The 124,297-nt window shown below is 43.6% G+C and overlaps 3 protein-coding genes across 5 annotated transcripts; 1 reads left to right on the forward strand and 2 right to left on the reverse strand.

The window, feature by feature from the left end:
- The first annotated feature begins 593 nt into the window (after window positions 1-593).
- On the forward strand, window positions 594-29,205 carry tfb1m (transcription factor B1, mitochondrial). The gene is made up of 8 exons (XM_069662154.1): window positions 594-625; window positions 1,702-1,848; window positions 2,398-2,549; window positions 2,721-2,829; window positions 2,922-3,073; window positions 4,028-4,147; window positions 27,058-27,185; window positions 28,156-29,205. Exons 2-8 carry the CDS (start codon window positions 1,716-1,718, stop codon window positions 28,433-28,435), a joined length of 1,074 nt encoding a protein of 357 aa, XP_069518255.1. The 5' UTR covers window positions 594-625; window positions 1,702-1,715; the 3' UTR covers window positions 28,436-29,205.
- Window positions 15,190-18,141, reverse strand: LOC138591528 (claudin-20). The gene is made up of 2 exons (XM_069662155.1): window positions 17,975-18,141; window positions 15,190-17,306 (listed from the first exon to the last, which is right to left on the reverse strand). The coding sequence occupies exon 2, from the start codon at window positions 17,122-17,124 to the stop codon at window positions 16,393-16,395; it is 732 nt and encodes a 243-aa protein (XP_069518256.1). The 5' UTR covers window positions 17,125-17,306; window positions 17,975-18,141; the 3' UTR covers window positions 15,190-16,392.
- A 3,032-nt stretch (window positions 29,206-32,237) lies between the features above and the next one.
- On the reverse strand, window positions 32,238-104,233 carry LOC138590791 (rho guanine nucleotide exchange factor TIAM2-like). 3 transcript variants are annotated; one of them, XM_069661147.1, is made up of 27 exons: window positions 104,084-104,233; window positions 81,745-81,842; window positions 79,876-81,057; window positions 76,227-76,680; window positions 75,544-75,716; window positions 74,533-74,757; window positions 70,738-70,923; window positions 70,314-70,457; window positions 66,812-66,868; window positions 61,901-62,077; window positions 61,268-61,372; window positions 61,096-61,174; window positions 60,915-61,004; window positions 60,612-60,830; window positions 57,084-57,175; window positions 44,531-44,746; window positions 42,929-42,997; window positions 41,781-41,906; window positions 41,170-41,278; window positions 38,466-38,645; window positions 38,073-38,191; window positions 37,119-37,227; window positions 36,678-36,736; window positions 36,460-36,562; window positions 36,111-36,204; window positions 34,776-34,930; window positions 32,238-34,431 (listed from the first exon to the last, which is right to left on the reverse strand). In XM_069661147.1, exons 3-27 carry the CDS (start codon window positions 81,049-81,051, stop codon window positions 33,725-33,727), a joined length of 5,223 nt encoding a protein of 1,740 aa, XP_069517248.1. In that variant the 5' UTR covers window positions 81,052-81,057; window positions 81,745-81,842; window positions 104,084-104,233; the 3' UTR covers window positions 32,238-33,724. The 3 variants fall into 3 exon arrangements, with proteins under 3 accessions (XP_069517248.1, XP_069517249.1, XP_069517250.1); XM_069661148.1 differs by lacking the exon at window positions 104,084-104,233 and adding an exon at window positions 96,964-97,020; XM_069661149.1 differs by lacking the exon at window positions 104,084-104,233 and adding an exon at window positions 85,857-85,927.
- Between the last annotated feature and the right edge of the window lie 20,064 nt (window positions 104,234-124,297).

Below are 124,297 nucleotides of genomic sequence, written 5' to 3' on the forward strand. Positions count from 1 at the left end.
GACAATGAATTCTCCCCTTCAGTGGACGGTAGACATAGGACCTGCTCATCAGTTTTAGCGGAGAGGTTTCAATTAGCTCAACATTATTAAGGTGTCAAGGGATGAATTTATAGCCTAATAATGACACTGGAACCAGGGAATATTGTGCGTTTATAATCCAGAGTGCACCTCATTCTTAATAATCACCTTGTCCTTTTCCTCTTACAAATGTCTGCATAACATTAAATCAAAGTTAAATTCTCCATATAGTGTGCATACAAAGAGAATTTAGCTCCTTTGTTAGAAGAAGGAAGCTCTCTTCAAGCCATGTTAGAAATTGTTTTTCACACAGATTTTCATTAAATTAAAAGAGGAAACATCATTAGAGTATTATGTAAAAGAATACTGCTTGTTTTAAGTATTGGTTTAAATATATGCCGTACATCATGTTCGAATTGTCGCCCTCTGTTGGCTATGATGCATAAATACAGCAACAATGAAGCGCTTTCAAGGGCAACGTAAAACCCCGCCTACTTCATTCTGATTCGTCGATGTTACCATGCTGCCAAGTTAATTGGATACTTCGGACGTCAATCGAATGACGAATGCGGATATGTAAGGCATAAAAACGACACCGGTGAGAAACGTGGGTTAACTTTTGTGTATATCCAGCTCTGTCTTCTCATTGTATTGTGTGTAGTTCTTACTCCGCCTTGTCTGTGTTTTGAGAACCTTATGTCAAGTCTTCCGTGTAAATTCAGAGCCTTTTAACGCGAGCTTTGCTAAAGGCATTTGGACTAGCAGCTAATGCTAGCTGCTGAGAGTGTCACTTCTCAGTAGAATGTCACTATGACAGGAACAGTTTAAAGGAAGATGTCCTTTTTAAAATAGGTCGTTTCGATGTCGCTGTCTCTTTGACCTGTTCATAAGTGTTTTGCAGTTCATTTTACTTATGTGTAATAATACACAAATATGAATGCTGCTAATCTCTCACTGCCAAATATACATATTTCTACCTGCAATTAAAATGGAAAATACTCATACATGTATTTTTATTTTAAACGTATTAAGAATAACGTATACGAATAGTTCTTATATTTAGTGTCTTCAAATTGTATTTTTTAGTGTTCTAATATTATACCACTAGATGGTGCACGATGTCACATATTACGACTGTGTTGTAAGACCAAGTAACATCAACACATTCAGCTCTTCAGCATCAACGCCTCAGCTCAAGGCTAGACATTGGAAATCAATCCCATGACCTGATAAAGAAGTAATTGGAATTGATAATTATTTGCAAGAACACACAGGAATCCATAGATCAATCCTCTTTCTCTTACTGTATCTGTATCTGATATCTCTTTCACATACTGTGTTTTCAATATTTGTGGTACCTGTATACCTGTTTTAATTTAAAGGTTAAATAAATGCATTCAAATCCCTTACAAGACACACTTAAATAACATAATAATTGGCTGTAAACACATTCCCTATCATTGTGTGCATTTGAAAAGGTCACTCTTGACTTGACATACTTTTCAACTTTACAATACTGCTATCTGGCAGCTTATTATTATCATTAAAGCCTCACATGTTGCCCTTTTCAGTATTTGTAGACATTAATGCCTCTCAGCTTCTGAATGGCTTTTCTTCAGAGGAAGCTGATCAATCATTGTTTCTCTCACCTTTTGTGTTTGTGTGTGTGTTTGTTTTTCACAGTGTCCACCTTACCGATGGCTGCCTCAGGGAAACTGGCGTCTTTCCGTCTGCCTCCCTTGCCTACTGTTGGTGAGCTTATAAAGCTGTACAAACTGCGAGCTGAGAAACAGCTCTCCCAGAACTTTCTGTTGGACTTGAGGCTCACAGGTTAGTCTGCCTCACACTTTCTTTAGTTTATCTGCAGTGCACCAATACCTGCTAGCTCCTGCTCTTTTTTTCTGTCTACACTAATAGCACACTGTGTGGTGTGTTTGGTCAATGCACTTGATTGCACAGCTTCACATGTCCTTGTCTCAAGGCATTGAAAACGACAAGCTTTGCTCCGTGAGTGAGGTTGAGTAGATCTCCTGCTAATGTGAATGGACTGAGTCAATTGTTTACTGCCTTTGCGGAGCTTGAGCCTTGATATAATTATCAGTGATGCAGTGCAGGTCTGATCTGCTTTCTTGCCCTTGGGCAAGGTGACTGTTAGATTAATGTATCTCTGCTTCACACAGAGGCAGACAGGTATTACAACATCACACGCTATTAATCTCAATTTAGATACCATGGACTCTGATGAAGACATCTGATTGGAGAGCGTGGTGTAATTTATATGATGCATGAGTTGGAATAAGTTAGTCATTTTCACCAATTGCTAACAAAAATATTAATGAAATGCACTGTTGAGTCGGTTATTCATCTCCATCTTTTCAGACAAAATAGTGCGTCAGGCAGGCAGTCTGCGGGATGCCCATGTGTGCGAGGTGGGTCCTGGTCCCGGGGGTCTTACCCGCTCTATCATCAATGCTGGGGCGGCCGACCTGCTTGTGGTGGAGAAGGATACACGCTTCATCCCAGGGCTGAAGGTAATAAAAACAGCTAGGATGATACTGGCTTATGCACTGTGTTATCAAGGTCATAAGGATTTTGAGAACAAAAGCTCAGATTTTACTTTCAACTGCAAAATCACAAGCCACCTGCAGGGTTATTACAGATTATCTGATCAATTTAATTTCATATCACATCCATTTCCACAGCTGTTGTCTGAAGCAGCACCAGGGAGGCTGAGGATTGTCCACGGGGACATTCTCACCTTCAGAATGGACCGAGGATTCCCAGTAAATATCTCCAAGCCATGGGAGGAAGGTGAGAATGAGAAGTGATGAAAGCTTATGAATTGTGAATCCACAGAACTTAAATGTGTGTGTGTGTGTGTGTGTGTATGCGTGTCATCACAGATCCACCAAACCTTCACATCATAGGGAATCTCCCCTTCAACGTCTCCACTCCTCTCATCATTAAATGGCTGGAGAACATAGCCAACAGAACGGGGCCCTTTGCCTTCGGCCGCACCAGGCTCACACTCACGTTCCAGAAAGAGGTGGCAGAGGTGGGTGAACACTGCTCTATGGATAACTTTTCATGTTGTATAATTGTCAGGATCCTGCTGTTTTATACAGCTGTATAGACTGTGTTATAACCAAAACTCAAAAACCTTTAATAGCATTATATTTAGGGATGCACGATATTATCGGCACGTTATCGGTATCTGCGGATTATGGCTTGAACATGACATATCGGCATCGGCAGATATGTCATTTTTCTGCTGATATTTTCCGCCGATAAAACAATGCTTTAATTATGCCTACATGCTCGACAATTCCCTTAAAAAGCTTGGCGTAATGCTACGACATTAACTCAGCACAAGTGTGCACTGCCTGCACCACGCCTCTTCCGTCTAGCGCCAAGGAGGGTGCACGATGTCGGTATGGCAGTTTTTGGCCACTACAATAATAGTAGGCATGATATCTATTCCACTACAGGTGAGACTTGATTTTCTCTGCAATTAGGTGGAAAAAAACGTGCCTAATATATCGGTATCGAAATCTGCAAAAAGGGTTGGAAAATATTGGGATATTGGCAAAAAATCCAATATCGTGCATCCCTAATTATATCTTAATTCTCAAGTAAATAAGGAGATATAAATTGCTTTTGTCTTTTAAGCCAGTTAAGTCATTAGGAGCATGATTTAATGATGTTTGCTTAATTGATTTAACTATTAATGACCTATTAAAACCTAATTAGGATTCACTTATGTGCTCATTATCTTCCAGTTTTTGTCCTGTTAAATTGCTAACCAGACATATTTGGTTACTACTGAAAGAATATGACCTCAGGACTTAACTTAGTAGTGCCTCTACAGTTAATCCATGGTTTAAGTTCTTGAAGACGTTTCACCTCTCCTGCGAAAGGCTTTTTCAACTGAAGAAGCCTTTCGGAGGGGAGGTTAGTTTTATCATTTTTTTAATTAAGCTGAGAATCACTATTGTTATTTTCTATCCAGAGGTTGACGGCCAGCACGGCCAGCAAACAGAGGAGCCGTCTGTCCATCATGGCTCAGTATCTCTGCACAGTCCACAACTGCTTCACCATCCCCGGACGGGCATTCATCCCCAAACCAGAGGTAGGATTAACTCTTATACAAATACTTAACATGGTCCAACATGGTCAAAAGTCAGTAATATAATCAGACTTTCACAGTGAACCAGCAGCAGCTGTATATTCCAGGTCTCCCTCTCTACTCTAGTTTGCACACACATTCATCCCACACATGTACAGTGTACCCTCTGGGGTGAGGCTGAACTTGGTTTTCAACTTTCAGAACACTTTTGTCAAAGTTATGCTATATTAGAAAAGTTGAATGTTCATTTCACCCTTAAGCAGCGGTCTTGAAATAGTGGCTGTCAGAATAAAATGGGCAGATGGACACATTACTATTTCACAGTGCTCATCCTACAATAGATAGCAGTGAGATCTCCTCACATCTCCTAATTTCTGCTCCTCATCTGGTCCCATGATCCCATCAGACTCCCTCATCATGTCACCATCGCTCATCCCTCCCTCACTATTCTGGCTTTAAGGCTTCATTAGGACTGTGTTGAATCAGTGTTGTCTCTGTTCTGTCTTTGGCCCCTCTCTAGGTCGTAATGATGCCTGGTGGGTATTTGAGATGTGGCACGATCACACTGCGCTATGTAATGAGGGCCTAGTTCTTTTTTAGGACCAATTTCTCTCTGTGCGACCGTTCAGCCCATGTGCGTGTATCAGTGGCGAAAGACGAGCGTTCACTCTTGCGTAACATGAAATTGCAAGGATATTTTATTTTTGGGGGGTGAGGAATTATAAGAGGACCAGGAGGTGCATTAAAAAATTAAAGTACTGCTGCAAAATTTAAAATCTCAGTGTTGGCTAATAGACAGCTGCTCTGAGATATATTTGGAGATTGCAGACACACAACTCATTTGAAAAGACTCAGGAGCTCTCTTACATCTCTGTACAAACGAAACCATGTTTTTCCTTTCCTGAATTAAAGGATAGGTGTTAGGTTGATGTCAGAGATGGACTGTTGGTCCCTCGAAGATGTCGTGGCTCTTTAGGAGACCCACTGTTGGTAAATATTTAATCTCCTGTGTGGAGTAAAATGCAGCAGAGTGAATGGGACCAGGGCTGATTGTTCATTCTCTTAGAAGAAATGACTCCCAATGATTATTTCATCACACTCAGCTGCCTTCCTGTGCATTTTCCTACTCTTGACTGTCTTATTTTTGTGTGTATGTCAAACGGAGCTTAAAGGCTTTTAGCATGCTTGTCTGCGCTGCTGCAAATGTGCACACGCGTTTGTGCGTGCGTGCTAGCATGCGTTATGTATACATGTGAGCAAAGTGGACTCACACTGCATGCGTGTGCATGCACTGCAGATGAATCAGCGCCTCCCACATGCCCACACAGGCCATCTATCCACACTAAATGTTTTAATGGGCACTTGGTCGAACTGATATCATTAGGAGAGATGATGGCTCTTTGATGAGCTGGCCTCCTGCTGCCGGTGTCCTATAAAAGATCAGAGAGCACATAGTGTAATTAATGTGATCATACTCTCTGCATTGTGCAGGCCGCCTTTTACTAGTATGTCATGAAGTATAATTCATAAAAAGCTGTATGGCTCTGGATTGTTTACTGGTGCGCACAAGAGTAATTACACAGAATGTGCATGAACAATAAAAATGTCCGGCCTGATTTACTGAAAACATCAAAGGCTGGTTGGAGTGGGGGGCTGAGGTTAGACACACAGGGATATAGACCTCCAGCTAAAGCAGTGGTTTGTCAATAAAACTATATTGTGTTGAGCATTCTGACAATATATGATCTATATATTGTCAGAATGCTAAATACAGAGAAATATTGTCATTGCATAAATGCGTAATGGATACTGCCTTTGATGTCCATACATTACAATGTTCATAGTGCTCCAGTGATGAAGCAGAGGCAGCGTATAAAACTGATAATACATTATAATGTGTTATAAGTGAATTATAATGTGTTTGTAACGCTGCCAAACACTGAAGGTCCCTCCCTCATATCCCTCTCTGTCTCTCTCTTGGTCACAGAAACATTTGTTTTCTTCTCTCTGTGAGTGTGTTACTGTTCCTACCTATAGCCAATTAACCGAGTCAGCGCTCTAATTGTTGGTATTATCTCGCTCCCACTGAAGCTTTGGGATTACCTGATTGTGTTAATGAAGCACAACTGGGCTTTTTGTCCGCTTTCGCCTCGTCTCGTAACATCTGAACCTGCGGCTCTCTGTTAGCTGATAGTGAGGCGTCCTTGAACAGGGCAGATATATCTAGATGAAGATATTTCTGTATTTTTAAAAATCAGATTGAAGACAAAATGCCGCTGATTGGTCAGCTGTTTTAGATGTCCTCCACCAACATCACCAATGGCAACTGTCCCACACCACAGCACATGAAATACGCAGCAGCAGGTGCTTCACCACACATATGGCAATTAGTGGAGTGTGAAAAACATCTGAAGTGGTTTAATACTGTGTAATCAAACAAACAGCGAGTCACAAAGAGCCACGAAAAAAGCAATGAAATTACTGAGCCTTTCCAAAGAACCGTGATCAAAAAATAGCCCCGGTTAAGCGCGGGGGGGGGGGGGGGGGGGGTGAGTGTTGGTTTATTTGAACCTATGGGATCTGGCCAGCGCGGGCTAAAGGGATAATGAGAGGGGAAATGTTGAATCCATTTTAAATTAGCAGCTGCTGGAGTCCGTATTGACGTGGGCCGCGCAGATAGGCTCTTATCCTTGCTGTTTAATCTCTCCGTCTTGTTCCTCTCGCCCCCGGCCTGCACCTCTCTTGTGTCACATTGAGTGACTGAGATTGTCCTTGAAGGTTTCTGAGAGAGGCGATTGGCTGCTTTGATGGTGTCCCCCCCCTCCAGGCTCAGAGTGCCCTGAGTCGGTCCTGCTGCAGATCACACCTGCCTCCCTTTGCTTATTACTCACTCTCTGCCTGTTAATTCTCACGTAGACAGACGGATTGAATGATCTTTAAATTGCTTCTGTCGTTCACAGCTTTATACATATGTGACATATCCTCTTTAGTAAAGCAAACGGAGAACAGAAACAGCTCTATTGCTGTTGCTGCAGGTATTATACACATTTCTCATTTGTATTCTGGTCAGGGGTCAAGGAGTTTTAGAGAGCATACCGCTTTCAAGCGTCTGCATCTTCACCACGGACATCCACTCATCCAGCTTCATCTTCACTGCCTCTTTACATAGAAAATAGCTGATTAGCAAAGAGTAAAGAGTGCGTGTTGACTTGCTCATCTACCTTCCCCTGCCTCCCTCTGCTTTCTCGGCAGAATTTGATTAAAATCAACTCCTGTCCTTCACAGGCAGGTCTTTAAGTCTTGCAATAGATGCTTCATCACGAGCAACCTGCTGTCTCTCCAGGAGAGCTCCTACAGAGCTCCGCAGCGTGCTAAGAGCTGTGTCATTCATTTGAAAGAGCGGGGAAGAGAAGGAGTTGCTGAGGAGGGGAGTGGGAGTCAGACGTATTTCATGACAGAGATGAAAAAAACAGTAAAAGAAAATGAGTTGGAGAAAGAAAATGGGAAAGAGGAAGAATGGAGTAATAACTCGGTGGGAGATGACAATAAAATCAAAGATGGATGGAGAGGAGGCTTTGGAAAATGCAGTTAGATAAAATAAAAAAAGAGAAGGAGAAATGGGGGATCGAGTTTAAGAGAATGGAGAGGACGTAAACATACTTTATGTGATGTGTGGCACTAACAACAAAGGCAAGAAAAGGATGTAAAACCAGCAAAGCCTCCTCCTCGAGTACAGATCGCTAGGAGACGGATTCATGACAGAGATCGATCTGAAAGGAGAGTGAGGCGTACCTCCAGCAGATGGTTGTCTGGGCCAGTCGTCAGCCCGCTCTGAGTAATGGCTGCATCAGCCATCACCCGCCAACTAACTGAGCCTCACAGGAGGAGAGCCCTACAGATGTTCGCCTTGTACAGCGTCGCCGACCAAGAGCACAGGCCAGATGAGCCGAGCATAAATTAAATTTGTTGATGCTGCATTGAGCATCCATTATGGCTCGTAGCTGTCAGAAACAGCTTCGGCCTGCATCCAGAAAGTGATATTTAAATGTCCCCTTGTTTTTCTTCCCATGACTGAGGTGTCGGCTGCGGCTTTTTCAAGTATCAAAAGAATGATATCCTTTGAATTCAGAGGGTGTTTCAGTTGAATGTGACTCACCTCAGTGCATTGTAATGCAGTGGCAGGCTCAGTGATGGATACCTTCTCTGTGACCTGAAGTGGCCCAGCGCACGCCTCAACAGTACGATTGTGAATCTACTCAGAGGGCCTGCACTGCTTTCTCACCTCCCACCACACACTCTACAGGCACACAATTCATCCAGGCCTATTCCTATTCCACAAACGGGGTCAAACACGGTATCAAGAGTATCGGGGGGAAAGTTATTTCAATGACTTGTGCCAGCGCGGTAAACGCCTGCAGGCTTGGTCTCAATACATCACAGACCCAAGGTAAAGAAACGCTAAAAATACCCTCCTCCTCCTCCCTCCTTAAACAAAATGCAGAGGTTGGCGGAGTTGGCTTATGAACATCTCCAGAGATCTATTGCTCCTCCTAACAAGAAACTGTGCCGGGGTTCGCTCAGAGTCAGCGATCACTGTTCAGCACATTCAGCTTTGTCTAGTTAGTGAGCATGCAAAGAGAATATGCAGGTACTTTGAGTGATGCTAAAACCCTGGCTACATCCCAAGAAAATAAAGCTTTTTTTTTTAGCTTTCAACTATTAAATTGCTGATGGTGCTTTGATGCTCTGATAACTAATGAAGTCTGTAAAAAAAAAAAAGCCTCTACACAATTGGAGGCATCAATCTATAAGCTATTAACTTGAAGGGTTTGTTTGAACCCTCTAATTTCAACTTCATGCACTGTGATTTCATGACTTAATTTCAGGCTTTTAAGAGGGACTGATGGCGTAGGTTGGATTAGGTGGGAGTGTTGATGAGGTTTTTTCAGGTTAGAGTAAAAAAGGCCTTTTTATCATGATTGTTTGAGCTTAAAATATAGTTAAACTCACAACAGCATCAACCTTTCGTTCCTTAGCACGTTGACGTAGGTTTTTCAGACCCGGGAAGACCCCCTAATAAATGCAGATGATCTCTTTTCCCATTACCAGTGAAGTATACTCCTGTCGGTCTCTTTTCTGCTGCGTCGCCGTCTGACGTCACAACGCACCTGAAACAGTGGTTAGGTCTTTATTTTATCTATTACTCATTTAGTCTATTTGTCAAACTCGGCGCAGACAATTTTGGAACGATGTTCAAGCGCTGCTTAGAAGGCGACGGGTGGAATTTGTAGCTGAGATGACAAGGAGTCGTAGAAGTTACCGACGGAGCATAGCATCGCGCCGGAGAGGGTGGCGGAGTAGTGTGTCGACCCGGGTTTGTGTTCCCATCAATGCCGATCGGAGCCGAGGCGATAAACGCCCAGGTCTACTGCAGAGTCATTGGACCTGGGCCTGAATGCTGATTGTAACCTCTCAATAGGCGAAACAGCCAGTTGTTAGTGGGTGTTAGCGTGTTTTTTGACCAGTGGGAAAAGGGCTAAAGTTTGCCTCTGAGTTTCTGTGCTCTAACTTATACATTTGTAGTCTTCTTAAAACAATACAATAATCTCTACAATGATCAATGTCATAAGGGAGATGATAGATCGCAACCAAACCGATGTGTCTACACCTTCAGCCGTTTAGCCTCCCTCACCTCCAACGTACTGTACAGAACCATCCCTGCCACGAGTCCCGCCCATGCTGTAAAATGAAATATTAAAGGGCCTCCTTTGAACTGTCAGAGTGTATTGTTTTCCTACAAGCGCTCCTTTTGTCATCTCCACAGCTTTTACTGCCTTCCTCAGCAGTAAACTGCTCAGCCAAGGTCGTTGCTATTATTCCCCCAGCCTCACATGTACGCTGGAACCAGAGAAGCGCCGCTCCGACAAAGGAAGGTCATTCTCCCTCTGCGCTGATGACCGCATTATATCTCCAGTATAAAGCTTCATGAGCATTACCGCTGTCCAAAACAGAGAGCCGCACATTAAGCATGGTGACATACTCGAGCAATTCGGGTGCTCATTGTATTCTGAGCAATGTGGTGAGCGCTAATGGAGTTTTGGTGACCGATCGGCGTGACAGTTTCTTCCAATGCTGCGATGTCTGCCTCGCTCTGTGTCAGCCAGCAGACCTGGGCGAGTAAATTAGCGCTCCTGTGTGTGCTCATCTTCTCATTGTCTTCCACGTTTCTTTCTCTGCGGTTGATCTTTGGAAAGGTCATTTCCCGGTCAAGCAGGTCAATAAAACAATCAGTGTATTTTTGAAGATGCAGGGCAGTTCAAAGAGAAGCCTGACGCATGATTAACCCCTGCCTCAAATTGGCGAGAGCTCACCTCCCCTCATCTAAGCTCACATTTGAGATCTGTCATAGCGGCAACTCGAGGTGAAAGCCTTTGATGGAAAATGTAGGTTAAATACACAGAGGAGCAGATCTTATTAGCAGTTCCCCACGAGAGGAGTAGGTATTTGATCTGCTCTCTTGTTGCATAACCAAGAGGAGTGGGAGAAAGAGAGGGAGACTTGAATAATCCATGTTTGTTTCCAGAAAGCACATTCTCGCTCAGTCGGTGTGGAGGAGGCTCCAATCAGCTGTAATGAGAGCCCAAATTCTCTCAGGAAAAAACTATTCAAAAACCACTGCTAATGGAGTTTGAGGCTATACGCCACAGAAACTTCCTGTACAGTACTCTGATTTGAAACGAGCTCTGCTGAGGGCTAAAGACATTACGCAGTAATCTGTACAAACTTTGATGACTCGGAGCAGAAATTGTGGTTTTAGCTTTTATATTTATTTTTTGTTTCTGGCATTCGTCTTGTTTGTGTTCATGATGGAACAGTAAACTTATTTTGGCTCAGGGGAAGCCGACATAATGAAACACATTTACACGGGATGTTTGTTTCAAAATGTAAGCTTGGCTTTCTTATGGATCATTTCTCTGCTTAATGTGTGTGATTTCTTGTGTCAACTTTTGAACGTCATGGATAAAAGCGTTGCCAATACACTGAATAAGTCTCTACATAGTAATATAAATATATTAGCTGATATTAGGGATGCACGATATTATCGGCACGTTATCGGTATCTGCAGATAATGGCTTGAAAATGACCGATCGGCATCGGCAGATATGTTATTTTTCTGCTGATATTTTCTGCCGACAAAACAATGCTTTTATTTTGCCTTAATGCTCGATGATTACCTAAAAAAGCTTAACGTTTAACTAAGCACGAGTGTGCGTGTGCACTGCCTGCGCAAAGTTATCAACGATGTACAAATAAAGACTAAAAAGTCACAGAAACTCGAGCCAATAAAGGGTTCAAGATGTCTGCGGTATGGCAGTTTTTGTCCATTACAATAAGAGTAGGCATGATATCAATTTCCCTACAAGGGAGACTTGATGTTCTCTGCAATTAGGTGGAATAAAAAAAATGTGCCTAATATATCGGTATCGAAATCGGCAATCGGCAAAAAGTCCAATATTGTGCATCCCCAGCTGATGTATTTTGGACATAGACATCATTCAGAGATTATTTCAATACGAAACACTTATGGTTATTTAACATCGTGGCTTCGACATGTACTGAGCGGGACGTTTACTGGTTGAATCTTTTCAATAACTAACTAACTTTTCAATAAGACTTCAACCAATAATTATGTTAAATTAAATGATGGATTGATCTGTCCATTATTTTCTTGATTGAATATTAAATGATGTGACAATAAAGTCCAAAGCTTGTTTTTTTTTTAACCTATGAATAGAATAAAGAAAAGCCTGCAATTAAGTAGTTAGAACCAGTGAATGATTTTCTGTTCATCGGCTAAATGACCTGCTGTTTCAGCTCTGCTTGTCAATGTTCACTGGTTATCAACCTAATTGATGAGACATTGTTTTAAAATTTGTTCATCATCGAACATTCTTAAAGATGGTTTTTTTGGCCTTGTGTCTATATTTGACAGGACGGTGTATAGAGTCCTGTCAATAGAGTAGCGTGGGCAAGTGCAGCAAAGGGCAGAGGGTCAGAGCCAAACCCGGGGTCGCTGCGTCGAGGGTGATAAAGTGATAAATGGTAAATGGACTGTACTTATATTGTGCTTTTCTAGTCTTGCGACCACTAAAAGCTGCTTTTACACTACATATCACATTCACCCATTCACACACTGATGGCAGAGGCTGCTATGTAAAGTGCCCCCAGTCATCACAATCACACACAGTTAGATATGCCACCAGAAGCTATTTGGGGCTCGGTGTCTTGCCTGAGGACACTTTGACATGTAGAGTGGGGATCGAACCGCCAACCCTCTGATTGAAAGATGACAGATATTGGGCACGCTCTAACCGCTAATCCAAACCAGCAACTTAGTGACTTATGACATCTAACATCTGGTGCATTTTACAGATGAAAAATTACCTTTCCAAAAGGAGTGCAAACCAATCATTATTTTCAGCTAATTCTTTTTTTAATTATCTGGCATTTCGGTCCACCAACTTATTTATCAATTAGCATATACACCAAAGTGTCTGATAAAATATGTGCTTATTGCAGATAAATCGCTGTAGATTAATGTAAGTGACAGATTGCAGTTGTTGTCTGATTGCCCTTTATGTAAATACCTGTCACACACAACCTCTCTCTGTGTGTTGTTCTCCTTTTGTGGTCATCTTTAATTATTATCAGCAGCTCTGCATGTTGTCAGTAAACTCACTCTGTATCAGATACAAAGCCAAACTGAGATAACTACCATTCCTTTACCCTCCCAGAGGTGTTGTTATTATTCTATTCATCTATAATACAATGTTCTCATCTCAGTGCGTGGTGATTCAAAGAGGCTAGGTGTGATATTAAAGGGAGAAGTCTATTTTCAAAACCCATTTGCACATAGGAACGTTTTACGGATACATATTGTAGTTGGACACAGCACAGCCTGTACCATCCAACAATCTGTAGATTTGGCAGCAAGATTCATGCTGTCCATCCTTATCAGCCGCACAGGTAAAACACACAGCAGACTCCATACAGCAGACATGATGCTTTCACAAAATAGTTTTATTGGTAAAAAATAGAACTACTTGCACAAGCACATTGAGACAACTGTATCAGAACTTGTGAACTGTTCAATATCACAAATATGCTCTGGCAAACTAAGAAGTGCTAAAGCATCCACAAAAATAAGCTGCTATTATCAAAATGATAAATCACTGTCTCGATACAGTTTATGCAGTAGAGTTGTAACTCTTTAGACTTTTAGGACCTAGTCACTTTGCACTCTGGCCATTTATAAGCTAATGAAATTGCGTGCTGATGATCAAGCTGCACAGCTACCAAAAAAGAGAAATTTCTAGCTCATATTTTTCAGCTGAATCCTATCAGACAAAAATCTTTTTCCTTTTTTCCAGAGTGCCAGTAGTGTTGTGTTTTTGTACTGGTCCAGGGAGCTTGGAATGCTCAGCCATTTGAAACAAACTGCTGTCAAAGTAACACAAGTAAAGGTGCATTGCGTAGTCTTCTTATAAAGAAGATATGGTATGAACATGATATTGTATTTTATATTGAAACAATCAGAGGGAATCCTGATCCCTCGGTAAAAACAAACACTTTAAAAGGCTAGATTCTTGTGTACAGTTGTCACAGACTTACAGTGAACCAGATTTGCTGAAACAAATACACGTATGTCATTTAGAAAATACCACACATATCTTTTCACTGAAACTCTCAGTGAAGTCTTGCTGTGCTTTGGGAAATGAGACATAAAGAGGATTTAAAATAACCCTCGAAAGCTGCACTGGACTGTACACAAGCATCTAGTTGACTTGAGACTTAGTCTGGCAGAACAAATCACAAATCCATAAAACATTTGCCAATGTATAATTCATGTACAAACAACGCAATAAAAAAATAAACAGAAAGAACTTCACTTGGTATTAAAACGTGTCATCATGAGACGATTTGGCACATTCTCAAAACACATATCGTGTCAGTATTAGTTGATGACATGGCACATTCTTTACTTTGTTTATTGCATTGGTTATGGTGCCTGGGCAGTGAGTTATTGTCAGGAGGCCAGTTCTGTCGGCTATAGTCTGTGCTGGGCAAGATGGCTAAGTCAGGGTGGGGTGGAAACCTGGCCCTAGAGGGCTGCCAGGGCCGGCAGTGATGCCCACGGAGATGCCTGTGGCATGCCAGCAGCAGCCTGCAGGTGGCGAGCTGGGCCCAGCCATCTGCTCTCCCCCAGGAAGCTGCATGTTTCTGAGAGGGAAGGAGAGAACGTGCAGTTCTATACATCACTGCCAAGGCCTGTCTCAAGCACAATAACAGTATTCCTCCGATATCCCTCCTCCAATGAAGGGCAGACACGCTCTGGAATACGACTGTGTTAAAGCGTAACAGTGCTACTGACACATGAGTAGGTGGGAGTTTGTTTATGTATACATGTGTGTGTGGCGCCCATGCTTTCAACATGCATCAGCTTTCTCTTGTCAACGATCATCCATGTAACATGTGACACAAGCAGGACAGAAGGAGTGGGGAAAAAGGAAGAGTGACACGTAGGAAAAAGAGGAATTGTTACATAGTCAGGAGGCTGCAATTTAAGACACTGAGACAGTCTGCAGGTGCAGACTGGAAGCAGAAGCGCGCTGCTGACGCACTTGGAAAACAAGTCACATATGGAGAATGACTCAAGCCTTTTTTAGCCGCCTGCCACCCAGCTACCCAGTGGACCATGACTCTAGAAGCTTCTCCTTTTCTGCTTCGTCTTTGCCTCTGTGGCACTGCACCATTAAACATCTGTTCATCCCTGTGAGTCTACTTGTATGGTGTAGACACCACAGCAGTGGGCAGCAAAGAGGAGCATCTTCCACGACCTCTGAAAATGTGAGAGGGATGCAGGATCATGTCACTGGCTAATAAAGGGGATTAGAGAAAATAGTGCGAGCAGAGGTTCTGATTAAAGCTTATGGAGCCATAGCTGGAGAAAAAGACCCCCCCCCCCCCTCCCCAAACAACTCCACACCACTGACTGACACGCACATACCCCCAGACAATAACGATATTTGAATGCCGAATTCTGTTTCCATGGCAGTTTGGAGGAGGATGACAGGAGTGAAAAGCACATGCAAAAAGCCGGCGTGTCTGAGTGTTTACTGTGTACAAAAAAGCGTGTACAAACACAAGAGCATGAGTAAGTGTGTGGGCGTGCATGTCTGAGGGCGTGCAGGAATGGTACATGGATTGGGATGGGGAGCTGCTACTTACAGGCAGTATTTGTCTGCATGTAAGTACAAAAACATCGCAACAGAGAGTCTACTTCACTGAAGGATTAAATCTGTCTTTTTATTTCTCTCCATCTCTCGCTTATTTCCACCTGCAGAGAGGGAGAAGCAGGCAACTGTTTGTCTGCATTTTCTGTCTTGTATCCAGCCCAGCAGCCCACATCTACTCCTCCTGACAGACCTCTTTGAACAGTTACAGCAGGGTAATGTTTCTACAGCTTTTCAGGCACAGGCATTTTGTGGCTATGTCTCAGTCTTCTACCAGGCATTCCGCTGTATTAATACACAGACAGGCTCCACACAGCATGCTTTAGAGGCAAAAAATCAACATCATTCTAGTAGCTAACAAAAATATGACCATTTATTTCAATCAATTCCACATAGCATTCTAGTGGATAAGTATACGAAAATCTACAATGGCTTGCTATGAAAGGGTTTCCACCTACTGCACTCAGGCGTTATATTGCCTATTTTATCAATTGGGAAGGGTTCCAAACGATTGTAAATAGCAGCTAAATGATTGCTTTTTCCTCCTTTTCAATTCAAACCTTTGGCGAGGGATAAAAATCTACACAGAAGCCTTCCTTATTTGCTTAATCCATTCCCCGGGGAACTCTTTCTGTGATTTACTGATGAAGGATGTCTGCATTTGGTTAGCGGCTCCCTTCGATGCTGCAGCACCTTATCCTGGCTCCTTACACATTCACTCTGTTTGTTCCAAGGCGCTGCTCAGGGAATACCTCCACTGCTTGTGCTTGCAAAACAGAAAAGGGTAGAAGAGCAAGATAGAGGAGAAGGTAAAATGAATTTAAAGTTGTTGCCCTCCTTTTTCATTTCTTTCTCCTCCTCCATCTGGAGTAGAGCCTAGAGTGTAGCATAAGCCGTGATGGTTCCCCCTCAGGCTCGTCTCCTTTTAGCCGGAGCATACACAGCCCTGTTTTATTACACATAGTCCTGCAGGCTGTAACCAGTCTTATTGTCTAATGGGGAGAGAGAGCAATACTGGTGCTGGAGCTCCTGCTGCTGCTGAAGCAGCTGTTGCTGTTGTTGCTGCTGTAGCAGCAGTTTGTCAGGGGGAGGGAGCAGGACCAGGTCCTGGGGGCCATGCCTCTTCCCTGAGCAGGACATACAGAAGATGGACCCCCCCACAAAGAGGAATCCTGCCGAAACAAAGGCCACGTACACTGCACCCCCAGGCTCAAACTTATTGCTCTCGGGCACACTGGAGTCCAGGAAGTTGGTGATGACCTCGTTGGTAAACCAGGAAGCAGGCACCAGACACAGAAAGCCTGCAGCCACAAAGCAAGCACCACTGGCAATCGCAGCGTGCCGCTTGGAGCGACGTCCACCCCCCCATCGGGTGCATTTTAGTCCCAGGGATGCAAGACAGAGGCCCATGGCAGCCAGTACGCAGCAGAGCACCATGGTGGTGCGGGCAGTCTGCAAGTACGCAGGTAGTGAAAGCACTGAATACTTGAGTGTGCAACTGAACATGCCTGTGCTGTACCATGTGCAGTCCATCCACAGACCCTGCATCTGGGAAATCGCTGTGATGATGTTGGAGCCCACATCTGCGCTGACCTTCCAGTTGGGCAGCAGAGTGGCCACCATGGCACCCATGATGCCCAGCAGCGCGAGGACAAATCCAAATATCTGCATGCCCGTGGATGCCATGCTCCTTTTGTAAGTTAATGCTGCCGCCGCCTCAGCCGTTGTCCTCGCCAGGCAGCATTCACCCAGCGCCAGCCAGGCTCCTCGACCCCGCTGCCCAGCCGCCTCTCTCCCCTCCCTTGGTGGTGTACCAGCTGCCAGTCAAATCTCCGGCTCCTCAGCTCCTCAGCTGCGGCTCCACTGAGCTGGAGGAGAGAGACGAAAAGGAGAAATTGAACTGAGTGGGTCTCCTCGCTCTCCTTCTTTCTTTCTCCCCCTCATTCACCTCACACAAGCACAGACTTTTCTGGCTGGAAACAAAGGGCAGCGTGAAGCACGAGCGATAAGAGCTGGCTCTGGCTGATACAGTAAGTAAGCAAAACACTGGGGGTTGTTGTGCATGTATGCATTTTCTGTGTGTTGCCTTCTCCTTTTCCTTACTGGAGCCCCATAGAGCTGTTATTGGAGAGGGAGAAATGAATTTGTGGTATTTGCAGTGCTCAATTGCTATGTGGACTTAAAGCTGCAGTGCCCTTACCCCCTCATATACTGTATATTCTACCACTTTGATTTTTGGTTTGCCTAATAAACTGACCCTACAGTTACCAGTAGTTATCAATTACACAATGTTTTATTAGGGTAAAATACCTGATAATTCAATTAAGTCAGCCGCTAGAATTAAACTTTGTTAATGTACCTGCTCTTTTTTGTATTACTATTGAGTCGGACCTTCTGGCGGCGCAGTATTTGCTCTCTATCTAAATAAATACGTCGTCCCAGCTTTCAATAAATAATCTTCAAGCGCAGGCTAACTATTTGCTGCTGTTTTACGGTCCAAAGAGGGGGGTAAAGCGATGTTGAAATAATCCCTTACCCCGGCTGGTGCAGAGCTGGCGCTGACGCGTCACGTTGTTCGCAGTGGTTCCTGTAAACACACACAGTCACACATTGAGAGACAGTCGGCTGGTGAGGGGGCGAGGAGGAGAACACAGCCCGGACCGCGGACTCATTGAAGCCATCCATTTCCTTAGCAACAGCGTATCAAAGGACATCCCAGCTCCGTGGACCACACAGGCTTGGCCGGAGCCCGGGAGAAATAACCGTAGCGCTCCGGCTGTCTCCCTCTTTCTCTCTCTCTCTCCCCTGCTCGCGCGCTCCCTCTCTCTCCTCGCCGGTTCGTGTGTGTATGAGTGTGTGCTGGAGAAAAGCAGCCTCTGCCTCACAACAACTTAATAAATGGTTAGACCTCACTGTTCCGCTCCAGACTGCTGCTGTACGTCTGTCAACACCTCTTTTCCTCACAACAACCAACGTCCGAACCCTTACTCAAACAGAAACACATTACTCCTCTCTTTTGACACGTTACAGAAAACTGAACTCGGTGTAACGTTGCTCGTTTCTTATCGTTGTCAATCTCTATCAAATTTAACCAATGAAATCCGAATTATTCTACTGTTTATATTTAAGATATCACCGCGAAGAAACATTTTAATACGAGTATGTTTGGTTGACCAGAATGCTAGCATTCATGTCCAAAAACATTAGGCTAATAATAAAACGTTTTACTTAATTAAACTTAATAGCCTCGGGTGTTTAGACAGAAATCTTGGGTTTTATTAGCTAAGGTTGCATCCATTGTCATTTCTGCCATCTCTCAGCACCTTTTTTATATTTTTTATTTTTTTTTACCATTACTTCTTTAACCAAAGGAAATATTCCTGATGACTATTGTTTGCAAATTTTTCAAGGTTGGGATAACTTAACAAAAACAAATGAGTGATAATTTTTCGTTATTTGATGCTATGAAAAGGATGATTGACAGCTCTGTTGACCAATTTGGCTCCTGCAGCCGATCTGTTCCAGATTAGCAGAGTAGAAGACGTTCGGCGAGAGGAGACGTAACTAAAACAATCCCTGCAGTCATTGAAGTTCCCATATCTGTGAACGTTAACCTCAGACCAACACAAAAAGCTGTTCTGCTGTTAAATAAGCTGGAGTGCAGGATCTTTGCTGTTTTTTTTGTTTAGCGGAAGTGGCTTCGGCGGCTCCTCCCGCCGATCTGTACTGTGCAAGTCTGGCTCCAAATGATGTCACCAGCGCAAGATGGCAGCGCCTGTCTGTTTTGGCATCAATTTCGTACAATAAGAGCAGATGGAGACTTGTCGTCCAACTATATATACATATTTAAAGTCAGTATCATCAATGCCTGAAATTTAGCAGAATGGTATCTGATGCTCAAAGAGATAGTACTTGTCTGTAAGGGGTGACATTGTTGCTTCTCAATGGAGACAACTGTTCTTGATGTGTATTGTGAACAAACTAACAAATAAAATGAAAGTCATTCCGTTCCCATATTCAACTGCTCAGTAATTATAATATGATACTGCTGTTGTTAAAAGATAAGAAAGAGCCCAGATGCAAAGTCTAGATTAGATTTCCAAACAGCACGACGACACAACTGGGAAGGGTAATCTAATTAAGACAGAAGAAAGATCTGCTATCATTATGACCAGACGAGCTGATCAGTCTTCTACCAAGCTTTGTTTGTTTATGTGTTGCTCCAGAGGCCAGAGGAGCATGTGTACCCCACCACGCTAAAACTGACCCTCCCTGGGGCATTGTCTTCATCAGGCATCAGTCAGCAGGAGCCTAAAACTCACAGCTGCTACCCTGTCTCAGCCTGTCTTTCCTCTCCTCACTGTAGAGGACGCACAACAAGGGTGGGAGTGGCTAGGGCGCCCTTGAATCATGAATGACAAAGAGGACAAACTGATAGAGTGAAAAAATCAGTCAGGACTAATGGGGCTCATACCCTTGGAAACGCAGATGTGTGTCGCTATTATTTTGCTGCATAGGCAAATCAGCAGAAACGGCCAGCTGTGGGAAATGATTTTGCATGTTCCCCAACTTACAGTGAAACAACCAGGCATTGACCACAGTGATGTGTGACCATTAGGTGTAGATAGGTTGGTAGCAATTGATTTGTTTAACTATTGATCTGTTGGTTTAATATGGCCCAGTGCTCTTTCCAGTCACTATTGTTTTTCCCGTAAAGCACCCCTAAGAGACCCTTTCTTAAAACGAGATCTGGCTCGCAGGCAGGATGGTGCATGCCACATTACCTCCAGTGTGATGTTGGTGTCGACCTTCAGCACTACATTCTCTGGGCTCCTTGTGGGATACCACTGCAGCAGGAAGAGACATTTTCCAGTTTTCTACACACACACACACACTACAGTATGCCGTGTGACCTGTCTCCTTGTAACTGATGAGATTTTAAGTGCTGATGCTGGTGTTGTTCTGTGGGGAGTAAGATAAATAAATAACTAGATTCAAGAGCCAGTGGATGAAAGGGGAAAGAAGATAGAAGAGGAGAAGAGCAAATCGTAGTTAACATACACCGGGTGAATGCAGATGTGTGACGCTGTGATGTGTGAAGATATTGCGGTCTATTATAAGCGTGGTCCCCTTTATTTTATCACCTCACAGCAGAGCTCTCAAGCCCTTCTGCAGCATCGCTCTGAGGCGCAGCCGGACGAGCCACGCTTGCTTTTGCCCAACACGAAGGGCTTTTATCGTTCAATTTGCATTTCTCCTCTTTTATGTCCTTCCTTGCGTAATTGGTTTTCATCGTCTTATAAAAAAACGGTTTGTTCACAGCAGAGATGCAAGGTGTTGTGGGATAGCTGTGATATCGCTGTCAATGCAATCTTGTTGGGGAGAAGGGTCGGCTCCAGTTTCACTACACATAATATGTGTAAACCTGTGTTAGACAAAACACTTGTGACGTGTTGCAAAATGAGCGGCATTTGCGTGATTAATGAGTCTCTTTAGCTTACATCATTAAGACTAATTCTCAAGTGAACAGTGTAGAGCGGCATTTATGACTTTTTAAATATCCCATCAAAGCTATTTTTCCCATGGTGTCCTCTTTTGTTATTCCTCAGGGCCAGTATTTTTCACATTTTTGGGCAAAGCTCAAGCTTCTGTATGACGAAAGCATCTCTCCATGGAGCTGTTCTTGGTTGGACTTTGGCTACAGTCTTGAATGTCCTGCGTGCATGCCATGGGCGATTTCATGGGAAGCACACTGGACTGCCTGCACAGGAAGCCAAAGCCCTTCCTCCTGAAACCCCTCAAGCAACATCAGCCTAGTATATGCAGCAGCATTGACTGCTGCCTTCTCCTCTCTGAGAGGCTGTCTCCCTCCACTGAAGTAATGGAGGGTGTCCTCCGAAGGTATTGTCATGATTAATGCAGCTCTCTCCTCTTGGTTGCAGGATCTCGGTGAGCTTTTTCTCTTGGATATTCCCAGGCTGTATATAGCTTTCTTCCACCCCCCCTGCTCTTTCTCAGAATCTGCCATTATGTAAGCAGAAGTGTTGGTGGTTCAGGTAGCACAGTGGCTGGTGCCCAAGGGCCCCTGCCATCTCATCTTGGATACGCTTAGAGGGACATGACAAATTACTGCTCACACGCCATTGGGCAAGAACTCACCAAGAAAGAGACATCGAAGGTGGAGACTGGGAGAGGGCTGGAGAGCCAAAGGGCTGGAGTAATAGAGTTCCCTGCTGAGCTTTGGGAAGGTCACACACCTGAAATAGGGTAAAGCGCAAGTATGTTAATACAAATGTGGGACTTTTGTACTCAAGTGGGACAGAAAAGGTCTCGAAAAGCAGACATGTGACTTTGAGATAGAGATCTTTCATATTTTGCCCTTTTCAAACGCTCTACCAGGGGAAACGGGAGTATAAGACCTTCTTTTTACTGGAGAAAAGCAAGGGCTCTGTTTATCAGATTATTAAGTATAGCGCATGTAAGGGGAGAAGCAGGTTCAGAGTCTATGTGGAAGTCGAAAATATAGATCCTTACGGAACAATCTAATTTAAGCCGCTTTCCCACTGGTCAAAAACCCTGCTAACACCTGGCTTTTTTGCTTAATGGGAAAGGCTTCTATCGGTATTCAACCCGGGTCAAATGACTCGGATAATTATCGCCTTGGCATTGATGGGAACACAAAACCTGTGTTGACATGTTAATCTCCACCCCCTTTCCAGCACGATGCTATGCTCCGTCAGTAACTTCTGCGATTCCTTGTCATCTCAGCTACAAATTCCGCCCTTCACTGTCCAAGCAGCGCTCCAACATCGTTCCAAATTTAACGCCGCAGAGTTTAATAAATAGACTGAATAAGTTATAGATACAATAAAGACCTAACCACCGTAACATCTTCACTGTTTACTAACACTGTTTCAGGCGCATTTGTGACGTCAATCAGTGACGGAGCAGAAAACTGACTGACAGGAGTATACTCCACTGGCAATGGGAACAGAGACAATCAGCATCTATAAGCGGGTCTTCCTGTGTCTGAAAAACCGTGTCAACGCACTTATTTCAGTGGGAAAGGAGTATTAGAAACCAAATTAGCGTTAATGATTCACTTGTTTTTCCCTTTTAATAGGAGGCTTTGCTTAAGTCTACAAGGAATAATTACACTCAGACTCTGTCCTTATATATGATGATGGCTGCCACCCGTGTAAATAAAGAGGAGGGGGTTGAGAGATAGGAGATCCTGAGAGGGGGCGAGGTATTAGGCTTGTCAGATAGGGTCAATAAGTCAGTCTGCTATCCCAGTTCAGGATCTCCTAGCAGATGCAAAGTATTTTAAGGGTTTCGGGGGGAGGGCTGTGGGGTGAAGGCATGTTCATAGCACCTCAATGGAGGGCCCAGGTGACGGCAGGTGATTTAAGACGGAGTTTCCTTGCATGTTGAGGTTATCAGGGGAAGGATTAATGGCAGGGAGCAGGTTATATTCCAGCGGTGCTAGCCAGTGAAGCCGTGTTGCAAGGCCATACATAAATCATAGCAGCAAAGTGACTTGGACAAGCTGATGGCTGAAATGCTGCTGCCTGTATAGTCCCAATATCGACTTTTCCCCTTGCTCCTCTCTTAAATCACGAAGTGTGGAATATAAATGGCCTAATTATTCCAGCAGAGAGTGAAATTAAAGACATTTCTTTTTATTGCGTCTACCTAACAGATGGTGGTCTGATCTGCATTAGTACAGCACTGATAGAAGAATTTTGCAATCCAGATAAAATCCAAACTAAAATCTTAGATGTTGGGGGGACAAGTGGAGGAGCTGATCGTAAGCGTGCAAGTCTAAACCAAATAATGCAGCCACAGCTCTCGATGCCCTTGAAAACACCTGCCAAATGGCTTTTGTATTTAAAATGCGTAATTGCTACTTAAAAGGGTTAGTGTATTAATAATAGACTTATCAAGAAGAAGCCAAGGCCATTACTGACACTACAAATAAAACACACTCATCATTCACTGTTCTATTGTGTTAAACAAGACAAATCTCCACATTAAATATGTAACATGATTCAATCAACAGCTGTACACTACATGCACTTACAGCTGCAACTCATAACACCACTGCTTTCTTCCTGCATGTTAAACTATCTAATTCTGAACCCAGGAGTTTGAAGCTCTCTCTGCACCAAGCCTTCAGGGCTGTTGAGACAGTCTCCACCTCTGCCGTCCCATTACAGGCCGCTGCGGCAGGAAGCTCAGCAGCAGCCAGGCATCTCTGGACACGGGGATCTGTAGATCTGATAAGAGATAGTGCTGCGGTTTACAGGTGCTCCTGAACGCTACCTCAGTAGTTCGCAGCAAGGGGGGGAATCTCAGCGGCTCTGGGGAAATCCTTTGCGTGTCTTTGGACCACTTTTGTTTTCCTTCCCTAATTAACAACACCAGTCCCCAGACCAGGAAAGCAAAAGGCAGCTGTGAATGAGATGAGTCACACAATCCAGAAATACAACGATGCATACATGGAGCTCTGCAGGGCATTTACTCTGAGCTGAAGTCTATTTAAATTACCATTGTGTTTGTATGCTTGTTTGAGTTGAGAGGAGGAAGCATGTCTGTAATTTGTAGGCAAACATGCTGTGTAACATGCCAATTCATGCACCTGCAGGCTTTCTTTCTTCATAAGAATCATCTCATCTCATTCACATACCTGCAACATCTGTCTTCTCTGTTATTCGTCTTCTTAGCTTGTATATCCTTAATTAAGAAACACCCTACAAATAGCAAAAGAACCACATATGGATGAAAAGTATTGTTATTAAGATTCATGCTGCTGATGCTCTCCCTCCGAGCCCCATTGTCAGTCTGCTCAGCCAGTCAGAGTAAAGTCTCTGAGTGCTGTAAGACTATTACCAACTATGGAAAGACAGACAGGCGACTGCTCTGCTCTGCTGCCCGCTGTCTGGCCGTGCCATTGGTCCACACACTGTAGAGTATCTCTCTGATTGTGTTGCAGCCCCCTAAGCTATAACTTGCAGGACTGAACAGCATCATGTGAAACACCCTTGAAAGATGATGCCTTTCTTTGTGATCGAGATCGAGAGATTCAGAAATAGTCTACTAATGTGTTTTGGTTCTTTTGATCCCATCGTGGCGTTCAGATGATGAAGAGAACAGATAATTCTTTACCGGGGAACAAGCAATACAATGGAAAGAGAGCGTGTGAATGTATAAGTGGTTGAAAGGAGTGATCTTAGAGTAAGGCTCTGATGAGTCTGGCGTGATTACTTCAACATGCGTCATGTCAGCTTAGAGCTGACACAGGAGGAATCAGGGGACAGCAGCTAGTGAAGAACTGGCGCTAAGGTTACAACCACAACTAGTCCTTTACTGTACTTCAGTTATTCCCGGTGGATACATGAGTAGTTGCTGGTAGTATACTGCCTATACTGTTCATTTGTAAATCACTCTCATGTATATTACTTTTTTGCATCGTCACTCTTATTTTTTATTTTTGCATCTAACTTTATTCTGGCAATTATATTTAATTCTGGCATTCATATTTAGATCACCATAGATCCACTTCTCAGCATTTAATCTGTATCTCTTATTTTATTGTATATATAATGCACATATTTGACATTTTGTCTTACTTCTATTTTATGCCATATATTTCTCTATGCTTTCTCTGTGTCAGAGCAACTGTAACGCCCGAATTTCCCCCTGTGGATAAATAAAGTATTTCTGATTCTGAAAGATTGAAGAGTGTTGGCTCAACTAGTTAGAAAAACTAGACATTCAATTTAGAATAGAAAGAATATTCATCATATTGAGTCAGCTTTAACACTGATTACAATGTTTTGTTATTGACAGTGTGTGAAAACTTTTTAGCAATCAAGCTAAGGGTTAGCTGAGACTGATGAACAGTTAGCTTAAAGCTATCACAGTTTACGATTCACACTTAATTTGTAGCTCAACAAACTGAATGCTGTAGCCATATTTTCACATAGAATGTGTTTGGTTTATGAAATAAAAATAAATTGGGAAATACTTGATCTTTGTCCCAATTGTTGATCATAGTTGTGTTATTAAATCTTTTAGCATTCTTATGTTTGGAATAATTGGAATTGACAATTGAAATAGTTAGCTAAAAGTTACGGATAAACAGTTGAAACAGTTAAAAGTAATGAATGGACATTTGAAATTCTTTAGTAGTAATGAATACACAGTTGATTTAGCTTTAGTTATTAAGGTGATAATGGAAATAGTTAGATAAAAGTATTTGATAAACAGTTGAAATAGGTTAAAATAATGGATGGCCGGTTGAAATACTTAAAGCTTAAAGAAATCAACACACCGTTTAAAAAGTTAACCAAGAGTACTTAATCAAGAGTATCTAATAAAAAGTTATAAGTGTTGGCTAAGTACTGTTTATGCTGTTTCACATTTTAAGACATATAATTCACATAATTTTACAATGTTGTTTGCTTATACTAAACATGGGTAAATTTCATTTCTCAGCTCAGTCTGCAGGCTGCTGTGAACGCCAGGTTTCACACAGTTTTTTCTACATGCTGCACTTTGTGACATCACAAACTGCAGCCTCAACGGGCTTCGAGAGCTGGCCAGTCAGAAGAAAGCGGGCTTGTAGGGGCAGGGTTTCTTAAAGGGAAAGAGCTGACTGAGTCGTTTCAGGCAGAGGCTGTATGAGGGCCTGCTCAGAGCACCAGAGTAAGAAAAATTAGGAGTTTTTCTCTAGATTATACTCCACAGGTATCACAGAGTGAAATACGAAGCTTGAAATTAGCATAACCCCCCCCCCTTTTAAAGTAACGAATACACCGTTTAAAAAGTTAGCCAAAATTATTGACTAAAGTGTTAGCTAAAGGTAATGGATAAAAGGCTTACATTATAAGCTTAAAGTGATTTATAACAGTTGAAATGGCTTAAAGTAATGGTTAAGGAATGGTTAATTAAGTATGCATCAAAAGAAATGCTGAGCTTTTAGTAGCAGTATGACTTTTTGAATGTTTTTGTTTCTCAGCAGTTAAGAGCAGATGTGTATTAGTCACAGTACTTCTGTCAACTCATAAAGCTCTCATAAAGCAGGACAGGAGCTCTGTGGATCAATATGTTCATGCTCCATTGGTTCACGTCAAGTGGAAAGGGTAGAGCAGGGTAGACGAAGAACGCTACAGTGAGTAGGTAGGTATTAAGAAACTCAGTGGTGATGCTGCGACAGGAAGAGAGACAGAATAGAGAGAGAGCCTCGGTCTCTATGGTCCATCGCACAGGTGTTACTGTGGCAACTGGAACTGGCTTGCCAGCCAGCCATGCTGCGTCATCTTATTTTCTGCCTTTCCTCTTCCCTTTTATCCCTGTGTGTTGATCCTTCTACCTCTCTCTCTCTCGCTTTGTCCAGCTTTGTAACTTTCTTGCCATTTGTCAGGCAACCTTTATCTCCAGCGTTTTTCCCCACACTTTGCAGTCTCCTTTCTCTTCACACCTACTGCTTTTTCTTGCCACTTTTTCTCCTTTCCCATGAGCACACTCTCTGCAATTTATTTTGAAAGTCTGTGCTAACCCCCTGCTGTTTGGATTCCGCTTGCTGAATCTCTCTCTCTCTCTATCGCTGTGTAGGTGGATGTTGGAGTGGTTCACTTCACCCCTCTGGTTCGGCCTCAGATCCAGCAGCCCTTCAAACTGGTGGAGAAAGTGGTCAGGAACGTTTTCCAATTCCGCAGGAAGCACTGCCATAAAGGAGTAGAGTAAGCACTATTAATTCAACTTGATGTAGCATGTAAAGCATCTGTCCTCTCTTTCCTCACTCTCTTCTTTACTTTTTAATCTCTTCTCATCCTCATCCATCATTCGCTCCCTACATTTTTCATTCTCTGTTTTCTGACAGCCATGTCTTCATTTCATCATTAATTAGAAGGGGTTTTGATTTCCAGACAAAGACACAACTTTTGAGGCTTTTTGTGACTAAAGCCTGATGTCTGAAAGTCTGTTCAAAACCACTGGCAGCATACCCACACGCCCACGTTCATGTGCATGCAGCCCATCACCCCACATGCTTGTTAGGAAAGTGTATGTAGGCCCAGATAACAAAAGAACGCTGGCTGTGTGAAAGAGAGCAGCAATTATGAGTCATTGAGGTGGCATAGGAAGACGAGGCAGCATATTTTATGTAACTGCAGTGGGTTGGTGGCAGCGGCACCAAATTGAAGGGGAGGCACCAGCACTGAAGCGCCTAAAAAGCATCTGTACTGCAGAGTGTGGAATTGGCTACTGCTCATCAACCTGCAGAGAAAGAATACAGAGGAACTTCTTAGGCAGGGAAAAGTCTTAAAAATAAAAGACTCCCTCTCTGTATTGAATATGTTGAAAGAGAGCTTTTCAGGTAAGAGCCAGAAAAACGAATAAGAATGAGATATTTAAATTAAAGTGGACCTTTTTATGGTGCACAAGTTTGCGTCTGTGTGTCAGTATCTACATCCCTTGATTGTGGAGCACGGCAGTGGAACAAATTAACAATTCATGAGCAGTTCTAGCCCTTTGTGTAATTTCAATTAACTTCACAGATTTGAAACAATTGCTGAGGGATAATTCCTTTCTGTTTGAACCTTACAATGCCATTAAACTTGCATGATCATGAAGATATCAAAGAGACCCGAGTGAAGGAATATGTACTACAATTTCTCAACTTCCTCTCTTTATTTCCCCCCTCCTTTTTAGAAAGTTGTTCCCTGAGGCGTGTCGTGTTGAGCTGACACAGGAGATGTTGCGGAAGGCAGATGTGGACCCCACTCTACGCCCAACAGAACTCACCATACCTCAGTTCAGGGCTTTAGCGGATGCCTACGCTCATCTCTGCACCCATGAGCCCAGTCTCATCAGCTATGAGTTCAGAGAGGAGCTCAGGCTGAAGCATCTTGCCAAGCAAAGAAACACAGCAATGGACACATTAAGGGACAAGGCAGCTGGCACACCACCAGGTCCTCAACAACCCTGCTGAAAAAAATAAAGCACTGAAACCAAGAGAAACCCACTAATAGCTTCTTTTAGCACAGGGAAACAACAGACTGCTCTTAGCCGTGCCATTTCCACCTGGCACCAGCATGAATTTTTTAAATGTTGTTCCCTGCACTCAGAGAGTAATAGGTAACTTGGTATATGTGAAATCCAGAGACAGGGACAAGAACCACAAGTCACATAAAGATCCTGAGTGGGTTGGATCAGCTCCAAGCCGTTGTTCCAGGATTGGACGACTCAAAGCGGAGTCATATGTTCCGGGGGTAATAAAGAATGCATGCTAGTTACCCAGAGTAGCTATTTAAGAGAGAGAGTATCTTTTTGTGTCCCAATTCTAACTTCAACACCTTGTCTTTTGGGACCTGAGAGAAATGTCAGAGTGTTTTCAGGGTGATTTAGAGAATGGGAACAACATGGCAGCTCTATATCCAGGCCATTTTTTCCTGCCACTATGAAGTATATTGCTTAGTCACTTGGGAGACACAGCCTAAAGGGAGGAGGAAAGTGTTTGTCAGCTCCAGAAAGACTCTGGTCTGTCTTGTATTAAAGGGAGAGGAAACAACTGTTTATCCTAAATTATAAAAGATAAATAAATAAAACACAATGGCAAATGAGACAAATTAATTAAATCTTACCTGTGACTTTAAACAAGGAATCCAAACTGTTACTGGAGGCACCAGTGTATATTTATGTTACATTTCTAGTAAAGAATGGAGCATTTATGATGTATGTTTTAAAAAAATCTCACCTCACCTTGATGTTGTTATTAAAAGTTTTATATAAATAAAAGTGTTTCAAGTTTTAAATATCCCTATTTGAATGAAGAACAGAACTAGAACAGATTATCGCCAACAGAACATGGCCAGGCTGTTGCCTGCCAGTGTGGCAGATGGCATGCTAAGGTTGACTTGCCAGAGAGAGAATTCACTCACTTTCAGTGATCAGTGGGTGTTAATCTCCAACCACAATCAGGATTTCATCAGATCTACATGGCAGATATGTTTGCAAGGCTGCAATATATACAATGTTATCCAAATGGCTGAGTTAACCAAAAGAAACACGATTTGTTTGCGTGTTATGAAAAGCTTCTATTTTTGAAGATTTACATGTATCAAGAGATGAGAGCGGGAGAACTTGCGTCATGCATTTTGCACAGGTAATTACAAACTGATGAGTCACCCATAAACCATTATGCCATGAAGAATTGATGTGTATGAACTGCATAATATCTTTAGATATTACATAACAAGTGTTAGCACTCACAGTGTACTTCTAAATAACACTTCAACTGCCTTACGTCAATCATTTCCAGACGAGGATTTCTAGCTGTTTCCAAGTGTGTGTGATAACCGTGTGTATAACAATATGTCTATCGTATGTGTTTTTCTATAACGCCTGTATCCCGATGTCACAAAACCAGCAGCTGAACTGCTTTACGGCTATTTTGACATCATTTTGACACCACTTTATGTTCTAATCCTTGCATGTTGGAGTGAAGCTTGAGCGAACCATAGAGGGAGGCGCTGTAACATGGACATTAACGTGCAGAAAAGGTCTCAGGCTGAGGCCAAGTGAAAATGGAAACTCAGTACTTTATATTTGTCAAGTATTTAATTCACTCGGGATTATCCAAAAATATGCTTTACCATGTGGTAATTTCATATGGACTAATTATTTGTTAAATTACCAGAAAACATGCTATATCGTGATATGTACCGTTATTGAGATATAAAAAATCCTCTTTCATGATATTGTGTTGTATCGCCCGGCCCTAACTGAGTCCAGTTCAAAAGCTAGAGGTGAGTATAACAGAGATGCGTTGTTTGAGCCTTAGTTCTAGGAGCCAGCGCTTGCATTTTCAAGAGGAAACATTTTAAAGACTTTAAAACGTCTTATGAAACTGTGTGAAGATTAGTACACCATTTATAGCCTACCTTGAAATACAACAGTTTCTGTAACACGTGTTGACTACAAGCGTTTTCAAAATGGGATAACAATCGAGGTCTTTTAGAGTTCAGTGTCTACACAGCAACACGATATGTTAGAAGTACAAAATCTGAAGTACAAATGTTCTTAAACAAATTGGTAAATAAGTTAACACAGTCATTTTCATTTTTGTTTTTGCAACATTATGAAAAATGTAGATTATGTGTTACAAATTTCAAAATCTGATTTGTTATTAAGAAACATTTTACATATACTAGCTTTAAAATGGATTGATTTAATTAGCAGGACAATGCAAAGTAACTAAAGACTACACCTTTAGAAAAATGTTACCCATCTGAATCATAGTAAAGCACAGCATCAAGTGCACTTTATCATGTAGGCCTACTGATATGTAAATAGGCTATGTGTTGTCTGACAACTGTGATGCTGTGGGTGTTCAGACTTGAAAGGTTAGATTTAATTGAGAGAAAAATTTTACATTTACATCTCCCTAAAAAAATTATTGCGAATCACTATTGCTGAAAGTATCAAGAATAATGACCCCAACCTGCCACACTTTAGCCTGGCTTTTAATGTGGATTTCAAATTTAAACTGTAATTTCATGGTTTCCTGATAAATCAGACCTACCCACCTCACCACACCTGAACCAAGCACAACTGCATTCTCTGGTCCAAATGCATCAGGTAGTAAGCTTCCCCTGTCACTCTGCCAACATTAACTGTCCTCAAGCATTTGATGATTCATCGTGCTTGGGTGTTTGGTAGTCCTCCGCACCTGTTAATCATATCAAGCAATAATCCTGTGTGGCTTGATGTAAATTCTTTGCTGGTAGCAAAGTACTAATCATGGTCTGACATATAGCTGTCCTTGTGTAGCAATGGGGTGCATCAAAGTGAGCAGGTGCATAGACAGGTTTTAAAGTGTCTCTTAAGGGTTCTTTCATCCAAACAAATGTCCCAAGGAAACAATTCATTGCTTTTGAAACATTTTAAATCTATTTTTTTCACTCTTTTTGGTGAGACTGCATACCTTTTGAAAATTCCACCAATTTGACAAACAAGATTTTCCTGCAACAGCTGCACTTGGTGTAGTATGACCAGTAACTAATTATGACTTATCTTAATAAAACATTAGCTAAAAAGTGTTGATTTGGCATGAGTCAGTTAACTGATGTTTTTCTATAGACTGTACATACAGTCAGTGGTCATGACTGACTTGTAGCTGTGCTACTAGCCACTAAGTTTTAGCATTAAACATAATTGTCACTTATGGCAGTACAATAAGCTCGCTTTAAGAGCAATGGGTAGTGCCAGAGTGTGAGCAGATGTCTCTGGCCATGCAGGGCTAAGTGGAACAATAGGGGAGACTTAGTACATCCTTTTAATTGATATGTTTGTTTTCTGTCAACTGGCTTTATTATAAAAAGGAATAAGGAATATTATAAAACAGAAAAAAAAGTTGTGGAGATACTAAATGTGCTCAGCCATATGAAAAATCCCCAACTAGTCGCTTGGTTAATTTCCCTGGTCTGTGTATAAATTCGAAGCACAGCAGTAAAGCTTTTCTAAGTCTTTCTTCATGTAACCGTGCCCCACTTCTGTCAGGTAATTATGTATTCTATTGAGGATATACCTTTTCTTCCAATGCCAGGATATTGAATTGTGTGATTTCTCTGACAGCTAATCAGGGACTGGTGGAAAGTCTAGCTAAGGGACCAAGCCGGAGATAAAACACTCGCTTCCCAGCTCTGCTTCACCTGTCAATAGTAAATAAAGGAAATAGGAACCTGAGCTGACAGCTGAACTGAGATTTGAAATCATTGTTCCCAAGGTGTCATTCACAGATAAAACTTTTATTTATAAAACAATTCCATAAGAATGGGGCATTCACATTCATTGGTATGCTAGCATTAAAGGCATGGTATAGTTGGGCTGAGAAGGTAAAGAATGTAGTAATTGTTTGCCTTTTTATAGTACCTTTATGTACTTAATGAAAACAAACCATTGTACAAAAATACCAGCAAATTCCTGCCTTGTTTCTTACCTGTACAGTGTCAAGTATGTATAAGAGAATACATAAATGCTTCAAAGATAGAAAAGATTATTTACACAGGACAAAAACATAAAGGGGTTTAACATTATTGCAGTTTAAATCAGTTAAGCAGCCATATCTCAACACTTTCCAAAGCATACGCTGGAAATTACAATCTTCAGTTAAAGACAACCAAAATCCAGGAGGCTACAGAAAAAAAAGAAAAAGTGGATGAAACATCAAGCTGTATTTTATTTACTAATGGACCAAATCTTTAGCCAAAGGTTCAAACCTTCACCCAAACGTTTCTTTGCTAAAATATACAGAATCAAAACTATAATAAATAAAAACAGCGTTAATTACATTAAAACCTGTACAGATGAAAATATTTCAAATATATAGGCAAACAGTGTACTTTAGTGCACAAAATACAGCAAAAAGGCTTAGCTGCAAAAGGCAGCATCCTTCCTGTTTGTACAGGCTAAATCCTCTCTTCTCAGGAAGGATGACTTGCCCCATGTAGCATCTTGGCTCGATGTTATTAATCTGTGATGGCCTTCAGTCCTTTCATTGCATTTTTAACAAAATTGCAATTTGTGTAATTTTTCAACCTGAAGCATTTGGTTCTGTGAAACCAAATAAAAATGAATATTTTACAAAGATTGAACCCATGAATTACCCTGTGTGAAAAGCCGCCAGTGCTGACTGTGAAACATGGGGGATGTAGCCAAACACAAACTCAACTCAAAAACACATTTCTTGTCCATATTCTGTGGCTATTTATGCCACTGTAGCCTTCTACCCTCTTTTAACTTTAAGAACTGACAGTCCAAGGACATTGTCCCAATTTCTTCAAAGAATAGGTCAAATATTTAATAAACTGCCAATCAGCATGAGCTGCAGGGGAAACTAGGATGGAATACGTCAGTCAGAGGGTTTGTTGACAGGAGCCCAGAGAGCTGAGGAGACATCGGGAACGCATCAGTGCTCGGCAGATTCATTGCAGTCATTATCACTGGGACAGAAATCACCTCACTTTGCCTCTCTAGGGAAGAAACTTTGTCTGTCAGCCAACAGGCCTCTATCAGGACAGATCAGTTATGGCTAACTCTTAGCAGGTATGTGGCCTACTAAACCAGCTTGTTGAGGCACAACGTCACAGCCACCCTGGTTAAGCCTGCAGTCAGCCAAAGGGGTTTCCTCTCTAGTAAAGTGGGGGCTTTGCACCACCCGACCTAATGACCATAGACTTGTGACTGTGTCAAGTATAGTTCTGCTCTGTCCTACCAGACCCTACGAGGAGGTGGTATTTCCTGAGTCAGTGGCACAGCTCTCGTCTTGGTCATAGAAACAGTCTTCATTCACAACAGAAGTCAAACTCTGGACGCTGAACTCTCTCTCCAGCAACGTGTTGAGGTCCGCTACCCCTGACGGCAGCGCTGCATCAGTCTGGCTGTCCAGTGAGCGGCTGTGCGCCCTCATGCTCACCAGTGCACCCTGGCTCCTCCTGAAACTGACGGGTTTTCTCTTAACAGCATTGAAGTGTCCTCGCATCAGTTTGGGTTGGGTCTCTGGAGTGTCCCCCACTCTCTCAGGTTCAACACACGGAGCAGGTGGACATTTAGACACGGCGTCCTCTGAGAGTTTAAGTTGGAGGAACTGAGCCTCAATGGCGCTGGTTGGGGAACAGCTGTCTCTACTGTCCCTCCTTGTCCCCCCCTCGCTAAAGCCATCATCATCCTCATCACTTAAAATATCAGACTCTTTCACAGCAGAGGTGGGGCGGGGTTGCGAATTCGATTCAGGTGTCTGAGAGACGTTCTGCTGGACTGTCACAACATTTGAGTCGGAGGAGTTGCAAGGTTGAGGAGCCCCAGACAAACTGAATGTTCCACTGCTCAGGCTTCCCTCGTCTGAGTCTGGTCCCTGCTTGGGATTCCCAGCCTGAGCGGCGAGATCTCCAAGTGGCTGTTTACACAACCAGGAAGCCCTGGAGGAACCTGGTAACGAATGTGGAGATGGGAGTCAGAAATGCAGCTCTTATCTGAGCGCAACACTTGCAACATAAGCCCCTTTAGCATTTTATGACCTAAAAAGTGAGATATGATCATCTTCAAGCTCATGCATACTTACGCAGTTTATGATTTTTTAAAGCCAGATGACCTAAAAGGCTAAATACCAGTCAGCAAAGATCACTCCCATGCCCTTTGTGGACATGTTTTTATAGGAAACTTTCCCAGGGAGCAGAGCATGGTGCTCAGATCAAATGTCAACCATGGTCGTAGATCTTTAATCCAAATATTTTTCATAATAATAATGACAAAGACTGCCTCTGAATGCTCACCTAGCCTGGCGGAGGAGGGCAGGGCGCTGCGCAGCGGGGCAAGACGCTCCTTACAGCCCTTCTCCAACGTGCCCTCGCTCCTCATGTTCCTCCTCACGTTCTCCCTGAGGATGGAGCGGATCACCTTGATGATGTTGACCTTGCTCTCTGGCACGCTGAGGAGGAACCATAGTAACATGAGCACAGGGTATGTTAAACTTGATTTCAAAAGCTAAATATAGATTAAGGGGAGTGGGGAGAGAGTCCCATTGTGTCCCCAGTGAAATGGGCTGATTCAATTCATTAGGAGTGATCTCAATTTCACACTGTGTAATGAGAATGACCAATTTGGTTACAGGCTTCTGTCTCACCACTGTCCCATTGTAGACAGTTTATATAGTTAAATACCAAAACAGTAACAGCAAGTATGAAATCCATGGGAAGATATGCAGAGCAGATAGCTATTCCCTAATGTGCCTCCTTTTGGGACCCTCAAATGAAAACAAAGAATGATTTACAAGATTAGATAATGAAACTACACTAAAATGTATTTTTGTAGTTGTCTGTTTCACACGTTATAATTCATCAACAACAAGTGTAGTTTGATATTTTGGGAAATATGAGACATAAATAGATGGGTAACAGGCTCAAACTGTCTGTTAAATATGGTGACACAGCCAGCGGTCAACTTGCATAGCATGGCACAAGAGCTTAAAACAGGTTGTTTATGCCTATGAGCACCAATTCTGCTCACCAAGTTATACATGATAACTTATTTGTCTACTGTGTGCAAAAAAACCCAAAATGTAAAAACAGGATACAACATGGCAATTAGAGAACCTAAGACGCTCTGGTAGGTATATTTCTGTATATATTATAAATTCATGTATTGCACATTTCCACTCATGTTGTTTTCCTCTAAAACTATAAAAAATGTTTCATGTCATGCATCTTTCTTGTCAAGTCACAGTTAATATTGAAGTCAGAGCGTGCCCCCCCCCCCCAGGACAAATTATCTAAGGGCTCTATTTCTTATTTACTAAAGCATCATTTTCTGCACCATGGTGCATGAAAAACAATTATCATAGGGGTGCATATCAGACAACGTGTGCATCAATTCCCATGTATTGTGCTGTAACTCTGATAAGATCATTTAGGCCCAGATATTGTACATCCTTAATAGAAATTGTGGTGGCTAAAACTACAAATTAAGACTTTATATGATACATCTAAATTATCCCTTAAGTGTGTTGGTTTTCTGGTATCAGGGATGGGGTAAAAAATGAGTATGAAATTCATGGATGCATTCACTAGGATGAATCATCAGTTATTCCACCTGAAAGTTTAATCTCTGACCTGCTGCACAGCTGGAAGACGGTCTCCGGTCTGCCTTCCACTTCAGACCTGGAATGAATCAGCTCCCAGATGCAGCTGCTTTCCGTGCCTGTTCCTGCGAGGGCCAGAAAATAAAGGAGAGGCTTTTAATCACACAGACCAAATATGGTTTATGGTTTCAGGAGGCAATAAGGAGCTGAGAAGAAATGCCAGAAGAGATGTGTGTGTGTGTGTGTGTGTGTGGGCAAGGGGAATGAGCTTAGGGGTGTGTGTGGGGAAATGTGAAGGGGAAGAGAGAACAAAAAGACTTAGTGGATGTACTTTGTGAGTGATTTAGAGGGGGTAATGTGGCAGTGTGCCGGCCTCTTACCTGCAGTATTTCCCAGTCTAACCTGCAGCGCAGAGAGAGGGATGAGCCAGCGGAACTTAAAGGGGTCTGAGTCTCCGTGAGAAAGTGCTGATCGAGGGTTGGTCTGGTCATCACAGAGAGAATGCCACATAGGAGAAAAAGAAAAATGCTTTGTTTTACCCCAAAGACCCAGTTTGTGGCATGTGAGATTAAATGAGTGCAACAGACACAATAGTTACCATTTTCTTCTTGAGCTTGTTGTTTTCCCTGTAGACCAATATCACCGCTTTCTTGAACACTGGTGAGAGAGAGCACATCAGCGTCTTAGTTTTGACTGCAAACGCCTCTTGGGGAAAGCCGACTGAAGCAATGCAACCCACAGAAGCATTTTAGATGCCAGCTTGAAGCCTTAAAGCACATATCAGCACTACAGCGGCGGATATTGAAATTCACTGAGCTCTGTTTGAGTGCTGCTGCAAACACGATTCCGTGCGGCTGTACAGTAAACCCGATACACCTGGTTTGTAATGATTAAACTTTTTACTGCAAACAACTATGGATGGCATTAAAAAAGGATTCAATAAAAGTTGCGGACTCATTAATGGCCAGAATCTATTTGGAGTCTTGCAGGGAAGGGGGTGTTGAACACAAAATCAATGGTGGCAGGAGCAGCGACTCACCAAACACGGTCATTTCGGGGTCTTTTCTCATGCGACCCAAAGATGGATGTGGGTTTAGCCAGATGGTTGAAGAATGCATGAGAAACTCTCCCATAGAGATCTCGGTGACCTGAGAGACACACAGGATCTGGTTTGAAAGAGAGCCGGGGCACAAGGAGAACAAACAAGCCAGACTTTTGGCTTTTCTGTTGTGTGAGATACATTTTAACTATCCATGTCTGTGGATGGAGTTCTGCAGGCACTACAAACTAGTGTTGGTGCGTGAGATGGAAGCTGATTTTAAAGCCAGTATTTAATAGTTGTTTTTACCCAACGAGTGATAAATATGTTGAAAACATACTCTAGACAACATTATTTAGCATTCTATTTGAATATTTATAGTGCAGTCGTTATCAGCTAAATATTCCATTCATTTGTAAATGGATTCAATCCCTGTAGAGGCAATGCACAGACAGCAGTGTAAACAGCATAAACTAGACAGATCCACTCTTATGTACTGATAGTTAGCTGGACTGATGTGGACTGATTTGTACATTGTGGCAGGGTGACAGTTAACTTAAAGCTGTTGTGAGGAACTTTCTGTTTGTGTCAATTCTGGCGCCCCCTGTGGACAAAGCCGTACGTAATTGGTTGTTTTTACCAAATAAATCTCAACCTGCTATATTTAACAGTCATATGTATCACTGACTTTAAATCATTGCCCTGTAAAATGTAAACAAAGGCAGCGTACAGTTAATCGCTTCGTCTGACACCTACCCCCCGCCAGCAGTTTGAGGCATTAAAGATAACTATATAGAAAACATCAATCTTGCCGCTGATGGTCTGATTTGCTTTTGTAGGTCATATAGAGTCATCAGAATTAAGGAGCTTTAATGTACAGCCGTCACCAATGCAACTTTAAATATACTTTCTATGCTTGATGATTACAAATTGGATTTGGTAATGAGCATCTACCTCTTTATCGTGGCCAGCCTGCTCAGCAACTAGCTGATCAAACACGGAGCCGTAATCCTCGTAAATCTTCTGCATCTCATTGATGTGGCTGGCTACCTTCTCCATGGCTTTCAGAGCCTCTGCGGGGACGAGAGCAGAATGAAGTGTAAACAGAGATCAATCCTTGACTGTATATGAGGCTGCTTTGCATCACAGTAGCAGATTCTATTTGCTCATGGGTGTGTGCATTGTGTAAGAGACAAACTGTCAGTTCATGTGCCAGAATGTGTTCCGTGTCATGTTGTTACTTATGATAGCATGACAACATGACAGAAATGACAAGTGTGAACATATATTTTTAGCCTCTCTGTGTGTGTAGGTGTGCATGTGGGTCTGTATATGTTCTCATTGTACCTGTGAGGTGGTAGTGCTCCTCGCTGTCGCTGTCAGTGAGAGAGACCAGCTCCCGGAGCAGCAGGGGGTACTTGAGCACCCTCTGCACCGGTTTAATCAGGTAGGACTCCAGGGTGGATGAGTGCTGCTTGGTGGGGTTCCTTGCATCCAGGAATTCCTTAAAGGCTTGATCCGTCTTAGCTGAAAGACACACACATGCTGATTTAATATGAATCTTTCAGCAGTTTGCTGACCTTTGTTTATGTGTTTCGTGATGTAGTCTGATGGTCTCATGCATACATAGTAAGGGATGTGTGGCTATATTGTACCCTAAACTCAGATGTGATATAGTCCTATGCAGTGCAGAATCCTGGTGCAATAAGGTGTCTCCAGCAGGGGGTAGTGTAGGCTTCTCCTCCCTACCTTGAAAGTGCTATATTAAAGTGTAAACATGCAGCCATTATAAAGAGCACATCTCTTCAGAGTATTATATTAAATTGAAAACAAAGCAAAAGTTTACTCAAATCTGGCAGTACTGCTACGCATTACTTAAATAATACAGCGTGTGGAAATGCTCGAGTTCGGACTCTTTAGTTGGCACTGCAGCCAAAAGCGCCGTGTGAAATTGCAGGTATAATACCGAACGAGCCTTCTGCAAAGGTGATGACATTTTCTCTCAGCATTATGCTTCCACAGCGCTTACTGAGGGGGGCCATTAAAGTATTAATTATAGCACTCCCAGCCACAGACAGGCAGCAGCATCGACACCTCCCTGAGTAATTGGCAGGCAATTAACGAGTTGACAAATAAACAGAGAAACTAAGGCAACCCAGGGCCCTTGGCATGATGGGAAAGGAAGGGGGGTAATGAAGATGGCAGAGACGGGTATATAATTACTTAAAGGGTTCACAAACACCCACAGATTTCTTCAGTGTGTCCTTGGATGAGCTGGTTGTGACCAGGCTGCACTGCATGTTCTGTATCACGCTGAGCCAACTATATACTCGGTGTGTGCGCTGTGCAACTATCACCTTGTTATTCTTAACTATCCTTATACGCACTGTGCAATGATAGGGCAACATGTTGTTCAAATATTAGTTTGTGTGCACCAACTATAATATTGTACACCCCACTATTTAAAGCTCTGCTTTAAGAGTAGGGTTTTAGTGAACCCTGCAAGTAGAGCACTTTGAATCTGGTATCTTTTTCCCTCCGCCCACACGTTTGGAGCCATTTAGCACCGAGCTGGCACTGCCTGCAGACTGAGGGACTTAAGAGTAATCACTCTGCCCAGATCTGTCTCAAACAGGACAGTACAGTAAATATATACAGTATATATTAATTTGTACATTATCATGATTAAAAAATGTATATTTTTGAGAGTAGTAGAGAGTTTAATCTGTGAGAGGGAAGCGGGGTAAATATCCTGTTTACATTTGGATCACATTCGGATGCTGTAAAATGCAGCCACAGAAGTAATGGAAAGGTTGTCCTTGTAGGCTTGTTGCAAAAGATCTTTGTATTTGAATAATAATAATTGATATAAGATTAAATATGGGCTGCATGGTAGTTCCCCCTGTGCGTTCGTGGGTTCTCGTCGGGGTCTCCGGCTTCCTCCCACAGTCCAAAGACATGCTTGTAAGGTTAATTGGTGACTCTAAATTGCCCATAGGTGTGGGTGTGAGTGCCAAAGGTTGTCTGTCTCTATGTGTCAGCCCTGTGATCGCCTGGCGACCAGACCAGGGTGTACCCTGCCTTGCCCAATGACAGCTGGGATAGGCTCCACCCCCCCTCTCCCCCCCTCCCCCATCCACGACCCTGAACAGGATAAGCGATATAGATAATGGATGGATGGATAAGATTAAATATGATTTTCTTTAATCTTTCAAAATATTCAACAATTCCTAAAACTCTTTGATGCACTTGTGTTGCTTTCATAACACGTTTTTCTTTCCTTTAGGTAATTCTGGCCCATCAGAGACTTTTTTTCCCCTCTAATCCGATTAAATATCCATCCTGCTGCTTACTTCGAGGAATATCCCATGCAATTTTAGTAATGGGGCAGCTTTAAGCAGCACAGGGGGGCAATTTGCCCAATCCAATCCCCCCACGTCTGCAAAGAAGCCAATCCCCTTACACTTCCCTCTGTACTGGGCAGCGTTCCCAAATAGTGGCAGAAAGGCCGACGTCTTAGCTGGCATAAATCAACTTTAAAATGTCCACTCTGTCACATGCTGAGGGGGACGCGAGGAATTATTAGGGCTCTCGGGTCGTCACGGTCGCATATCGGCTGCTGGTTGACAAGGTTATCCAAAGTCTGAGTATTAATGAGTGCATGTGTTTGTTTTGACTTGATGTGCTTGTAAAACGGGTAACAGCTTTGAATGTTTAAAACCATGAATCAAAAAATGAAATGTGGGGAATTCTTCTTCTACGTGTATGATGTTGGAGACGGGAAGGCACCACTCATCGCACATTGAGCCACTGTCTCACCCTGGGACATTTGTACATAATTCATTTGCTTCCCAAGAGAAAAGGTCAAACCTTCAATAGTGAGTGCCGTAAGGTGTCTCTGATGCAACACAGGTGCAAGGAAGCTGGTGACACTTTGGATTTGCATGCACTTGCAGACGTATTTATTACATGCAAATTCTCAATCTCATTTATTTGGCAGTGTGTGTGTATTTAGTCAATCATTTTTTATGTGATAAGCTGTGTGTTGTACCTCTCTCCAGGACCTTCTGGACCTTGATGTGATTGGCGCAGAAGCCGCTGTAGAGCTTGAAGTGGTCAGCGTAGTAGAGGAAGGACCCCCCGAGAGAAAACAGCAGCTTCTGTAAAACACAGAGGGTGTGAGAGAGAAACCAATACAGGGACTGAGCACCACACGCAGATGGAGAGAGGGAGATGCTGCACAAAGCACAGTGAGTACAGAGGGAGAGGATGAAAGAGTGCGAACATGAGAAGTCGCGACCAGACCACTCTAACCCCTCCCTCTTGGGAGACTATTCAGACGCTCCCCTCTGTCCTCTCCCTCTCGGCTAACCTCTGGAGTACACTAGCTTTCAGCAGCTCACAATCAAACCAGTGAAGCGCCCCCTCGATCAATAGACCCCACACCTTGTCATGTCGCGCCTATAAATCAGCCGTGCTCCCGTCTCACCACCTCTATTATTCATAAACCTCAAGATCTCAAACATCATGTCTTTCTTCGGCATTGTTGCTAAAATCACCTGGTTTGAGAATAATATTCTGTATACTCCCACTCGTGAAATCTACACTGACTCTTTGGATATGTAATCAATAACGTGATATGTTGCTGTGTATGCGCCTGACCTTGAACTGGGACGGGGTCTCCAGTGTGCTGAAATCGGGTGAGGAGGCGATCCTCTCTTCCAGGGTCTGCAGGAAGACTCTCTGGAAGTCCAACATCTCTGGCAGGCTGCCGAACAGACTCTCCATCTGGGGAGGAGAACAGAGGTAGGAGGTTAATGCATTAAAAGGGTGCAGAAAGGGGAAGTGGTATGGAATTGTGGGAAGGCGATGGATAAGGATGGACGAGTGGAAAATGGCAGCAAATGGAGCATGAGAGGAAAGGAGAGAGTGAAGGAATATAAAGCAAGAAGAAAAAAGTGAAGGTAGCTTGTAATTCATAACAGCCAGTCAGACAGGCCCCCAGGAGTGCTACAAAACCATCTGATGGCTCCATCTCTGACAAAGGCACTTAGGCACAAGCTATGGCCATGCTACAAATACAGCACACACCCAAACAAACCACTACTGTCTGCACTCGCTGACACACACACCCAGAGTCAACGTTTCCCTTCATTAAAAGCTGTTCGGGGGCTAACGTGCCCTTGTCCATTTAGTGTCTGGACACGTCCCGCTGTCCCTTAATGGTCTTTTAATTTGCCCCAGTGCTCAATGGCCTATCGACTAGAGCATCTTGGGAGAGGCGTCCTGTGTTTGAGGTCAGACATGGCTCAGGGCTGCACACAAGCCTAAGGTGATCTGCATGCAACAGCGACCACTATGTTTCATCACCTGAGAACACCATTATAGTTTAATTGAAGGCATTCTCAAACGGAGATGAAGTTTTCTCAATGAAAAAGGTGCACTGAAATCAGTGGACGGATATACCGTGGTGTGTGTGAATCTGAAGTGAATGCTAAAAGGGTGGCTTTACTCTTAAGCTAGCCTCTATAAGTATATCCCTGTGGGACACTAGAAGGTCAGTGTAGGGGAATGCTAATTTGTCCTCCAGCTAGTCACTGTAGTAATGAGGGAGATATGGCCCAGCAGAGTTCATCGACGTCACCTCTGGATAATAAACACTCAATGAATTCAACGTCTCATACAGCCTCCACACCTCCCAGGACACGGCTCTGGACACAACACCTATCTCATCACGTTCACCATACACACTGTAACACACATACACACTGTAACACACATACACGCTACAACACACATTCGCTACCTACCTCGTCCAGTGTGAGGAAGGTTTCATTCTGCAGGGGTTTCAGGTAGATCTCGAACAGACAGGCCAGGTCCTGCACACATAAAATCCAGAACAAGGTCAGTGACAAGGAATCAAAGAGCAAAAATAAACATTATCCCTTAACCTGTCCGTCTTTAAAAAGCGCTTTCATCATCAGATCACTGCTTATTTCTCCTCCCACTGTCTCCCTCCCACAGTCCCTCCCCTCATCCCTCCATCTCCCCTTCTCCCCCCTCTCACTACTTTAATGTGGCTGTAGCTTGTCTTGGTATCAGAGGGGATATTCTCATTAGGTTGATTTATGAGCTTCCTCCTCCTCCTCATCCCCCCTCCCCAAGTCTCCCTCAGTCGCCAGTGGTGCATGGATACGGCCGAGCAGGCCTGCATCAAGGCATTGTGGAAAGACAATCTCCTTCCTCAATTACAAATTTACGGCGGGGCGCACGGGTGAGGGGACTTAATGAAAAATGAGGAGATGAAGAAGAAAGGGGGAAAAATGCCAGCGATGACGAGTGTTACACATTCAAGATGATCATGAATGCGGGTCCTTAATGTGCATCAGGGAGGAAAAGGTCGTATCGGAAAACACGAGGGCGGCAAAATGATTGGGCGGCAGGAAGATAAATAAGGCGAGGCTGGAGGAGGAGGGAAGGAGGAGCTCTGACTGTGACACAGGAAACAGCCTCTAATATATTTCTTTTCTTATATCTTTGTCCCATATCGCTAACTTAAATATCTTATGTCACGATGAAAAGTGCAACATTTTGACTATATATGCTTTTTTGCTCTCTTTCTTAGATTGATAACACTCTCATGTTTAAATGCTAAATATGTAGCTGGAACCAGCAGCAAGTTAACTTATCATAAAGACTGAAAACTAGGGAAATAGCCAGCCTTGCTTTATCTTTAGATAACAAATCCATCTCCCAGCACCTCTAAGACTGACTCATTTGCATGTTATCAACCAGAAGTCATTTTACAGGAAATTATGTGCAAGATTGGGAGCTTTAATTTCCCTTAAATTTTCTTCCTCAACTGTTTCCAGCCAAGAAATAGTCAGACACATAACCCTGCAGAAGAAAAACCAAAACTTTTTGATAATGGATGAAAACAAACACAATACAATGTGTTTATTAGTGATCTTTACATTTTGTTACAGGCTTCCTGTTTCCTGTCTTTATGCTAAGCTAAGCTATCAGGCTGAGCCTCCTGCTACATATTTATCATACATACATGAGAGTGGTATGAATTTCTCGACTAACCTTTGACAGGAAATCTGAAAACATATATCCATAAACTTTAAATTTGTCCTCTAAGAACTTTGCCGCTGTCAGTGATCGTGCTTATTACTTTCGATGATAATGTGGACTAGTCAGGCAGAGTAAGTTTCAAAAGGTCCTAAAGAGTGTTTTTTTCGACTTGTTGAAAAAAGAAAAGGAAAAAAGTATATAAATTAATAACCATGAGTTAAAAATGTGAAATTGGACAGACATCTAAATCTTGGGGAAATATGAGGACAAGTTTAATCAAATATTCATGTCAGCTCTTAAGACGCTCTCATATGACAGAAGCTTAGTGGTCTAACCTTCACATATGATTTCTCCGTGTCCACCAGCTCCTGGATGACCTTGCGTAACCTCTCAGTTGCACTCATATGTTTGGGGCAAGGTCTGAGCAGGGTGGCGTCTCCCGTGGGACCACCTCCTTGCCTCGCAGGAGGTTCTTTGGGGTCATCCATCAAACCCCCAGGGCCTGTCCCCTCCTGGAAGGACTGGTAAAGGGTGCACACTGTGTCCACGCTCTGTAGGGGGAGATAGAGAGAAAGGGGGTTAGTTAGTTGATGCATCTCCAGGATTACAGCTGGATAACTAAAAGAAGAAACTGCATAAGGGCTTGTATCTGCCCAGAAACATATTCAGAAAAATCTCTTTTACCTCCTCATTTGACTTTCCATCGCTAATGATTTCAGCTCCTTTGCTGTATTAAATAATGATGTATATAATTCTACACTGCACATGGCCAGTGATTCCCCTGGTATACTATCAATGTTATAGAGATGTAGTTATGCAATCTATGCTAATTTGCTTTGCATCAAAGACTTCTGAAAGACTAATTGGAAACCCCAGCAGATAGCATTATATCACATTAAATTCTACTTCTAGACCCATAATGGAGAATAGGGCAGCTCTGCGTCACATCAAATCCAAAAGATTCCACATGTCAGAAGATCCCAAGTGGTCATGAATTAGTTTGTATTAGAAGGCGAGAGGGAGGGGTTATAATCATCTCATCCTCTAAGTATATGCCACCTCTGCTCATTCGGAAAAACTGTGATTTCCCCCAGCATGCTTTGTACTTCTTTGATAGGTGAAACCCCGTGAAGAACTCAGCGTCACACCATTTACAGAGGTGTTCAACGGAAACACATCATCCGCATTACTCTACATCGGACTGTATTGCCTGGGGTGGAAAAATTAACATCAGTTGTAGGCACTGCACTGCGAAGTCTTGCCTGTGGCGGGTTAGATTTTGTAGTCTGTGAGCAACTGTGGCAGAAAATGAACAATTACCAGCCTCTCTCTTCTATTCCCTGGAACATAAAGTAGAAGCAGTGAGGGAAAACGTCCTTCCTTCTCTCTACACCGTGCCACAGAACAGTATGCTATTTTTGAGGCATTATAGTAAATGTATGGATTCTTGGATTCTATGGAATCAGGATCCGTCCTCTTACACGGCAAGCTACAAAACTAGCATAACACTTTATCAACTGAACTCGACTATAATGCAAGCAATCAATTATGATGTGACTCATATGCTATAAAAAGCCTCTTGATGACCAGCCCTCTTTATTCCAAGTGAATGACATGAGGTAGCATTATAATCTGAGGCCACTCACTAGAATCAGCAGAGGCTGATGGGCGAGAAGAAACAGCAGGTTCCAACCCGCTGCACAGCAACTCAGCGCAGTGGGCAGCCTACCATGCCAGGTAAAACAGCTGCTCAGCACTCTCTGCCTTCCTGTGTGCGTATGTGTTGCATGAGCAAGCATTACAGTGCAGCGCACAACTAAAAAACTGAACAGCAACACACTTGGATCGATACACACTTCATTCTGACACTGCAGGCATTGATACGCACACGTACACACTTCTAAAGCAGTGTGCGAAAGCTTGTCTGAGTCATTCTGCTCCCAAACTGTGAGCTACCACCCATAACCCCCCCCCCTCCCGTCCACATCCAGGGAGGCCACAGACGATCAAGGCTTCCATTAATAAGCTGCGACTCATCAGCTAGCTCATTATAGCACGGTCACTCCAGAGACGGCCCTCCAATGCTACAGTGTAGACTGTGTGAGAGTGACAGACTGGCGGAGGGAGAGGAGAAAGAGACAGAAGGGGAATCTTCCTCTCTGTGTCCTCTATGTATGTCTGGGCTAAGCCTCTTTCAAGTGATCCACCGCCCACAGCGGCGCTCCACTTTGCAGCTCTCTGAATGTGGGATGATAATTATAAAGGGACTTAATGTCTCCCTCTGCGCAGGCGGAGGGACCAGTGGTGGAGAGGGCAAGACACACTCATACACCACATATATACATACCTGCATAAAAACACACACTAGCTGGGTTAAAACTTGAGCTCAATTAAAACAAATCATCACAATGTGTGCTACCAGCTCTGTTTAGTTTAACTAGCTTAACACAGCAGTGCTTTGAGCTAAAAGCTAACATCAACATGCTAACATGTTTATTAGCTCCTTACCCTTTCTTATGCTTAGAACTGAGTTATATGCTTTTTCTAGTCCTCTTATTGGATTGCCTACAATCATTTCAAAATTCACGTAGCTCGTAAACACTTCTGCTCAATGGGAACAGACTTATAAGGAAACTAAGAATATCACCCATGTAACCACACCTGCCGACACGCTTTAGCTGTTAAAGATCACAAAATACACTTCAGACACAATTGATGCCGCCACACACAGCGCCAGTCAGGCTTACACACTCTGGGAAAACTCCATATTGCGTTGGGCGGGCAGACAGGGGAAGATTGCCTGGAGGAAACTTAGAGGTTGAAGGATATCAGAGCGACAAATTCATCAAATAGCCCACTGGTGGCTCCAGACGGGGGGAGCAGCCTTGTGGAGACAGATAACACTCATATCTGCCATTTATTTCAGATATAGGAGTCCAGAGGAAAGGGGGAGGCCTGCCGGGGTCTGGAAACATGTGTGGGTGTCTGTGTGTGTGCCAAGCAGCACACCGCTACTCAAGTATTGAGTTAATTCTCATCACACCCACACACTGGAAGGATATGCGCTCATGTTCGTCTCACACACACGAATGAGAAGGGGAAGACACAGAGCTGGGGGGGAAAAAGGAGGGAGACTGCCTGATTGGACGCTTGGGAACAGGCTCTCATAGAAACCCACTTTCCCCTCACACAGATTCTAACTAAGTAAGATTTCATCAAGACTAAATGGCAGACACCTGCATTGGAGCGTGACAAGAAAAGGTGTGCAGAAAGAAAGAGAGAAGAAAATGAAGGAGGAGGAGGAGGGGACCCACACGGTGTCATGACTCAGGAATTGCGATTGCCTCACAACAATCCCAGCAACACAGCCCGACAGCTAGCCCAAATAACCAATTAAGAGCCGAGGACGGGAGCCAGCAGAGGCGGGAGAAAAAGCCTGCGAGCGCCAGGGAAGTGAGTGGATCTGACAGCGCTGCAGTGAATTCCTATTCAGGTTTTGTGGCTGACAGCTGACAGCTCTGGATCATGTTTCTACCTCTTCTCGCCATGAATGCCCTTTAGTCAATTTAGAAAAGAGGTCCGTGTCGACCTGCAGGTAAGAAAAATAAGACATGAAGTGAGAGCCTGTTGAGACATTTTGTCTCTGTCTACTTGGTTTCCTTCTGACAGCGTCCAGCAGCATTTCTTTTATTTGCTGTCAACTGCCAAACACACGTACTGTACATGATTTCCACTTTCCAGATCCCCGAGGTGACAAAGCAAAGTTTCTGTGCAAAATGTTCTCCTTAAAACATCAGGAAGTTCTTTAATATTTACACATTTTCATTCCACGACACTCAAGGTAAACCTATGTGGCAAAAATAAACCATCATAAATCTAAACACACCCTTTTCTGCCCTCTCACTTCCAGGAGTAGTGATACTTCAAATCGCAGTGGAGTGCTGCTGACTTTCTATGATCTCTTCTAATGAGGCCCCTTCAAAAACAGCATTAAATATTACAGCGTAAACATCTCTAAATATTCACTTGCTCTCTCGGCTCACCATGAAGAGCAGCCTGTAGAGCAGCCTCCACGCGGCTGTGGCCTGCCGTTGGGTCCTTCGGGCCAGCGAGCAGCCCTTCCTACGCAGCCGGCCACTCCTGGATGCCGGCATGACGGCTTTGGAAACGGAGTGCGGTTACACAACTCAAACCGGAGAAAGTTAGTTAGTCTTGGAGAACTCTTTAGTCTGGCTTAGTCCACCTCTTTTTATCCAATGGTCGACCAATACCTTCCTTAACGTTTCTCACCGCCTTCCTCTTTTCCTTCTCTCCCATTAGCGTCCGTCTTTCTGCTAGGCCCTGGGTCAGAAGCCTCAGTCTTGAGTACACCTACGTCTCTAAGGCGGAGTGAACTTTGATTTGGATCGAGTCATTGATCCTGTGTCCAGCCATTCTGTGAGCGTAGGCAGAGAAGAAAGTGCTTGCTGTGGGCTTGTTTTGCATATCAATCAGTAGTGGACGGTCTGGCCACTTGGTTTGTGCAAATAGAGGAGGATTCCTTCACTGGCAACTGTGTCCTCTCTCACTGTTTGTCTCTTTCCATTAGCAGCGCTCTTCCTACATCTCTATGCTCACATCCTTCCATCCCGTTTACTTCCCTCTGTCCATTTGTGTCCAGATATCCCCATTCCTTCTTCCTCTTCCTCTGGCTCTTCCCCTCCTTTTTGGCTCCATGTGACCTCAGTGTAACTTCCAGAGGGCTGAATGGAGAGGCTGGGGGCTGTATCAGTGTCCAGTCTCTGAATAGCAGCAGTACAATGCAGACTGTTCTGGCTTGTTACCTCTACACACAGAGGAATGGCTGACTCAAAAATGGGAGGCTGTGAGCCGGTGGGGGTAACGGGGCAGGAATGTTAACTATGGCCTCGCACAATAATAAAATGTGACATGTATCTTTCATTGCATGGGGTATTTTAAGGTGTAATAAATAAGCAGTTCAAACGGGCTTGGTATAACCAAATTTCAGAGCTCATTTCGTTTGATGACAGGCCATTAACTGAAGATTATAATTCAGGAGGCAAAAGCTTTGCTACTTTTGTGTCTGGTAAGACGATAATTCAATGTCAAGGTGTTGGCCAAGGTTCCCTCCACTGTCCCTGTGCTTTCTCTCCTAACATAAGGGAGATGAATGTTTGTTTTGTAGTATTTTTCTTAGGCATTTAGGCTTTTATTATTTAGACACAGCTATGAGAATACTGGGGAAAAGGGGAGAAAGAGAATGGCTAACCCGTGCAACAACGGTCTCTACCGTGATGTCAACCAAGGACGTTGCAGGTCATGGACTGCGCCTTAATCCCTAAACCAGAAGGACATCCCCCAGCCAGGCCTTTTACGTTCATACGAATATAAAGGCTTGTATATTATGTAATCACATCTTAATGTAACTCAACAGAAAGGCCTGTCATGGTAGCCTCCTATGAGTTGCATCCCACAAACTCTCAAATGGACAATGGAGCACAGTGTCTGTCGGACAGTTTCTTGTCAAATACATTTGTTTGTGCGCAGGAAAGTTGATGAAAGTAGGTTTGTAAAGGATCCACTATAGAGAAGTTCCACATGTCCACACAACTGGATGATCATAGTGTAAAGTGGGCTTGATGGGGGGGGTTCCAAAAGTTCCAACAAGCATGTAGTATGAAGGGAACTTCGGTTCTGGCTTGTTCTTGATCCTCACTGTTGGCAGTAATCACATGCACTTACCATGCAGGATTTTAGACCCTCTTTTGCAAAAGCTAAACATTATTAAGTCTCATTTGTTTCATGTCCCAAAACCATTTGTTTCCCAGTTTTGGGTGTAAACAATCACACATAAAAAACGCAGCTCAGCTCTGACAGACTGGGAGGTTGCGAGATAGACACTAAACACTGTCTCCATCTCCCTTAAACGCTCCAATGGAGTCATTATGAGCAGAGCTCAGTCTGCTTTGCAGATGAAACGCTGCTCAAATCAAAGGAGAAGCCTTATGACTTACCATCGGAGAGGCCCCATTTTGGCTAAATAAACAAACAAATGTGGAGAGGGAGAAGATCAAGAGCAGGGGATGAAATACAGGCATGTCCCTGGGGCTGGCTTAAACCATCTCTCACAGGAAACATCCCTGTCATGGCACTAAGAGAGAGTCAGAAAGAGAGAGAGAGAGAGAGGGGTGGCCGGTGGGCAGGCCAGTGATTCATTTTCCATGTTAGGGGCTATAGTGCCATGATGCCATCTTCTTTTCAAAGCTCAATAAAAGAAGACGCATGCTCATAAATCAAATAAATAGAGGGGTGGAGAGAGGGAGGGTTGGTACAGTCGCGCTCCACTCAAGCCCATTTACGCCTTTTATTATTCATCCTAAACAAATATTATTCCGTGAAGTCTCTGAGGACTTTGGGAGAAGAGTGTGTTTTAATAATGAAACTAGCTTCAGATTAAAGCACCCATTCTACTGAGTCCCTGAGGCTATTCTGAGCCACTCCACTCCATGACTGCAAGTACAAAGGCAAAGTAATGCGAGCACTACACGCTATTCTCACTCCACAGAGACGCCTAAAACTAAATGAGAGGTTAAATGGAATCGCTTGGTGCCATCGTTAAACTTGGCATGATGGCAAACAAAGTCTGTGGAATGGCTTTATCTGCTGCCCCCTTCTGCTCCCTGACCTTGAAAATGCTCAATCTGGGTGATTCAGAAGCGACCACAGAACTCTGAACTATCCACAGGATACATCCACCCAACATGATATTACACAGATAACAGAGCAGCCAGGCACACAAGGTGACTGTGTGAGGGAAAACATGCCCATAAAGACTCTAACTGCTGGCCTAAGCAATGCAATTATTTCTAATAGAGGCCCATCAAATACTGCTGAGATGACCTCAAGATAGCAGTAAAAGGTGGTAAGACAGAGTAACAAGTAGCACCATGACCTTTTGACCTGCTCCCCTCTGAAAGCAGTGAAACTGAAAGATCATCAGGATAGGGTGTGTAGATAGGGCTTGCTTGAACACAGGTAGAAAAACTAGATTAGGAGGCAACAGCCACGCTAGCAGTTCTGTAAATGACACACTCTAAATGTTAAAGTCAGCAAGCTAGCATGCTCATAATGACTATGCTAAAATGCTGATGCTTTCAAAGTAGTATTTACTGTGTTTATGATCTTAGTTAAGGCTGTTAGCATGCTAACTTTTCCATATTAGCGCTAAGCACAAAGTGAATGGTAACTTAAATAGCGCTTCCTAGTCTTCCAACCATTCAAAGCTGCTTTTACACTACATGTCACATTCACCCATTCACACACTGATGGCAAAAGCCTAAGTACCAATCTCCAATCAGATCTATACCCATTCATACTTGATGGCTATGCCACTCGGAGCAATTTGGGGTTCAGTGTTTTGCCCAAGGACACTTCGACATGCGACTGGTAGGTATTTGGCCTTAAACCAAACAAAAAACAACCTGATAATGGCCGAAAATTTAAATCCAGTGTTTAAGCTTCATCGTCTGTGCACCATGGGTGTCTGTATCAAACATCATAGCATTTCCACCCATAGTGTTTTAAGATATTTCAGTCTAAACCAAAGTGCCAAAATGCTAATACAGTGTAAATGAAAGGAATATGAATTCTCTGACTGTAAATCTAGTCCAGACTCGCATCTGTGGAGATATTTTTAATTAACACACACACATACAGAAGGTTGTGGGAGTCGTGTGAAAGTTTGCAGCTCAAAGTGTGAGGACTCATAGTATCAGCTTCCACAGTTATAACCTTTCACAAGCAAGGAGTACATAAGCGAAGAAGTTACCGTCTGTTTGTCCCCTTTGATGTCTCTGCGGCAGGACAGGCAGCTAGCCATGTCCTGAGCCAGGCAGGCCACCTTCTCTTTGAGGAGCCGCCCCAAACTGAGCAGCACAGAGCACAGGAAACGGTCTTTCTCTTCAGCCTCGCAGCCAGACGGCCAGAACCAGACCATGGTCACGAGGGAGCACAGGGCTTGGACGGGCGACTGGTCCCTCATGAACAGCTCGATTAAGGCGGTGAGGCAGAGGCACGGCCGAGGAGCTTCATCGCTAACTGTAGCAGATACAATTGGTATAGCTACTGCCATGTCTGTTCCAGGAACCCCTGTGGTGGTCATTCCAGCCAGATCTGGGTCATGTTGGATCCAGGTCCCTGTTGGTCCCTCTGTAGTTAGTTCCTTTTAAGTTTTTATCTGCAGCTCTGTCTTTTCCAACTTGTTTACAGTGGAGTGAAATGACAAGAACAGGCTAGCATTAACTGAGCTGACAGCAGTAAGCTCAGATTATTAGCCTGCTCACGGCCAGATGGCGGCTGATGAGCTTAGTCATAACGCGCACACACACCTCCCTAAATTACCCTCCAAAACTCCCATCCCACATACACATGCCCAGCACAGACGGGTAGAGTAGATACTCTAAAGTTTGGGAAGGGGACGGTTGTAGCTCCGAGGAAGACGGGATCATGTTTGAAGAAGATGATAGAACCTAATATCCGTAGGCATCTTCTATATCTTTTTGAAGTCTCGGCTCCGTGATAAGAGAGGAGAATTGAAGCTGAATAATTCAACTTTCTGTTAGTCACACAGTTTTAAAGTGTTAAAACACCTCTCAGACTCCTTCGTCCGCTGAGACAAGTAAGAAAGAGGAAGATTAAGGCCAGGGGAAAGAGGAAGAGGTAAGAGAAACTGTGGTCTCTAATGCACGCCATATGCCTTCTCGTAATTCAGAGGAGAGGCCTAATAACATCGCTACTTAAAATCAAGCGATTCAAGCCAAATCTCTCTGCACTGACAGCCAGACAGAGGATGGCTCCAGTCATTGCTCTCTTCATAAGTCCACTTAAATGCTCTTAGTGAAATGTCTCGTCTGGACAATAGCAAAGAGGCTTAATGGGTTTTTCCGATGTTTAACCTTTGCTTTAAAGCAAGGCATGACTGGCTATTTTACAATGGGTAAATATATGACTGCTATTTTTAGAAGAAAGGCAAATCACAGTTTTTGCTACATAATGGAATTAAGGAGTCCACTAGCAAGCCATGACCCGATTATATACAATAAAAGACGTATCAGGTTTCATCAGGGTCTCAAACAATACAACACATGTAAGTGGGGCTAAAACTAATCTGACCATGTTATTAGTTTGATCAATGAAACAATTAAAGGAAAAGACTCCACCACTCTCCAGGTGACATCTTCAAATTTTCAACGTTCAAGTCTTATCCAACCAAATCTAACCACTATAAAAGACCTCAAAACTAGGAGATACTTGCATCTGAGAAGCTGAAACCAGCAAAAAGAAAATTGCTTAAAAAAACTGTTCCAAGTAGACACCATCAGGAAAAAGGCCCAGCAGAGGATGTACTTCCTGCAACAGTTCGGGAACTTCAACCTTCCTCAGGGGATTCTGATTATATTCTACACCATCATCCAGTCTGTCCTCTGCACGTCCATCACTGTTTAGTTCCAATCTGCCACCAAACAGGACAGGAACAGACTGTTGCGACAATCAGGTCTGCAGAGATGATCATCGGAACCGACCTGCCCTCCATCCAGGACTCATAGCGGATCAGGGTCAGGAAATGGGCAGGTAACATCACTGCCGACCCCTCACACCCCGGTCACAAACTGTTTGAACTTCTCCCCTCCGGTAGGCGTTACAGAGCATTGTACGCCAAAACATCCAGACACAGGAACAGTTCCTTTCCCCAGGCTGTCACTCTGATGAACAATTAACTTAGTCAAAGTGTCTAAGTATCTCTGCACTGTTCATTGTCTCCTGTCTATTAGTGTTTTTTTTTAAATAATGTATATATATGTTTATATATATATATTTTAATACTTGGTAATATACTGTATATTTGTATTGCATATTTGTCTATCAATCAATCAGACTTTATTTGTGTGGTACTTTTCATACATCTAAAATGTAGCACAAAGTGCTTTAAAAGACAGAAAATAAATAAAAACTAAATAAAAACAATCCGCATCCCCACCCCACAATTCACGCACAAGGCTGAATAAAAGCTTGCAGTAAACAGAGAGCTCTATAAAAACAGGAACTGATGAAACTGAGGAAACGCTATCATGAATTCATAATGAGGAAACACTGGAGGTAGGGTTAAAATGTTAAGACTCTAAATAGCAGAATAAAATGGAGAACATAAATAAGACAGTAAAATATTTAAAGGTTGAAGGCTAGAATAAAATAAAACAAGAAAAAAATTATACAGAAAACTAAAACTGGAGTAAAATATAAAAACACTACAATAAGATAAAAAGACTAAACGAACAGATGCAAAAGATGAGACAAAGACTAAGATGCAAATGAATTATAACTTTCATTAATGGTAAATCTCACTGATATACTCTCGATTGTTCAATTCATCATCATGGTAACAGATTCAAACTGTGCTAAAGGTACTGGGCGTATTGGGCATGGATACATGTGCGTGCGGTCCCTACAGTGGACTCGTTCCATGTGGTGACACCTCAACATGCCAGATTACATCCCACATCCCTCCATCTGTCTGTTGCCTGGTACACTATGGGTGTGTGTGTTCACATGTATGCGTGAGAATGTGTTGATGACCTGCCTGCCAACAAATCCCCATCCAGCCTCCCCTCGGTCTGTGATCTAGTGGAGATTAAGCGAGGCATGAGCAAACTGGAAGCAGCTATTGTGATTTTGGTTATACGCATCCTTATGACTGAATTACTTCGCTAAAGCAATGCATGTCCAATCAATCCGATTTCACTAACAGGAGTTATCCAGAACAGACTCGACAATTGATTGGTTAAGCCTGTAATTGTACCACAACATGGTGTTAAACCAATTTCTATTTTGTTCTAAAGTAGCATTATCTCACAGGCACTGGAAAACACCATCAGTATTCTGATGGTAAACAGCATTGTTTACTGTGCATAGCAAGCACTTCACCTCAAATACACACACACACACACACACACACACACACACACACACACACACACACACACACACACACACACACACACACACACACACACACACACAGATCTCTCCAGTAATAAGCGTAAATTGGAATGCAACGGACCAATTAATCAAAGGTATTCAGTGTAGTGAGGCGACCGATTACAGGCTGTGACAAGAAGCTTGAAATTAGTGCCTCCCTTCCATCCATCTCTATTGACTTTCACCACGCCGCGTGCACGCATGTGTGCTCCTATATGCTGATACATGGCTGATTTTCTACCCGGTGACTCCATATTTCTCTCTCCTCGCCCCAGAGAACAAACTGATGGCCCTGCAGTGATTAAATCCCGTCGTACGTGACAGCAAAAATCTGATTTACCAGCACCAATATCTCCCCGTGTTTTTTTTTTTTTTTTATCGCTTTCACAGTGGCTGACTCTCCCTGATGGAGGCGGAGAGCTCTTTCCTCCTTTTGTGCATCAAAACGTGCCTGATTGCAGTGACATAAGCACACACATTCATGAACCTTCCCTCACTCCCTCCCTCATACACACACACACACCTTTCTTCCATTCATTCCTCAGTGAAAGACAATCGGCAGGGAGCTGAGCATCAGCAGCAGTGGTGCAGTGCAGATCCCAGCGCGGTGGGACTGACTCACGTCGCCGGGCAAACAAAAAGAGGGATGAACAGAGCCAGGAAAGAGAGAGTACAAGAGGGCAAGTCGTCCCCTCTAATCCACCTCCTGGCTGACCTGGGGTCAAATACTGCACGACATCTTCTGACACAGGCAATTACATTAAAGCCAATGCAGCCACGCCAATTAGCGCTGCTTTCTGGATATTTGGCCTGGATTTACTATCAATGAATCATTAATGAAACGCGTTAAACACGACTGCTTGTTCCCCTTTTTCATTTAGCCCACATTACATAATGAGCAGGTTGGTGCCAAACATGCACTCACTTTGCTGACAACAACTCCAAACTAAAAAGGACAAAATATTAGCAGAGCGACGCGGGAGAAGGTGAATATGCATGGACGCACACACAGGCACCCAGCCATGTCCACATCATTAACACATGGCTTTCCTTGATGACCACACACACTCATTACTGCTCCCAATAAACACAAGCGTACACACTCTTCCCTATTACATTACTACAGCGCTGAGGCGTAACTCCCAACGGAGCCGGCTCACGCTCAGTTTAATGACTTCAATAAAAGTTGGTTTACATATCAAAAACCTGAGCGGATATTCAACAACAGACAGGACAGAAATAGGGCTGCAATCTGCCATAAATCCTCAGGGACACGCATTTGGCATATTTATAGAGAAGCTATTTCTTTACAACTGATTTGAGAGGAAATTAAGGGTTGTAATAATTGCAGGGTAGCTATACTGTTTAAAGTCGAGGCAGAGACGAACACCAAGAATACGTCAGAAGACAGAACATTTCCTCCTGTCCTAAATAAATTCACTAACATAGATTTTGATTTTATGATTTTTGAGTGAAGTTAAGTACAGCAGAAGCATCTTAGATGACTGTTCTTTCTGAGAGATTTGGATTTGCCCCCGGGCTGGCATGCCGTCTTGTGCATGTGTGTGTGAAGGATGAAGTGGGAGTGTGACACACCCTCATGTCTTAGTCTGCCTGACAGTAATAAGCTGTGTTTATACCCGTGGCTATGATGGAGTATCCTAATTATGGTGATGCAAAGGATTGGTGCCAGTCTGGTTTGTGACAGCCCTACAGCTGCCACTGTGAGTGGGCACAAACACACACACACACACTTGAAAAAGTGCACACTTTTATTCACACGAACAAACATGAAAGGAGAGAAATTCTGTAGGTGGAGGTATACTGTAAGAAACAATGGATATACTTTTTTACCTTGCTGTGCTGAACAGGCCTCTGTGCGCAGTGCGAATGAACATTCTCCTGTCCTACACACAGGGTGTCATTATCTGTTGCAGTGCACACATCTGGAGAGAAAGGAGAGGGAGGGACAGTTTAGACATCATGTTTAAAGCTAATCTCAAAGATCTCAGTTTTGTTCTCTTTGGCGGCACCTATGGCAATAAACGGTAATTGCAAGAGCACACTTCACAGATATCTAATCAGTGTTGCATGCGTGACGGTCGCTTTCCTTTTTAGACTGTTTGCCTTCATCTGAACGTCGACTTTTTTTCTTTTTCTTTGGATTTTCACTTATTTTTGAAGTTGTATCTGAAGTCATCAATCTTTTATTTGTTTGTTCAGCCATAGTAGATTACTGTTTAATCGTAACACTTGCAGAGACCGGAAAAGCAGCCGCTTAGCTCTGCCTACCCTCTCTGGCAGACCAACCACTGCTGGCTGATGGAAAAGCGTCACTAACTGGGCGCCGCTTATGATTTTGCCACCGACACCCAGTCCGTAATACTGTAAATGCAATGGGCCATAGGCTCAATCACCATTGTGTTACCTCATTCAGAAATAGATAGTCACTTAACAGACATTTATTTAAATGAAAATCTTCGAGACTATCACTTTAATGTCATGTCTGTTCTTAAACTCATATTTGCATCTGCACTGTAGTGGTTTTTTACTGTTGTACACTCTTCCACTGACCACAGAACACAAACAGTGCTGACCAGCTACAGTCTAAAACATCTTGGGCGCCTGCCAGTCGCTCAGAACTTAAATATGTCTCCGGTCTAAAAATGGCACTGGTTTCCAGCCATCCAAAAAAACACAAGGCAGTCCTAATTAAAGACTCTGTTATCTCTTCTCTTTGTTTGACTGATGCTCATTTTAAACTGTATATTTGCATGTGAACCTTCCTGACAGCCTGAGATTATCAGATTAAGTGTTCTGAAAACAATCTCCAGATTTTGGCTTCTTCTCCTTAATTTGAAGGTCCTGAGGACAAACGCTCTTGCAGTTGGCACATGAAAAGACTGTGTAGCGTGGGAGGCAGGCCAATGTAACAGCAGGAAACAAAAGAAAACTTCAGAACCTCCGGTGTAGCTGAACTTCTCCTTCTTAGACTGACAATCATTGTCAACCAGATGTCAGACTGCTGGAGCAGAGTTGCAGTTATCTCGTCATTTGAATTTGATTCTCTTGTCTGATACATTTGCATCAGGCTGAATGAAGTGAGCTGACAGACATCTTCCTTCTAGGAATGCCATCATGAAAGTCAGACAAGTGTAAATTCCCCTCTGTCGGCGTTTACCTCCCTGCCTCCTTATCAGCGTGCCTGGGATCATCTGCCCTCTTGAGACGGAGAAGAAAACTGCAGGCTCTTTGATCACACCACTTACTGTAATGAGGCCTTCAAGTCATTAATTCCTTTGTGTGCAATTATGGCTGTAGTGGAGGAAACACTAATGAATTGCTATCATTAAAATGACACTCTACATTCTTTCTGACTAACTGTTTTTTTTGGGTTGTTATTAATGCAAAAAAAAAGCTTTAATTGTTGTGCACATTTTGAGGGAGGAGGTCAGTGTTAGGCTTTTGGTGAATTTCATTTAAAAAAAAAGCCATATAGAAGGTTTAAGTGAGTAAAATGAACATGTCATATCCTGCATCTCATCATCTTTATTTTAATCTAATTTACATCGTTTCTATCTACTGTGACTTTCTCCAAAACACCACTAAATAACCTTGTAGTAGAATTGTTCTAAAAATGAAAGTCGCCCTCCACACGTTCATGAGCTGACTGTGCCTGACCAATTTGATCCTGCAATTATAACTAATGAAACAGGACAGTCTTGTTCCTGACGTCCTTTATTGGATCTTTCCTGACAACCAAAGACACATTTCCATAACCAAGGTTTAAATCTGAGGCTCTTATGTGAGACCATATCACATTTTTACATGCAAAAATCCTATCTTGATGATACTACAGATTAAAGCCCCAGCTGTTTGATCTACATATAAACTCATGCTACAAGCATAGCAGATACCCCTTTCCCACCAAAATTAGCATGTTTACGCAGGTGAAGATGTTACGGTGGTTAGGTCTTTATTGTATCTATTACTCATTCAGTCTATTTATCAAACTCTGCGCCAACAAATTTGGAACGATGTTCGAGCGCTGCTCAGAGATGGGCTGAATTTGTAGCTGAGATGACAAGGAGTCGCAGAAGTTACCAACGGAGCATAGCATCGCGCCGGAAAGGGGGTGTGTCGACCCGGGTTTTGTGTTCCCATCATTGCTGATCGGAGCCGAGGCGATAATTACCCCAGTCTACTGCAGAGTCTGAATGCTGATTGTAACCTTTCCCACGAAGTAAAAAAGCCAGGTGTTAGCAGGTTTTTTGACCAGTAGGAAAGAGGCTTGACTTTTTATACCTTTACTTCTACTGCCTGCTGTAACTGCTCCCCATGTTTATACTGTTCATACTGTATATATCTGTGCATTTTCATATCTCCACTTACTGTTGAGTCTATATACTGCTACAACATATACATACATTACTTTTCACTTGACTGCTTAGATGCTAAACCACATTTCTCTTTCTCTATTTTGTACCCTGTGCAACAGAAATACAGTCATCTAATCTAAATTGAATCTGATCTAATCTTTGTCTTACCTTCACAGTGAAGCTTGAACAAACAATTGCATCTCTACCAGCTGGGTATCAGCTGTGTTTGTCCGGCGACGTGGACGACCTAACTGTTCACTTCTGACATCTCTTGTCTGCGGTGAGATTAAACCGAACTGACAAGATACTATACCATCGCAGTGATAATGAGCCCTCTGCGGTCAAACGCCCCTCGCGGCTTCCTTTCTCCCTCTGGACACAAAGAGCTGTGAGACAATATTTCTTCTACTGCGTTTCTGCTTTTGACTTTTGGCAGCGAAGGGAGAGAACGGGTCTCTTTTGGAGGAAGTAGAGATCTGAGCGAGATTGTAACTGAAACGGAAGTGTGGTGGCTGTTTGTGGTTTAGGCCTACTTTCTCAGCAAATGCTGCTAATGTGTGGAACTGCCCATTGTGTAACGCTGAAGTTTACTTAATAACTGCTTCCTTACAAAGTGCAGATCAAAAGAGATCCAGAAGACAAACCGACCTGGAAATAACTAATTACCAACTGAGCACACAGAAAAGGATGCAATACATTCTATAACTTGGAGCCATTGCAGATCCAGGTCGTTCACAGGTGGAACAGCACAGCTTGCTAACAGAGAAAACTGTTGAACTGTGCCATTATTTCGCTGCATCTAAAATATTCCTCTCTTTTTGTGTCTCTCTCTCACCATCTGTCACACACAAGGGAGGCTAATTATCAGCTTCACTCTCAGTTTTACTGTTAAGCGCTTCCATTAAGTTTAACTTTACAGCCTCTTAGTAAAACATACTCCCACTTACAACTGTATCTACACGTTTTTTTTCAGCTCTTTTGAGGATTTGTGAGATTTAAGCACCTGAGGAGGACTTGGCTCGGTGGTGCTTGCCGCGAGCCTCCTGGTGGTGTTTGAGAGGAGGGGCCGCGTGGTTGGAGGTCACGCTCGGCGGCAGGGGTCCGTCCCGCCTCAGGCTCAGGTGCAGGGATTCTTCAGCAAACAGCGTCTGGATCAGAGCCAGGTCCAGGCCGGACACACACCGGCCATTCAGCACCAGGATCTCATCGCCTGGACGCAGACCTGAGAAGACAGGAGTGTGTTTCAAAATAAAAGCAGCAGAAGCCATACGATGGTTATGTGTGTCGTTGTCAAGAGAGTAGGCACCTTGGTTGAACGCCAGTCCATCGTGCAGCACTTCACTGACAAAGATCCTGCTGTTTCTCTGGCTGTCTATGTGTCCTGTTACTGCAAAACCTGAGAGGAGGAAGAGAGGAGAGATGAAGATAAATACATAAAGAGAGAAACACACTAGACCTATATAGGTCCACATGTGTGTCCGACTCACCGTAGTCTCCGCTGTCGCTCTGCCTGCTCATGTGCAGCGTAAACACATTCACTGGGACCACCTCCAACTGATCATTGACCTACAGGGCGATAGCAAACAAATCATCACACATTCAATTAAGAGCTGATAATTATGTGTACTCTCTACTTATGTGGGAGTTTGCAGTACTCACCACATCGCATAGGAGCTCTCCAGGAGCCACGTATCGGACCTCCACCTCCTGCCCCGCTCGCCTGTGCAGCCGGAGGCAGTGCAGAGCCGGATCCAGCTGTTTCACCTGTTTACACAAGAGCCTGTTAATGCTCGGCAGCCTGCATGCACAAAATCATCCGATATATTTCATGCACCAACGCTTTGTGTGACAGCTGCTGTATGGCAGAGGTGTGAATTATTCAGCTGCTTTACACTCAATGATGAGAAGTTTGCAGTAAACTAAAAGCTTCACCCATGGGACTACAGTGTGTGAGTGTGTGTGTGTGTGTGTGTGTGTGTGTGTGTGTGTGTGTGTGTGTGTGTGTGTGTGTGTGGGTCCTTAAGGGCATAATACAGCCGGATCTTTGGCAACAGATGCTCAAACAAAAAGTATTTAAATATTTACAAGACTATACCACACCTGACATTACTGAAAAACTTAAATAAACTTTGTATTTACATGTGATCAAACACCACATGACAAGAAAATATATATTTCCACTACAACGTATGACTTAGAGGATGATATAAAATTCTGCTACACAACCCAATCCACCAAAAAAGATATGTGACAACTGTTGTGTCGACATGTCATCATTCTCTGCATCCCGACCTTGCAGGCTGCAGAGAGAAGGTCAGCCGCTGTCTGGCCTCTTCTGACACGAACTTGGACCGTCAGCCGGTCTGGCATGTACACACACGTCAGCAAATCCATGGCACCACCGCTGCTGTCCCAAACACCGCCCTCAGGGGGCGACATGGAGTAGATACTGGTCAGCACGTCCAGCCTCTGTGGGAGAGAAAGAGAGGGTAAAAGGGAGGGTAAAGGAGATAAAAGGAAGGGGGTTAGAGGCATTAGATGGAGCAGAGAGTGAAGAGAGAATGGGAAGGAGGTAGGCAGAGAGGGGGAGGGAGCAGGTGAGAGAGAGAGGGAGCGGTAGACTTTGAGTAACAGCACACAAATCAATACACTTCCATTAGTCTAAATGCTTGGCTGTGGATCAAGCAGCGGATCAAAGATGTCATACAATTAGCCTTTCAGAAATTCATTTGACAACATGGACGGCAGTTGCTCCACATAATAGTCATTATAATGACCGTGTACACAAGACGATTGGCAAGGGTCGACCAGCAGGTCGAGACGCCCAGATGAAATCTGCCACTTATTCGATTTAAAAAGCCACAAGACTTATTTTGACTTCAGTGATGAAAAGGGGGGCAGTTTATTTTCAAACTTTCAGATGAGCTGTTTGAATGTAATTATTTTTTGGTGGCATTAACAGTGAGGTTAGAGCTGGGTAAAATGCCGGGGGGGTTAGCCCACAGCTCGGCCTCACAGGCAGCCATTTGGGGGTTTTGGTTGCGACTGTGTGTCTCTGGAGGGAAAAGCGCCACTGCTGCGTTTAGGGGCTGTGGGAGACGCCACAGTGCAGCCTTAGACCGCAATTATCAAGTCCCTCCATCACGAGGAGAGGCTCAAACACCAAATGTACTGAAACTTATGGGATGAAGAAACCAGTGATTCAGCACTTCTGACAGAAATGATATGGCTTCTTGGTTACACTCAGACACTGGACCGAGAGGGATAATTGCTTAAGTGAATGGTTTTAGGTATATAGAGATGTTTGAAAAGCATTATGGGATCATAAAAAGCGGGATTGCTGCGTGCCTTTTGAGGCGTTCTGTGTGGTGTCCATGTGTGTGAGCTTCTGTGTCTGTTTCTAGAGCTGGCTGCCTGCTGTTGATGCATCACCTCGAGAGGAAAAAGACCTCTTTTTCCTGCCAGACAAAAAGCCGAAAGGAACCGACTACGGCCTCTGATTCACAGCATCACTTAGCTCCACACACACAGGAACAGAAGAAGGATTCTTATGCATTTAGATAAACACAAACAAACCTTTTCCACATTAATGTCCCCCTGACTTCTTCATGAATCACTACCAAAATAAAGGCCAGCAATGTTCTCACTGAAGTCTTTCCCTCACGAGTAGGGATGGAGAAACACAAGGTGCCACTTCACCACCCACCTCTGCTTACATGTGAGGTCATGCTTACAAACAGGATAAAAAAAAACAAGCAGTCATGGCAACTGGTTGCATAACAGTCCCGTTTGTGTCCTGGCATCATGGCGTGACTGGAAAACGAAGATTTGGTTGCCTGCGTTGACCTGACCAGCGGCTGACTAACACTGTACACTCATTCATGGTCAGGGAGGGCTGTAACAGGCCCACGGTTGCCTGGTCAACGTTCCGTGAAGGGCTGCCAAGAGTCCGGTCCAGGCACGCGCCGGACTTCAACGTGTGCTCTGTGTGGTCAGAGCATCTACTCCATTTACGTTCGCATTCAGCCAAATAATTCCAAACCAAAACTTCAGTCATTCCCTCTCACGTGTGGAAATTACTTCCAAGCAAAGCCGTCCTCCACCCAGGAGCTTCTAAAGATGGAATGTGAGTAACGGAGGGTTTGCAAATACGCTCTTTCTGATCCGTTCTGCCCACGCTGCCAAACACTTGCCTGCTCCTCAGAAATTACTTTACAGTTAAAGCAGAGGTGTGCATTCATGGGTAGTGGAGGGTGGTGGGAGGAGGTGACACGTAGAGAGGGATCAGTATACCATGGACAAGGGTGGTAAAATTTGACAGGACAGGTTGCATTTTCAGAGAGGAGGAACAGGAAAGGAAAGGGAGCTAACCCTGAATCTTAACCTTTAATCCCTGCTCTGAAACGTACTCAACAGACTTTTAATGCATTTTAAACATGTGATTTGCTCAAAATGAGTGCGAGTATGGGGTATTTAGCTGGAGGAAACACATTTTGAAGTAACGGAAAAATTGTCTAAAGCTGGACTTATAACAGACAAACATATTCCCTCACTCTGCTGAAGGAGTGGGTGGACGGAGGCCCTGAAGAGTGGAAATATGCCCGTCAATATGAACTGTGTTTTAACCTCTATGGAGGCCAACACAACCTGCATATTACTGACAGGTTCACACATATAGATATATGTCTCTCTCAGCTTTATGCAACAGTCACAACCGACAGCGTGCAGTGCACACAAGCCGACTACAATAAAGCTCAGAGACGCACAGAAGAAAACACAGCACTAAACTTCACGTCCAAGGATTAGTGGATTATTGCTCATTGGAGTAATTCAGGGGATTTAAGACCCAAGTAGGACAACAGCCATCAAGACAGAGCTGAAGAACTGTACGTGCAGACAAAAATCAATACAGCTGTGCTATCCCCTCTCTCTCTCTCCCTGCGTCCCTCCTGAGGAGTCTTAATCTGCACTAAATCAAACCAATCCTAGTGACAAGCCGTTTCCCACGTCCGACTCCACGAGGCACAGAAACACTCAGCCGCATTTTAAGAAACATTAAAGAGTCCTCCCAATGAAGGCCATTATTGTTCCCCAAACCACTTCCTGTTCTCAGTCCATTTTAAATATCTTAATGCGGCAGTTTTAACACTTGTCCCATTCACAGTGGACACATTCTATGAATCATTGCATCCTGTGGAACAGTCATCTTCATAACATCCGTACTGCTCGGGCTAAATGTGTTCATTATGCTCATCAGTCAGTGTGAGGCTTCATCTGTAGGTCCAGAAGGCATTTGTAACTTTGTAATTTGAGGAACAAACAGCAAATGTGTTTATGAAACATACTGTCTTAGGGAAACAAGCAAAGCAGTTCAGATTATAGCTGCTCTTAATTTGAAGTTATTATGTATTTAGTTTAGTTGCTAAAATTACATTTCAGAGCCTTGTCAACATGTGGGTTCCAGGCAAATTAATTTTCCATTAAAGGAATAGGTTGATATTTTGGGAAATATTCTTAAGCCCTTTCACGTGAGTTAGGTGAAAACATCTAAAAACAAGACTTTATGGTTTAAGGAAGCTAAATAGCTGCTGGCTGTAGATACATATTTATTTATTTCCAAAAAAGCTAAACTATTGCTCAAAGTTAAGTGAGCGTCAAAGTGTCGCAATGCTTTTGGTCCTGGAGTAGTTCACTTGTTGGTTTGTTAGTTGTTTGTTTCCCCCTGCCATCACTGAGAGGAGTTGTACAGTCTTATGGCTCGGGGGGGAAAAAGAAGCTCCTGAGTCTGTCAATGGAACATGGTAATGGCAATAGTTTCGCTTAGTTGGTAGAGCAGGCGCCCCATGTATAACTCCCGGTCTGCTGATCATTTGGTGCATGTCATCCCCCACTCTCCTCCCCACATTTCCTGTCTTTCTTCAGCTGTCCAATAAATAAAGGAAAAAAGACAAAAAAAATAATCTTAAAAAACTCCTAATACAATTGTCTTCAGCAAGTTAAAGACATAATCTCAAAGTTCTCAGTTTGGTTTTATTTGGTGGCACCTAATGGCAATAAAAAGGAATTACAGGCGCATACGTCACAATTTAACCAGACGGTCTACGGTTGGCTCCTTTTGTCACGGTTCTAACTTTCGATCTTCCTAGCTGTCAGTCGCTTCCCTTTTTAGACTGTTAGCCTTTATCTGAGCGTTTAATTTGTTTTTCGGATTTTCACTTATTTTTGAAGGTGTATCTGTACCCTCTCTGACAGACCAACCACTGCTGGGTGATGAAAAACGTGTCACAAACTGGGCGGCTCTTGTGATTTGAATGTCGCCACAGACAGCCAGTCCATAATTATACTATATACTGCAAGTGGAAAGGCTTTCATCAGTGGGCTCAATCACCATTGTGTTACCTCATTCGGTGATAGATGGTGACTTAACAGACATTAATTTAAATTAATCTTCAAGATTATTACTTTAACTGATACGATATGGAAACACTGCAACGCTGCGTGAGACTGAGCTGTAGCACTGTTGCTTTAAGAATTAAAAAACCTGACCAGGAGGACAATGACATGAGGTCGCTCAAGGACAGACAGGTGTTGAAGTGTTACAGAAATATTTTGCACTTCCTTGATGTTTTCATGTAACCAGCCAAATAACCTGCAAAATGCTGCAGTTGCAACGTCTGGTCAGAACTCACACACGGCAATCAGTGAACACCTAATCATAAACCCAAACACACAAACACGAGATTCAATTAGCGATTCTGGTCAACACTTCCCCCCAACACCGTCCATTAACTCAATTATGCTGGGAATCGGAGTCCTGTCCTCACGGGCCTTCAACATGTTTCAAATGCAGTAAAAATCTCTATGGTGTCTATTTATCTTTCAGACATCGGCAGATCAACATGAAAGGATTCTGTGCTTTGATCCTGGGCATGTAATATGCACCGGCAGACACACACACACACTTTCTGATCCCCTGCGTGTGAAAATATCTTTACACAGCCCGCTATCAAAGCCATGAAAGACAGCAGAGGTCAGAGTAACAGTGGACCCGTCTATGACATAGCTACTTCACGCTGAAAGGGATAATTCAGCACATTAAACGGTACCACAGGATGGATGTGACAGATGGCAGTGGAATTTTTAAAAGATATATCAAAGATCGGGAAACAGCAGCGGACAAAGTTACCGAACACTATGACTCACCTCGGTGCTCCTGGGAGGGAGGGCGTACGTGTGACCTCCAGCGTCGCTCTCAAAAATCTGAAATCAAAAGAAGAACTGTTAGATGTACAGACACGGGGGCACCGCACTGTTTGACTCATGAGCGATTAAGTGCCCAGCCACTTTCGGCAACACTATATTAGACACACACGGTGCTATTATGGAGGTAATTAAAAACTACATGTGGCGAGTGCAGCGCTTTGATTCTGCTTCCAAACAGCGTCTGCAGCCTTTGAAGGTGCATTGGTAGAAATACGCTCTGTGGTTGTGGATCTGTGTGAGTGGAGGGGGTGTGAATGGACACGCTGTGGTCTCTATGTAGAGGAGAGATGAAAGGAGGGAACAGTCCGGTTATAGATGAGAGAAGGACAAGCAACCCCCCCTCCCCATCTCCACATCCGACCCTCAGAGTCTAAATCTCTCTCGCTCTTGATCCGTTCCATCTTCCTCCACCTCTGCTCTCCCGCTCGTGATTGTAAGGTGTGTTGTGTCGGGCTAAGCTCTGCGGTGGAGGTGACTCTGCAGCCCCGGAGGGCTTTAACAACTCTATAATACGACGGTGACACAGAGCCATCCGTTATGTGGAGGGTGTAACTCTGGTCCGCACTCAAACAGGCGGCAGTTATCAGCGTTTTCTGAGATGCTTTGTCACGAGGCAGCTCGGTGGTAGAGCTGGTGACAGAAATGGGGTGTTTTTGGTCTCGAAATTGGTCTTAAGGTGCTTGTTTTCTCCGTGAAATTAACTGAGCAGAAGCTGAATTTCATGCAGCAACCCCTCTGGTAGGTATTGTTGTACGGAAAGTTAAAATAGAATCCCTTTTTCTAAGGATGAGGATTACTTTTCTCTCCAAGAAGTTTCCCTAACAAATCGGAAAAATTGCTCCTGTTGTGTTAGTAAGAACCCTCATCTGACCTCAGATCACCCGAGCACATTAACTCTCCCTCCATAACACCAGCGCATTTATAAACTGGCTGTAAACAGTGCCGCTTCCCCTGTAAACTGACTAATTTTAGAAAGCTTTGCCATCTCTCCCACAAATCCTCGGACCTTTCTGGCCTACTTCCCACAGCCGATGGCCAGCTAGCTCTTAACTGTATACATAGCACTCCTAAGAGGGATGAGAGATGATAAAAACAGAGGGAGGGAGCTGGGAGGAGAGAGCAAGACTTTGGGGCTAAGTTATGGAGCGTGGAGTCGAAGTGGTAAATGAGATTTAGTCTTAGTCAACAGAGATGAGTCAGGATGGAAACTGTGGGAGAAGGACCGCCGGCTAACTGTCTGATGTTTATGCATTGAGAGACAGAGGGGTTTGAGAGACAGGACAAGACTGAAAGGAAAAACAGAAAGACAAACGATGGGAGAAATTGCACGAGAGACTGAGATGCAACTCTAGTTTTAAATAAGTCGGTTGGAGGTAGAAGAAAAAAAGAGTGTTTTTGAGTTGGAGGAATGGGGATAAATCAAGAAGAAAAGGGAGGAAAGCATCAAAAGAAAGTATCTTAAAAATCTTGGAGAAAGCTCAGTCGGAGAACCGGAGAAGGTAACGACAGATTTAAGCGCATGGAGGAGAGTTTGGCTCCTTAGACGGCCTCGCTCTCCAAATCCAGCTCCAGTAAACACGTGTCTCGTCAGTGCAACATGAGCAAACGAGCTGATGATGTAATCGAGAATGACCACAACTGAATTTCCCATGGAGAACAACAGAAACGATTACCGCAATGATCCTTCACTGTTGTAGAAAAGGAAAAGAACACCCTGAAAACAGCAGCTGTCCAGGAAAACCCAGCACTGCAAATCCCTTGCTGCACTCACCAGCTATTTTCTGCTCCTTATTAGGCTTTTTGTAAAGACCAAAGTACCAAAACAGCACCAAAATGAGCTTGTAAGATAAGATGGACCTGGGCAAAAAAATAAAGGGAGGCTAGTTAATATTTAGTGTCTTTACACCAACCATCTGCCGGTGTCTGCAGGGCTGGGAAAAGAGTGCAGAATGCCATCTACCACATATGGCTTTCAATAATTCATGTGTGTGCTGCAGCGCCACCTCGGCCTTCTGCACTGAGAAATGTAGCTGGGCCTCATTAGGCCGGCCGGCTGGAGTTCCCCGGAAAAATAGTAATACACACACACATACCTAGTCGCTGACAGACGTGCGCAAATGCCCAGACATAAATATCACAGAGCAGGTGGTGGCATGGGTGAGCGAGATAAGAGCAAGTGAAACAGGACAGGGAGCATTTTGTAAGCAGTTAGGAGTCAGGGCTCCGACTGAACAACGTGATTGGCTCTGAGCTGTGTGAGCTGAAAAACAATAAGGCTCCATCTTGGCTTTACAGCATCAAGAAAAATGAAGGTAGATTGCTGCTAATCAAAACCACAGTTCTCCCCTGTCCTCCACTCTGAACTAATGAACAGAGGTCTATAAAAGACTAAATGAGTGTTCCCTGTGTGGCGTTTCTGAAAATAGACCACCAAGAGAAGAGTATTCTCCAGGGCCGTACCTTCAGGGTAGAGACTGTGGGATTTCTGTATCAATAAATAACCAGCTTGCACAAGTCTAATTACTAACCTGAGAGGATTTAGACTTCCCCCTCTGCACCTGGGTGAGGAATGCTCCTCTGTGTTTATGTTGATGGGAGGTGCGCTCTCAAACTTACCAGGAAGCGAGGAGGGGGATGTGAGATTATGTGCTTCTAATTAATAAAATCTCCTTAGGGGGGAATGTGCTGAACGCGCTGCATGGCTGTACCAATCTCTGGCTTTCTTTCATGTCAGCACAGGCATTTTACATGCGAGTAAGCAATAAGGCAACATGTTTTCATGTTGTTTCATTAACAATATACACAATGTGTACTCAGCGTGTCAGCAACACACAGCGTTTCTCAGCATTACCTCCCCAGAGACGGTGTGTGTGCTCACATGTGCAGTGAACTTCAGCACTGTGTGCACGCATGCTTATAAATTCTGCATGCTCATGTTATGTGTATGGTGGTGCCGCTGAATACATAATGCTGCATTAACAATCTGTTAATCCCGACCACCTGAAGAGACTCATTACTCTGGGATCTAATGAAGATTATTTAGTGCCACTTCAAGGTTTAAGTTCTGCTGTCAGGCTCTCTATACTGATGAGAATGCATAAATACTGACATAAATTCATTATGTAGGCATTCATCGTGTTACCATATCTCTTCTTTGATCACTCATGGGCTTGTTAAAAGATACTTATTAGAAAATCTTGCAGCCAAATTGCAACAAGTCTAAGTTTTGGTTTTATCCAGGTACAAAATGACAAGACAGAACAGAGTTATCTTTGTGTAAGAGTGTTGCTAAGAAGTATACTAAGACCTTAAACCCATGAAGCAGAATAAAGAGAGCAATTTTATGCATGGTGAGAGAGCAGTACTGTGTTTGACTGTAAAAGGGAAAAACTACAACATCTGTGCATTTCAAATGCATGTCTGTTTGTGTGTTTAGTCGTACCTGTGATACAGAGGGCCTCTTGTCCCGCCCTCTCTTCGTTAAGTTGTCGAGGCCTTTGATTGAGGAGAAAAGGCCTCTCTTGCGCTCTCTGTACGTCAGGGACAGTGAGCGCCTTCTGAGTGTGGCCTCATCCCTGGAACAGATCTGAACAGATACAAACTGTCAGAACTGAACTCACTTAGCACAACAAAGCATTCCTCCTAATCAGACCATCTTAATTAGCCTCATTTTCCTCCACTGATGCATAAAGGGAGTTTTGGAAGGAGGCTTTTTAGTTTGAAATGATTAAAAGATGTAAGATGTCTAGTTAATCAAAATGTACATATCAAACACAAAAAGGAATGTAACGACACACTGCTGGTCAGTCTAATTGTACATTTGATCATTTATGCAGTCATTCAAAGCCTGTTCTAGGCTTGCTCACCAGTGCATGGAAAGAGGAGACAGAGAAGATCCCGAGGCGTCCCAGGGTGGTTTTGGTGGGACGGCTGGCGATTGCCAGCAGGCTCTTTGGGTTGGGAAGCTCTCCACCCTGCAGGCTGGCCAGGTAGCAGCGCATCCTGAAAAGATCCATGTTAAACTTCTCCAGGTTCTGCTCCCACTGCTGGATCTGAAGGAATGGAAAGTTTATTTCTCAGGGGTGTTTGCTAGAGGTTCTGAATTTTGTGGGATATTTTGGATGGTAGAGGGAATGTTAAGGAGGGGGGTAGTAGAGGGGAAGGGAGAAGATAGAAAGTAAATGAGGGAGATCCAGGGTCAGTAGGGTGCTTTCCATCAAGCAGCAATTGCTTGCAGATGTTGTTGGGGGTTGAGGGCACACTTTGGTGGGGGTTTGATAGTGAAGGGGGAAGCATATCTACCAGAGGAGTGACTGTGTGCGCAGTAAATCCTAATGCCCTTTTTTATGTAAGTCTAGAGAGGGCGATGATGTTGCACAGACCACCCGTTAAACCTCCACCCAGCACACACACACATGCAGCACATACACACAGTTTACAGTTGCCTTCCCCCCATCCCTGTTTGCACTATGTAAGTTTTAAGAAAGTGCGTATTTTGTTGGCTGGAGACTGCTTTTAATGAGAACACTAAAGTTAAACAACCCTCTATAACAACTGACTTTAATAGGTCTCCTCTGCACTGTGAGTTCATTTACAATAACGCACCCTATGGGGCTGTCCCATTAGGCCTCATCCACATTGATGGCATTCTTTAGAATTAGGAACAAAATGCAGAGGGACAGGAGGAAGGTGTTTTATGAACATCTGACTTTTCAAACATCTTAAACAAAGAACACAGAAATCACCATGGAACCACACTGAGCTATGTTGCATGCTGAACCAATGAAAATGCCTGTGTACATAGCTGTGCAGGTGGCCTTGGTTAACAAGCCTCAGTCAATGACATGCTGTCATTACTCCCATTCCAGACTTGGACCACGAGGACAAGTACCAGGAATCCTCATGCATTTGTAAAAAAAATAATTAAAAAAAAAAAAAAAAAATGACCTTCCTTTTGGCGTGTCTGTTATTTAAATAATTTGAAAATGATCAAAAACTATAGTAAAGCACTAGAAGATTGGCAAAGGAGCCACCTATCAAATTCTGGGACATCAAAATGTAAAAACATTGTATATTGAAGTATATCGCTTACTACTATGTTGCTTTTTCACAGACTATCGAACCTGACAATAATAAACGACACACATTGTTTCACTTAAAATCAAATCTTGAATTCAATAAAAAGGACTCTAGTCGTGCTCCTACAGCCTTACCATGTGTGGCTGATAGCTTTTTGCCATTGTTACCTAATTTTAGCATATGTTAGCTGGTAAGTTAACTCTGATGCTACAGCCTTACCAGGTGTGGCAGATAGCTTTTTGCCAATGTTAGCTAATCTTAGCTTATGTTAGCTAGTAAGTTAACTTTGCTGCTACAGCCTTACCATGTGTGGCCGATAGCTTTTTGCCAATGTTAGCTAATCTACGCTAATGTTAGCTAGTTAGTTAACTTTAGAGAGACACTACTCTACAACAGACACAACTGAATCATTTTGCTAACAAGGATTTTCTCTACTTGTACTTTAACACTGTTTTATAATTAAGCATTATCCTGTAATTGTCACGTGTGGTCGCAGTTGCTAAAGGTTAGCAAAAGTTGCAATCTTGTGTTACATGTAGCCTGCTGCAATGCTATGAACTAAACAGAGATAACAGGTGACTATCCTCAAGTAAGTATTTATATTTAGTGATATTAAACAAGACAAAACCACAACCTCTTAAAATGTTTTTCTTGTTAGTTTAGACACATACAGAATTAGCATGGTTAGCATGGAACACTTAAGCTAATGATATGACTTTTATGTCATTGTGACTTGTCCAAAGGCCTTCCTGACAGGTCTAACTCTTGTGAACTCAAAAACCTTGTATAAGATGCTTAGTAAGTTATCGAGGCACAGTTTTTAGCCTGCTATTCCTGGGTCATTTTAATATTACACCGTGTTCTGGCAGAACTGTGAAGTAATTCCACTGAGTAGTTTGAAGATGACTTTAGATGGGAAGGGAGGTATTACTGAGGAAATCAGATAAGCTCCTTCCTCAAAAGCAAAGACAAATTTAGGAGGGTTGCTGCTTTAGGAAAAACTCGTCTATGAAAACTGCCAAACAATATCCTGTCATGCTTCTGAAATACACGTCATCAGGATCTATTTGTCAACAGTAAAATACGAGCACTGTCATTCAGGGATGTTCTAAAATAGTCCTGTGCATAAAATTTGATTTGATGATTCATGCTGGGGTACATCACCAAACAACAGAATCTTTATAAAGGCTTGTTGCTTCATGTATCTAGCAGGCCTGAGCAGTGTAGTGAAAAGAAGGCATGTTCAGGCCCATCTGTCCTGCTTGCACAACTTCTTTACATCCATTTAAGAGCCATTAAGGTCGAAGGAAAAAAAAACCTTTTAAAAGATTCTCATCTTTTCTTATTTCCCCTGTTTAACATCTGCTCCTGACCTTCTGTAAAAGCCCTAATGCATAAAAAGTCTTTCAATGCAACCTGATCGCAGTGTGTGCGTGTGTACAAGGTTGCGTGTGTGTCTTCAAAAGAGGTCTACTGGCACTGATTTTAGTAGACATCGGTGGGGGTTGGTACATCAAAGTAGTGCCCTTTTGGTGCGAGACAACCCCAGCGAAACCTTAAATCTATCATCAGCCTTGGGGCGCCTGTATCAGAGTCCTGTCCCATACTCCCCTGACCCTATCATTGACTCCTACTCGTCTGTCTCTTTGTCTACTCTGAGGTGGCACACTGGCTAATTGGAAACAGATACAAGCACACAGTCAGTCAGTCTCAGGCAGTGACATCTCCATTGCTCACTGCTGTGAGCTGTCCACCATCTATCTTGTTGGTTCTTGATAGCAACATGCTTATATTTCTAAAGACCAAATAAAAGCCCTAGTGTCCATTCTGCTTGTCTAATGCATAAGCGGTCAGCGCATATGGACATGAGCGGCTGACTAATCAATTGAAGAAAGTAAAAAAAGCACTTGATGTCACTGAACATCTCAGCAATAGTAGCCAATAAAGGTGCTGGATATTCCCACATTCTGCAACAAACAGCAATTTCATGTAAAAGTATTTGGGTTCTACATAAGCCATAGGTTATGGGCTTTTTTTACCCATCAGTAATCTGCTGTATGTAGGCTACAGCACAGCGCTGGGTGCTGCAGATTCTCCCCCAGGCTGTGAGGAGGAGGAAGAGGATAATGCACGTTGAGAGCCCATTACCAGGAAACATCTGGAATCCCAATCTGATGCTCGGGGAGCTAGCTGCTCCCCTGGGCCCCTCGCAATGCATTTGGGGACTGATGCATTTAGGCCACTTCACCCACCCACAGACAAAAATAAAGCACAGGCTTGTCACCACAGTCACAAAATCGGGAGAATTAAGTAGGGCACATTATGTGGTTGCTATGAGAATCACGTGGAGTAACGATACAGGAGTGTGAAAATAAAAACTTGAAGCATGAAGCATGAAAACAGCATAATAACAACCCCATGATCTATCAATGTTGATAAATAACCCAGCAGAATATCTGTGAAATATGTCTCAGGGGCATGAAACATATAATGCTGTGTCAAATGCTACACAGGCCCCAGTATTCTCGGTAATTGTAGCTAATTCTTCTGTCTCATGGTTGGTATTATTATCTAATCCTCACCTGGTTCTCTATGGCCTTGCGGTTCTTGGGGTCGCTGACCACTGTCAGCTGCAGCTCGGCCATCTTCTTCATCTTCCCGTCCATGTCGATCTTCTGCAGCAGGCCGCGGACCTGGCTCCGCAGCAGGCGCACTGTGTCCTCCTTCCCCTGGCGCTTGGCCAGCAAGGAGGCGCTGGCAGAATGGATAGCTGTCACCCAGTTCTCCAGGTCGGTCTGGTTGCTGGCCTTGAAGGGCAAAAGGGGACAGCGTGTTCAATTTGATGAAGTAGCAGGGCCAATATTCCTGTTGCAAGGTGGATTCAGGGATGGGAGGACAGATAAATCTGCTCGGAGTGCCCCAGCGCTGCTTTGTGTTTTTCTATCATATATCACAATAAGATCGCTGTGTGGCACGCTGGGCTTTGCTGGATCAATAAAAGAAAACTTGATTAATGTTATCTCTGTGAGAAAGCGCAGGTTATGAACTGTTGCTGAAATCAAACATACATTTCCCTGTTAATAAGTCATTTTTCATAATTATTTCTCTTGTCTTTATAAAGGTGGAAGCAGCATGTTGGTTGAGAAATCACTTTAACCCGCTGTAGATTCAGAATGACTCGTGCCAGTGGAGTGGAAACAAAAGGGAAACCCAGGCCATCCTCCTGTTCCAGAGATGATTTGCTCCCTCTCTGCTTGCCTCTGGCCATGTCAGCTCCATACAGAACTATTTTATTAGATGTAGGTCTAGACACCACGACATACTGCAGTCTGGGGAGCTTGTAGACTCAAGTGGGGGAAGCTACGGGGACAGGGCCAAGGATGGGCATGAATTTGGTGGCGATATGTAGGTCAGTAAGCACATCGGACAAATAGGATGTGCTCTCAGACCCCTTATCTGGGAAGTTTGGGAACTTTTCTTTAAAGTCCAGCACATGCCAAACAGGTCACTTTAAATTTGAGGGAAGTTTATGCAAGGTTTAACTCAACTACAACCTGTACTGCAGCTGTTCTATTTGTCGACTGATGCCTCACCTGGAAGAGGTAGACGTCTCCGTACGAGTTGCTGAGACAGAAAACATTCTCCTTTTTGGGGTGCTCAGGAATGGACTGAACAATGCTGTCCTCGGCCAGGAGAGCGTAGCGTGGGGACAGATCCTGCTCCGGAGAACCTTTGCCATAAGTTTCATAGAACAGCAAGGTACATCCTGGAAAAAAGGGAGTAAAAATTAGGATTTTTAGAAATGTCACATAATGTTTTAAGGACGAAATGTCCTTGTCAGTACAAGACAGAAAGCGAGTACAAAGAAGCACAAAACTTCCTCCCAAAAGGCTGATAACATTAAGACTGTCCTTGCTTATACCTTTTTTGTGTTACTTCAAAGAGACAAATGTTCAGTGAATAGTTTAAAGCAGAGGGATACAAGAAGCAGCACGGGTTCATACGGATGCATTTGGCGGCCTGAATTCCATTTGGCCAGAAGCAACAACATAATTCCCGGCAAGCTTTCGGAGTGGGAAGGAAGGACAATCACTCAATGTCAAGAGTGCCTGAGAACAAAGAGGAACCCACTTGCTCCTCTAAACTGAATTATAGAACTAAAATTTGGATAACCTACTTATCTTTGAATTATTTCAAAACCACAACTCAGCACATTCTTTGACTTGAGCATAATTGTTTCCCTCTCTTGCGCTCCCCCTCCCAGATTCTAGCTCACCTTTCAAGGTCACCCAGAACTGCTTCCACTTGCGGCGGGTCACCAGCTCCAGCTTCCTGTCCTTGTGCAAGGTGACGAGGGGTTTAAAGGAAAGCCAGCCGGCCCTTCTGACCACCCCTTGCTCCTTTTCAAACAGCAGATCCAGCTGCTCCAGGGAGCCCTCCTCCGACTCGCTGCTGCTATCCCCTTCTTCGGTGCCCGTGGATGGGTCTCGCCTCTCACCGCCTCCTCCTCCTCCCTGCCCGGTGCCTGTCTCCAGCTCCCTCATGAAATTCTCATAGATATTCTGGCGCACAGCATCGCTGGCCGATTGGTGGATGGCTCCTGATGATTGGGCCCTGGAGGCTCCTGGGAACCAGTGGATACTAGAGACCTGGGAGGGGGAGCTGGTGTCGGCAGTCAGGCCATCAACCCCACTGTCAAAGGCATCGGTCAGGTCCTTGTACCTGGTCTCCTGTGGGGCAAAAGAAAGGGGGAAAGGGTAAGTGGAGGCTTGAGGATAGGGTGGGAAACATAAACACTCCTATTATCTAGTCACCGTTGAAGATGTTGACTAATTTAGAGATTGCCATATTAGCTAGCAGAATTTTTGCTTGCATCAAAAATGCACTATGTTTGCACCCAGTTTCGTAAGCCTCTGTGTATACAGCACAACTTACATTGTGACACAAAAAAAACATACTGTGCTACTTTCAATTAGCCCGAAGGACTAAGATTGGAGCAGAAACTTTTGAAAAATTCTCGTGAAACCACTCGAACCAACTTCAAAGTCTACATTAGAGTCCCTAAATCTTTCGCTAGCCTGAGAAAGTGGGACAAATTTCCTGTGATGGCACCTGGGAGGTTGGAACCCTCCAGGCTCAGACAATTTCACGTCATTCGAGGGCCACTGTGGCTTCCCAATCTCCCAAATGAACACTTGATGGAATTGCACTTTTCATGCCTAATGATAGTCTACCTACACTTGACTAGATTGCAGCATTGATTCTGCCCCTGGCAACAGAGTGGAGTGCTCTCAGCATGCAGACACACAGTGTGATTCGTCATAGTGAGCTCATTCTCCTGTGTCTCCTTTAGCTCTTTCTATGTCTTCTCCATCCTTATTCATGCTACTCCCATTGTTGATATTTAGCAAACTATTACATTTTGCCTCATCATCAGCAAACGACTGGAATAGAGTGAAAAGGCATAAACACATTCTTTATTTATATGGAAATGAAGAGCGATGAAATCACTCATTCATTGCTGCAGGGGGAGTTTCTTCTATTTCTTCAACTGACGCTAACCAAACAGCCCAGAGCTCATGTTTAGCTACAGGGAAGCAATGAACCCTTTGAACCCTGTAAGGACAACCCTTCTTCAACTATTACGTTCACCTGCCACCATGAAACACACAGTGTTTTTCTTGAACAGCCGAAGGAAAGTTTGAAGTGAGCACAGGGTGGGTCGTTTTCAGCTTCCCCAGTTTTCCTTTAGCTGCCACAGCCCAAATTTGTCAAACCCTCTCCAAGTTCTCTTCCAGCTGCTTTTTATTACAAGCAGGTCCTTGGCCTTTGGCATCAGGGTTGCGGTTTGACCTTTAAAGCCACAAACAAAGCAATGGGAGACCAGGTGGAGGGGAACCAGAGCTGGAGGTGCTCCTGATTTTGGTTCAATCGCTGAAAGGAGGCACTGTGAACAGCCCGTGGAGATTTACACCATGGACGTTTTGCGGTCAACAAAACGGGCCCCATAGGAAAAGAGGAATACAGCCTGAAGACCAGTTGAAGCATCTCAGTGACTTAAACACAAACTTGTTCAGGATTTGTCAGACACTAAGAAAGACAAACCTCCAATCACTGATCCTTGTTTTGCCTGAAATGGCCCCAATTAAGCTGCGTTAAGGCTCAGTGCAAATGTATTCCTCTTAGCCCTTATCTCTAGAAACAGAGCTCAGCTTGTTACAGTTTATTACAATTTAGTGTTGCTGGCAATGGAATTTATTTTATTTGAGTAATAACATCTAATTTAAAAGTTTCTTAGGATTTCTGCAGGCAAAAACAGCCACCTATCGGGTTTATTTCTGCATAACAAAGACTAGAAATAAGTAATTAGCATGATGTTATAAAACGCATGTTTAGCAGAGATTTAGAGGCAGACATTACAAATGTTACGTGAAAGCTGTGCAACACTTAAAAGGAATACTGTCAGTGTACTGTGTACCTGAGTGACAGTATCAGGCAAAGTATCTCATATATTTCACTCCACATTATCTGCTGTTTAAACACAGTGAGAAGCTGACAAATTCCTACTTAAAACAGAAGAAGAGGCCATCTGTATCAAAGGATTGTTCTGTTTTGTCCTTCGGTTTGTTGTCAAAACCAACTGACTGAACACCAATCCCTATTAGCAGATTTACTCTCCAAAGACCATGGGGGAGCCCAGAAAACCTTCACCATAAAACAGCCAGAACAACCATAAGTGGTTCATTAACATTAGAGGAGGGGTGGGGTTAAATCTTCAGCTCGGATTTAGTTTCACTCGAACAGAGCCTCTCAGAGGCTTACAGCTATTCTCTTGGCAGTGCCCAAACAGCATTCTTAAAACTTCTACAAGGCGAAGCTAAATGAATTAATGCAGAAACAATTGCTTTCAAGCCTCAAAGACAGAGAGAGACATGAGTTCAGACTCAGTTAAACAAATGTTTTCTGTCAAATTAAAGCTATTAAGAATGCCGTCTTTGTACGACAATATCACATGGTTTTAAAGTCATGCAGACAAGCTTTGGTTATTTCCAACCTGTCCTCTGACCCAGGTCTGTATGATACATGTATCATTTTACTACCAGGAAAATGTATCAGCTGCCTGCTCTGTGCCTCATATTAGTATTCTAATATTTCCATGCATTTTCTTCACCAACAAGTTGGAATGAAAACTTCCAAACCTTTTTAAATATAATGATATTCGTAGGTTAATTAGCACAAAAGTTAAGAAGCCCTTAATACCACTGAGTTAATACTACTCACTGCACTAAAAAGAGGTAAAAACATTTACATGCGACAAATAATTCACATTCAAGAGCGAATCACAAGCAATCAGTATGCAACAATATGCCTGATGTACCCACCCAGATACAGTCATCATGAATTCCGCACATCAGCCCCAAACTTGTCTTCCCCGGAGGATCCTCCATGTCTTACATTCTAAAAGGAAGTACCTCTCATCCTTGTTACATCCTCGCAAAAATAACAAGACCCAGCGCTGGCTGCTTTACAAATTTCATTTTGTGCTGCCCCACTGTGCCCTGTCCTCAGACAGCTGGTGTTGTGGTGCTAAGGACCAGAGGACGGTGGTTGGTTCCTGGCCATGCCAAGACCACCGTCGGGGCTCATAATCAAATAAACGTTGCCAGACAGGAAACTGACTGTGCGTGGCTGTTACTGATGCCCTCTCCGGGTCTAATAAACTGTAGCTCTAACACAACAATAAGAGGGTGATAAATTAATCTACTGTTTGCTTAAATGAGTACTATGAGGGCAACGAGTAATGGGGCAACTACCAACACCATGTCTATAAAACCTGTATGAACTCTGTGAGCATATGTGATCCAAAAATGCTGACCACAAGACTTAACCTACGTAATCCTCAAACTCATTCTGTTCAAACTTACTTGAGACTTCTTCTTCTTGCGGCTGAGGCTGCCTGTCCAGTCACTGAGGCGTCTGATGCGGTTTTTGATTGAGTCTTTCTTATTGAAAACAAAATCAGCTCCTGCCCGCTCCTGCTGCTGTTGCTGGTCAGGATAGTGGTCCAGATCCTCGCTCATGGTGTGGGCTTTGGGCCTACGACAAGGCAGAGTGTACGATGTGTACTGGGGAGCCTCATGACATTCTTCCTCAAGTGGAACATCCAGAACTGATGCAAAAGAGGCGCGGTGTTGCCTCTGCCCTGGTGGAGGCCCTTGGAACTGAGAGGACAGTTCCCTGGCTGTGGGGAAGGTTGCAGCCATTGTGGAGTCCTTGTAGAGGTCTGTGATGGACACAGGAGGAGACTGCTCAGTGAAGGAGTCAAGCTGGTGGATGGGGGAGTGGACCAGCGTTCTGCTGGCAGAGCAGGCTTGGTCCGGCTCACACAGATCCGTGGTGGGCCCCCATGGAGAGTCGTACCAGGACCCATCAGAACTCAGTGAGCTTCCCTTGCTGGTCCTGGTCGTGGAGGAGGTGGATGCCGGCGGAGGACCGCTGCAGTGGCCTTCTTGTGCGCTACCACTTGAACCAGGCAGACTGGGAGTGGAGGCAGACTCCAGGTTTGGGGAAAACTTGAGAAGTTGTACGGGGCCAGAGGCTTCATCCAGGAGGAGGGGATGCCCGGAGGTGTTGGTGAACTCCACCCTGAGACTGCCGTCCTTCTTGATCACCACACGTGGGCTGCTCTGTTCCTCTAAAGCCTCATGGTCATCACTGTGTCCATTTAGGGTGTGCCCATTAATATCTACTCCATATGGATTACCATCATACTCATCTGACACGTGCCGCCTTCGCATGCCACATCCGGGTGAGCGATGCCAGCGGTGGGCCGCCGGGCTGCCTCGTATATCTCTTGAGACATAGTCATAGTGCCTGGCAGAGTAAGGCTGCCGGCTTTTAGGAGGGGACAGACAGCCACGGCCAACGCACTTGGCCTTATACCCTGAGCCTACTGGGGCACTTTTCCACCACGTATGGGGCGACAGAGCATTGTCTTTGGATGAGCGGAACTTCAGTGAGCATGGCTTCGGTTTCCCCGGGAAAACAAAGCTGGTGCCTTTGGGGCCCTGGATGCTATATTGGCTCTCTGAATTTCCCATCGCTGACTGGAAAAAAAACAAAAATAAAATGTGACTTGTATTATGCTACTGGAAAATCCATGATACTCATACATAAGGCAGCATAATATATATAGCATGGTATGACATTATACCAACTCATCAGAGACCTAAAATTAACTTATTACTCATAAACAATAATGACTTCACTCCCATAAAACCTTAGTTAGAGAGGATGTTTCCAGAGTAGCGGGTCTCACATCTTTATTCTAAAGCATCTGCTCATTAACCTATATGGTACAGCTCCCTCTCATGTCACTGCATTCTTCCATTCTTTCTCTTCTATAGTCAAGATGAACAGGCTTTAGGTTGTCATGGTTGTTATCTGTGACAGCGTTCAGGATAATAAAAAAATCACTTCCAGACTGTCCACAACATGCTTACATTAGTCATGGAGAGCCGTGACCAGACAGACATTTTATTACATGTTGGAAGCTGAAGCACATTCTGTCTGTTACAGCTGGGACTGTAGGAGACGGTAGCGTATCTGCTGCTGTCTGAGAAGTGATTACATAACAGGTAAGATAGACGCCAAGTCTTTGAATTAGTGCACCAAGTAGATTAAGAACTATAAACAAACGTGTCTGTAACACGAGGAGGAGAATACAAATCCAGGTTTAAATAATGTCAGAATAATGACAATATTAAAGAACCAATACAGTGAAAAGGACTCACCCGTCTGCAAGGTTTCTTCTCAGATTGGACCTCCTATGTGCACGGTTCTCTCCGCCTCATCTCTCAAAGTAAACTCATTCCTTTGTCATCTGGCTCATCTGAAACACAGAGAGAGAAGTTGATTTAGTGCTTAGTCTCTTTGGGCAGCACTGTAATTTACCATGTGTAACAAGCCCCATGTTTGATAACAGGTGTGCCAGTTAAAGAGGACAACTAATCCCCCAGCATTTGGGAGAGGACGGCGTTTGGTAGGCAGCACTACTTGTATCTCACTGGGATAAACAAAGCCGGTGCAACACTGATCTGAAGCACCATCAGAGATTGTCGTACTTGCAGTAGTTTGAGTTTCTGTAATTAAAAAAAGGATTATTCTTATTTGTGGATTTGCAAACTGATTCACCCGATAACTGTGGATCCGAAACATTTCCTCTCTAAAACTATGAAGCCCTAAAGAATCCCAGCAGGTAATTCCAGCCAAGTTAACAAAAGAATCTCATAAAGCAAGTTACAAGACAGCATAGTAAAGTAATGCCACCCTGGCACTACAGTACGTCAACTTTTAAAATACACACCTCCCCCAAAATCTTACTCACCCCAATCAGTCATCAAAACCAAACATTAGTAGCATTTTTCCAACTCCCCGCAAGTAAATGACGCTGCTTTGATCAGGTTTGGAAAGTTTTTGAAAGCCTTCTACAGTTTACCCGTCTGTTTATTTTTAAACTTTGGAATCCAAGCTCGCTCCTTTTTTTCACTCGTCACCGCCAAATTTGTCCGAGGCAGGATCCAAAACCAGAAACGGCTGAGGAGCGCCCTTTGCAGAGGCACAGGGCATCTTTTCAGAAGCACTGTGTCCCGTGTCCTGAGTGTAATATAGCCTGGTTACATTCGTCTAGTGCACACTTCAGGAAGGCTTTCAAATAGTGCTAACTCCACTAAGCCTCAGAGCACACGTACAGCATGTGTAAGGTTACAGTGTAAACACCCCCCTGCCAGAAGCCTTAACCTTCAGGATTAAGTGATCTGTAGCATTAAGAGTTTATCTGCTCTTGCTTGGATGCACCTTGACTGTGAGGTGAGATTATAGTGTTGGATAACTGAATAAAAGGACTATATTAAAATATTGTGTTTAATACATGACGTAAGAAGGGAAATGTCGAACACCTTAAATGATAAGCACATGAGGGACTAGATCCTGAAGTTTAAGGACAAGGAAAGATCCAAACTTAAAAAAAAAAAAACATGACATGAAGCCACACAAGAAATGACTCTCTCCTTCTTTAAACTGTTTAGATTGGGAGTGAAAAAGGAGCGCAGTGGAAACTTGGCTGAATACATTTAGGCAAGGTGATGAACTTGAACCATCACTCTGAGCTGATCAGGAGATTAACCAAACAAGTCATGAGTTAAGGAGTAAATCAGAGGGACACTGAAAGCATTAAAAGCAGGACTCATAATAAGAGATATGTTCTGGGCATGACAACCTGAACCTTTCCAAGCAGCTTCATAACAGTTACACGCTAAGGCCATGTCCACAGGCGACATTCCTTGCAAAATGACGGACGTGACATAAACAGTGGTGCTTAACAGGACTTTTTACATGTTTACACACATATGTACAGTTACTCGTCTACTATATTGAGGAACAAAGGTGTCAGGATAGATGTTTTCAGACTTTTGACTGGCCGCGATTCTTCTTCTTCTTCTTCTTTGCATGACCGGGTTATATCGCCGCCTGTTGGCGTGGCATTCTCATGACAGCGTTTCTGTTGTTTTTACGTTTTCGTTTGGACAGGGATTTTTATAACCGTGCTTGTGTGGATGTGTTTTTTTGGAAACGAAGGAGGCAAAAACTCTGTTTTCAGTAATACCCGTGTACGTGTAGACATGGCCTAAGATTTTCCAGCTTTGTCATGCTAGTTGAACCAGAGCCACAGTTCACATGGCAACGAAAACAGCATATTTTCTTACTTAATTCCACATTCTCCCTTTACATCCTTGGGCCTCATAACCCTTGAAATCTGCAAGCATCTCCAGTTTGCAATGAACCTTGCATGCAAAGGAATACATTGGGTTTGTTGAGCATCCAAAGGCTTAAAAACAACAGTTCGATGATTTGAAGTTCAGCTTCATGAATGGAGAGTAACTAAACAATGCTCTCTGTGGAAGGCAGCTGCCGACAACACTAGGAGTCGGCATAAAGCTGGTTGTCGAACTTGTCACAGCGACTGCTTTCTTTCAACGCCACTACTGACGCTTTCCTTGCAGAGTTTATTCACACAGAGCGGGGTTGTGGGTATGAAAGGCTAAAAGGCGTGCCAACACACAAACCCTAAAGACGCACACGTTTGCCTTCTGCTGCGACTTGAACCAGAGTATTGTGCGACTGTTCTGGACGAACAACAAGACAAGTCTTCCCTTTTCTGCAAACCCCCTGCGCCCGGTCTGAACTCTCCCTCCCTATTCCCCTTCACTCCTCTGTCCTCGTCAATAGGCTTCCTACAGGCCATCTGTTCAGGGGCCAAGGGACCACTGCCACCCTAACGCTTCTCGACACACCCCGTGACCTGGCATTCTTCTCCGGCTGCCCCTGGGTGACTCCCACGTAGGCTCCGTGTTTAGTCTGGCACTGTGTGTTCGCTTTGGTCTGGAGCTAAGGCGAACAGTGAGGAACGAGCCACACCTCGACTTTGGTATAAACACAGTAGGTGCACGAAGGCAGTGTGTAACGGAAGTGTCTTTTTCCTACATGAGGACCACCTTGCATTTGTTTAACAGGAGCTGCATCCTCCTTCTCCTGCACTAACGCAGAGTCTGGATTGCAAACCATGTTTGCAATTCTGACCTTCGTGTCCTTGAATCTAAACTTGAGGGAGAAGCTATTGACAGAGCAGGATGAAACATAGGCAGATTCCCCAGAGAACTAAGCTTCACAGTCATATCATGATGCTGTTAGCGCTGTTTTTTAACCAACTCTGCCATAAAGCTCTGGGGATTCAGAAATCTTGCTTCAAAAGAGCACATTCAATAGAGGAATGGTGCTGAAAATAAACAATTGCTGAGTTAACATATGGTTCTGATGGAAGATATCATAAATCAACGACGTAAATAACAAATAAATTGGTCAAAAGCCTCAAATAGAACGAAGGTTTCATGCTTTTTCAATTACTATGCTGGGAAGTCGGAACCATGAGGTCATTTGTTATTGGTAGTGACTGTTAACACCATCACACTGCCTTCCTCCTGTCACATCACAGCCCATGGGACCTGGCTCTTATCACTTTCCTCTGGCTCTGTGACAGCTGATCTCTTAAAGGCACAGCGCGCATAAGCCTCTCTTTTAGATGCAGCTTCAGTTCAAAACTTACAAAAACAACAACAGGAAGTGAAGAAGAGTAAATAGTGAAACAAAAAAGCATCTGACTCCTGCTGAGTTTCTGTCTTATGAACCCTTATCCTGTGGTTGTTTGCTTGTGAGAAGAAATGTCCATCTATGAATCACTGCTGAAAGCTCGTATTACTGTGGTGGATTCAGCCCAAGCCACTGAACATCCATCACAGTGCTTGTTAAGTGTCTTTCAGACTTTTTCATTATACATTTAGAAGCTCTGCAGCTGGCTGAGGACCAAAAAATGACATGGCAGTCTTCAGGAAGATTTATACACGTATGCCACGGCTATACCAGAGTGAAGCCACAGAAATGTAAACATTTCCAAACACTTTTCATACGATGTGAGCGAGCAGCCAGCAGCTTCAGCGCGAGGCACAAAGTTTAGACAACGTGGTAAATTTGTCAAAGTCAGTTATTTCCATGAGTCAACATGAATCACACAGCAGCTGAAGTGATGAAGGCTGAGATTGTAGAGGGTAATTTTGTATCTTCATCACAAGGCAACATGTGGCAGAGACAAAGAAAGAGAAGAAACTGCTATCTAACAAATACAGGAGGAAACTAAACAGCACTCACATGCAAACAGAGTGAAGCCCACACCTGTGGATCTGGACAATAGGAAACACAATCCAACCTCCTGACCCCAGCCTTCTCTTAATCCAGTAAATAGGAGATACAAAGGGAGAGAAAGATAAAACACAGAGCCCATAACATCCCTTACCTCTGTGGCCCGGGCTTTAATCTAAGAGCTCTTTGAACAGCTTGCAAAGGAGAACCCTAGCTGCTGTTGTCTGATCCCAAAGTGGAGGCTTGTTGAGTCTTAAAGCAACACACTCACACACACCACATCTGACTCACACACCCCAGACGTACTGGAGGACACGTGGAAACTCCCTCCCGGCTCCCCGGAGCAGCGGCGAATCACAGCCCTCCTGGGGTAACCCTGGGTAACGAAGCGCCAAGAGGAAAAGCAGGAGAGCAGGGAGGAAAAAGTGAAAAGTCCTCAACAGAAGAGCTCTCTCAGAAAGAGAAGCAAGGATGTTTTATAGCTCTCATCCATGTAGAGTCTCCGCTGCTCCATAGTGTTGTTTTTCCTATATCCTGCTTTTCCGCTGGCTGGGAGGAGGATGCAGGGCTTGTTAGAGCTTAGGCGGTTTTCCATGGCTGTTTGAGGCGATTGGGCCAGACAAGCCGGCGTAAGTTGGCTGCAGCGCTGCCTGGGAGGCACCGCGGAGGGTGAAATGACTGGAGCTCTTGTCTGACCCTAAATACCACAATGACCCCAGGAGGAGGCCGGGGAGGCAGTCAGCGACAAGAGGCAGAAGAAAGAGTGTGTGTGTGCGCGCTGTATACGTGTGCATGCACCAAAAAGTGTGAGCCAGAGAGTAAGAAAAAAGTCCATTAAGTGAAGTGGTGTGGATTAGCGACATGGCTAATCTGTTTTGAAAGTTTCTAGGGGCAGAGCGGCCAAATATGCATCTTATTTTTAAGAAGCTAATTAAAACACAAGAAAATGAGAGAGGGAAAACTTCTGGAATAAAGGTCCAAGTGTTGTGACTAAGCCTTATCCCAATGGAGACAAACTTGAGACCGCCGTTGGTCTAAAAACACACACATGCCTCCATTTGTCTACGGTTCGCATAGCTGTGGTCACACAGTCAAACTGGACGCCTTCTGAAAGCCACACGAGAACACAGCGCAGCATCAGATCTGGACGAAGAGCGTCAGACTGTGCCTAAAACTGAACACAACTCTCTCGAGCAAGTTGTTTATTCTACTGGAGCTTAATTTTACCAGTGTTCACCGACATATCACAACACTCCTACAAAAGGAAAACATGAACTAGAATTCTCATTTTATTTCTTCTCGAGAAACTCATCTCGCCTGAATAGCTATTCAAAGTCACGACCGCGCCACGCTCTATGAGCAGCTGTGGAATAGCCTTCCATCAGCCTGCTGCCTGACAGAGACATCAGCTTGGGGACACAATATTAGCCGCCTTCTCTGGGGCTAAACAACATTGTTAACAACACAATAGTGCCCATGGCCTAGTCTGAGCTGCTCTCAAAGCCCTTTGTCCGCCTATAGATGGAGGCAGCTAAAAGGTTGGTCAACAGCACACTGAAAAGAGCGAGGCACTGAGAGGGAAAAAGAAGGCCGGGCGGGCGGTCCGCTGCGATGCATATTCATACAGAGCAGGTGCTGCTGGGTCTAATTCCTCACGGCCAAATGCTCTGACCCCTAATTAAGATCAATTAAGGCCCCAACAAGCTCTCCAGAGCCAAATGAAATCCCTCTACAGCCGACCTCTGAGCTACTGACTTCTGTCCACATCTCACAGTAATTCCATTCACACGTCTTGCACTGCTGAACCCATGCGTGTGCCCTAATCAGGAGGAACCAAGACCAGTGCAGGAAATACATGGAAAAGGGAAAGGCGTGTCTTTCAACCTGAGGAAATCTGGGGTACTACTGTTGTATGTGTGGCGACAGACGTTTCAAAGAGCTTATCAGAGGAGCTTTGCTTTCTGATAAAGCTTTCAAACAGCAATAATCTGAGGTCACTGATACTGAGGTCTGTGTGACCTCTGATAGCCTTTCAGTCGCTCCGTCTGATACTGGCAGTGGGACAAAACCCACATCCCTCAGAAATTCCTTCCTCCAATTTGCGACCACAGTAGCAACAGAGAAACAAACATAAAGCAGCTTCCATAATGCTTTATGGTAAAAGTTTAAACCATGTCGAGCTCGGGTTTAGAAGGGCCAGACGCTTCCCTCGTCTCTCTCTCTCTGCATTTCATTACATCCCACTTGTCCAAATATGAGAAGGTCATGACAGACCAGCTCCAGTCATGTTTTAAAAACATATGAAATGCTCTGCTTGAAATAATAAATTATGTCTGATAGGATTTTTCTTTAAAATACGTTTAATTACCTTGTAAAAATCCTCCCAAGGCCTCTCCTCCTTCTCCCTCATTAAAAACTCCACAATCTCCATAGTCCTCGCCCACTATGCACATTTCCAACTGCCCCCTCTGTCGCGAAAACAAAACACGTCTCTGCCACCTTTTAGTGGCAACTTGTTGAAACATAGCTCGCTTGAAATGTAGCAATTAGTAGTAGTAACGTTAACGAGTTTGCAAAAATTACAATGACAGTTACAGCTGGCTCGCGCATCGCCAAAGTGGTTGCACATAATGATATGCATAGCTCCACCCCGTCCATTAACGGGATGGACGCCTTAGGTTTGTGACGTCTCAAACCCTGCCAATCTGAAAACGTGTTGTTCAGCCTGTCCATTTTAGCCATGCTAGCAGTGAGCGTCTGTCAGCCAGTTAATCCACACTTTGGTAAGAGTAAAATATCTTAACATTATTGAATAGATAGCAAAAAAATGTGTCCATCCAGAGGATAAATCTTTCCATTTTGTTTGGTTTTTCCTGGACTTCCTTGAAATCTACTGGATGGATTGCCATGTTTGGTGCACAAATTCGCCTCAGTCTGAGGTAGCTCTCCAGGGTTGGAGACCCCTGCGTTAGATGTATCCAGCACATCAGCTGCATGTCACTTTATCTCAGATAAATTCCTCCTATTTATGTGTTCAACTGAGAGACACAGACATTTCATCTTTTCATGTAAATGACACTTTTCATGTAAAATTCATAAATTATGTCACATCACATCTCAGAAGGATTACTTGCAATAATCCACCTCTGATGGAAAACTCAAACTGGTGGAGTGATGCTAATGGGACCCGCCTGACGAATGGTGTTGGAAAGAGAAAGTCGGGGGGGGAATGGGAAGAGTCAGAGAGAGAAATATGAGTCAGTCAGCATGCTAATACTTCTTGTCTCCCTCGTAAACAGCATGATGGAGCCACTCTCATAGCTGGAGGCCGTTTATGGTTTGATGCAATTGATTATCCTGCTCACTGGGGACGGCAGTCTGCGGCAATTTGTGAATAAAACGTCCGTCGGGAGGAAATAGATTGATCTTAATTGATCATTTTAGCACACATTAGTGCACTGCCTCACCCAGAAACATGGATTTCAATATGAGGGTCCAAGAATGCATTATCACTAGATGTTCGGAGGAATTGGGGGCGCAGACTGATGGAATTTACTTAAGCTAGGATGTTTTAAGTGAAGGTGAAAGGTCAAGTCTTTTGTTTGGTGGATGGCGTCCGCCCTCAAACCAACCGGACTGCTTGAACATTTCAAGTGCTGGGGGTTATCTTGTTGAGGAATCCAAATATTTCATAAAAGAAACATCTTTGCATGAAAAAAAATTAAGACTGCTTTCCAACTGCTGAACATAAAGAGCATAACTATGAGAAGTTAACATAAAAAATGTGTCTGTCTCTCATCTTCTGTGACATTCAAATCACTCAAAGGTTATCCCTCCCACCATCTATCCTCTATTCCTCCTTCCCCACCTCGTCATCCCTCCTCATCCCTCTGTCCCATACAGTGAAAGCTCTATTCTGCCAGCCTCCCCTGCTGTCAGCTCAATTCCCTTCCTACAGATTGGGGCCCCTGTCAGACAAGGCAGCCCAAAGCACGCAGAGTCCGACTCCACTTTAAATTGAACAGGATATGTTAGCAATCACAAGGTGCAATAACTGTATGAAAGGAGAGCACCGGGGTTCTGTCCCCTCTTACAGCTGCAGAGTAGAAATCTAAGATGATGCTCCTGATGCTTTCTTTGGGAGAGACACTGACTCAGAACATCCTCAAGAGGGTGTCAGCACCCATGTGCTGCATGATAGCGTGCATAGTTTGAATGCATGTGCTCTTCTACATGTGCATTTTTTGAATGGCAGAGGGGCGGACAGGTTAACGACTGAACCACAGAAAGATGGCGAGTGTGTGTGTGTGTCTGTGTCTGTGTGTGTCTGTGTGTGTGTGTGTGTGTGTGTGTCTGTGTGTGTGTGTGTGTGTGTGTGTGTGTGTGTGTGTGTGTGTGTGTGTGTGTGTGTGTGTGTGTGTGTGTGTGAGATCGAGCAAACAGCTGGAAAACTGCAGGTGTAAATCAGCTTTCCATCAGCTTCACTGCTAATTAAGCAGCTTAATGGACAGAAGAAGGTCATTTTGAGGGTTAAATCTGTGGAGGAAGAAGGCACAGACATGCAGACGCACACACACAGCATGTACTTGAACTTGATCCACAGCTACAGTATCAGGCTTTCAGACTGACTGATATCCCCACAAATTAGGTGGATTGATCTCCTTGTGCAATCAGCATGCCCTCACACACACACCTCAACATCTGTGCTGCAGCAGAACATCTCACAAGAGTTGTTTACTCTGCTTTCATTGTCCTCTGTTAGCAGAGATAAAGCAGAGCAAGCTTTAAGAGCTTTAGCTTCAAGGTTAAGAGTTGAAACAGCCTGGAGGTGATAGTTAAAGAAATAGAATGAGAGACAGGCGGTGCATAGGAAACATGGAGTCTTTAGCAGCCACTGGGTCAGATAAAGCACCCAGAGGCTCCTGGGAAAACAAGCAGCCCTGCCCAGGATGTCGGGGCACAGCGCGTCAGCTTCCGCGCACAAAGGGGACCGAGAGATACCTAATTATCTCCCGGCAGATAAGAGATAGTGAGAGAAACGCGCCTTTGAGACGGAAAAAAAGGGAGAAGTCATTGGTTGGTAACTTTGAGGAAGGTCGGTTTGAATCTCAGGCATCATCAATAAACACAAAACCTTTTTTCCCCTCAAAGTCCCGCCAAGGTTCACAGCGCCTTTGTATATTTTGCGCATACGACTGCAAACCGTTGCATTAAACCCATTCGCAAACTGTATTATCTCCACAGGAAGTGGCTGTGGCTGTCCTTTGTGCGCTGCTAGATAATCTGTCACACTCTCCGTGCTGTGAGCTCAAGTGATTAATACCATCACTCACTCATTACCATAGCAATAGCCACTGTAGTGGACTGCGGCAGTCATGTGAGACACACTCCAGGCTCCCTAAGGTGATCCATCACAGATCATTGACCATCGCCGTACAATATCAGTCACACTGAGCCAGCTGCTAGAGGTCACACAGGATCACCAGAGGATCCGGGGAAACAATGGGGTACTGGGGATTTGAGAGCAGGTAGAAGCGTAATCGATGATCTCATATCGGGAGCAGAAGTCCCACGAAAACATTCAAAACCACAGACACGCACATGCAGCATCAATCACAGGACTGGGAACACCTATTGAGGGAGCGGAAATCGATTCATCTGCGATTTGAAAAGGACAAAGCGAATCGCTCCAAGTGCCCCAGACGTGAACTGGCACGTTAAAAGCTAAGCCCCTTTACTCAAAACGACACGTGGCTGGTGAATACAGCTCTATCTGGGGTAGTAGGGCAAACAACCAAGTCTGGCTTTGTCCCAGCCGACACACACAAACACACAAAAAAGCTAACACACCTGCTCGGCTGGCATACACTCCTGCAGGGCATGGCCAAACAGTGTGCATCCAGATGCTCTGTGGGCATACATATGTTTGAGTGTGTGTTTGTGAGGGTCCGACTCTCATCCATCACTGCCACAGACGTGCATTAATCCCGCTCTGCATTCTTGAGGAGCTCTGACGCCAGCGGGACTCTGCCCTTGTGACCTCCCCCACCCCGGGGTGTAGAGCTACACTCACAGACAGACTCGTCTGAATCAGAATTATGTTGGCACCGCGCGAGCTGATGGATCACGGGCGTGTGATTTAAGCCCGAAAAGCCAGAGGACAGGTCGACGCTAATGGATATGGTAATTCAAATGTTATCTCCCTATGCCAAGGCGAGCCATATGTTCATGGTAAACTAGCGCTGCGATTGGCAATGCCTCTCGTTTTATGGCCTATTAAGGGGCAAAGTGTAGATCACAGTCAGACCACATAGAACATGAATCACTCCAAACGCTTTGATCGGTTTCATTAGCATCATTCTCCTGACCGAACACAACCAAAGGCAAACAAACCAATGAAGGTGATCGGCGAGAAATTAGGCAAAGTATGTGTCTTAGCTCAGCACTTTCTCCGCCATCTATACATCACAGTCACATTTGCTGAGGCTGTAAACTGATCAAACTGACAGGTGAAAGCCAAAGCAATGATTTAAGTGTACTAGAGGCGTTGAGACTAGTCTGGGCCTGTCTGGTTGGTGTGCTCATCTTGGTCAAGGTTAAGATAGATAACAAAGGAGTGAATGCTCAGCTGGCCATTAGCAGCCATTACCTGAGGCAATTAAAGTCCATGTGAAAGCCTTTCTTTTCCCACCAATGGCAGGTCTGAGAGACGGCCTCTGTTAAGTGCTCAGGATGGATTTTACCTGGTGAGAAGATCATGTAGACGTGGCAGATGTGTGGGGAAATGCATGTGTTAGAATGAGATAATTCAGTGACAATTACCATCCTTGTCATGTACAAAACTTTCTCTAAAAACAGATACATTTTACTCCACCTATTTTGTAAATACAGACACTTAAAGAAATGCCTGAAACAAGTGAAATCGAACCACAAACAAGTAGGATAATCCCTCTCCCCCAGAATGGAGGATTAACTTGTTTAAACATAATTCAGGCACTGCGTTGCTCATTAGGAACGACCTTTATTGCAGCGGCGAACCCCGAGCCACATCACAAATGCATTAGACAAAAGCAGGAACCTAATTTCTCTCTGCAAAAAATGGAAATTAATGTGATGCTTCAGCAGAAACGCTTTAGTATTCTCATCACGCTGTTGAGTCTGTGTGAGACGAGCGTACGTCCTGGTGTCTGGCTGAGCAGGAGTGGAGCCAGGACACAGGCTGTAGATGGCGGGATAAAGCGGTGGAGGTTGTCAGGAACAGGTCGAGGACCTACATCAGAGCTCTGTAAACACAGGCCCGCAGCCTGGACGGCTAAATAAACCATCCATCAGGTGCAATCGCCACTGTTTAGACACATCCCATGCTGTACCTGGAGCGTCCTTAAACACACGCGCTGCCTCTAAAAAAAGGATGTATTTTAGTAAACACAGCTCTGAGCTCACAGGCTGAGAAAGCTCATGTAAATCTGCACATAAAGTAACCATCCTCTGACATAAATCTGCTCACAGCTACAGAAGAGCCGGAATATTCCGTACTGAGCAGGCCGTCGATCAAAACTAGGTAAACTCCCGCAGCAATAAACAGGTTCTGTAATAAGAGCAGCTTCAGTGCAATCTCGCTTTTACAGGAACTCACCGCCCGTTATTATTAACCTAAACAATTTGTTTTATTGCAGCTTTAAGCCCAGCGGGCCATATTATACAGTATCTGCTGCAGTCCATAGCTTAGACTTAGAGATAAGAGGAGAGAAATGTGAGCTGCACTGTCTGCTCAGCATCCTGAAAGCTCTGGTGATGGGTGAGACAGCTGGTGAGGAGCCAGGCAAAAACATAGACACACACACCAGGTCTGAATGTGTGAGGCTACTCTGTGCATGCAGCAGGCTATTGAATATCTGCAGAGGAAGTACAGGAAGACAAGACTAGAACCATGCTTTTGCCTAAATGTGTCAGTTGAGTAAAGACAATCCCCTTCGAGAACTACTTTGCTAACAAACAACCATGCCTGCATGCACTGACCACAAGCTTGACCATTACCATTCAAGCTGTGGCGAGCGGTGAATTATGTCTCTGTGTCAGCTTGTGCAGGCATAAGCCTTTGTTAGAAACAAGGCCACGACGGTCACGTTGTGCGACGGAGACCTCAACACTCACAAACAGGTTAAACACCTGCGGCGAGCATGTGTTCATGTGTGTGGACACTACTTTGCATGTCTTCTTGCCTGTTTCCCAGCAGACACGCCGCCCATGACCTAGTTTTTGTCGCCCAAACTGTGTCAAAGGTTAACGTGAAATTTATTGGCGAGTATAGAATGTAGTGTTAAACCTGTTTGAGCACAATCTGCTTGGTAATGCGTGTGAGCGTTTGTGTTTAAGGGCCAGTTTTGTACCTTTCTCTGGGGCTCCTTCTCAAGCAAAAACAGATTTTTAGGGCTTAACATTGCGACAGGCTTTGTCTAAAGCTCACCCTGAAGGAGCCCCGAATGGCAAAGGTGAGGTTAGATTTCACCGTTGAATTATCACAAGAAATTAGCTGGGAGCCGTTATCAACCCATAATCCAGAACAGGTGCTCGACAAAGCAGCGCTGTGTTTAACTGGGGGAGTAAAATCAACACAACAACAAAGACTGACCTGTGCCTGCTGCAGGAAAAACACCTAAACCAGTTTCTCTAGTCACGCGGACGCAGAGGCACGTGAACTAATTCGATTGCCGCAGAAAACTCACACACAAATCTTTGCAAAACAAACTCCTTTGTCCCGCTCTGTAAAGCCTTTTCACTGAGGAATGTGCTTCATAAAGAGAGAGCAGATAGAACAGGAACAAGCTAATGCGGGCACCGAATGGCACCTCATCTGAGGGCATGGCAAGGCCCGGCTAAGCGCTAGCAGCTGCGCCACATGTGCACCACTTTTACCGACATGATTAAATTAAGGCCTCCTGCCAAACTCATTATTATCCCATCCATACAGGGAGGCTCAAGAATGTCAATGAGAACTGTGCTCATTATGCAGTCGTCATGCACAGTGCCCGCAGAGAAACAAGTACTTCCTCAGGATTACAGACTGTAAATCAACAGCACGGCCGAGCTGATGTGCTTCTTTTGTCACTCTGAAAAATTACAGAACTGTCCTTAATTTCTGCCCCGTAAAAGAAATTCCTAGACCAATTGAATTACTGCTCATGGGCAGATGTGACAGCCCAGTGTGGTCCCACAGGATGGGCTTGGTGGAATCGACAGGCAGATGCTCCGACCAGCAGAGGTCACGCAAGGTCAAGCTGTTCCATTATGAGAGGACAAGGGTGGTATTTATTCACAGCCTTCTCCTCCTTAGCAGGGGAGGGCTTAGAAGGGAATAGAGATGGATACTTAACCCTTGAGGCAAACGGCTGACTACAAACCATGTACTGTTTCTCATTACGGGTGGAGATAGGGCGACTGTTCCAGAGAAGAAGGTATGAAAAAGGCAGAAAGAAAGTCGCTGTTGAAAGCGAGAGATTCACAGATTATACGACTCCTGAGTGATCAAGAGAACGCGCTGCCACCCTGACTGGATAATAACAACGGAACAGAGAGCGTGGTGTTCTGACATTACACACTGCCAAGATTCATGCGCTGCTACCCACTTTAAACAGCCATAATGACCACAGAGGCAGAGAGAGGTTCAAAAATCTAACCTGATCTGACTTGTCTGTGAGGCTGTTTTGTCTCAGTATACATCAAAGAGGCTCTGATGTTCCTCTGCACAAAGCATATAGAAGATGATACTGAACTTTTTCCACAATTTTCATGCTGTGTATGAACATCTCTTGGCCTTGGACTCATGTGGCTACCCAAAGCGTACTCCACTGCAGGCCAAAAAGCCCAGGCATTAAGCATGATGATATGGATGCGGGTTGAAGATCGGAAAGAATGAGTGCAGTCTTCCAGCTTGTTAAAATACTTGCTGGCTGAGAAAAAAAAAGCCTGTGGCGGTGTATGATAGCATGATTAGCAGAAGCAGCAGCAAGTCTGGGAGCAAACATGCACACACACATACACAAAATCATCATTATGGGAAAGCTGCCCTGTAAATAATGGTGTACGTTCTGAGGCCAAACTTAAGGGCCAATTAAGTGAAGATGACGAAACAAAAAAGGCTGAAATGTGTTAATTAAGCCTTCAACTTCTTAGTTCTATATTTCATCAGCTCCAGGACAAATTAACGTATGACTCAACGCGTGAAAGAGAAAACAGGGAGAAATGATACATGAGGCTAATAACACAACATGACTGTCTAAGTACAGCTTTCTCCCAGCTCCTTGACCTGTAAAAATCATCCTAACTGTCAGGAAACCCCAGTTCCTGGCGTTTCTCCACTTTGTTATTATGGGTTGAAGCCTGGGCATGCCAGTTCAAACTTATGCTCTGTGTAATATTGTTATTAGTTTGAAAAAAAAAAAAGGCAACCGCAAGTTTCCAGTGAGGCGGATTTCTCCACGCGAGCAGACCACAGGGCTTGCTGCTGGAGACAAACCCGCCCTGCTCGCACACACACTAAATTACTACCGAGGAGCAGGACGAGCGCCTAAAGAGACAAGAATGGTTTTGGAAATAGCTTCAAGAAAATATCACAGTTATTAAAGTCATTCTTTTACAGATGCAGCCCATGCCAGGAGAAACAGGCGCTTGGAGTGAGGAAATTGGCATTCCCTGATGAAGACTGTCATAACCCTGTTCAGACATCGCAGGCAAATAAAGCTTTCTAGTACTCCTTTGTTTGACAGACGAGATAAAAAGCAATAACCTCGACACCTAAGTGTTTCCACTGCATGATGGCGGGTTGAGTGACACAACATCAGCCTCCTATTAGTCACCAGTCAGGGCGTGCTTCTTGGATCACTAACCTCATGAGGCTGTGAATAAATGATTTCACCCTCTAAAGGGGAAATGATTTATAATGAATGACTTCACCGCTGTATGCATTCACTTTACACATGATTCTGCCACGTGCAAGGCCAATATCTATGACTTCATAAAAGGGAAGTGGATGTAGAAAAATGTCTGAAAGAGGCTGGGTGTCTTTTTTATATTCTAGCAGAAGATAAAAGCAGATAAGATGAAGATGAGAACTTTCACCCTGTTAGAGCCAACATGCGCTTCACACGCAGCGACTGCTTTGAGAGAGTTATGCCGTATAACAGAGGTCTTGTTATTCAGCTAGAAAGAATGCAAGCAGAAGAGCTGCTTTACAACACATGCAACACAGTGGCCCCACATACTTCAGCGCACACACAGGATATGCACAGCGCTTGTAGTCGTGAGTCAGTTGTTCCCCTTCCGCCACAGAAAGCCAGTCTGAACTGTAGACGCTGCACGCTCAACCGTCCTCCACATCCAGGGAGACCCATCTGGAAAAGCCAACAAGAGTCCGGGTGAGAGGGTCAAACCACGAGGGAGGTTTGAGAGGGTGAGTGAGATGACCCGTACTGTCCTGGCTGTTGCATTACATGTCATGGCAAGGACAGAGTTGGAGTCCACCCAAATAACCAGTCACAAAAATCTAAAGCCACTTTCCCACTGGTCAAAGAACCCCGCTAACACCCCACTTTTTTGCTTAGTGGGGAAGGTTACAATCAGCATTCAGATCCGGGTCAAATTACTCAGCAGTAGACCCGGGTAATTATCTCCTCGGCTCTGATCGCCATTGATGGGAACACTAATCTCCTACCCATTTCCGACGTGATGCTATGCTCCGTCTGACGACTCCTTGTCATCTCAGCTACAAATTTCGCCCGTCTCCGTTCGAGAAGCGCTCAAACATCATTGCAAATTTGTCGGCGCCCAGTTTGATAAACAGATGGAATGACTAATAGATACAATAAAGACCTAACCATCGTAACATCTTCACTGTTTACTAACCCTGTCTCCAGCGTGTTTCTGATGTCAGACGGTGACGCACCAGAAAAGAGACTGAAAGCAGTATTCCCCACTGGCAATGGGAAAAGAGGCAATTCGCATCTATGAGCAGGTCTTCCCAGGTCTGAAACTCCCACGTCAACACACTCATTTTGGTAGAAAAATGGTATTAGGGCTGCTTTTAATATCACTGTGTCCAAAAAATCGAGACTTTCAGTCATTTTATATGTGCAAAAACTCTTGAAACGGCAGCTATCGCAAGATTTATCCCTTGAAAAAGAAGTTCAACATTTATCGATCTATTCAGTACTCACTATAGTGTTGCTTGGAGCTTTCAAGTAACCTTTGATTTTCTAAAATCACAGTACAAGTTCTTAAAACACAGGTTGGGGGACGGGATCAGTGGGAGTCTATAAACCAAGCACTTCTTTGGCTCCAGCACCTTTAATAACATTAGAATCGAGCTGCAGACAAATTAGGAGTCAGCTTCTCCAATGACGGTTGAATGTCAAACCCCATTAATAGCCTCTGGTTTTCCCTCTACATACAGCACATGTCTGATGGTGAGCTCAGTACCCTGCATCTCCATTTGAAGATCCCACCATAACATTCAGAGATTCCGTAACATCGCATTGGGCCTCTTTTGGTGGCAACCTTTAATAATCCTCTGACATGACTGTGAACCCATCGCTGATAAAACTTTTAAAGAGCAGCATTTATGAGAGCCTCGTGGCATCTGCTGTAACACACCGTTTGAGGATGAAGGCGTATTAATATTGCAGGGCTGTTCCAGGCTGCAACAAGCTGAGCAGCAACCTGTACTCTGCTGGATCTGCTTGACTTAGCATCAACCCATGGAGGGGCCAACCAGCGGTAAGGCTGACCTTCTGGACTTTGCAAAAATTCTGTGCCCTCTTCTATCTTGCTGGCGGGGAGTTGATGGCATGATTAGTCGCAAAAATGTCCAGGAGCTGGTAAGAGATTTTAGCCTCCTAAATGGTACATGTGGAGAGTATCACACGTTTTTAAACGGTTTCTTTTCTCACCGTTGGTTTGCACAAGGCTTGATGGGTAGAAAAGTCCAGAAAATCCTTTGCACCTGTGCCCATCAACTGTGAAAACCACCCGAGCCGTGGACAGCGCATCCAGGGCGGCATGGAGAGCTAGCCAAGCAGTATGAGAGGAGTTGTTCCCCTTGAGCCAGAGAGAGCAAACCCAAGTTAAACAGCTCTTATGTAACAGCCAGGCAGAGATCATGTCTTGGCTCTAGCGGAGCAGAGAAAGTGAAGTTGGACGATTCTGGGCTTTGAGGAAACCCAAGTCGAGCATAGTGGGAAATGGAGAAGGGTTAGTCGATCTTTAGGCATCCAGAAAGTGCTGTAAAAATAAGCAAGCCCACACACAGGCTCGTCTACTGCTGCCTGGCTGATACAGAGCTCGACTTCCACGTCATTGAGGATCTAATGCAAATTATACTGTTTTCCTGCTTTTTCACGGAGGCATACACTTCTGATGAAACTGATAAAATGTCTCTACAACAACTTTGCTTTTTTTTGCTCTTATCTTGACATGCTTTCCACCTCCAGCTGAGGCCTGTCATCCAGCTAAGCCTTGATGTTGATATGGCCCCAAGAAACAGGTAATTTGGAAACATTTACCTCTTTGGAGAAAAGGATTTTAAAGAAAGCTTTAATTGAGCGTGCTCACTGAGTGGATGCCAGGATTGTCAGTGACCTAAAGCAATCAGCACCGTGTCTCTGTTTACACTGGCCGGACGCCAAATGACTGAACCAACATGACAAGGCCTGGAGACTGAGAAGGGGAGAAAAAGAGCTTATCTTGCTCCGAGATCAAACCTCCGACTGCTAAAGCAGGGAGTGGGTTGGACAGGGGAAGGGGTGCTAATGAGCCTGAAAATGTTCCTCAACAAAACACTGACACAACGGCTGCCAAAGGACCTCAAAAGCACTTCACGTCTGTCACAAAGCCCAGGAAACTTTGCAGATAAGGGTATGTCATGCTCCACGCAGTTCAGTGGAGCGAGCTACTGAGCAAGCAAAAGGAGGGAAACGGCATCAATATCGTGGAAGACGGTTGAGTTATATCAATTTTGTGTTGGTGGCTGATACGTGGATGCGACGGTGATAAATGGACTATTGAAAACAGTTTGATCCATGTGTGGTCAGTGATGGATTGGGCAAATAACATAATTATTTCCCGTCTGCTCTTTATAACTTTGTGGTTCTAAGATTTATCATCTTTGGGAAGAATTATATTGTGACTGACAGGCGAGATGAAGGGGAAATTTGTCATCTAAATTAACTATAAAGAGCAAAGAGATCTGAAACAATATTACAGCAGTTCAAGAGATGAAAAAGCTTTGATGGTAATTTTGAATATGTTAACAGAATCAATCGTCTAGCTTGTGGCGCTTCTGCATCCAAAGGGGTTGGGCTTCCAAGCTTTCATCGAAAACAATCATCTGGTCAATCTCCACCCACTAATGAGCAGGTGGGATGTGCTTAAGTAAATGTGTACCCACAATTTCCTCCATCCATCATGAGGGCAAAACAAGACACAAGGCGCCAACTGAGCATCCACGCAGCGAGCATGCTGGCCTGCAGCACCAGCTGTGTTTGCCTTTCCAATAGGGCAAGGATACTATGGGAGACCTTATGGCTACTGGGCTGAGGTAGGGCAGATCAATCACAATTTCTATTGTTATAGGGATTGACCTGTGAGCAGGCTTAGAGCCACTGAGAGGGGGTTGCAGAATAGGGGCATTTCCATACAAACAGGACTGGTGATCGCCTGGAGTGTGTGCCACCACGTGCCGTCTATCGGAGAAGGTATCACATACACTTACATCGCGCAGACGACTGCATGAAGATGCAGAGATTTGATGCAACTTGACTGTTTCCAGCTTGAATCCATCATCAAAGGTTCATACATTTTAAAAACAGCAGAAATAACGCACTTTGAGCATAAAAGATCACACGCTCCAACAGGGTCGGTAGCAGGTGGATTGTCAAGAGATTATCAAGTCTTGTATGCAGATCAATACACCAGCAAATAGCTTCTGTAGCCAGCGTCTCCACATCATTGTTTCATTCATTTTGATAATCAAACTACGACATGTATTTCCACTGCTTATAGATCACTTGGTGGGATAGAAAGTGCTGCGACAGCACCTTTTCCAGACTGAAATATTGTACGCCGTCTAGTAAGCTTACAGGAATTACATGCACTGCTACTCAAGTGCTGCCATGGGGGCTTTTTGCTTCATGTACACCATTTGCAACATGATTTATACGACCACCAATGAAAGAATGGTAGCGGCACGTAATGCAGTTATTTCTTCGAGGTTAATGAAAGTCCTGATCACAAGTGAAGTCGTCTGGCACAGTTTAAGAGCCACCTAACACCCTTCTTCACCTACACCCCACTCACCAGCACGGTAACTCTTAATCTTTTACCTCGTCTGACACATTGTTAAAGCGCCCATCGCCCTTTTAATCTTCATTTTCTTTGCAAACCTGCAATCCATTCTTTAGCAAGTGACCCAGAAGGAGTGCAAATCAATTCAGACCTATGCATTAATCTCCTTAAAGGTCCCGGAGTCCCGGCTGGTAAGAGGACCATGAATGGGTGCATCGGTTCAGCTAGATGAGACCACGTCGCTCTGCTGAGCTGGACAGAAGGTTCCTGTTTGTGCAGCAGAGCAGGGGATCTTGTGTTGGAGCAGATACACAACTGACTGAACAAATCCCTCAAAGTGGCTGGGTGTGTGTCTGCTAGCTCAGCTAGCCACAGCAAAACAAGTTAAATTCAGAAGCACTGAATTATGCACACGAGGCACAAAGGTTCTCTTTCGGGCTGTTTTTAGTGACAGGGTTCAGTTATTGTCTCAATCCAAACTGCCACTTAAAGACGGGACGGGCAAAGTCAATGCTGAGTTGCTGATAGCCCTTTAACCCGTCGCTGTGTGCATCCAGAATGGGGTCAAAGTCAGCCATGTGTCTTCTGGTTGGCGTCTCGGCGAGTGCGGTAGCAAATGAGAAGTCTTAGCCAAGATGCTGTCAACACCGGCTTTTAGTTCACCTGCTTTTTATAGCAACCACTCCAGACTCTGCTGGCCGTACACTACCAGCAAACACTTTGAAAGCCAAATATAATCTCTACCACAGCAGAAAGAAATAGAAACATACAGGCTACCAGTACATAATCCTGGACTGTCTCTACAGAAAAACATGACAACTGAAAGTACATATCTCTGTAATCATTGCAGGGAAATTGACTAAAAGGAGAGTTGTTGATTTCAATTTGATGCACTAGTCATGTGGCGCCTTTGTGGTTTCCCCTACAGTGCCTCTATACCTAGAGACAGTGTAAGCCTTTATCCCAGTGTGACAATAAGCACAGATGTTACCCATGCCTGATAAGTCACATGCACGCCACCTTATATGGAGAAAAATGTGCAGGGGAGAAGACATGAAACATCGGCGTTTCTCGGCCAGTGTGCTAGCACTTCAGAATTAACGATGACGGGCACTCACGCTCAGTCTGCAGGGAGGAGAACAAGTCCAAGTTACTCACATGACAAAGGGTGCTGCTCACAAAGAGTGTCAAAGTATCACACAACAGTCTTTACATAATGTCATTGTGTATCAACAGCTGTTCTTATGATGGTTCCTGTGGTGATGATGTCACTCTTTCATGCCCTTCAAATTAAATTAGACAAGAGATGAGCTGTGAAGAATTTCTGCGACACCCGGAGAGGTGTAGCATTACATTTAGCTTTAGTTACTGGTAAACAACTCTGACTGACTACTCTGAAATGCATAAATCATGTCACAAGGGAGAGAGTGAACACACGAAACAATCACATTTTCCAATATGAGGAAATTATGAGCCACACTCGATCAGTATCAATCTGAATCTTGACCCCGTCCCAAACCAGGAAAAACAGAATAGTAAAACATAATGTTCCTCGTGGTTGAGGAGTTCTTTTCCGCAAAAATGTGAACCGCAAAAGCAAAAACATGCATGTGGTGCCAGGGCTTCTGACCAGGCGATTTTATTACTGATCTCTAAAAACAAAAAACAGGGTTTACACTTGAGAACAAAAGCAATTATGTAAGAAAGTCACTATTTCTGTGTAGCCCATTACACAAGCAAGGGGGAACTGAAAGGCCGGATGGAATAAAAACCAATCACACAGCATGTTCCCCCTTCAGAAAAATTTGTTGCCCTCATGTGCGGCTGAGGCTAAACGTTGAATAAAAATCATCCTAATTAATGATTAGTTACCATTTACAGTGCATTTCCTTATCTAATCCATCATTCAATAATGATTAAACACTTAAATTATCATTAAAAAAAACACATTTCCTTAGATGAACACTTCTTCCAAGATAGTTTGATCTCCGGCAGCAGACAGATCAATAACAAGGCCAGCCAGCCTCTGTAAGTCAAACATTAGCCTGTGTTTTTATTATTACAACCCTCCTTAGCTGTGTGCAAAGGTAGTAGGACAGTCAGACTGACAACCTCTCGTGAGGGTTTCCATGACAGAGGGCCCACCCGTCCAAAAGGCATGCCCAGCCCTTCCTCCAGCTCCTTGGGCATGTTTGCTCTGGGTTGGCCCGTCACTCCAGGGGTCTCGGGACCCTTTTGTTACCTCAGTATGTGGCCATGAGAGCCCTTCCACCCCAGCACAAGGCCAAACAACAATAAAGCAGAGGGTAAATCACATCCAAACACAACAGCAGAATATACCCCAGCATTTAGTGGAATGACCAATGCCCCCCAATGTCTTCAGTTCATAAATCAGAAGGAAGAAAGAGAAGCAATAATCCTCCTCTCTGACACTGCTGCGGGCTACATGTTGAACACCTCTACACTTAGTGATCTATTGTTTCACTGGAATGACACCCAAATACGTTTATAATAGAGGTTTCATTAATATAAGGCAGAACTTGCTGTGAGGTTGTTAATGGTGTTATTTATCATACCTAATTAGGTTCCATATCACAAAAGATTTAATAACTAATATTTCATTCTAATGAGGAAACTGTCCTTATTACCTGGTTAATCAATATGAAGGGAGAGGTCATCTCTGTCTCTTTAAGACAATAAAAACAAATTAACTTATCTGTAGCCTACTTTTTATACAGTGTTGTACTTTCAAACATAAAACGATTATAACCACTGACAATCACATGTTCTTTAAAAGGTTAATGGTTTCTCGTCACAGCTGCTGCAGCAAGATTTACAGCTCACAACAACCAGTGAGGAGTCACTGGTTAACTTACAACATAATACAACACAAACACCGCAAACTTTTCTTTTACACACAAACTTTCAGCGAATATCCAGATTAAAGATGCGTTTAGGTGTCACAACGGACTAAACGCGCGTGCAGGAATGAACGGAGTAATTTTAAAACAACGTGACTGTAAAAGAAGTTCGCTTGTAACTTACCGGCTTATGTTTCCTGTACCGACACGCACTTCTCTCAGTATTCACTTGTGTCCCTCTTCGCGACCGGTAAATAAAACGTAGTTTCATGGAATAGAGACAAAAACACAGACTTTCTAGGAGCGTACTTCCACGGTTCCTCTGTTTCCAGACCAAACGTTCCTGGTACGGAGCGCCAAGAGACTGCGGACTCCTCCCAGACAATGTGGGGTTAAACTCCTCCTTCACACGGACACACAGAGGGGGGATGGCCGCGCGCTTCATTACAGCATGGAGTACCGGGGGATTCATGGAAAGTATCCTGTATCCCAAGATATTAATAAACTTGTTAAATAAGGGGTTCCCAAACAGTAGGTCGTGGACATTGATCGTCCCCTCACGCAGATAGCAGGGTCCTCAGCAAAATCATAAAGTTTAATTACATGGCTATTTTGACTCTCAAGCCATCATATAAAACAACTGAAAGCCATGTCCTGTTTGCTTTTCTGCATTTTAAAACAAACAGTTTTAGAAAACTCTGCTGGGCTTAAGACTTTATTTTTGATCATTTATAATTATTGAAACAATAGTATAATAATTAATAACATTATTTAATAATTATTCAATTGCTTTACAAACTGTAACTATGGGGTTTGATAGAAGTGAGTAGCTGGGGTAAATGAAAGTTACATCAAGTTGAACTCAGGGAAATCTTTATTTACAGACTCTGCATAAAAACACAGAATCTGTGGGCGCTGATTTAGCTCAGCAGTAAATGCCCGCCCCATGTACAGAGGCCCTGTCCTCAACTCAGCGCCCTCGACTCCGGCCTTTTGCTGAATGTTATCCCTAATCTATTTTACCACTTTTCCAACTCAATCCACAGTCCCAATTTATTAAGACAAAGGCCAAATAGGCCATATAATCTGGTTTCCGTTTGTAGTGCATTTGTAGTCCGAGTAGTATTGACCAAGGTATCAGCAGGCTTTGGTTGCTTGCAGGAAAAACAGTCCATATGGAGAGCAAAAGGGGCACCCAATCCAATCTGTCGTAATGACAGTGGTTATTTGACACTAATTTAGCTTTTTTTTAGTCTCTATAAAAAGATGTCTGCATGCGAGTGCAGCTAACAATCTGTTCAAATCTTCTTATCGTCATATCTCAACTCCATTCTTGCATCTGAAGTTGCTGATCGGACTGTAAACAATGCAGCACACAGAAGGTCTTGGCTGGAAGTCCTTAATGCTAACCGCTGGTTACACTGAAAGCCCTGAAAAGTTGGTCGTCGCTCCCAGAGGATATATCATTGTCAGATGGGATAGCCAGTGGGTACCACGATTGCACGCTGGGAAATGTATGATCAATGTTCTGAGCCAGTAAAAGTCAAGAAATCTTGGCCTCCACTGCGATAATTTTAAAATATGTCTCTTGTGAGTCCCAAAACTTTATGGAGCTACGATATTGGATAGCTGGAGCATCCCTTTAAAACAATTATCAAGTCAAAAAATGGAATCAGATAGTGGAAGTTCGTGCAGTTGTGTTTAAAGTGCGTTGGATCTTTGCTACACAGGCATCATTACACACATTTGTGGGTGTATAGAGCCAATGTGAATCCCTACAAATATGGGCAGATGACAAATGTATATCTATGGACTCTGATAACGCTACTTAAGTGAGAGGTTTGCATAGACAGAGTATCTATGAGTATATAAAGTTTTTTTATCAGGTTTTATTGTTTTATCAACTGTACCTGGATGTAGTTCAGGAATGACAAACTGTTATATAATTTGGCTCTGTCGTCTCACCACCTTTCCCATGAACAGAAAGGTTCTCAGCAAGCTGTTTAGCTTGGAGAGGTGAACATATTTTGCATGACACTATCACCCTGCCTGTCACATGGACTAATGAACAGATAAGCAGGACGATAGGAAACTGGTCCGGTCTCCTCAGACAATCAAACAGCATGCCAGGCAGGAGAATCGTCATTGTTATTCTTGGGCCTAACATAAGTATTCTTCCTCCCTTTTCATTCCCTCTCTATCATTCTCAATCACCCGCATTTAAATGCCTCCACTCCCTGATAACACAGATGCGATGAACAGACCTTCCCTTCCTGCTATCTCTCTTGCAATGCTCGTAAACCACAATCCACTTTTGTTCTGCGTTATGTGGCTCTTTGGCCAGGCGTGTCAGCCTGGCCGGACCGATCTAATCTGCATATCAGTCTTTTTTATAGCTGCTACAGTGGAAACATATATCTCTCTGCTGCCCATTTGAGCTGCAGACACTGTAATAATCTGCTCCTTTTATTATAAATCAATTGAGACATGTCTACGCAACAAGCAGCCTCTTGTGCATCTTTACTTGTATTTTTCCACAGAGTATTCAAGCTCCTGTTAGTCAAGAATGTTGTTTCTAATTCAACATATCTCATTATGCATCTTTAGGAGTGTCAGAGGATTGTGCAGACAAATTAGCATGCAAGAGGATGTAAATCATCACAAGTGGAGCGTTTTGAGCCGTAAACTTTGGTTTCTGACTGATTTAAACACCCTGGATTTGGATCTTATTATTCGTCCATAAGAAACTATATGTTTACCCATGTTTACTGCGATAATTACGAATGACATGCAGATCCCCACCAAGTATGTTCTGTTTTTCAGGAGCATATACAGTCTCCTGCCTCTCTGTTACAGCTCTCGAGCTCTGGTCACTCCGCATCTCATTAAGCATAATTGGCTGTGACAGACATCCTGCCACCCATCATCACTTCCTGTCTGTCTGTCTGTCCGTCTGACACAACCCCAGCCCAGGGACCGCCTTTCCCATGAACCCACAGCAGAGCTGGCAAAAGAACAGTGATGGCTGAAATATTGGTGTTGCCAGTTTTTTTGCTTTAAACACAACAGGGAGCAGAAAAACAGTGAACTCAGCCAGCATTTTCTTGCTGACACTAAACAAAAGCTCCACAGATATGCGGACAGGAACGTGCTCACACACATGCACACACTTATCAACACCTCAGCACCTTCTCCTTCTCTTAAATGAGGCCTCCTGACAGCCCCAGTCCAGCCATCCTCACTATCAACACTTTGTCCTGCCATTATGTCCACTCTAATATAGTAGTACCATGTGTGTGTAAGTGTGTTATTATATGTGCGAGTGTGGGAGGGAGGCGGCAGATCCCCTGCTAAGTGATTTTCTCACCCTTTTCACTGCTGCCCCTTGTACAACGTGATCCAGACATTATTACCAATGTTCCAGGGCTAGCCTGTTCAGACCCCGCATGCTATTACCACGCTCATCTGTCATGTAGCTTTTAATGACTCGCTGTGGCCGGGAGAAAATCGTACAGTTGTTTCAAAAGGCTGGCAGGCTGGTGCAGAAGAGCTCTGTGGTCGTCTGGAGGGGGAAGATGGTGTGTGAGCATCAAGGAACACAAAGGAAGGTGTTGTCATAAGGTGTGTGTGAGACAGACGCTCTCACGCCACACCCTCAGACCTTTCTAAATACAGCAGGCGACATTAAAGCATCCACAAAGCAGCATCAGCTCACACAATAGACAATGGAAATCTTTATGCACAAAAGGCATTAGAAGGGCAGAGGGGAAGATAAGGTATGAAAAAGGCAGACCATTTTAGAAAGGCTTTTAATTGAACGCGACAGATCTGATCCGAGTGATAGCTTGCAGACTCCTGAGGGCCGAGCTAATGACAAATCAATGACGACAACTAGAGAAGCGTGTGTCACAGCAGCTAACCTCTCACGCCAATGTTATGGGGGTCTTAAAAGGACAGAACACTTAAAGCCCCTGATTTACCTTCCTGTACATGTGATTTTGTAAGTATTGCTAAAAAAAAGCAGACCTTCAAATGGCTGTCTTAATGAATTCCTTGAACCTTGAGAAACAGCAGCAGCAGTAGAAGTTATAGATGATGGCTGATGGAGCTGGTAGGTGTTTGATAGAGCGGCCTTGCCTGCTATAAGAGAATATATATACCCTATATGGATGTATTGGAGTGGGAAACCACATATGTGATGGACCTGTCCCTCACATGTTGCATCATCCGTCTGTGTTACTGCCTGTCGGCCACACGGATGTCGTTGCTGGGTGGAGAAAGAGAGACAGAGAGCAGGATGGGGGCTGAGCTGTTGATTACTCGAGCTGTAGGTGACGAAACTATCGCAAGGGTGTGACAGAGTGAGGAGTTGAATTAGGGTTGTGTGGCTCTGTGTGTGGAGAAGAGATTGAGATGGCAATTTGATGGATGAGAGGATGGGACTAGAAAACAAAGATGGAGCTAAAAGAAAGAAAAAGGCAGATGAGGATGCATCTGTTGAGAATTAATCTTGGTTCGGGTAAATAAAAGACCAAATGTGCGCCTGAGGCCTGTGTGTTTGCAAGAAGTGAAATCTGGTTGTTGTGGTAAAAAAGATGCTGGTGCAACATCACAAGGAACTGATGCAAAAGCAAGTATTATTTTTCCTCTCTGGTTGATTGGCTGTTTACATCTACTTCACTAAAGTTATTAGAGGATATCTACACCTCTCTGACATGCAAATAATGGGCTAGCAAGACATCATGGTATCAGACATATACCCCTTTCCCCCTGAAATTGACCTGGGAAGGCCTGCTTATAGATGCCGATTGTCTCTTTTCCCATTGCCAGTGGAGTATGCTCAGGTCTCTTTCTGCTGCGTCACCGTATGACGTCACAAATAGGGTTAGTAAACAGTTAAGATGTTACAGTAGTTAGGTTTTCTTTGTATATATTATTCATTCAGTCTGTAGTTAAGATTAAAATTTAAGGGTTGCACACCTGGAATGTTTGAAAAATACTGCCCATAAAAGATTAGCATACTGCCGTGTTACAGTGGGTGAGAATAATGTGTGGGAGTGAATGTGATTTCTGCACTGTAGTGACAGTATTGCACATCACCTTGCAGACAATATTTACACATAACAAGTCACACATGGAAGGAATTTGATTCCAAATGACAAGAAGAATAAAATCACTAAATTTGGAAAAGGTAAAGGTTCTATTTCCATCTATTCAGCTTATCCTGCAGGAATGTGTACTTCTACAGCGTCACTCCCTAAGTCTTTTTTCATCCAAAAATGAAGCACTATATGAATTTGTTTTGGCAAAAATGTGGTGTGCATTTCAGTTGCATTGTATGAAACAAACAGCAGAATATGTTCTCTTTACATACACTACATCCAGTTCATGGTATCCTCAATGCCTGCTCACCCTGATAAGCTTATGGGACACATGTGAGCATCTGTTGTGTGGAATAGTGAAATCTGTTCTATACCCTCCTTAAATCCCTACAGGCTACAGTGCTACACAGATAAAACTCCGTGAAAAACAGTCTTTTCTTTATCCATTTAAGCTCATATGTTTTATCTGCACTGAATTTCTCGCTTTTGCCCATTCCTCTCAGGCAGCATTGCCCACCTACATTAGCTCAGACACAACCAGCTGCCTGCATTTTCTCTCTCGCTTTTACAAGGAGGGAATCTGCAGAAACTGACAAGAAAATTGCTTAACCTAAAAAACCATGTTTGTCTGCCCATCAGGCCGTGTCAGTCCAGCACACAGTGGCACCGTACCATGTCCAAACATGGAGAGAGAAAATATGACTGATGGACTGATGTTGGACGGCTCACCGTGCGGTCAGCATGACATCAGACATCCATTTAAAACTGCACCAAAGAAAACACTCGGGTGCCCATTTTTATATCATCTAAAGCTGAATGTAGGGCAGATTTGACAATGACAAAGTTTAGAGCACAGGGCCAAATATACCGCACATGAGAGGAAAGGATATAAATGATTGAGAGACTGTGGAGAGATTACTTTATAAAAGAAAGATCAGGACTGGACAAGCCTCGTCTTTTGTGGACTCACAGTGAGAGAATAAAGAAGCAGTCTGAAGCTGTGGGCTGGAGTGACAATTTAAGCTGCTTCAAATCTCTTTACTCCTGGTCGAATAACTACAACCACAGCCTCGCAGCCAGCAGAGGGGAATCCAGCACAAACATAAGGACACTTTATTGAGTTATCATAAGCTCAAACTCAAAGTGCAATGGGAATAACATATTAGAGGCCAAACGTACAATGAAAATCAAAAGCTCTATTCAGTAACAAATGGCAAAGGCTGATTCCAATGAGCCAAATGCAATCATTCACTCTGAAGTGTAATGTGATTTGTATCGGCCTGTGCTCAATAAGGGTAGCAGACAAACTAAAAACAACAATCCAGACACAAACAACTGTAAGTGGAAAGTTGAAGGCAGGGAATAAAAGACGTGTTAATTACATTCTTTAATTGCAACAGTACTCAAAAACACAATTGCTTTTTCACCAATTAACGTAGCTATGGTTGTGGTATTGTTGGCCTCTGTAGGTCCGCAGCATAATCTCCAAAGTGTTAGAAACAAATAGGCTCTTATTGCTCCATTACGACTCTGACTGTCCCTCCGCTAGCCAACTAAGGTAACATTCCCACACCCATTACCTCCTCGCTCCCTGCTGAGAGACACTTTCACACCCATGTGAAGGGAGCAGAGCATGGGGCTGTTAAAATTACCTTGTTAAAATCTGCTCATTTCACTTTCTTAATTAGAAACACACACGCTGTTCTCGGTGTTTCCCACAAAATCCTCATCTACCAGTGCTACGCAGGGTAACAGAATGCACCAAACCCAAGGGAGGCGGTTGTCTGTCTGGCAGGTTTTAAGCAAAGTAGGAAATAAAAGACCTGGAGCTGTTAATGGAAAGCTGATACTTCCCCTCCAAACTGTCTGGACTGGTTTGTTTACAGGCCCTGTGGAGACCTCATGGCAACGACGGATTAGTTTGTGTGCTTGAAAGCTTACATTTCCAAGTATGTGTCTGTGTTTTAGGCTCAGAGGCAGTTTTTAACGTCCTCTTGGGGATTAACTTCCCAAAGAGAACTTCTGTAAAAAATACAATTCACAATGCTAAAGTCAGACTTCCAGTTGGCTTCAGACTGTTAAGTCTTTTACTAATTTAGAATTAGCTAAACCCCATACATGAACAACTGCCCAATCATAGCTTAGCCATGTAGCAAACATGACAGGCTGGGAGGGGCATCTTTTTTTTAGCTTAGATACAAAATACAAAAACAAAAGTAAAAGGAGTAGTGTTTAACTATTCTTACATAAGCCACACGCATTAGCATGAGCTAACTAGCTTACTATCTGAAGTGGTAAACAAAGCCAGGGAGAAGCCTACTTCATTAGCTTACACTTTGTGTGGTTGCAAATTTAGAACAAGCACATCCTCTGTGTTGTAAATTGTGTGGAAGCAGGCCCTGAATGTTATCAACATGTATGCTAACCTTAGTGGCTTAAATGGATTTGCTATGTTTACCCACCAGCATTCCCGGCCGGTGTTAGCTACTACATAGCCAAACAGATCAGTTATACCTCATCCTACAAACCTTGCCATTTTAATGTTAAAAATGAGAACATGTATGAAAGTATGAAAGAATGTGTCTGACATTTTTCCTCATAAATGCCCAGAATTTCTGTCAAGCCTGAAAAACAGGAAACATGCAGTTTATTTATCTCCATGTCCTCCATGAACGGCTGTGAATGCCAATGTTTTACCCAGGACATGTAGCTTCAGCTTCTGTCTTTCTCTGCATAATATACTGTATGTTGCCGTCAAGTGAATGTTTGTGACTGCTTTACAAGGTTATTTGTTTTACAAATTACCAGGAAGACCAGTAGCCTACTAAAGCTCAAATTAGCTTGATTAGCTAGCTAGCTACAGCTGATAAAATCTGCCAGCACCAGTTGTCATTTCAGCCTAGAAGATTACAGTAAATATGTAAATAAAACTGCCAGGGTTATCACTTTAAACTGTAAATGTGCCACACAAGAAAAAAGAGAGGACAGGAGAAGCAACAGTAGCTAGAGGATGTCAAATTCAAAGTGACAACAACTGCAGACCCATGAGAAAATTGGTCTTTATGACCTGGCTATGAAAGCAATACACAAAGAGAATAACAGACTTGAAATGTCACGTCTTGCTAATCTAGATTTAGTTATCAAGTCCGTTTTTAAATTCCTACTTCTTAAACTGTGTATTCAAAGCAGAGAACAAAAGAAAAGCACTCAACACATTTTCATTTTGCAGCAGCAGGTCTCCCCTGCTGTTTGTTTTCTACGGCAACCCATTGTGTGTGTGTGTTTACCTATTAGCCTATTTAGCTAATAATAGCTAATGGATGTGTGCATGTGGGAGTCTTTGGGATGCCTGGTCTGTGAAATCGGATTAGTTCTCCTGTGTGCTGTGATGTTTGTGTGTGTGTGTGTGTGTGCTGTGCGCATGCGTGTTTGATTTGACAACAAAGAATGAATGAGCATAACCTCTCCACAGAAAGGGCAGAGCATCCACTATTCAGGACATAACTGGGATTTTGTGTGCTATCTTGTACAGGTAGTGGACAACATCACTGAAATACCACATTGTGTATTATATGAGGTATGTAGGGAGGATACCATTCCCCTTCAAAAATGCTTGATATTGGCTGCAGTACAAATCCGGGACTGTGGATAACAGGATATTGGAGCTCTATAAGAAGGAAAGCCTGCAGGTCTTCACATCCTAAAGAGGTTTAATGTTGTTTAGGCCGGGCGATTTGGGAGGTCATGTGGAGCATTTGAGTTCATACTGACGTTACAAACTCAGAAAAGAAGGGAACTACTATAGGGCCCGGGAATTCAAAGGGCCCTTAAAGCTCTGGGCTTAGTGTGTGACAAGTAGTTGTGTTTACTCAGGTATTAACCTGAATATTTCTTCATTAACAATTCAATTGAGTGAGTGCAGAGTTAACACAAGTTAGTGGTCGATGTTATGGTGTATAAAAACTATTCAAATTATCCAGAGAGTAGAAGGAATGGATCCGTTTTGCCCCGAGGCCTCTAGCCTGTTAATCCGACCAGTTTTAAACTTTTTTTTAACTCTTCAGGGCTCTGGGCTCGGCCTACTTTTGTGTGAACTTAGAACCCCCATTTTTTTTTCACCATTGTTAATGGATTTTTCCCACTGGTTAAGTTTGACTTGTGTCAGTGGATCTTTTTCAGCAGTTTGACATTTGGCAGTTAAGCCAAAGGTTCATTTACCAGTCAAATTATATGTTTCAAAGACACCAGTAGTCAATGTTGACACTGTCCCAATTAAATGCACATAATAGCATTCATCTTCACGGTGGAAACAAAAGAATTGAGGTGCAGACAAGTCGGATAGTTTTGTGTAGATGCAAAAAATGTACCTTTTGGAATAATCTCTGCCCTGAATTTGCTCAGGTTAAAGTGAGCATCAGATGTGTATGTAGTTACACAACAGTAAAAAAAATTCCACATTAGCTTTGTTAGGCTAACATAAGACTTTAAAACAGTATGAACCCCAACTTATTAAAGCCTCTCCCATTCACTGTCCATTCCCTGGCAGCATGACAAATGGTGCAGTCTCTTTTACCCTCAGTGCCTCCACCACTTTACCCCCTGTCCCAGCCTGGAATGATCTAGTCTGAACTGGCCCACCTTCCTAACACTAACACTAATTCCTAATACTCGAGATGAGTGCCAGGTTCATGTTTCTCATTTTCTCCCTGATGTCCCATGTGACAATAAGGGCGTGGGCGGAGAGGTAAGATGGAAGAATAAGAGAGGACAGAGAAAGAGAGAAAGGGTGGAGGCCAACGATCGGCAGAGGAGCAGATTGTCTGCTTACTCATTAGCTACTTCTCCCTGCTTTGCATCCAAACCCTCTGCACCGACCCCTGACCCTCCTCTGCTCCCCCCACTGAGCCCACTACCTGTTCCTGTTTTTAATATAGCTTCCATTTTAAGTCTTATTTGAATAGCAATATGACTTTGTTTGTCTTCTAGTTTGACGTTTAATTTTAATTATGTTATTTTTCTTCTCTGATTCAGCATTTTCACAAAGGTTGCATTCAGTGCAGTTGTTATACTAAATTATATTGTACATGCAGTGCTGTTGTTGTGTCTACGATGGCATTAATACACACTTTAAACTCATCTGTGTTTCTCAGATATTTATTACTGCTAGCATTTTCCTTCTCATTAGCTTGCAATGTGCTGAAAAAGCATCATTTTTCAAGGAAAGAAGATTGAATTTTAGCAGCAATTTTTATACAGATTTAATAAAAAAAGCACACATTTTTGTGGGGTATCGCGGATACAACCACACATTTAGAAGTAAAAAGAAATAGAGAAAATAGTCCTTAGCATCTTATCAGAATACTGAAAATGACAGAAAACATAAAGTGTAAGTGTTATAGGTTTAAGTTTAAGCAAACTGATGACTTCTCTTTAAAAGGTTCATTCAAGGTGAATTCCCCGCAGAGTGAAGGGTAATTTGTTGCTCTATATTCTCTCTGGACATGAGGGAAATTAAATCTAAAAATAACCTGAGAATTTATTTTAAACTACATTTTAAGTTTTTTTCAATGAACCGGGCTGTAGCTCCCAAAGAGAGGCTCAGTTACCAGGGAATCTGGCCAGACTGCGACACGCTTCACTGGGGAGTAAAAGACACCAGGAGAGGAAGGAGAGGGGAGGATAGAGGTTAGAGGCAAGTGGTGAGAGGAATAAGAAAGGATAAAGGAAGGAAGCAGAGCAAAGAGTGATGAGGGGAAAGCATGTGGGGGAAAAAGGGAAAGTCAAACCATGGAGGGATGGAGGGAAGAGAGAATAGATGTGGAATCAGATGGGGTGATGCGAGGAGTGCAGCATCAGCACTCCTCTGCTCATCACTCATTTGTCATTTCTCTTGCAGAGGCTGCGGGGCAAAGCATGTCGAGTTTTTATAGCACATGAAAAGAGGACAAATGGTCTCGGAGCTAAAGTGAAAAATGGAGGGAATAAGGAGGAAGGAGAAAATGTTGTAAAAATAGGGATGCAAATTTGTGATTCACAATCACAGCCATGCTGATATTCAGTATAAAGGCGCCTCAAGTTTGACATTGCCTTTATACAACAGTTACAGTGACAAGTAATAAGCAATAATAGATTATTATTTTTTCTTATAGAATATTGGTAGTCTGTTTAATTTCAGGGTACCAGGTTATTTAATCTAGACATAGACTGTTTACTGCAATGTATATGCAATTCAAAGACTAAGTAAGGGATAATGTAATGAGCGGTTGGAACCCTGACAGGGTGAGCAAGACCCCGACGCAAAGCTTATTATACCGCAATTGACTTAAGAAATCAATAATTAATTAATTATTAATTAATTTAAAAATGATCATATTTCTGCACAGTTCGAGCTGTGTCCAAAGCAACAGTCAACTTTGTAGCCTTCTTAAAATAAGCTAACCTAGCTGTTATTACTCACAGCACCTGATCAAGGTTTTCTTTCTCATCACTTTTTTTCTTTTCCATTCAATGTCTTTGAACACCGTCATATCCCACACTGTGTTCCCTTTAATGTTTACTTCATGTGCTAACTTCAGTTTTGTAGATCTCTCTCTCGTAGCCTACAGTTTCTGTGTGTTAACCTCTTTTGCTTTCTCTCCACTTTATTTTGTCTGTCTTTCTTTTTTTCCCTTTGTTAACAGACTGACGTCAAATTTACCGGACTTCTTCCAGCGGATTGACATGATTACAGTTAGTCCTCTAGATTCTTTGATTAGAGCCGCATCCCTAGCAACAGTCTGTTTTTCATAGCAACGGTCTGCCATAGAGATATAGCAGACCTTGGAATGTTGTAATTAACCAAATCATAATCAAGTATTGTACACAGCCATGTAATAACTAAGATTTTCTTATGTAATAAAATGTATAGGATGATACAGTTGGTCATGTGTACCCACCTGTTCATTTACCACAAGAATAAACTACTAAGAAGACGGATGGAAAGAGGGACAGGAAGGAAGAGACTGTGAGAGCATTTCCTCTACATCCTTACTAGGTCATGGACTTTTCAACCCTTATTACAGACTTGCACACACATTCTCTCTCTCTCTCTTTCACACACACTGGTGTGACATCTGCTGTGGATAGGCCCTGTCACACTGCGGTCTCTGCTGGGGCCGGCCGTCACAGATGTTCTCAGCGAGGTCCTCAGTCCATCCCTCCACCCCTGGGAGAGTTCAGAGCCGCGGTCCAGAGAGACGCGGAGACAGGAAATCTGTTCTTTTTCTATTTAACAGGCCAGTGGATCCATATCACTCACACACGCACACACAAACACACACGCACACTTCAGAGCTTAATACCAGACTGGACAACATGAAGACAGAGGAGGGATAATTATTCAGGAGTGTGTGCTGCAGCATTATCATAGGTACGGTGGTGTTTTTTATTGGTGTGTGCGTGAGTAAAGGTGTATGTGTGTAGGTGTATGAGATCAAGTGTTTTTGGGTATCTGATATGTGTGGATGGCATATGAGAAGGTTGTGTGTATGTGTGTGTGTATTTGTGTGAGTGAGCGTGCGTGAGAGAGAGGGAAGAAGAGGATTGTGTAGGTGTACGAGAGTAAGTGCAAATTGGTGCAAGTGTGCGATTTAATAATTGGAAAATTTTTGTGTGTGTGTGTGTGTTTGACAGCACGGAGATCCCTGGTGTCTGCTGGTCATTAATAAACATGATCATGAATGTTTAATCCCCATCAGCAGGGTGGCAGGGGAACCCTTGTGGATGATATTGACAAAGTCTCACACACACACACACACACACACACACATGCACACACACTCTTAACAGATTGGAGGAGCGGTAGGTGGGAGGTTTTAGGGGCTCAACTCGTGTGCAGGACATTGGCTTTCTTCTTTTGTGTTAACGTGTCAAAAGATGAAAATGTTCTCTCGCTCAATAAAAAGCACTTCTTGTGTGTATAAATATAGAGCTGTACAACTATAAAGAGCCAATTCATAACAAATATGTATGAAGAACGGATTTTAACCATCAAATTTAGCCACTGGGAATGTCTCTCACGAGGAACAAGAACATTGTGTGAATCGGCCTGGGGTGAGATAACTCCACTGTATCACAGCTTAAGAATAAGCGTCTTGATGTGAGACTGAATAAAGTAGATATTAGAAGTTGAATTAAGATAATAAGAGAGAATTTGTGAAAAAAGTGAAAAAAGATTTACATTGAGTTTTGTTGTATTTGAATGTCCTGTTTCTGTCCAGAGTTTTTTGCATGTTTACTTTGGGCTTCGGTTCATAGGGAAGCCCTGAGCGGACATACATCCATACATGGGCTGGTCACTGTGATATTACAGACCAGTCCATGCCGTGCTGCCATCACCCACACTAAGGAGGTTAGTTCAGCCTATTTCTATGATTGTTTTGTGCTTTTGCAACTATGGGGATGCAAGCTACGATCATCTGACATTGCAGTGGTGCAGCTTTATCTCAAGATCTCGAGAAAACAACTGGAATTACTCTTTATCATGGGAAAACAGAGTCAATTAAATGTATAGGTTTATGTCCGCTTAGGGTTTCCGTAGGTTCATGCTCACTGTAAATAGTTTTTATTAGAAGTAATTTTCACTCAAATAGTCAATGGAAATCAGAAGAAAATCGGACATTTTCCCATTCATTGCCATTTCAATACACCGCAGATAATACTTAAAACATGTATTTTAAAATCTTTGTAAATAAATCCAAAACTACGTGCATGGGGTGTATGAGCTCTTTAAATTGACCCCTTAAAGGACGGGTATTATGCTAATTTCAAGCGACATATTTCACTCTGTGATATCTGTGGAGTAGCTTAGCATAATAAAAAACATACAGCCTCTGCCTGAAACGGCTCAGTCAGCTCTGTCCTTTTAAGAAACCCCACCCCTACAAGCCCGCTGTCTTTTGATTGGCCAGCTCTCCGAAGCCTGTTGAGGCTCCACTTTGTGACGAGCAGCATGTAGAAAAAACTATGTGAAACCTGGCATTCACAGCAGCCTGCAGACTGAGCTGAGAAGCCTGGGGATTACTCCAACATACTTTTACCTACAGTTTTGAAACTAAACCCATGTTTAGTACAGACATCCAACATTGTAAAATTATATATACGTCTTAAAATGTGAAACAGCATAATACCCCCTCTTTACGATTTTGTGTAATGTTGAACTAGAGGCAGCTTTGTTCAAAAGAACTTCACCATCTACCTTCAAGTCAGTCCCACTCTGTTTCAAACCTCTGACATGACTTCATGTGGATGTAAGTTAAAAACTAAAACATCAGTAAAAGACACCATGTTTGATCTCAGAAGCTTGATCCCTACAAATCTGTCAACTTCCTCCCCTCCCTCCTCCTCCCCTCATCTGCATGATTCTGGTGAGTCAGGAATTTCCTATCTTTCTAATTCAACATCGTCTGCTTGCGCACACTTCTGAGGGACGCCTCACACTCCGGGGAGGGATTCTGCTTCTCACCATCGTAAACAAACAGGCAGACAACAAGGAGGTCTTCAGGACTAATTACCAGCTAGCTGCCGCGCCATGCTAACAAACAGGACAGGGGGAGCAAAGCAGACCGGGGGCGAACAAATAGACTCACGTGTGTGGGCGTGTATATACACACACACACTCACTCTGTGGATACTTAATGGAAACAATGAGGCCTGTTTTGCCGGTTGATGAACCAGGTGTCACATCTGCAGGAAGACGCTGACTCAGCCTTTAATAACAGACTTTTATAAGGTCTTCTTTCCAAATGATGACAGACATGTGAACGTAGGCGACAGACTGCATGAGAACAAAGAGGATATAAAAGGTCTGTTTCTTGTTAAGGCTGTGTGTTTAATTTTTCAGATGTGGTAGAAGGATAATAATCAGTTTATGTAAATGCTGTTGAGTGTGTATAACTGCAATATGTGCATGCTAATGAGCCCAGCGCTGATGTAAGTCTGGCAGCAGGAAGCTGCATCCCGTACCTGCCTGTCTTTGCTGATACATTTCATATTTCCAAGTTTCCCCCAACTTCCGAGCACAATATGCTGCGCTGTCAATCGCTTGCTCAGCATCTCAGCACACCTCCCTTGTGCATATCTCCCCTCCTCCCTCCCAAACGCACACACATATTCCTCGTTTGTGTTGGCAGATTTAATAAGCTCCCCTGTCACCCAGATAACACACAAACACACACAACACTCCGCCTGCCGAGGATCATCACTGGATCCTCCCTGGAAATCAGAAAAGGTGCTCGCTGCTGTTTAACCTCTCCTGCATTTTCCTGGACTCTTCCCTGTGTCGCTATCAAAGGTGGTGACCTTTGACCTCCTACGTCCCAATGACCCCACACTCACCCTGCAGTAAGCGGCAGCACTTTGAGACGAGAAGCAGAGGCAGTAACAGAGAAACAGACATGTTCGGGCAGATAGTCCCATGTAAACAGATGATGTATGTTTACTGATGTGTGTGTTTTGAAATGGGGCCACTAACAGGACAAATAGTGTTGCAGACATTAGTCCTTTAATGTGAATTTACTGTCGCTACTGTGTAAACCATGTTTGCACTAATGGGTTTAATTCTAGTTGCATTGTGGCACCGCTGACACACTGCCAACACACACACTGTTGGTGATGTGTGTAGGAAAAAGTACTCAGTGACAGGCATGTAGAGCACTGATAACACACACACACACCTCCTCAGTATGCAAATACACACTGACTTGGCAAACACAGGCTCTCTCTCCTCCTGCTCCTGGCGTGCAGTTAAAAAAAAAGAACAAGAAAAAACAAACTTGCCAGCCTCGAGAGAGGATGAACTGAAGTATGCTGATGAAAGTTGAGAACAAATTGAGACAAGTTGCTACCTTCAAAAAACAAAAGTGGAGCAGGGTTCTCTTTGTAGAGGAGAACAATCAGCAGAATTAACTAAGTCTGGATTTGATGAACCTCTACATACCACTCATATGCTACAGACATAAACATCTACATGCACACTAACAAGACTACAGCCTACAGCCATGCTGTGAATGCTAAAATGCTTATTGTAGAGAAAACAAAACTTTCAACTTGAAGTCAAAATATTGTTTTTCATATTTAGCATTCATGTGAAGAAAATGTCATATCTGGTCACGAAGTGGTCTCAAAATAAATGTCTTAAAAATCGATGTAAGATGACCATGCTTTGCGCATGAACGTATTTAGGCATGAGTGGCTGTATTAAAACATTTTATTTGTGTGAGGAATCGTAATTTCAACATGCTAAGTCATGAGTGAGATTGCCATTAAATGTTGGACAGACATTAGTGCTTTTTACACTGCCAGTTCAAGGCGGGATTATTATGCCCGTTACGTTCCGTCTTCTATGTAGAACGCACAGACGCGGAATGGTTTGGCGAAGTCGTTCCGCCTCTGAGCCGGAATCGGAGGTAATAACAGAGGCGTGACAGAGGCGTAACAGAGGCAAAACGGCGTCTGCGTAAACTGCAGAGCTGGCAGGGTGGAACAGCGCCGTGTGTGTGTATTTGAATCACGCACTATTTGTCTACACCTCGCGCACGTTTTGTTTCCGCAACATTGGAATGCTATTTTTTTTTTATTTATTTATAAAATTTCACACTGGGGCGGCTTTACACCGGCGTTGCGTGGTCCAATGTAGAATGACAAAGGTGGCATGAGGACGGAGCTTAGTTACGGCGCTGAGGCAGAACCGCAGTGTAAAAATGGCTATTCATAGTGCCCAGAGGTTATATCCCTAAATACTTTCTTTATCCCTAAACATTTAATTAAGCATCAGTGGTTGAAGTATTTCGCTTATGTTGTTAAGTGTATTAATGGCACGTTCATGGTCCGTAGAGGATGAATACTAATGACTTTGTTATCCCCTGATTTTTCATTTGGCAACGACAGCAGCTCAAAGATATCTTAGTATTTACTGGATGCATTGGCACACCATATTGTACTGACACTCATGGTCCCCAGAGGATGGACAGTTTCTATTCTAATGACTGTAGAGATCCCTTGACTCTTGCTGTGGCACTACCATGAGGTTTCTTTCACAAAATTGGGCATTATAATTAGATATTTCTGTCCCCGTCATGATTTATTGAGATCCGTTTTGGCGATCATGACTTTCATATAGCGCCACCATCAGGTCAAAAAGTAAAATTGTTCCACACTTTATGACTAAATCCTCGAAAAAACATACATATCTATCTTCCTCAGCTGTGTTTGAAGCTCAAAAGCAAATGTTAGCATGCTAACAAGCAAGACTAAAATGGTGAAAATTATACCTTCTACACATTAGCATGTTAGCAATTAGCTAACCCCCCCTCCATCAACAGTGTCACTAGATTGGCTTGTTTCTCAATATTTTGAGATGATTAAAGGAGCAGTTCGCCCCTGGAAAAAATCCACTGTCAGTCAAAGCTGGTGTTCTATGTAATCAATAGAAGCAATAATATTTGAAATTGGCGCCGTAGCTGTGGACAAACGTCGTGGCTTAAGCTTCAGTGGAACAGCTTGTGGTTTCGCCCATTCTACATTCCTACAACACCCAGAATGCATTGCACCCCTCACTCTGAAAGGAACGGCCTGGCGAGACACACTGGAGTGAAACACTACCGTTTTTCATTCAAGGACATTGATCACTGCAGGCAATGGGTCAGAGTGGTACAGAATCCGAAATACGACGAGAATATACCAGTGGATCGTCTAAACACTGCAGACATCGGAGGCAGGCGTCCTAGATTGAGGAAGTCCAGTTTAGCAAGCTCCCTGGCCTCCGCTAGATGACTAGTTTTACGTAGTCTGGCTGAGGTTTTCCAGGGCCCATAGGGATACGGATAGCGTCCTCAAAAGGCACAGATGGAAGATGCATTTTTTCCCTACCTAATGGCATTAGCTTCACATAATAGCATGACTGAGGTTGAAATCGGCAAACTGACGCTTTAAGTTTGACTGACCACTTTACCACGTAATTTCTGTATGGATTAAAATGACACCCTTGCATTTATAAAAAGAAGTAAAGACTGACATGAATTTGATTCTTTTTTTATGTGGATGTATACAAAAAAACATGCCTTTGTATTAATTTCCTGCTTCCTTTTTTTGCTGAAGGCCAGTATGTCTATGACATTACCTTCATTTTTTCCCTGCAAAGTGGCTGATGTGCCTTCTCTCTTCCTCTTATTGAAAAAGGGAGAAAAAAAACTCTTTCTGACTGTATGAAATTCTAAAAGAATTCTAAGCCTTGAAAAGCAGGCAGTGAGAATCTGAAAACTTCTGTAAAGCCTAGCGTTGGCAAGTACACACTCTCACGCTGAAGTGCCCTTGAGCAAACCACTGACTCCCTACTGACAGCCAGCCCCAGGGCTGCTGCTCTTACTTCCTGCACTCACACTCTCCTATGGTGTGGGAGGACAACTCTTTGACCTTGCTGCCTCCCTCAGCCAATTTGCAGTGGGGCGCGGCCTGCAGCAGAGCTGAGCTCACGACGGGGCCAAAAGTTCGTGGGTGAAGGGAACTTTGGACACCTCTGCCCTGTCTCGAAGAGTCTGCTGGCTCTGATAACGGGACGCCAGACGGGCAGAGGCTTCTTGTAGGCAGAGGAAAAGTACACATACTCCCATAGTGGTGAGTAATTACTGTGGCTGCCGAGTGTTAGCCGAGATAGGGGATTCCTCTCCTGCATAACTAGTTGGACGGAAGATAGATGACTCTGTTTTTTGCTCTAACTCAATCTCTCTTGCTCATTTATTCATTTGAGCAGCCGCACCAACACAGACTCTGTCTCTCCTCACTTGGCACACACCCCATTTAGGAATATGATATCTGGGTATCTGGCCATGGCAGATAGAGGCTGATTTTAGTCTGGAGGCTTTAGGAGGCCTAATCAATAGCTTTAATCAATTAAGAATGCAGCAACTGAGAAGCTACAGAAACAGGCCAAGTCTAACACTAAAAGGACCTCATTCCATTTATCACACCACTCCTGTATCGATCGGGAAAAGGTATGGAAAGAGGTATCTAATGAATTAATTTCCGCTCTGTGGAACCATGACGATTCTGCATGGCAGCGATTTTCCATGCACCTCTGCTTACGCCAAGCCTGTTGTTGCTTCAAAGAGGGGAATTTCATGTGTAGATATACTGTGCCATGGCACTGGAGGGCTTTTATTTGTCTCAGTGAGAATAAAGAAGGGAAGGTGAGAGAGCTGTGCACTGCAGATTTTTAGCTGTCGCACTCCAAGAACCCAGTCTGCACAGAGGAGTGTGTTCTGTAACGATAAGGGCTGCAGTACCATACTGACCTCAAATGGTCAGACGTGGTACTGACACTATAGATACACAGATTTAGGGGCTTTTAATGGCAACAGGAGAACAATATCTGTTGTGGTAATGAACCACAAACCTCCAATATAACCACAACTAATTAATTAAAACAGAGTAAATTATGTGTTGATGATGTACATCTAGAGTCCATATCAGAGGAGATTTATGATTTCTCCCTGTCAAATTAAAATGTATTTACAAGATAAATCTGGACCCTCATCACCTCGTCTAATTGACTTCCTCACGGCAGGGAATTTCTGCCTCTGACCTACTGTAAAAGCACTACCACCTGTGCATGAACTAGTAGTGTATTATTATTCCATGCCATTATGGTTTAGGTGCTCTCATTAATTGCCTGTGCTGGGGTTATCCTGACCTTAAGGTCAGGCCCACTTGACTCTGTTCCCATGGGCTTGGCTAGAGACTTATACGGAGTATAACATGACAATGATGTGCTCATACTTGGCACGGGATCACCGTTTCACCCACACAGTCAGGACTATGCCTGCTGGTAAAACTGGCTTGCATGCAAGGTATGCAGGGAAAGAAATGTACAAAATCAGACCCTGATCCTTTCCTGAGCTCTATCTGAAAGCCAGATGTCGAAAAATTTATCATGATTTCTAATTAGAACAACCTACATCAGCAGAGGTGCCCTTTATTCTGCCACAGATAAATAACTGAAGGATGCTGGCCCACCGTGGGGTTAAGATTTATCGTTCTTGCTGTCCAAAAGAGAGAGCCAGCCAACAGTTGTGTACATGTACGTCTGTTTCAGGGCAGATAGTGGTTGATTCAGAGTCTCAGCCTGTCAAATTTTTCTGAAGGGGGTCAGCAGGAGGCTGGACCTGGCTGACCGCCCGGGCCTGTGTGAGCCAGGTGGGAGCTCGAAATTTATAGACCGAGTCATACTAGGAGACACGAGCAGATATTTCCAGTTGGGCTTT

Source organism: Semicossyphus pulcher, unplaced genomic scaffold, assembly GCF_022749685.1.
Source record: "Semicossyphus pulcher isolate SPU_LCO1_2020_fin unplaced genomic scaffold, fSemPul1.0.p SCAF_14, whole genome shotgun sequence".
Taxonomy (NCBI): Eukaryota; Metazoa; Chordata; class Actinopteri; order Labriformes; family Labridae; genus Semicossyphus; species Semicossyphus pulcher.

Coding starts and splice junctions, on each gene's coding strand:
- tfb1m (XM_069662154.1), top strand. CDS start 1,716: ATGGCTGCCTCAGGGAAACTGGCGTCTTTCCGTCTGCCTCCCTTGCCT. Junction 2,550..2,720: donor GCTTCATCCCAGGGCTGAAG/GTAATAAAAACA, acceptor CCATTTCCACAG/CTGTTGTCTGAAGCAGCACC. Junction 3,074..4,027: donor TCCAGAAAGAGGTGGCAGAG/GTGGGTGAACAC, acceptor TTTTCTATCCAG/AGGTTGACGGCCAGCACGGC.
- LOC138591528 (XM_069662155.1), bottom strand. CDS start 17,124: ATGGCATCCACGGGCATGCAGATATTTGGATTTGTCCTCGCGCTGCTG.
- LOC138590791 (XM_069661147.1), bottom strand. CDS start 81,051: ATGGGAAATTCAGAGAGCCAATATAGCATCCAGGGCCCCAAAGGCACC. Junction 60,831..60,914: donor TGGACTGGCGTTCAACCAAG/GTGCCTACTCTC, acceptor CTGTCTTCTCAG/GTCTGCGTCCAGGCGATGAG. Junction 57,176..60,611: donor CCGAGCCAAGTCCTCCTCAG/GTGCTTAAATCT, acceptor CTTTCTCTCCAG/ATGTGTGCACTGCAACAGAT.